The sequence below is a fragment of the Thalia democratica genome, chromosome 8 (genome assembly GCF_965202585.1).
Source record: "Thalia democratica chromosome 8, ktThaDemo2.hap1.1, whole genome shotgun sequence".
Taxonomy (NCBI): domain Eukaryota; kingdom Metazoa; phylum Chordata; class Thaliacea; order Salpida; family Salpidae; genus Thalia; species Thalia democratica.
In genome coordinates this window covers 9,137,986-9,282,164 of record NC_139172.1, presented here as the reverse complement: position 1 = coordinate 9,282,164, position 144,179 = coordinate 9,137,986, and the positions used below count along the sequence as shown (strand labels likewise).

At 25.8% G+C, this 144,179-nt stretch overlaps 8 protein-coding genes, 4 non-coding genes and 1 pseudogene across 16 annotated transcripts; 7 read left to right on the top strand and 6 right to left on the bottom strand.

Annotated features, from left to right (window-relative positions):
- Positions 1-294: 294 nt before the first annotated feature.
- Positions 295-6,058, bottom strand: LOC145842882 (tolloid-like protein 1). Its single transcript, XM_082950358.1, has 9 exons — positions 6,001-6,058; positions 4,026-4,070; positions 3,578-3,765; positions 3,248-3,416; positions 2,887-3,000; positions 1,915-2,099; positions 1,663-1,801; positions 801-976; positions 295-495 (listed from the first exon to the last, which is right to left on the bottom strand). The coding sequence occupies exons 1-9, from the start codon at positions 6,056-6,058 to the stop codon at positions 295-297; spliced, it is 1,275 nt and encodes a 424-aa protein (XP_082806484.1).
- A 23,057-nt stretch (positions 6,059-29,115) lies between these two features.
- On the bottom strand, positions 29,116-40,388 carry LOC145841961 (uncharacterized). Of its 5 annotated transcripts, none has more exons than XM_082949274.1 (22): positions 40,186-40,388; positions 38,911-39,159; positions 38,087-38,173; positions 37,885-37,934; positions 37,669-37,748; positions 36,540-36,638; positions 36,276-36,358; positions 36,057-36,158; positions 35,845-35,872; positions 35,150-35,291; positions 34,768-34,859; positions 34,633-34,686; positions 34,481-34,549; positions 33,835-34,260; positions 33,441-33,632; positions 33,167-33,353; positions 31,482-31,565; positions 31,200-31,306; positions 30,781-30,881; positions 30,426-30,631; positions 30,069-30,273; positions 29,116-29,941 (listed from the first exon to the last, which is right to left on the bottom strand). In XM_082949274.1, exons 1-22 carry the CDS (start codon positions 40,318-40,320, stop codon positions 29,735-29,737), a joined length of 2,985 nt encoding a protein of 994 aa, XP_082805400.1. In that variant the 5' UTR covers positions 40,321-40,388; the 3' UTR covers positions 29,116-29,734. The 5 variants fall into 5 exon arrangements, with proteins under 5 accessions (XP_082805400.1, XP_082805403.1, XP_082805402.1 ...); XM_082949277.1 differs by having other exon boundaries at positions 33,835-34,257; XM_082949276.1 differs by having other exon boundaries at positions 34,768-34,856.
- Positions 40,389-54,670: 14,282 nt separating this feature from the next.
- Positions 54,671-59,291, top strand: LOC145842273 (kinesin light chain 1-like). The gene is made up of 4 exons (XM_082949695.1): positions 54,671-54,878; positions 55,205-55,451; positions 56,134-56,298; positions 57,205-59,291. The coding sequence occupies exons 1-4, from the start codon at positions 54,700-54,702 to the stop codon at positions 58,534-58,536; spliced, it is 1,923 nt and encodes a 640-aa protein (XP_082805821.1). The 5' UTR covers positions 54,671-54,699; the 3' UTR covers positions 58,537-59,291.
- A 4,871-nt stretch (positions 59,292-64,162) lies between these two features.
- Positions 64,163-75,323, top strand: LOC145842550 (ceramide-1-phosphate transfer protein-like). The gene is made up of 7 exons (XM_082950008.1): positions 64,163-64,263; positions 64,460-64,491; positions 70,360-70,514; positions 71,056-71,230; positions 72,613-72,767; positions 72,954-73,130; positions 74,518-75,323. Exons 1-7 carry the CDS (start codon positions 64,188-64,190, stop codon positions 74,543-74,545), a joined length of 798 nt encoding a protein of 265 aa, XP_082806134.1. The 5' UTR covers positions 64,163-64,187; the 3' UTR covers positions 74,546-75,323.
- A 243-nt stretch (positions 75,324-75,566) lies between these two features.
- On the bottom strand, positions 75,567-82,811 carry LOC145842880 (creatine kinase S-type, mitochondrial-like). The gene is made up of 8 exons (XM_082950356.1): positions 82,584-82,811; positions 80,441-80,579; positions 79,798-80,034; positions 78,899-79,110; positions 78,608-78,679; positions 78,214-78,365; positions 77,559-77,722; positions 75,567-75,595 (listed from the first exon to the last, which is right to left on the bottom strand). Exons 1-8 carry the CDS (start codon positions 82,809-82,811, stop codon positions 75,567-75,569), a joined length of 1,233 nt encoding a protein of 410 aa, XP_082806482.1.
- A 7,415-nt stretch (positions 82,812-90,226) lies between these two features.
- On the bottom strand, positions 90,227-102,069 carry LOC145842499 (uncharacterized). Its single transcript, XM_082949953.1, has 11 exons — positions 101,940-102,069; positions 97,981-98,061; positions 97,218-97,356; positions 95,572-95,706; positions 95,315-95,507; positions 94,907-95,094; positions 94,754-94,818; positions 91,444-91,573; positions 91,072-91,209; positions 90,714-90,841; positions 90,227-90,599 (listed from the first exon to the last, which is right to left on the bottom strand). The coding sequence occupies exons 1-11, from the start codon at positions 102,035-102,037 to the stop codon at positions 90,494-90,496; spliced, it is 1,401 nt and encodes a 466-aa protein (XP_082806079.1). The 5' UTR covers positions 102,038-102,069; the 3' UTR covers positions 90,227-90,493.
- Positions 102,070-102,798: 729 nt separating this feature from the next.
- Positions 102,799-104,140, bottom strand: LOC145842398 (acyl-coenzyme A thioesterase 13-like). The gene has a single exon (XM_082949829.1). It carries the CDS (start codon positions 104,121-104,123, stop codon positions 103,701-103,703), a length of 423 nt encoding a protein of 140 aa, XP_082805955.1. The 5' UTR covers positions 104,124-104,140; the 3' UTR covers positions 102,799-103,700.
- Positions 104,141-104,528: 388 nt separating this feature from the next.
- LOC145842636 (acyl-coenzyme A thioesterase 13 pseudogene) lies at positions 104,529-105,378 on the bottom strand (annotated as a pseudogene).
- A 3,154-nt stretch (positions 105,379-108,532) lies between these two features.
- On the top strand, positions 108,533-108,696 carry LOC145843460 (U1 spliceosomal RNA). The gene has a single exon (XR_014370246.1). It is a non-coding gene; the product is annotated as a U1 spliceosomal RNA (small nuclear RNA).
- A 442-nt stretch (positions 108,697-109,138) lies between these two features.
- LOC145843471 (U1 spliceosomal RNA) lies at positions 109,139-109,302 on the top strand. The gene has a single exon (XR_014370256.1). It is a non-coding gene; the product is annotated as a U1 spliceosomal RNA (small nuclear RNA).
- Positions 109,303-121,246: 11,944 nt separating this feature from the next.
- On the top strand, positions 121,247-121,410 carry LOC145843458 (U1 spliceosomal RNA). The gene has a single exon (XR_014370244.1). It is a non-coding gene; the product is annotated as a U1 spliceosomal RNA (small nuclear RNA).
- Positions 121,411-121,850: 440 nt separating this feature from the next.
- LOC145843456 (U1 spliceosomal RNA) lies at positions 121,851-122,014 on the top strand. Its single transcript, XR_014370242.1, has one exon. It is a non-coding gene; the product is annotated as a U1 spliceosomal RNA (small nuclear RNA).
- A 12,252-nt stretch (positions 122,015-134,266) lies between these two features.
- LOC145842879 (sodium-dependent glucose transporter 1C-like) lies at positions 134,267-137,029 on the top strand. The gene is made up of 6 exons (XM_082950355.1): positions 134,267-134,396; positions 134,690-134,797; positions 135,034-135,425; positions 135,582-135,702; positions 136,117-136,250; positions 136,913-137,029. Exons 1-6 carry the CDS (start codon positions 134,267-134,269, stop codon positions 137,027-137,029), a joined length of 1,002 nt encoding a protein of 333 aa, XP_082806481.1.
- Positions 137,030-144,179: the final 7,150 nt, after the last annotated feature.

Genomic DNA, 144,179 nt, shown 5'->3' with positions numbered 1-144,179 from the left:
TTAAGATAAATTATCTATAAATGTTATAACTCACATACAGTAATTTTAAAGCATTCCACAATAGCTTTGAAAGTTATTTTAAAACATTTTAAATAAAGCTTTTTAAGAATTCTAATTTTATAAGGCATTTAATTTGTACTAAGAATTTTAATTAAATCTCAGCTTAGAAACATTTCTAAAAATTAAAAGACAAACATTTTTACAAACAATAAACCGACTCAGGAAAATTTCTTGTCTGTAACAACTTATTTGACTTATAATTCCTTGAATATACTTGAAATTAATCTAAGTTTTCTAATAACTTTTCAGTAAACCTTTAGTAGATTTTATAGAAGCATAAAAGCCCTTCTTGTTGTTGCTGCTATCTGAATAAAACTTTATACCCAGAACTCCTTTAGGAACTTTTATTTGAATAATTTCAGGATGGTTTGCATCACCTATTTCTCCTGACTTCGAACTGATTTGAAACACTTTTCCGTTGTAAAAGTATTCAAGCTAATTATTAAATGTTTTAATAGTAATATTTAAATAAGATCAGTTTAAAAAGATTGTAAGCTTGTTTTTGTAAAGTGTAAGAAATAATCATACATAGCTAACAACTACTAGATTTTTAGTTTTGCTTACAATAAAAAATGTAATAAAATGACGATTTTTAAATAATAGTAAAATCTCTTGCAAATTTAATTGTACAAAAAATGTTGTAAAACATAATGTTGTAAATAGTAAAACATGTTGACACCATATAAAACTGCTAAACGTAAGGCAGTAGTAAAGTATTCAAAAAAGTTAAATCAACTTACCGAAACAATGTCGCAACATGCTTCAGTTTCGCCAATCATAGAAATTTCAAGGATAGAAGCTTGACTGATTGTGAAATTCCAATGACATTCTAAGTTGATATCGTACTCAATTGGCCACCCAGTGGTTGAAATATTTGTCAATTTTTCACTCAGAACTTTATTGTAACCACAAGCGTCTTTTAAAATATTTGATTACATAGTTATTTTTTTTTTGTATCAATATGTTCAAACTGACTTTAATTTATAGTTTATAAAAATATTTCTTTTAATCTACCTTAGAAAATTTCTTATAAAAGTATAATTGTAACATATTATCAATTTAACTTACATTTGTTTTCCAGTTTGCTAGGAGCTTTTGGAATTTCTGTATATAACGGTAGTATTATTACAGACTGTTACAGTATAATCATTTTATTTTATTTTCTATAAAAAAATTAGGTATAAAAAAAGCTAATACAAGCTATAGCTAGGTAAAAAAGTTTATTATTAAAAAAAAGTATTTTTAAAAATTTTGAAAAGTATTCTTACCAACTGTATTTGTATTTAATACATCAAGTTTATTTGTCAACCTTTTTGAAGAATTTGATAAATCTGAAATTATACACTAAGTCTATAAACATAGAAAAAATCGTAAAACTAACTTTTTTTAAATTAGTTAATAAATATTCAAAATTTCAACTAACAAACTATTCATACTTTTTTAATAATTTTAAGCTACGAAATTTCTGTTTTAAAAAAATAAAAGTTTATACGTTACTTATGTTTTTTGAATTGTATTAGAAACTATATAGTATCGTTTTATAAACAACTAATTTATAAGAGTTGTAAAAACCGTCAGTTTTTTGGTATCCAATTAAAAAACCAGCTCCATTTTCTGACTCATCGCTTGTAAATTCGATCATCACCTGTTTCGTGCTTGAAACTATTAGCACCTCATCAGTAACAGAACCTGAAACTACTTTTAACAGGAACTTGTTACCTCGATCATCGATTTCATAAAACTGTAGTTGAAATTGGCATTAATAGAATTGAATTAGTTTTCAAAAAATTGCTCTTCGTTTTTATTGGATTCTTAAATTTTTTTTATACGCTTATTTATAGAATTTAAAATAACCGAAAGAAAATCGCAGCACGCTTCCGATTCGCCACTTTTCACAGTAATCTTCGCTTTACTATCTGAAATCAATGCCCAAGAACAATTCTGGTTGTTTTTGTAGTTTAGTAGGGGATAACCAGGAGTTGAAAATATTTTTTCTTTATTTTCAGCGGTCAGACGGGCATGGCAGTTGATAGAAAGACCTGTGCATGCAAACGAACAAAATAAGTTTTATAAACTTTAATGGTTTTAAAACAAAATAGAAGATACAAATATTGATTGTTACTGAAGTATGGTAAATTGAAGGTTTAAACTAAGCTACGGTTTTATTTTTATTTCATATGCAAATTTTAAAACTTAAAGTTTTAATTTTTTATTGAAGCCAGAAAAATCACAAAATTTGGGGATTTTTTATTTCTGAAGTTCTAATTTGATACTTTATATTTTAGATTTAATATATATTCATTTTGTTCTAAAGAAATTCCAGTATAGTTAATTAGAATATAGAATATAAGTATAGGTTATAACAAATCAAATTCTTATTTATTATTTTTAATTTTATAATTTTTACAAAGATTAAAGTCAAAAAAACGTATAAATTAATTGTTTGCTTGTCTTTTAAATCGGTGTTGTTTTTCAAAATTTCAATATCTTTTAGTAACATTTTTTTACAGAAAAAAAAATAAGTTTAGAAGCTGCATTTGAATAGATTTGTTTATTTCAAAATTTGTAGACGTCTTAATTTAATATATATACATATATATATATATATATATATATATATATATATTAATGTATAAATGTATAGTATATAAAAAGAGTTTAAAATCATAGAATAAATAATATATATAAACTACTAAGTTATTGAATTTTACGGTCTGTAAGTTTCAAAACGATTTTAAACAACGTAAAGCTTTAAATATATGAAATTGTTTTTAGTATTATACACTGTTTTCTACACTTTTAACCAGTACAACGTACAAAACAAACTCATACCATTAGTACTTGATACAACACTAGTTTTGTTTTCATTTAGTTGAGATGAATAATCCAAATTTGTTCCAGACCCAGAATCGTAATGGTAGTCATCATCATCAGAAATTACTGAAAGTTTTACTACTTGAGAGCTATATGCTTCTAATTTTAAACAAAGACTTGATAGTTCGCATACTTAGTATTAAAAAACAACCAAGTCTGTTTGAATAATATTATAGTTAACTATCAAAAATTAAGAGAGAAATAAAGTAAATTTCTTTAAAATGTTAATTTAGTAATAGTGATACCGTAGTTACTAAAAACAAAAAACGGTCATTAAGCTCACAAAAGTTAGAAGCTCAAAATATAAATTTACCGTTAAGAACAATATAAAATTTTCCTGTGAACCCTCTATCGGTTGTTGAACCGTCCGAAGTGAATAAAACGGTCATTTCGTTTTGCTTAGAAACAAAAGTTTCTTTTTCGAGCAGCTCTCCATAAACACTCCCATCCTCTAAACCCCCAACATTTGTAGAATAGTAAACCTACAAGTTAAAAAAATGCTTAAACTTGTTTTTCTTTTGTAAAAGAATAAATATAAGTCTATAATAAAATAATAAATCAACTCTAATATAAGTAACTTGAAAGACCTTTGAAAATATAATAAAGAACAGTTTAAGTAATTATTTATATAACAATTAATAACTTCAACATAATCACAACAAGATTCACTGCCCCCTTCCAAAACTTCAAATACGATCTTGTATTCCTCAGGTGCAATTAATGTGACTTGACAATGAGTGTTGTTAAGGTAGCCACCATTTCTGTAAAAAGGGGTTTCCCAATAAACCCATTTGCTTGATTCGTTAAATTCAATGATAGAGTCGCAAGTTGCTGTAAGTTTAGAGAAAATTTAATGAAAAATAAGTTTCTTTAAATCCAAAAGCAGTAAAGAAAGTAAGTTATTTAGTTAGAAATAATTTAAACATGCAAAAGGTTATTTTTCATGACGGTTTTATATATCACTTATAAGTCAAACTTACGTTTTTCAAGTTTTTTATATGTATGTTTTATATATAATAAATTCAAGACAATAAGTATTTTTAATCTAAATCAACTTTAGAAATCTCATATAATTCAACAACACTGCTAACCATTAAGTGCATGTAAATAATTTTCCAATTTTTCTTCTTTGTAACCTGTATAAATTTATTTTTGTTTAGTTGACGTTTTATAAAAACATATATTAATTCTAATTAATTAAACTATCTAAAAAAAGTAAAAAACTAAACATGCTTAACTATAATAAATGAAAGTTAAAATTTATTGACTTACTCGGACTTGTGTTATTCGTTGCGTTTGACCCAAGTGAAACATTGATACAATAAAAAAGGAAAAGTAAAAGGTATAACTTTGTTGATAAAAACATACTTTTAATAAATATCAGTTTCAACTACTTATTTTGTTAATGTATCTAATCGTTAATACTAGGCTTATATACTAAAACACTTTAAATAGATTAGATAATCGATCCAAGTTATCGTTATCACGTACATTTTGAAAAACTTGTTGATTGACGAGATTATTTACTGCACAAATCGGAAGTATTACCACAATCAGTTTACATCCGCAACTTGCTCAAAATATAAAACTTTTTGTACATTTCCACTATAATTCATACTTTTATAACTTTTTATTTAAAAAATTAACCTATAGCAACAGCCAATCTAAAACCTATGCATTAACGCTTAATACTAAAGGAATAAGTTGTGGTAAGATCATTAAAAAAATCGTTTTATTAAATTTTTACAAAGAGATTTAATTTTATTGAACTGTCTTTTAATCATCGGCTAAGATATATTTTAAAAAGTGGTTTTAAGTACGAGTTCTATTTAAGTTTTCCAAAAAGTTTGTAATATCAAAAATAAAGTTACTAAACAATTATTAAACCATACAAACTTTTTAAACTAAATATCTATCAGCTATTTCTTTTTATAAAATTTAAGTGAAATCTAACATTTTTTATACTAAAAGCTGCACATTCCAAGTAGTTGTTTAAAATAAAACTTCATTAAGTAATTTACGCGTTTTTGCAACAAACTATGCTTCGAACATTTTAACTTTAAAATCTTTAAAGCCTAAAAGGTTGTTGCACTTGAAAGTTTATTGCATGGTTTTACTGATTTTGTAAGGTGAAATTTCAAGTACAGTTAATTATAACCGTTACAATTTCAACAAACTCAAACAATGGGAATCTTTCAAAAGTTCTTTTTAAGTTTGTAAATGATAACTATCCTTAACTTTAGGTATTGTAAAAATTATTTTCAAAATAACTTATTGAGTAATTTTCTTAGTCAGATACTTTTCAGATATCTAAACTTTGTTTAGATATCTGTTACAAAAGATCACAACAGCGGTTTCTCGCGATTAAGCCTGCCTGATGAGTCCTAAAAAGGACGAAACCAGTCGTAGGTTGTCTCGGATGCTGTTGTTGTTGGTCGTGCAGTGAAGTTCATTGTTTATTACATAAAAGTAGTAATTTGATTCGAATTTCTCATCTTGTAACTTTTTTTATGTTTGTGATCATGTATGCACATTGCACAGTATATAAAGTTACAGTGTTACTTTTAAAACTTTTACACAAATAAGAGTATGATAAAGACAATCATTAAGAAATTAATGAATGAAAACAAGGTACTTAATAACACAAAGTTTACTCACAATCAAGGTATACTAACATTTTTATTTTATTTTACTTAAAAAAAAAACGTTTTCAAAAAGTATGAGTAAAACAATTCAACTGTCCTTCATAAGTTTAAACTACAAGCATTAAAACTTAAATAACTTTACTTAGACCACGGTTTCCCAAACTTTTTTTTAAATGCTCCCCTTTAAAGAAATTAAAAAAGCTATGGCTCCCTTCAACAAGATTACTCAAAAAACTACCATTAAAAGCACCTAAGACTTTTTTTTTCTCTTCATCAACAACTCCAGAATATCTAGTGTAAGTTTCAAAGCTACCATTAAAAACACCTAAGACCTTTTTTAATTTGCCCTTCATCAACAACTTTAGAATATCTGGAGTAATTTTCATATTATGACCTCATGGCTCCCCTGTGGCTCCAAAACTGCACATGGCCCCCGCTTTGGCCCCTTTGCTGCTCATGGCCCGCTGAGTATCTTTCATGGCCACTTGGCCCACTTTGGGAAACCCTGACTTAGACCAAGACTTTTGAACTTATGTTGGTATAAACTTATGAATTTAGTGTATTGTACATGTATAATTTCTTATAAGAAAAAACATAATTACAAATATAATGTAATGATGTAAAAGATGTATAACAAATTGAACAATACCTCCAAGGTTTTTATGCTACTTTTAATTTTTAAGATATTAATAGTTCTGAAAATTTTTATCATAAATTTTTCACTTTTGTTTCCAATTCTTTATAGTATAGTGCTTATACACTTATCCGGAATTCAGTTATCCGAACTTCACTTATCTGGACGCTCACTTGTCCGGAAAGTTTTGGTCAGACGAAAATTCAAAAAAATTTCAATAGTAAACACAAAAGTTCATTCAAAAAGTTTCGCAACTTTTAAAATTCCATGAGATTTCTGCTGAAAAATGTGGAAAAACTATAAAACAAACATCTATTATTTCTAATTTTAGTAAAACTTCTAATAAAAACTAGTTTGTTAGGAGTGATATGTTTCCGTTAAATTGACTTTAAATAAGTCAAAGTTTCCCGTTTTCTTTCTTTCTGTTTTTTTTTTTAATTCAAAAAAAAAAGTTTTTTATTTCATTTAAAGAAATATGTTTATATTATGTTTTTGTTTTTAAAGATAAATTTAATTTATATTTTCTCTTAAACTAAGATTTATATTTATGTTAAATTGTTAGTTAGGGCAGGTGGAATTACAAATGATAAATTTGACTTGCTTGACCCATAAAAAATGCATATAGTTGCAGAGGGTTAGTAAGTCTGATGTTTTTCTACCATAGAAAAAATAAAATTAATTTACTTTAAGTTTAGCTTTTATTATTTATCATTTTACTATATATTTCTCAGAATTACTATGTATTTGTTTTAACCATAACACTTTTATTATGCATTGCATTATATGCAGCAGTTATGTTATTATATGAAAAACAATGATTTTTTGTAGTTATCCGGATTTTTAATTATCCGGATATGTTTACAGAAAAATCTTGCCCAACGTATCCGGATAGGTGAATAAGAACTGTACTAATTTTTTAAGCATAAAATAAAAAGTTATATGTTTAACTTTGAATCTGTCTTCTGAAATTGTAAATCTTCTAATTTTAAAATTGACAAGGTACGATAAATATATTTCATCAATTTTCGTCAGGAAAAGTACAATTGAAGCAATAAACTTAGATAAAACACAAAATACAAAGTCATATTTAACAAGATTGATAGAGTCCCAATTAACAAGGTTAAACAAAGCTAAACTTTATGGACCAGAAAAACGTCCAATATTATTGAATGTACTACATGTCGGTTCTGAGTCAAAACTAATTGAGAAAAAGATAGTTGACATGAAAAACAGAACCTACTTTCTGTAAATCCTAGAATTCTTTTTACGTCTAAATTAATCCTCCAACGATCTGGAAAAGGCCCAGTGTTAGCAGAAGAAAAAAGTCTTGTAGTCTAGAAGTTTAAATGCTACTGTGAAAGTAGTTACATTGGACAAACTTCCCGTCACCTAAAAACAAGAATAAAAGAGCATGTTCCGAAATATATTATCTCGCATATCAGTGACAAAAATGATAAAAAGAGTAGCAGTTAAAAACGAGATGAAAAACTCAGCAATTGCTGAAAATTTATTAAACAATACTTGCTGTGGAAACAGTTTTGATTTTTCAAAATTTAGTATTATGAGACAATGTTCAAATACTTTGGAGATAATAAGAATAGAAGCCATTTTATATATTTAAATAAACCTAATTTATGCAAAAAGAAGGAATTTGATTAAACTTTAGCCTTATTTAGATAAAAGCCATTTTGAATAATTTTCAATTTTACTTCTGTTGATTACACTTGAATTTAGTTAATTGATTAACTAAAATATTTATATATATATTGTTTGTGTTTTATCTTAGTTTATTGTTTCAATTGTACTTTCCCTGACGAAAATTGATGAAATATATTGTAAAAGAAAGAATTTGAGTCATTTTATTTATTCAGTAAAATTAAAAACAAATCTGATGTTTAAGTTGTTACGATAAATATGTTAAACTGGGCTAGCAACATTTTTAGTCGGCAGGCAAAGTTTATCACTAAAGATCTCCTACGGGCCGGATCTTTAAAAAAGGGTCTTAGTGGGATTTATATTTTTTAACATTACACTAAAAAAAAGTAAAAAGTGAAATTGCAAAGAAATAATCATGTAACAAAAACTACTGAGTATTTAAAATAAAATTCTTAGGACATCTCAATTTTTTTTCACTAGATGTTTTCAGGCTAAAAAACGATACAGAGCAGACTGTTAGTCGTACGTTGCCCATTTCTATGCTAAACACTTATAAGCTACTTCTTGTGTTTGAAATAAAATTTTATCTATAAGCAATACATTTTTTTTTTGAAGCTTTTAAAATAAAACCTCATTTGTAATTTAAAACGAGGTTACTTGAAAAGTCCCTGGTTTTAATTTTGTAAAAATGTTAATTTCTTTTCACTTCTTTAGTGCTACCAAGGAAACTAATTTGATAGCTAATTATTTAACAATAATGTAAGACTGCTTATCACATACGTGTACAGTAGACTACCGCTTAAGTACGCACTTATTTTGGTACGCATCACGCCTTAAGTACGCACTTATCAAGAAAGGTAGAATGGCCAACCTGCTGAGTTAGCCTAAGACTTTCACAAATTTTAAATTAGGGTGAGTAATCCTGAGTAGTCTAAGTGGCCAATTGTGACAGTCCTGTTGCTAAATGTTAATAAACTAAATACTTATGTAGTGGTTACAGTAAAGTGAAAAGAATAATGATATTTGAGCTGTAATGCTATTAAATTAATAAATCTAGATGACAAAGCTAAAAAACCTACAAATACAACATAGTTAAGTCATAACTTAATTTAAATGTACAAACATTGATGTTTTCAAAATGTTTGGTAAACACAATGTAGTTTGGTACTTTACTTCTAACAAAACAAAATATGGCTTAATATTCTTTTTTATACCATTGACTGACATTGACTTTCTATATTAATAGTATGTATTAATTATGTAGAAACTTTTTATAGACAAATTAATGGTTTTCAAATCTAATAAAAAGTTTTGCAGATTAGAATTATGTATTAAATTTTATTTAAAATAAAAAGACTTGTTTATTTGGCTTAATTATTTGGTGGCTAGTTTTAAGAAAGAAAACAAACAACTAAAGTTTATATTATACTTTGTCTTTAAAAAGTACGCACTACCCGTGCTAAGTACGCACTTTTTGGTCGGGTTCAATTTGCGTACTTAAGCGGTAGTGTACTGTACTAATAAAACTTTAAAGTAGTTTTAAACTAGGTCATATGTTAAATATTCGTTCAACTTTGCTATTTTAAAGCTAGATATAACTTTTATTTTGCCTTAAAACAAAAAAAAATCACTTTATTTTTTCTATTTTTACGGTTAGGGCTTAAAGTGATACTAGTTTGTTTTCAATGCGATGTTTACAACTTGAGGTTAGCACAATTATACTTTGTTTGATTTATATACTATTGTGCTTGTATAAAACTGCAAAGCTGAATATACTTACACTTAATTACTATAAAACTAAAGCAGTTTGTATTAATAGTATTTCTGACTACTTACTAATTTTTTTCTAATTGTAATAAATTTTATTAAGAATAACTGTAACTAAATATTTAAAACAATAAGTGTTTATGTTTTCACCATACAAATCGGAATAAATTTCAAAAGTTTCTAATGACCCTGGTTGTTTACTTATATATTCTTTAAAATTAACTCCGTACTTGGAGCTTTGAATTTGAAAATTTTCAATCAATTATCAAGTATGTAAGTAAAATTTAAGGTAGAATAAGTTTTTTACAATAACTAAACTAGTTGTAAAGACAAATTAAGTTTTAAGAAATGAAAGTTTTGTATTGGTCCAAAAAATGTTCCTTACTTAACAGTTTTGTTTTTATTAGGAAAATTTTAAATGGTTTAATAGCTGTTTAAGAATAATAAGTTAAATCTAAAACAACTTGACAATACACTTTATTGTAGTGATGATCTGATATTCTTGATAACTAAACTAGTTTTTGAAATTTTTTAAATTATTTGAGTTTAACATATTTTTAGAATAAATACTCGATAAAGTTTGGTCAAAAGAAATATGAATTGTATACGATAATTTGTTCAAGTGCTTAATCTCTTTTTAATTTTTTTAAAACTACAAGTTTCCTCTGTGGAAAAACAAAGATCAATTTAATATGAAATTAATTAAATTAGTTAAAATTTATTAAAATAAACAAAGAAATAAAGTTGTTAATTAAAAGCTGAGATTTTTACCTCAACTTAACGAATTAAACCCATCCGAATTTTAAATTTTATCAGTTTTAACTCAAGTCGTTTGCTTTGAAGGCAAACAAAGTTACATTGAATTCAAATAAATCAACCTAGTAAAATATTTGTTATCCTCGCTTTTAATGTTGGTACAATTTTTTAACTTATTTGCAAAGATTTTGCATACTTGTTCTATTTTTAAAATTATTACAACCAACATTAGTTTACTTTTTCTGTTTTTTAAAATCTTCAATTTTAATGAATTTTTTAATTCAAGCTTTCTTGTTTTTTATAAGTTTTGACTAAATTAGTGATGTACCGGACCCACAATTTCGGGTCCGGCCGGACCCGGAACCGAACTTTTTTTTCAAATTATAATCCGGCCGGAACCGGATCCGGACTTTTTTTTCAAATTAGAATCCGGCCGGAACCGGATCCGGACTTTTTTTTCAAATTAGAGTCCGGCCGGAACCGGATCCGGACTTTTTTTTCAAATTAGAATCCGGCCGGATCCGGATATCAGACAAAAATGGCAATATCCGGCCGGACCCGGATAGTGAGTCCGGTACATCACTAGAATAAACTAGCCTGAGTCAGAATGAGGTTTTTAAAAATTGAATAAAAAAGAACTTTAATTTAATAATAAGTAGAACAGCTAGCCACAAGGTTTACAAATTTAGGTGTTATTTACAATTAAAAATCTGAAATCAAGTTCTTTAACAAAATACACTAGAAAATTACAAAATATTGAAAACTGGATCAGCTCAAACTCATTTTAAATCTAAAAGAAAACTAGCCTGAGTTTTTATAAAAAACTAAACTAGCCTGAGGCAGTCCAAGATTTTCTAAAATTCCCAAAAATTTTCAAACTAGCAGGGTTGCCACTGTTTAAGTCAATAAAACTAGCTAGAGTGAGTATAAACAAGCCTGAGTCAGAATGAGGTTTTTAAAAACTGAAAAAATTACTTTAATCTAATAATCAGTAGAACAGCTTGCACAGGTTGACAATTTGGTAGTAAAGTTGTGGACTGATTGTGGTACACTTAACTTATTAGTACTACCCATCATAATTAAATCCTACTTTATTTAATTAATATCTAAAAAATACTAAAATCTAACAGAGACTACTTTCTATAATCAGACACGACAGTTTTGAGTGATGAATCTTTTATATAAAACACAACATATTACGTTGGTAACACTTTAAAAACTGGAAGCTATTTAAATCTATATCAAAAGACTTAAAACAAAAAACTAGAAATTAAATAAAACTTTTAGTAAACAAGAAACAGTAAAATTTTTAATAAACTATTAAACTACAAACTTGGCTTAAATATTTGAACAATTAAACACCTGTTAAAATATTCACTTTGAAAACAAAATACTACCTACAATAAGCATTCACAAAAACGTTCAAGATATTTTGTTGCTTCAAGCTACACACCAAACTAACTAACTGCTTACATATAAACTGCCTGTCATGTTCTGATGTTTTGTTGCAGCAGTACTTAGTTTGAAACATTTCGTCATATGATTCTCATTGGCTCGTACATTCAACCGTATTAACTCTAAATAATCTCTGAGCTCAACTTTAAACAATAAATAATGCAAGTATTCATTCCAAAATTTTAAATTTTACAATATATGTAAAGAGTTGCATTTCATGAAATGTCTATTTCATAGTTTAAATGTAAAAAAATGTAAGTTAGTCACGTGTACAAAATGAGCCAATCACGGTAGGCGTTTAATTTTAACTGACGATAATGACTCTTATTAATTTACACAGGGTTTATTTATGAAAAAATACTTTTCAGTATGCTCGTTTTAACTAACTAGATCCGGGTCCGGCCGGATCTAAGTTAAGATCCGGCCGGACCCGGATCCGGACTATTTTTTCAAAATAGAATCCGGCCGGAACCGGATCCGGACTTTTTTTTCAAATTAGAATCCGGCCGGATCTGGATATCAGACAAAAATGGCAATATCCGGCCGGACCCGGACCCGGATAGTGAGTCCGGTACATCACTAGACTAAATATACCTTAGTAAGCTCTTACACTATTGTTTTCAAATCATTTTACGAGTAAAAACTTTTTTTCAACTGTTACCAGTCAAATAATAAATACAGTTTTTTTAAAGTTATTGTTAAATGTTATTAACCTATAAAGTTTTTTTTTTATCATTAAATTAAACTATACAATTAATATTTAGATCTATTACCTTCTCTTAATTCCATATAGCTAAAATTAGCAATAAACTTTACAAGTTTTGAATACAATTTTTAAGTTTTGAATGGTTTGTTTAGTTCAACAATCGGGTTGAAGTTTGACAGGGATGATTTTTCGCCACTTTTTTTCCTGTAAGTAGGCTTAGCTTCCTCTCTGGAGTCAACTACTACAAATTCGTCGGAGTAACCTGCGTCTGTTTAAAAACATTTTTTATTTTATATAACAAATTAAATATTTTACTTTTAGAGATTTAAAATCTTTTTTGATGAGCTTAATTGATTAAAAGAAAACAGGATAAGACTTAACTAACTAAAATAATGCTATTTGGTTTTAAGATTTGACAAATTAAATTTAAGTATAATACCAAGTTGTACAAGTTACAAACATACAAGTAAGCTCTTACACTATTGTTTTAAATTAATTTTTTTTTTTTTTTCCAACTGTTATCAGTCAAACAATAAATATAGTTTTAGGCTGATAATAAAGTGAAAAGTTTTTTATCATTAAATTAAAATATACAATTACTATTTAGATCTACTACCTTCTTCAAATTCCATATAGTTAAACTTAGCAATAAACTTTACAAGTTTTGAATACAATTTTTAAGTTTTGAATGATTTTTTAGTTCAACAATTATAACATTACACTAATTTAAGGAGTTTATATATGTTCAAGTTTCTAGAAATAGTTCAAAACCTAAAAACAAAATGAAAAAATATATATACATTAAGAAATTGTACTTTCTTTTTATAACTTAAGTATAATTGTTATATATAAAACTCAAAGGTGTTTGCTATTTAAAACAATCGTTTTTACGATTATATAGCAGTTCATTATCTTATCAATAAAAAAAATTAATAATAAAATAAATTTAAGTTAGTAATACTCTCTCAACTAAACAACAATTATTCTTATTAAACTATCGCTAAAACTTACTCAATCAAATACAATAGTTTATATTATTTGTTTTAACAAACTTATTTCAGTATTGATTTTGTTATTTAAAATAGATAAATGAAAATAACAATCTTTAGTAAAAGGACAAAATGATTGCACTTGTTTTACATGTTCAAAAATATTTACAGGAATTCTCGTTCATCAAGTTATATCAAATACTAAATAATGAATATTTGAACAAAATAAATCTGCTTTTATGTACAAATGTAATTTACAAAATACTCAAAATATAAAGTACTCAAATCATTAAACACTGACACACGTTTCTCTGTGATAAATGAATTACACAGTTCCATTTAGTTTTTGTAGTGTGAAACGAATTCCCTAACAGTCGATATCGCTTTCTTAGGGGAGGTTTTGGTTATCAAGGGCAATATTAAGTGAGCAAAAAACTAGGTGGGTACTAAACTAGTAAAGTGCGTAACTAGTTAGCAGGTTACTGCATTATATAATATTATTTGCTATTTGCATCTACACCAGGGTTTCAAAAATTTTTATCCATAAGGCCCCCTTTGACAGATATAAAAGCTATGGGCCCACTCCAACAAAATTTCTCAAAGAACTTCTCTTAAACACACCTAAGACCTTTTTTTTTGCTTTTTACCTCTTTACTCTAGAATATCTAGTGTAAGTTTCAAATTATGGCCTCATGGCTTTACCTTTTACAGCTTATGGCTCCCTAAACTTCTGAAATTTCCAATTATACAGGGTTGCCAAATTTTTTTGAGAAATTTATTCCAGGTTTTTAAAAGTACACGTTTTTAGGTCTATTTTTAGTTAAAAGCTAAGTTTAAAAACTGTGTTAAGTAGTGTGAGAACGTTAAAAAGATACTGTAAAGCTACTTTAAATGTGTTATTTAATAAAAAAAATGTTGATGATTACAAATAAAAATCTATCTGTATGGTACATATTTAGTGTCAAATTAAAATTTTACTACTTAAGATGTAAAAATTGTTTAAAGTTCCAGGTTTTTAGTGATTTTTCTTCAAAATTTTACAAATTCCAGGTTATTTTACCCTAAATTGTCAATTTCCAGGTTTTTTGGCAACCCTGCATTATATCTAGAATAAGTTCAAAATATCCTTTAATACACCAAAGATTTTTTTTTATGCCAACACCATCAACTCCAGAGTATCTAGTGTAAGTTTCAAACTATGGCCCCCTTTACTACTCATGCCCCCCCCCCCTTTGCTGCTTATGGCCCCCTAATTAATTTTCTGTAACGCCCGCCAAGGGTGCCAAATGGCTCACTTTGGGAAACCCTTATATACACCAAAAAAAAAAAACTCCATTCAACTGTGTTATTAGCTTATCACAGAGAAACGTAGGTCAGACATCATAAATTTAGTACTCTGTAAATCGTTTTATTGTACTTATTTTCATTAGTTATTAAAATTACTTTTTTTTTTAGGTAAACAGAATTTTTTGAAATCCGTGAATGTTTTTTAATGAATAAGTATTATTAAACTATTAATCTTTATTTAGAAACTTTACAACTTTTTGGAGACAAAAACTTAAAATAAAAGCTTCAATAAACTATATGGCAATCTTAAGTAATTTTTTCAAACAAAATAAATTTGTCAGGACAGTTTTTACGATTAGTTTAGAAGTAATTTTCATATAAAATAAATTATAATATTTAAAGATTAACTGTGATATTTATTTAAATCCGAACCTTTTTAAGTTCAAATATACCCTTTAATAAACCCAAGACTTTTTTGCCAACACCATTAACTTTTTAGGCTTACTTATCGATTGTTGATGCTATTTTTGTCCTTTTCACACGCAATGTATACACTATTCAGCAAGTTCGGTTTAATTTCAATAAATACATAATATTTTTATTTTAATGTTCATTCAAAACTCACTTCAAACAGATTAGTTATACTAAAACTCCAGCATAAAAGTTTTATTTTTATTCTTCGCGATTCCGCTTGCAAATATACAAAAAATATATATTTCGAAAAGTCTAATGTATATATTGTATAGATTTGAGGGTTGAAAGAGCATGTACTTTACGTGCTTTCTTATTAACTAGACAAATCGACCTACTATATGCATTAATGAATTTCATAAAAAAATTTACGAACATTAAAATAACAAAACAAAAACGCCGTTAGGCTCTAAAACTCAAAAGTATAATTCACACCTAAAAATCTTTAAAATAAAACAACAAACAACAAAGCAAGAAAAGTTTTATAAAAAAAAATTAAAGAGGCAAAAGATATAAATAAAATATGCGCGTTCGGCTACAAAACTCTCTCTCACGTCATATGAAATCAGGTGCATGGTCCATGTAAAAGAAAACGAAATAAAAAACAGGTGAACAAGTTTTCGCTTTTCTTTTGTGCTCCTTACGGTATATATATTATATGAGGCGCGCGTATTTTGAACAGAACGCGCATTGAGGAATGTCTGGATTTAAACTTCATTTTGAGCGAGACCATCTCTCCACGACATCTTTTTTCACATTAAATTTCAAGGGAGCTTTGACTCTCTTTTTGGCCGCTCGCAGGCTCCTCGAGTGGTGAGCCTTTCGCTTCTTACCGCTTTTTGGGCCCGCTGAAGACTGGCGGTTGCTTCCGTTGAGCGGCGCCCTTTCTGCTTCCACCCTGCGACTTTCAGCGACGATTTTCATGGCGAAATCGCGCAACTGCACGGTTGACTGCATTTTGGCTAAGGCCGCGCCGAGCTGTTCCATTGAAACACGACTCTTTGTGGAGTTTATCTGAAAAACAACAGTTATAGTTAAAAATTATAAATTAATTCATTACTTCAAACAATTAAAAGTAAACATAACATTAAAAAAAAAAATTTTAACTCAAATCATTAGATTTAAACTATTTTTACTTACCTGCACAGATTCATGAACTTTTTGAAAGTTGGTTCTCATCTTCAACCTGTTTTTTTCTTGGACCGTCAACTTGTCCATATCAACCTCTGGTCGATGGTTGTTCAGGCAGGTGAACTTCACGGAAGGCACGGTGTGAATTGCCGTGGCAACAGCTCCCGGAACCACAAACGGTCTGTTGGCGACGAAGCCAAACTTGTGACTGATGCTAAAAAATAAGAAAGGTAAACTAAACGTCTAACTAACTAAATACATAGGATAAAAGTTTTATAAAAATCAAGTGTTTGAACACTGACAACGACAGATTAAAACAAACAAGTACTAGTTCTATTTGAATAATAAAAATCATATCGGCCAACCTGTTAGCGGATACAGACAATGGAATTTCATCCAATTCTCTCAGGTCAACTTTGTCAGACAAACCAAGCTTCGACAAGTGACAATCCGAGACCAAAACTTCCCAAGGGTCCATTTTAGCGTCGTGATTCATGACCTGGTCGCTAAATTTCACCAGTTCCTTGCTGATCATTTGAAGTTCTCCCTGCTGACTACTTTCATCAGTTATCTGTGTCGTTATTTAATGCATTATTTATTTAATTCTTTTTAAGGAATACAAAAATTTCTTTTTAATAAAATTTACGAAGAAGTCAAGAAAAATTATATGTAATTTTTCATTAACAAAAGTTTACCATAGAGTTGAGATGTATAGCAAAAGTCCCAAATTTCCGAATAAAATCTTTAAAACTGCCTTTATCATATTCCTTGTCAGTGAGTGAAGGTTTCTTTGCCGCTGTTAAAATGTCATTACTTTTGACTAATTTTAATTAGTTACATACTTCTTTAATTACTACGAGCATATCTCAAACTACTTTTAAGTTAGTATAAATTAAAACAAGCATTTCATAAGTACATAAAACCTAATTATTTACTGTTTTAATATTTATAATCACTTTTAAGTGAACTAAATATAATCATACACACAGCGTTTTAACATAAGTAGTTTAAATTTGTATACTTGTATAAAAGTAATAACTTAAACTAATCAAACTATTAACTTATATAGAAACTTAAATATAACATTAACAAAAAAAATAGAAAACAACAAACGTTTAATTTTAACTTCGGAGTGTTTATTGAAGTGGTTGTTGATGTGCTGATCTATTTTATGACCGTTCAAAATGTCAGGTCTTCTTTTTGGTCGGTGATACACATAGCTGCAGAAAACGTATTTGTTAGTAAAATGGTTTTTATATCTGGTTGTAAAACTTTGTTTTTATTACCATAAAAATAATTTTTTGTAGTTTTTTAAAGCTTTACTAAAACCGTGAAAAAAAAAATTATTTTAAACAAAGCAAATATACAGACGTGTCGTCCCAACATTGCGGCGGTCTCACAGCTCCTTCTATATTAGAATATCGGTGATTACTGCCAACCGTTGGTCTTTGAAACAAAGCAAAAAATCAACAGATCACAATTTTAATTAGTACCAAAAAGCAACCAATTTTCTATTACTTTTGTTTTACAGTACTTATGATGATTAACCAACAGCTTATTTTAAAATACAAGTAACACTTGTATAACAGTTGAAAACTTGTTTAGTTGTTGGAAGACATTTCTAACATAAATTTGAAAATAAAAATTGTAAAAAAAATGTTAAAAAACTTAAAAGATATTTAATAAACGGACATACAAGCTCATCAACTAGGTAATTCATATAGATAAAAAGCTACAGTTAACTATGAAACAATTATATACATGTACTTTTTAATAATTGCTCCTTAATGTATGTTTAACTTTATAAGTAAAAAAACAACTAGTTTTCTTACTTTATATTTTGAAAATTTTATTATTTTAACATTGTAATAGTAACATCTAGCTCAATTATTTGTTTATTTTTTTTAATAACCTTTTAAATGAGTTGATATAAACATTTTTTTGTTGTAACTAACTTAAAATCTATAATTTTCTTCAATAGATTCTTATCATAAAAAAGATATCGTAGGAAGCATTTTATAACAGACATTTCATTAATAATGAACGTAAAAAAAAGTTCAAACTTAGCGCCTCATTTGGAAAACCTGATAACAAAGAAAAAGTTACCTAATAGGGGCTTCACCGCTTGTATTTTTGCTCGGTGCGGGCCTCATTTCTTGTTGAAGCGGCTGAACAGCGGCAGCTTGTTTCTGGTTGGTTATCAGCTTCATTTGCATAACGAACGAATTTATTTTGTTGGAATTCTGCATTTGTTGCTGCTGTTTCACAACCGAGGACTTTTCGTTTTTTAAATCTATAATTTAATTGGAAGACTTTAATTTATATTTTTTAAGCATATATGTTAATATAAATAATTTTATAACACAAAATGACAACTGACCACTTTTAGGCTGGATGTTTCTATAGGTGTGTTGTTGATTTGGCTTGATGGATATTGAAATTGCACCTACTTGACCTTGAGCGATCGGGTTGAAGTTTGACAGGGATGATTTTTCGCCACTTTTTTTCCTGTAAGTAGGCTTAGCTTCCTCTCTGGAGTCAACTACTACAAATTCGTCGGAGTAACCTGCGTCTGTTTAAAAACATTTTTTATTTTATATAACAAACTAAATATTTTACTTTTAGAGATTTAAAATCTTTTTTGATGAGCTTAATTGATTAAAAGAAAACAGGATAAGACTTAACTAACTAAAATAATGCTATTTGGTTTTAAGATTTGACAAATTAAATTTAAGTATAATACCAAGTTGTACAAGTTACAAACATACAAGTAAGCTCTTACACTATTGTTTTAAATTAATTTTTTTTTTTTTTTCCAACTGTTATCAGTCAAACAATAAATATAGTTTTAGGCTGATAATAAAGTGAAAAGTTTTTTATCATTAAATTAAAATATACAATTACTATTTAGATCTACTACCTTCTTCAAATTCCATATAGTTAAACTTAGCAATAAACTTTACAAGTTTTGAATACAATTTTTAAGTTTTGAATGATTTTTTAGTTCAACAATTATAACATTACACTAATTTAAGGAGTTTATATATGTTCAAGCTTCTGGAAATAGTTCAAAACCTTAAAACAAAATAGAATAAAATATGTATAAAGAAATATTGTTATAACTTAAGTATATTTGTTATATATAAAACTCAAATATGTTTGCTATTTAAAACAATCGTTTTTACGATTATATAGCAATTCATTATCTTATCAATAAAAAAATTAATAATAAAATAAATTTAAGTTAGTAATACTCTCTCAACTAAACAACTATTTTTCTTATTAAACTATCGCTAAAACTTACTCATTCAAGTGCGATAATTTATATCATTTGTTTTAACAAACTTATCTCAGTATTGATTTCGTTATTTGAAATAACAATTTTTAGTAAAAGGACAAAATGATTGCATTTGTTTTACATGCTTTAAAATACTTACAGGAATTCTCGTTCATCGAGTTATATCAAATACTAAATAATGGATATTTGAACAAAATAAGTTTGCTTTTATATACAAATGTAGTTTACAAAATACTCAAAATACAAAGTACTCAAATCATTAAACACTGACACACGTTTCTCTGTGATAAATGAATTACACAGTTCCATTTAGTTTTTGTAGTGTGAAAGGACTTCCCTAACAGTCGATATCGCCTGCTTAGGGGAGGTTTTGATTATCCTTGGCAATATTTAGTGAGTAAAAAACTAGGTGGGTACTAAACTAGTAAAGTGCGTAACTAGTTAGCAGGTTACTGCATTATATATTTGTTTTTACTATTTTATCTACACCAGGGTTTTCAAAACTTTTATTTATAAGGCCCCTTTAACAGATATAAAAGCTATGGGCCCCCAAGTTCTATTTCTCAAAAAAATTTCCCTTAAATACACCTAAGACCTTTTGTTTGCTCTTTACCTCTTTACTCTAGAACAGGGGTCGACTAACTGCGGCCCAAGAGGGGAAATCTGCAGCCCGCGAGCACGTTTTTTCTTTCAATGGAATGCGCCCTGCGAAAGAAAGTTTTGCAGCTCGCGAGCATGTAAATGTGGCCCGCTGAGCAAAAATATATTTGAGTTTAAATTTCTTCGGTAACTTGGTTGAATTTGATTAATTTTATTTCAAGTCCTTGTATAACATTTTAAAACAACAAAAACACTTTATTACTTTATCTTTAAAGTGTGAAAAAGACAGAGTAGCATTCCATCAGGTTTTTTTTCTCAGTTTCATAATAATTTTCTTCTTACAATAGCAAGTTATTATCTGAAAAAACAGTGTAAAGAGTTCTTGGATTTAGTAAGTTAGTTGTACAATACCTATTTAGTAAACAGCTAAATGCAAATGTTCTCCATTTCGTACAAAAGTAATGCACAGTAATTAACTAAAATGTTATTTCTTTAGAGTTTAGGTACTTTTTTACATGTTTTTTTATACCTAAGTTTGTTTTATGGTTGTTTTATTACTAAATATTATATTCGAGTGTGCACTAAAACATTTAAAATCAAATAATAAGAAGAAATAAGGTTTATTTTGGTTTTGACACATTTTGATATTTCAAAAGTTTCCTATGCACACCAATGTACAAAGATGCTCATATTTTAGACCACTTTTTATTTAATACTTAAGCATGATTACAGTTTAGTTTATGTATAATTTTTCAACATTATTGTTTCTACATGTAATATCTAAAAGTGTACAGACACATTTAAAACAATATATATGACATAAATAAAAATATTTTTTGTTAGGTATACACTTTCATTTTTCAAATAATGATTTTTGGCAAATTAAGTTAATTTTTATGGGTTGCATACCAGGGGCGTCGCGTGGGGTGGCACACTGGAGCTGCAATCCCACCTATTCAAAAAAAAAAAGAAGAAAAAAGAAAATTTCCCTTTATTCAGTTTTCCTGCTTTTTTTCATTGAACTTAACGATAAATTTGTTAGTTTTTCAAATTTTACATTCAGTTTTCAAATATTCGTTAAATAGCTGGCGCTGCAAGCTAAAACTGTGTGTGCTGCATTTTAAACATGTACAAATTTCCTATACAAAAAGTTGTTGAAAAGATTATTTTTAGAGCTGCACTCAATGCAGCGCTGTGTGAATATAAAGAATATAGTGAATATGAATACACTGATAACTAGTTTTTGAACATTATACATTTTGGAAACAACTACTAGATCTAAACAACTTGAATACAGTGAAAGTAAAGTTAAGTTTTTGAGGTGAAAGTTGCAAGAACAAAACCCAGTGGTCAACACATATATACAAAAAAAAACTATAATAAGCCAAAAGTTCTAACAAGTTAATAAAGGACATTACAAAAAAAATTCAAAACTCAATAAATTTATGTGTGTTTTATTGATAATCCTTTAAAAAATGGTCATTAACTGTTTTTTTTCATATATCATGATTTTTTATTCCACATTACCTTCAAGTGAAAGAAAAAAAAAAGGCTACCTATCTTATTTACATAAAATAATTGAATTTCTTTTAAATATAAATAATTTTGATTTTTGATAACTTTTAGTATTAAAATAAGCAATATGTAGCTAACAAGTTACATGCAAGTTTTAAATGAGAGCATATAATATTTAAATTAATAAATATTTATAATACTGTTGATAATAAAATTTGCATAAAAAATAAATTTTTTCAAGTTAGATCTACAACCTAAAGTTTTCTCAACTTAATGTAAAAATATTTAGAACAAGAATATGATGAAAGATATAAAAAAATATTTTAAACTAAAAATATTAAAAAATCTTAATTATTTTGCTAAAAAACTTGGTTAACAATTGCTTAAAATAAAGGAAAAGATAAGATATAGTGAAACAGTTTTTTTTTCTGTAAAATTCCTCACATAAAGAACCTGTTGTTGCCTTAGTTTTATTTTAAGCATTTATTTGATTTTGATCAAAAAAAAATTAAAAAAAACTCTGAAACCACTCCATGATTTCTGTATGGTTTGACATGAAATTTAAATTAATGTTAAAGCATTTATAAAATAAGTTTATACAGCTTGAGCTTATTTTGTAGACTTTTAAGAAAACTATAGATTGTTTTGAATTGCTCTTTAAATTGAATTTTGACAAACAGCTAATTTAAGTTGGAGAGCACTAAAATTTTATAATAAGAGGGAAGTATCACTTAACAAAATCAAACTATTTTTTTATCTCAAATTTTTATTTTTAGGCAAATACATTAAAGTTTTTAGATAAACTTACTTACACAACAAAAGACAATTCTTATAAATAAACTTACATCAACCTGTATTAAAACTTTCAAGTTTTATCTATTTATTTTAAATGAAAAAGTTATTTAAGGTATAAAGTATATAGAAAGTTTGTTATGGACATAGGGGGTCTATCATTTTTTTATAACAAAAATTAGCATTCGAAATTATATGAAAGCGTTACTTTTATATTACAAGATACTTTTCACATTGAAAAAAAAAATTAGCTGTGAAATATCAGTACTGTGTAAAAATTTTCACAAATAGTTCAAAATAATTAATTTTTTAGGTTGTTTTTAAAAATAACAAAATGCAAACTACAAATTATAGTGAATAGACTGTGGATTAGCTTAAACGCCTAGATATAAATGCTTTTTCTGAAGTTGAAAAGCTCAAGTTAAAAAACAGTAGATCAACACCAGATATTTCAAATACCCAAGAGTGTACATCAAGAGGTTTGAAGTTTATTATATGACTAAGCTGAAAGTTTGAACTATATGAAAAAAGTTAATTATATTTAAATATGTGTTTGTTACTTTGAAAAGAAATTATATCATGAGGTAAAAGGTATTATGTTTAGAAAGGTTATTGCAGTTTTATTAAAATATTAGCTTTTTTAACTTATTCTTCAGAGCTAAGGTATTTTTGAAACATTGTTTCATCCTATAATATTTTTTAGCTGAGATTTTAGCAAAGGAGAAATTTTTTGAGCTTTTTTATATATTTACTTTTCAGGTATTTATAGTTTTATCAACATCAGTTTTTGTAACAACTATAGCACTCAAATAATGAGAATGAAGAGTTTTTTTATTAATAGAGTGTGTAAATTTATTTTTTTCTAAAAAAAGATAGAGTTTTGTTTTGTGTTTTTTATTAATATTTGTTGTTGTTAAGTATTAAAGTTTTTATGTTACTTTAAAACTTTTAATTTTTATAGTTTGCAAATAGTAAACAACTAAAAATATTTTAATTTATTTTTCATTCTCTGTATGCTACTTTTGAATAAACTTTCTATTTTATTTTTTTCAGATACATTATATGTTTTTAGTTAGTATTTCATTAATTAGATGCTAATGTAAATAGATTATTTTACAAATTTTAGTTTTGTTAGCCAACAAATTAAAAACTATCACATAGATTTTGCTTTATTTGTTCATTTTGTATATTTAAACTAATTCTGTATTAACTTCAATTATGTTTTTATTAAAAGTTATTTGTTTTATATAAATATTTTTTGATAGTAGATATAAATGTTTAGAGGTTATTTTACAACTTGTAGTTATTTAGTTTGCAAACAAAGACCTTTTAAAAAAAATTTGCTTTATTTGTTTATTATCTATATTGAATGCTCATTCTGACTAAATTTTGCTTTTTACTTATTTATAAGTGATTTTAAATTATATATGTTTTAAAACGTAAGTAGAATTTTATTTAATATTTTTAGTGTGTAAAACTAATTTAAAAATGAATTCAATTTTTTTTTCTGCTGTAAAATTTATAATTTTTTTAAGACCTTTGCATTGTAAAAGTTTTTAAAGGAAGTTCCTTCTAGTGTGAATTTTTTTCAATTATAATGTTATTTTTTTCTAGTGATAAATAAGTAAGTAGCTCAAAATAAACAAAGTTACTGTTTAAAGCAATTTTATTTTAGTTGCTTTAAGAGTTTCTTTACTTTTTGAGTTAACTTTATAATCTACAAAAAAGTTATTAATGATATTTTTTGATCCTTAACTTTATTTTGCTCAACATATTTTCTTTTTTTTGTTTGTAAAACCATTCATGCTCAAATAGTTAAATACGTAGTATTTAAATCTTTTTAAAAGTTGTATTGTAAGAAGTTATTTTAAAATAAAAAATAATTATTTTGTTAATCTTCGAAAAAAAACTTATTTTGCACTTATATATTAGTTATGACAATACATACAAACATTTTATCAATGTATGATATATTGTAAATTAATGTACTGCATTATGATAAATATTTTTAGCAACATAGTAATCTATTTCCTTCATAAAATACTTTAAAACAAACTTCTCGTATGTTTGAAAATAAGTATAAAATATATTTTTAAAGTATGTTTTTTTTTTATACAAAACAAGAAGCATTTAAGCTAATATCTTAAACACTTTTAGCTTAAAAATTTCCCTTGAGTTTTATTTTAATGTTTCAAATTGGGGGATTTTTTTAAGTTGACAACTCAATCTGCAGCACCCCCTAACAAAAATACCACGCGACGCCACTGTTGCATACTATTATACACAGTTGCTGCTTTTCGGAACTACCTATATAGTACAAACTAGATTTAGGGATGGTTAATTCACTAAGTTTGTACATTGTTAATCAAAGTAGTTCAATTTCAAACAAATAAACAACTAAACATTACCACACACTCAGACTATGACTACTTGAAGACTTCAAATCTGAAGCCAATTTAGTCATTTGGTTTGAATTGATTTTTGTATACTAAAATGTCAGGCTAGTTTTTAGTTACTCAGGCTGGCTTTTTTGCTTTAAAGAGTAGCAAATTAAACTTATGATGTATGTTTTGTTTTCAATTACAGTATTGGTTTAAGTTATAAGATATGTTAAACATCAAGTCTTGCAGCTGATAAAATTTTAAATTATATTTATATTAGTTGTAGACATATAAGTGTGAACAACCAGTATTGCCAAAAAACTTGAATCCCGGAAAAGCTTAAAATTTGACAATTTGTGCTTAAAAAATCTGGAAAAACCTTGAATTTGAGAATTTTTGAAAAAACCTGGAATTTTAAGCTATTTTTAGATGTAAAGTAATGAAATTTCAATTTGACACAAAAAACCTACCATATATATTTTTTTTTTTAATTAAAAATCACATTTAAAGTTGCTTAAAAGGTTTTTTCAGTATTTCTATACTATTTAAGATAAATTTTTTACCTTGAATTAATTTTATACAAAAAACAGAAGCAAAATATTGTACTTTCAAAAACTTTATATTGGTGCATTGCACCTTTGCTTTTAAAATGTATTTTACCTAGTGTTGTACTTTGCATTTGAACTAAATCTGTAAATTCTTCTAAAATGATAAAGTTAGTAAAACACCTCTAACTAAAATTCTTAGATGAGTAGTATTTGTTGTATCAGTACCCTCATCTTAACGGATTGATTAAAATCCTAATATAATTTATGCGGCTTTATAATCTTCAGACATTTCCTAAACACGACATTTTGTTGTCATTGAAGAAATAAATAAAAATCTTTAACTACCGCCATCAAAAATTCTTTAAAAAAGTTTTTTATTTTAAATCAGTATCTTCTTTTAAGTAATTAAATTACTTTTCCTACTTTATAACTTGCCTTGACAAATTTTCCTGATCAGTTACTGAAGACTATAATGTGCTTTGTTGAAAACGACTTAAGTGATTTTTTTTTCGATTCTCGCAGTAACTCCTTACTGACATAAGTTTTAATTCTTATTGCTCGTCTTATATTTCACATGTACACATTCTTATATTTTAAATACAATATTTTTATAGCAGATAAAAAACTGCTATAATGCACATAAAAATTATTTTTTTCTTCTTCATTAGTGGCTTAATAAATTTTAATACTTTTGTTAAAATATTTAAGAAACCTAATTTCCATTCAAAAAGACTTATAATAATTTTGTTTTTGTTTACTTAATTTAGTGGTAATAAACTTCGTTCTTTCTTTATTTTGTGAACTATATTTAAAACAGGGATGCCAAACAAACAGGCTAGTTTAGAATTAAATAAACACAGACTAGGTTAACCTGTTTAAGACATTTTTTTAAACTCAGGTGTGTTTTAAACTTTTATTTCAAACACTTTGAATAAATCTTCGAGTCCTCAGCTTAGTTTTTATGACTGTGTTGTAGTTTACTAATTGTAATTTTTTTTCTTGTCTACTTACATATTGTTTACTCTTAAAATGATGATATTTTATTTAGGTATTTAAGCTTGGTTAACAGCAAGTTTTTAGCTTTTTCAGCTTTTAATAAACTTAGGCTGGTTTGATTGACTCAAAAAATTCTTCTTTTTAAGTGTTTATCATGTAAAAGACTGATTAATTAGTAATAAGGTATTTTATTTAAGTATTCAAGCATTAATTATGATAGGAAATTTGTTTTAGATTTTTACAATAAATATAGGTATTAATTTTTTAAAGGTTGCAAACTTTTTAAACGTAAAAACTATTTTCAAAAGCAAATATTTCTAAAAATATAATAAAGTGGTTCTTAATATAAAATACGCATAACAGTGACCCATAAATGTTGTTCAAGCTCAGTTTTTATAGAGAGTTAGGTTGTAAGTAAAACTTTTAAATACAACGTTTAAGTTATTAAGTTCAGTAACCTCTCGCATCTTTTCGCACTCGTTTAGTTACGCATTTTGGAATTCTATAAAATTTAAAAAAAAAATTATTACTGCACAAATTAGGTTTATTGCATACTTTTAATTCATAATATGTTTTTAAATGCTAACTCACATCTCTATATCTTTAGACTTTGTTAACTTATGTTCCCTGACTAATCGATAAACGGTTAGTTATGCCTCAGTATATCAGAAATTTTGTTAACAATAAGAGATTAAATTAAAATTCTTAAAGAAATATTACTGTGTTAAATAATGAAATTGTAATGAAGTATAGAGAGTTTAAAACACAAATAAATAGCGCAGCACTTCTGCCGTATATATGAATTAATATCTAAAAAAGAAATCAAATGAAACTTCCTAGCAAAAAGTAGCAGTGATACTTAATATACACTTCACAAAATTCTCAATTGTTTTTTTTAGTACACATATCATAAATTTTTCTAGAAGTATTATTATTTTATGTAAATTTAAATCTTTTTTTTCATTATATAAACAGTTTTGTATTTTGTTTACATATTTATAAATGAATTAAACAAATTGTTAAAAGTAAGAAAGTTCCCAGTCTGCTTTTAACTAGAAGCAATATCAAAAAACAGCCATTATAGTAAATATATTTGGTACCTCTCGTATCTTTACGATCTCTCGTATCTTTACGCATTTTTTTCTGTAGACACAATGTGCGTAAATAAGCGATAGGTTACTGTATTTAGGAAAATAAAAAGTTTATTAAAACATAGTATATTAGTCAATGTAAGTTTTATTCCAATAAGTATTTAAATAGGCCTTCTATATGTATCTAAAAGTCATTAAAAATATTAAATTGAATAAAAGTAAAACTTTTTCTAGTGTGACTAAAACTAAAAGATTATTCAAATGTCATTAAAACTAGAACTGCAGCCCGTGAAGATTTTGTAATCTCGAAATTTGACCCGCGAGCACCAGCTGCCTGCCGACCTCTGCTCTAGAATATCTAGTTAAGTTTCAAACTATGGCCTCATGGCTTTCCCTTTTACAGCTTATGGCTCCCTAGACTTTTGAAATTTCCCATTATAAATTAATTTTTTTGAGAAATTTCTTCAAGGTTTTCAAAAATACACGTTTTTATATCTATTTTTAGTTAAAAGTTAAGTTTAAAAACTGTGTTAGTATGAGAACGTTGAAAAGATACTGTAAAGCTACTTTAAATGTGTTTTTAAAATAAGGTTTTGATGATTACAAATAAAATTTATCTATAAAGTTATATGGTAGAGTTTTTGTGTCAAATTAAAATTTTACTACTAAAGATGTAAAAATTGTTTAAAATAATTGGTTTTTAGTGATCTTTCTTCAAAATTTCTCAAATTCCAGGTTATTTTACCTTAAATTGTCAATTTTCAGGTATTTTGGCAACCCTGCATTATATCTAGCATAAGTTCAAAACATCCTTTAATACACCAAAGATTTTTTTATGCCAACACCATCAACTCCAGAGTATCTAGTGTAAGTTTCAAACACTGGCCCCCTTTACTACTCATGCCCCCACCCTTTGCTGCTTATGGACCCCTAATTAATTTTCTATAATAATCGCCAAGGGTGCCATATGGCTCACTTTGAGAAACCCTTATCTACACAAAGAAACTCCATTGAACTGTGTTATTAGCTTATCACAGAGAAACGTTGGTGAGTCATAAGTTTAGTACTCTGTAAATTGTTTTTTAATAGTCTAATAAATTGCTTCTAATTTTCAGATAACCAGAATTTTTTGAAATTAGACTTTTGAAATCCGTCTATGTACTTAATTGAAAGAAGTATTATTAAACAATGAAGCTTTCATTTTAGAAAATTTACAACTTTATTGGAGCCAAATACTTAAAAGTAAAAGCCTAAAAAAATTATTTTTTGCCAACACCATTAACTTTTAATTTTTTAGGCTTACTTATCGAATGTTGATTCTAATTATTGTCCTTTACACACGCAATGTATACACTATTTAGCAAATTCGGTTTAATTTCATCAAATACATAATATTTTTATTTTAATGTTCTATCAAAACTTACTTAACACAGATTAGTTATACTAAAACTTCAGCATTATTTGTTTTATTTTTATTCTTCGCGATTCCGCTTGCAAATATACAAAAAATATATATTTCGAAAAGTCTTATGTATATATTGTATAGATTTGAGGGTTGAAAGAGCATGTACTTTACGTGCTTTCTTATTAACTAGACAAATCGACCTACTATATGCATTATTAATGAATTTCATAAAAAAATTTACGAACATTAAAATAACAAAACAAAAACGCCGTTAGGCTCTAAAACTCAAAAGTATAATTCACACCTAAAAATCTTCAAATAAAACAACAAACAACAAAAGCAAGAAAAGTTTAATAAATAAAAAGTAAAAGAGGCAAAAGATATAAATAAAATATGCGCGTTCGGCTACAAAACTCTCTCTCACGTCATATGAAATCAGGTGCATGGTCCATGTAAAAGAAAACGAAATAAAAAACAGGTGAACAAGTTTTCGCTTTTCTTTTGTGCTCCTTACGGTATATATATTATATGAGGCGCGCGTATTTTGAACAGAACGCGCATTGAGGAATGTTTGGATTTAAACTTCATTTTGAGCAAAACCATCTCTCCACGACATCTTTTTTCTCATTTAATTTCAAGGGAGCTTTGACTCCCTTTTGGGCCACTCGCAGGCTCCTCTAGTGGTGAGCCTTTCGCTTCTTGCCACTTTTCGTGCCCGCTGAAGACTGGCGGTTGCTTCCGTTGAGCGGCGCCCTTTCTGCTTCCACCCTGCGACCTTCTGCGACAATTTTCATGGCGAAATCGCGCAACTGCACGGTTGACTGCATTTTGGCAAAGGCCGCGCCGAGCTGTTCCATTGAAACACGACTCTTTGTTGAGTTTATCTGAAAAACAACAATTATAGTTAGATGTTATAAACTTATTCATTACTTCAAACAATTAAATGTAAACGTAACACTTAAAAAAAAACTTTTTAACTCATATCACTAGATTTAAACTATTTTTACTTACCTGCACAGATTCATGAACTTTTTGAAAGTTGGTTCTCATCTTCAACCTGTTTTTTTCTTGGACCGTCAACTTGTCCATATCAACCTCTGGTCGATGGTTGTTCAGGCAGGTGAACTTCACGGAAGGCACGGTGTGAATTGCCGTGGCAACAGCTCCCGGAACCACAAACGGTTTCTTGGCGACGAAGCCAAACTTGTGACTTATGCTAAAAAATAAGAAAGGTAAACTAAACGTCTAACTAATTAAATACAGAGGATAAAATTTTTATAAAAAAACAAGTGTTTGAACACTGACAACGACAGATTAAAACAAATAAGTACTAGTTCTATTTGAATAATAAAAATCATATCGGCCAACCTGTTAGCGGATACAGACAATGGAATTTCATCCAATTCTCTCAGGTCAACTTTGTCAGACAAACCAATCTTCGACAAGTGACAATCCGAGACCAAAACTTCCCAAGGGTCCATTTTAGCGTCGTGATTCATGACCTGGTCGCTAAACTTCACCAGTTCCTTGCTGATCATTTGAAGTTCTCCCTGCTGACTTCTTTCATCAGTTATCTGTGTTGTTATTTGTTGTATTATCGATTTAATTTTTTTTTAAGAATAAAAAATTGCTTATTAATAATATTCAAGAAGAAGTCAAGAAAACAAAGATTGAACTTTTCGCTTGAAAAATTATATGTAATTTTGCATTAACAAAAGTTTACCATGGAGTTGAGATGTATAGCAAAAGTTCCAATTTTGCGGATAAAATCTTTGAAACTGCCTTTATCATATTCCTTGTCAGTCAGTGAAGGTTTCTTTGCCGCTGTTAAAATGTCATTACTTTTGACTAATTTTAATTAGTTTCATACTTCTTACATTACTACAAGTATATCTCAAACTACTTTTAAATTAGTATAAATTAAAACAAACATTTCATAACTACATAAAACCTAATTATTTAAGTGCTTTTAATATTTATAATCACTTTCAAGTGAACTAAATATAATCATACACACAGCGTTTTAACATAAGTAGTTTAAATTTGTATACTTGTATAAAAGTAATAACTTAAACTAATCAAATTATTTACTTGTAGAATAGAAACTTAAATATAACATTAACAACAACAAAAACAACAAACGTTTAATTTTAACTTCGGAGTGTTTATTGAAATGGTTGTTGATGTGCTGATCTATTTTATGACCGTTCAAAATGTCAGGTCTTCTTTTTGGTCGGTGGTACACATAGCTGCAGAAAACGTATTTGTTAGTAAAATGGTTTTTATATCTGCTTGTAGAACTTTGTTTTTATTACCATAAAAATATTTTTTTTTAGTTTTTTAAAGCTTTGAAAAAAAACTTTTGGCGCATTACTAAATCGTGAAAAAAATGTTAATTATTTTAAACAAAGCAAATATACAGACGTGTCGTCCCAACATTGCGGCGGTCTCACAGCTCCTTCTATATTAGAATAGCGGTGATTACTGCCAACCGTTGGTCTTTGTGATCTGTTGATTTTTTGCTTTGTTTCAATTTTAATTAGTACCAAAAAGCAACCAACTTTCTATCACTTTTGTTTTACAGTACTTATGATAGACAACCAACAGATTACTTTAAAATACAAGTAACATTTGTATAATAATTGGTAACTTGTTTAGTTGTTTGACGATATTTCTAACATAAATTTGAGTATAAAAATTGTAAAAAAAATTTAAAAATCTATAAGATATTTTAAAAACCGACATACAAACTCATCAAGTAGGTAATTCATAGAGAGAAAAAACTACATTTAACTATAAAACAACGATATACAAGTACTTTTTAATAATTGCTCTTTAATGAATGTTTAACTTTATAAGTAATTAAACAACTAGTTTTCTTCGTTTATATTTTAAATATTATTTATTATATTATATTATACTTATTACTTATTTATTATATATAAAATTATAATATTATACATATAATATTTATTATATTATTTATATATTTATTTTTTTACTTATATCTAAAATAATAGTATTAATACCTAACATTGTTCTATGCAGTTTAAGGGCATAGGGGGGGGGGGTAAACACCCTTTTTTGGTTTCTATCTTATTTTATATAGTTTTTACTAAGCTATAAGATGCTTTTTACATATTTAAAAAAAACAAAATAATTTTTGAGATATAGCCGGTCAAAGTCGGAGCCAACAATAGGTTCCTTATGGGAGGCGCAAACTAAAACGGCAAAAATAGACTATTTTACTAAAAATCTATCTTCTCCTACGTTTTTTGAGATAACTACCTCAAACTTTCAGGAAATGTTCCTTAATATATTTAGAAAATTCTATCGGAAGGATTTTTGAAAAAAATTAAAAATAAAAATTTTATATAAAAAATAAACAAAAAAAAAACAGTTATTTTTGTTTTGATGTTATAAAATTTTTATTTACAATTTTTTTAAATTCTGTTCCGACAGAATTTTTTAAATACTGCAAGGAACATTTCCTGAAAGTTTGAGGTGGTTATCTCAAAAAACGTAGGAGGAGATAGATTTTTAGTGATTTCTAGTTATTTGCCGTTTTAGTTTGCGCCTCCCATAAGGATCCTATTGTTGCCTCCGACTTTGACCGGCTATATCTCAAAAAGTATTTTGAATTTTTAAAATCTGTAAAAAGCATCTCGTAGCTTAGTAAAAACTGTATAAAATAAGATCAAAAACCAAAAAAGGTGTTTACCCCCCCCCCCCCCTATGCCCTTAATATTTAATTTTTTGCTAGAAAAGGTCGCAATCTCTTGCCACCGAAACCGGTCCAAATAAAATATAAAATTTGCACAAATCTACTTACTTTATATTTAAAAAATTTTAATTATTAAATTTTAATTATCTTAATAGTAACAATTTACTAAATTATATATTTATCTATTTTTATAACCTTTTTTATGAGTTGATATAAACACTTTTTTGTTGTAACGAATTTAAAATCTATAACTTTCTTTAACAAAATCTTATCATAAAAAGATATCGTAGGAAGCATTTTATAACAGACATTTCATTACTTATAAACGTAAAAAAAAATCAAACTTTGTGCATCATTTAGAACTAGATAACAAAGAAAAAGTTACCTAATAGGGGCTTCACTGCTTGTATTTTTGCTCGGTGCGGGCTTCGTTTCTTGTTGAAGCGGCTGAACAGCGGCAGCTTGTTTCTGGTTGGTTATCAGCTTCATTTGCATGTCGAACGAATCCATTTTGTTGGAATTCTGCATTTGTTGCTGCTGTTTCACAACCGAGGACTTTTCGTTTTTCAAATCTATAATTTAATTGGTAGACTTAAATTTATATTTTTTGAACATATATTTTAATATAAATAATTCTATTTTACAAAATGACAACTGACCACTTTTAGGCTGGATGTTTCTATAGGTCTGTTGTTGGTTCGGCTTGTTGGATATGGAAATTGCACCTACTTGAGCTTGAGCGATCGGGTTGAAGTTTGACAGGGATGATTTTTCGCCACTTTTTTTCCTGTAAGTAGGCTTAGCTTCCTCTCTGGAGTCAACTACTACAAATTCGTCGGAGTAACCTGCGTCTGTTTAAAAAAAAAATTATTTTATATGACAAATTAAATAATTTACTACTATAGATCTAAAATCTTTTTTGATGAGCTTGATTGACTAAAAGAAATCAGGATAAGGCTTAATTAATTAAAATAATGCTTTTTGGTTTTGAGATTTGATAAATTAAATTTTTGTATAATACTAAGTTTTACAAGTTATTATATCGAAACATACCAAGAGCCACTGTGTGTTTTTGCTTCCTTGGTTTTTTTCTAGGCGACCTTTGCACTTTTTCAATCACCTTACTGCTCGGAATGCACCTGGAAATTATAGCTGATGATGCTTGAGCGTCTCCTTGCATTGTCTGAAAGTCCCTTTTGACACCCGAAGTTGCCACTACGGTGCCCGTTCCGACAGGTCTCTGCCCCGGCTGTGACACTACCACGTGGTTGAATGTTCCAGGCGCGTTTCCGGTGTACATTTTTGATGACGGCTGCTTGTTTTGCAGAGAGCCCCGTTGTTGAACTGAAATTCCATGTAAGTTTGTGACCCTGGTATTGTTGTTCGGTTTGTTTTTCATGTGAGGGGAGTTACCTCCTTGTGTGTATAAGTTGTAACCGTTGTTGTACTGATTGCCGTTGTGAAGACTGGCCGAAGCTGCTAAAATTTTATTGTTTGTTATTTGAGTTATATTTGTGTAACTTCAATTAATTTTACCACTAACTTACAAAACTAAGTTCTTTAAGTACTGTACATAAATCAGTAAATTATATTTTTTTTAATATTTAAATAAATAGTTGCTTTATTAAAACAATATCATTATATAAATATATTTTAAAACTTTAGATTTTATTTAGGAATTCAAACAGCTTGAATTTACCTGAACCAATTCTAAGAATGTTGTTATTTATCTTATTTTGCTGATCATTTTTTGTTGAAAATGGACTTTCTGTATAAATAAAATAGTTGTTGAAAAACTGTCAATCAAACATCTAACTAACATACATATAAAAAATATTTTCTTATACTTACGTGTTAATGGGTAATTGTGAGTATGCATCATTCCTCCATTAGATATTTTTGCACCTACCAAAAAATTGTGTTTTAAATAAAATCTATAACAAAAAAAAAACTAAATGTTAAAGATAAATTTAATTATATATTTACCTGTAGCTTGGATAATTTGGGGTCGGGACATTTCTTTGCGGGGCCCAAAAGGTTTGTTGGTGGCGGACGTGTCATTGTTTGAAACATGTCTGCTATATTAAATAAAAATTGAACATTAGAGTAATTAAAACTATTATTAACTTTTAAACTATATTTTTCATATCAATTTAAAAAACTACTTAAGTTTTAACTTAAATTTCTATTCACGATCTAATGTACTAGTAAACAGTTGATTATTTTAACGTTTATACTTATATATTCTTAAAATTATTAATGTGCAAAAACCTTAAAAAATACAATAAATAAATCAAGCATCAATATATTATTAAAATCTTGTAAAAAATACCTAGATCTTAAATATAACTAAATAAAAATTAGCTACCTTGTCTGTTGCCTGCGCAGAATGTTTGGAACGTTCGTTTTTGGTGACTGCTGAGTGTTGGTCGCCTGAGGCAGCAAAGGATTCTGAATTATTCTCAATTCAGCTTGTCCACTTCTGCCAGTTGATGGCGCTGTAGGGCAAGCTGAAAAAAACGAGAGATTTAAAATAAGCTATACGAGAGAAGGTGACGTTTGCGCTTCAGCCGCCTAAATTTTTGAAAACGCACAGAAGACTATTTAGTTTATTAGTAGTTTTTATTGTTATGCAAACTTATTTGTTCACTGAAATGTTTTTTGAGACAGACCTTTGCCAATGGACGCAAAACTCACTGTTTGTACTTTTATAAAAGTAAAAACAAGATTTGCATCCGTCGGCACAGAGTTAATTTCAACAATTTCGTTTTAGCTTTTATAAATTTATGTAAAATACAAGAGGCTGTGCTGCTTTGTTTTTATGCTGGTTAAGAGAGAGAGAGTGAGTTAGGGCAGAAACAAGTTTGTTGTTGGGAGCGCGCTTTTTCTCTCTTAGTTTGCAAGCAAAATTTGAAACTGCCAACCGCGTTTACTAGGCACCTTTTTAATTTGTTTCTTTAACTTATACTTGTAATTCTGTAAAAAAAAGTTACTAAAAACAAGTTCGGCGACCGAATATTTAACTAATGATATATACTAATATTAATAAATAATGCTACTAACCTTGTTGGTAATTTGATTGTGGCAACGCCTGCAAAATATTAAATTTTATTTGGTAAATTATTTTAAATGTTGTAAAACTCACATGTAATTTTTAAATAAATAAAAATAAAATACTTCTGAAATAAATAGCTTTACTAAGCATAGTATTTGTCGAAGTGTAATAAATAAATAAATAAATAAATAATAAAAAATTATTTTACTTTAATACGTACCTTGTTGTTCATGTTGTCAGTTTTAAGATTGACAACAGTTTGGGGTTTTACTATCTGGCTTGGCTTGCCAGGCATCAAAACTTTATATTGAGCTAAGTGAAGCTGTAAAAAATCATACGGTTTTGAACTATCTAATACATACTTAGAAATTACTGTTAATAAAAAGTACGAACACTACTTAACTACATTTATAAAAAAAAACACGAAACAATTACTAACGTTTTTCATCATTTGAGTCGTTGGATTATTTGATGGTTTTCGGCTCCCAAATGCAACTGGGTTAGTTTGATTTACAGCTCGAGCTAACAACAAAAAACTAGGAATTAATTTGAAATTCTCTAAAAGCTTAAATACAACATGCAAATTTAATATCATGTACTTTATTAACTCTTCTGTAATTTATACTATTTTAATTCTGTGTGACTGTATAACACCACAAAACAATAATAAAACAAATATTAATCAAAATAAAAGCTCCAAAACCTGATGGGGAAGCAATGTTTGTAGAACTTTTATTTGATGAAATATTGTAGTTGTTGACTACTGCCTGGACGACTGGGTTTGGATTGGCAAAATTTTTTCCTAAAAAATAAGAAATTTATAACAGATGGTAGAATGATTATTTAAGACTATTGTAGACGTATAAAACCTTTCAATTTCATGTGAAAACAATAAATTCTTAAGTTTGAATATTTGTTATTATACAACAACTTACAACATTTTTTTAGTACTTTTATAGTTTTATTTATAAAAACTTTTTCTTAATTTTCTTTTTTTGATATGATGGTATCATTCATTTTTTAAGTTTATATAAAGTATCTTAATTTTTGTAGATTCATTCAACGTGGTCATTCTTTTATCACTTGGGTTTTTAAATATTAACTCATATTACTATACAGCTTGTATTGTAAACTCTTAAAGAATTTGATAAGTAAAAACTTTACTATAAGATTGTGAAAAATTAACAGTATTTAAGTTTAAATTGTTATAAAAATGTTTGTCGTTTTAATTACTTCTAGCTCTCAACAATAATTTAGAAACTATACCTCCTAATTTACTCAAGTTTATAACACAGTTCAAAATAAAGTGCTACCAGTAAAAGTTTAATTCAATAGGAGATGTTACCTTACATTTTATTTCTTATTCTTATTTCTTACTTTTTTTTGTAATAGATTTTTTTTTATGTAGAAAAAATTATACATTAAATTACTTTTAAAGTTATAAAACAAATATAACTACTTTAAATTAAATATTATTAGTACTTTAAGTCTAAATTTAAGTCACTAACTAAAGAATATTAATCAAAAGTAAGGAGACTGTACATTATGCTTATTAACTCATATCATTCACACTACCTAATATTGATAAATTAAAATTATAATAAAAATTGACGCAGTAAAAATAAACCTCTATTATATTATTATAATAAATATAAGTGAAGTCTTTAAATTACATATAAGCAAAAATGTAAATATTTAATCTTCCTAGTTTATAAGCTTTACTTTTTACCTTTAACTTTATACTAATAGGGGCTGGTCAACTATTTTTATATAATTTTGCACTTTTAAACAGATCTTGTACCTTAAACATTTATATTGCAACATAAACATACCTGAAAAATTTTGATCAATGTTTAACGGGTTGGCTATGACTGTTTTTGTTGTTTTTTCCTGATGAGTCACGTTAGGAAACCTGTTTTTTTTAACATCAGTTAAAAAAATATATAATAACTATTGATTTTATTTTTTACTATAAAATTCAAGTTTGTTTAAGCTCAAAAAATATTTGCAAACATAAGTTGTCAAAGAAATATTAAATTAAAACAAACTTTTTCATATCAGGCACCACTGCAGTGTTTTGTATATTGCTTTGCTGAATCTAAAATAAATAAAATAAATTACTTCAAGTATGCTGTTAAATATTGTATCTTGTATTTTTGTAATTAGCACTTCCATAATGTAACAAACTTGTTATCTTTTACAAATGCATATCAATACAAATATAACATTTTTAGTTTAAAAATTACTAACAGTTTTTGTAGGATTATTAGTACGGGACACAATTGAAACAAGGGAACTTTTACTGGCACTCTGGATTTTTGCAGTAACTTGTTGAGCCTGCAATGTTTACTTTAATTAATGCTTAAAAACATATTATTTATCAAATAAATATTATGCAGCTAATACAAATTACAAAAATTTAATACTTATAAAAAACTGATGTGTTTACTAAACACAACATAAATATTAAAATACCTTATGCAGTGAGACTATTGCTAAATTTTACTATATATATAAATTTTGATTTAAAAACAGAAATCTATAATCTTACAATATATTGAGTTAGTACATACTAATTTATTAACAGAACCACTAATTCAAATCAAAAACTTGTTGTTATTTGTTGATATTATTTTTAAAAGAACAATTTAATAGCAACAAAAGGTTAATAACAAACAGTTATGACTATAATGACATATTCAAATGATTTGTTAATCTAAAAACAAACAAGACAACCACATACTTTTATACAGAAAGAAAATATAACAACAAGCACCTAACCCCAAAAACAAAAAAGACTTAAGTGTAATACGATTCAAACTGGAATTAAATCCACCAAAGACCTTTTTTAAACTTTTATTAATAGTTTTGAACATAAAATCCAGTTAAAATTTATAAAAAATTAAGTCCATAAGAAAGTTAAAATTACTACAAACAGGAAATCAAAATTTAAACATGACAGTTAAGCTGCATTGCCTACATATCTAAACTAAAGATTAAAACAACAAAACCATGCCATGCATTTTCTATACAGCTATTGAACTAGGTGTACACATTCAAACTAATGTACATACTCTGACTTTTCCAGCAGTTGATAAGAAAATTGTTTGAGTGTTTCCACCCTGACTTTTTGATACAATTTCGATAGTGTTGGCTGTATTAAGCCGGGCGAACCCAGTTCTTGAAATATTTTTAGCAGGACTGTTTTTGACATTAGGGTATAGATTTGTTGCTGTAAGAAAACCAACATTTTGAGAGCTTGGAACCCCAGTTAATATAGGAACGCTCTTGGAATTGAGCGGAATTTTGATTGTGGGTGAATCCTTTAAATAATAGTAAAGTTTCTAACTCAAATTCAATCCTAATATTACGAAATGTTCATTGTAAGCATTTTGGCTTGACAACATAGTAAAAATAATTTAGTTTATCAACAAAAACTTCTAAATTTTTTTTTATATAGTTGGAATATATGTTCATTATATAATAATGATGTTATTATATAAATGTTTAAATATTTTTAGTATTTACTATAAATTAAATACCAAACATCTCTGTTATAGGGAAACTATAATTTGAACTGATAAGTTACTATTACATTAGTATACTAGAGTTCGAAAGAGAGCAATATTTTATTTTTGTAATTTTTCATCTTAGTTTTGAATTTACTTTTTTTGCACATAACTTAATTAATCTGATACATAAAGACTGAACACAATATATAATTTAAAAAAGTGTCAAAACATTATTTAAATAAATTATTAAAGAAATATAACTTTTATTTATTATTATGTGGCAGATAGTGTAAAGTTTATGCTCTGTGATTTAAAATATATGTTTACTAAAGTTGATAATGTAGAAAATGGTGTTATTATATATCATATTAACTTTCAATAACCTTAAACAATACCAAAAAACACTTTTTATCAGTAAAAAAAGACAACAATTAAAAATTACTAAAGAAGTAACTATGTGTAAATTATAACTGCTACTCCCAATACATTTTTTTATACATAATAACTCATGTAAAAAAAACCTTAACTACACTTAACTACTCTTAAATACATAACTATACATTTGTTTAAAAATAGGTTGCTTGACTGTTTAAAAAAACTTATATATAAAAACATATTTAGATAGATTTTTTTTTTGTTCAAAATTCTAATTAAAGTTTTCTGACATAATGGCATTCAATTGTTTTAAATTTTTGATTTATTAAAATTATACATATCTAAGTATCTAATGTGATACAACACTAACTATATTATAATTATATCCTGATGCATAAAAATACTTGTTTTATATAAAAAATCTAGGTTTGCAAACAGCTTGTAAATAAAACCTTAACTTACTTTAATAGTGGATGGTGATGCAACTGGGTTAAATGGTCTGTGCAAAGTCTTCTTTATTGAGTTAGATACTTTTGCAGGTGGTCCAGCAGTGTTTGGGGGCAACTGGGTATGTATTGGGGTGTTGTTCACGGACATTTCAGTCAACAATTTAAGGCTTTTTCAGTTATTAAATTATGTTGACGCTACTTTAAGACTAAACAATTTCAATGCCTGAAATAAAATAATTTAAGTCACTGTTTGTTCTTAAAAATAAATATAACTAATTATTTATTTCTTACTCACTATTACAGTAAATGATAAATTAAAAACAAATTTATACATAAATTTAAATATGTCAAGTATTTACTTTGCTTGACATATAATAAGTATAGCAGCTCACATAAAATTACTTATAAAATAAAGAGCTTACAAAATAATTACAAAAATATTAGAAGTTGCTGGAAACATGGGTTGGTATTAATAATTATTTATACTTCAACAATGTTAACAGCAAGACTTCTAATAAAAAAATAGCATATCAAAGTATTTAAATTAATATGCAAAAAACTGATAAATTAAATAAATAACTTTTACTTCTTAATAACTAAAGTTTACTCAAGTTGTTTTAAAAAAAAACAACACTATACTAGCTATGTACTTTTATAACATCTTAAATTATTTTTTGTTAACAAAAAACTTGTAGAATTAATAAAAACTCAAAATAAAACAAATTATGCTGCTGATTTTTAATTTTATTACACTATTTTCTTAAATTTTCTATTAGATGTTATTTTTATAAATATCTGATTTTCATACATGTATAAATACTTTGTATTTTATACAACTAAGACTGAAATATTGAGAGATATTTAGAATTTTTTTGATTTTTTCTTAATTAAGTTTGGAAAATCTATAAACAACTTTTTAGTCTTCTTTATAACATTTTATTGTTTACAATCAAATAATTGTTAAATGACATCATAAATAAAAAGCTTTAAACTTATGGTCAATGTAAAATTTAAGTTTAAATTATCAAAATATACTTATAAACTTTATTTTTTTGGAAAATATTTTTATCTATATATAGCTGCAACTTGTTGTAGTAACAATATCAAGGCTATTTTGGATATTTTTCTACTTAGTTTCAAATTAAAGAATTAAAAGCTAGACAATAAACTGATATAACATTTTTCTTACTTAGACAAAAACTACCTGATTACAAAATTTTAGGAGTATTGAAAATAATATTCAAAAAATAATTTTTTGATTAAGGTAAATTTATATCAATAATGTTTACAAACAAGTCTAACTAACTAAAAATAGGATTAAAAGTTTAATTATCATAAATTTTTTGTGTGCAGATTTTGATTAATCTTATCCTTTTAGCAGGAAGTTTTTGGCTTCATTTACAACATACTGGTATTAGCAGGGTCATAAAACCAATAATGTAATACAAAGTATGATTATTTATTTAATTATGGAAAAAAAATTAATGACATCTTAGTTCATTATTAAAATCACAGTCTAACCACAAAAAATTTCTAGCTGTTCAAATCTTAGTTTTTGACCAAAAATATAAAACAACAGTATTTATCAAATAAAAAACTTTATAAACTATAAAATGACATATCATTGTAAGTTGAAGAAACACCTTGTTTAATTTCCAAAAATATATTAAAAATTTAAATACTAATAAATGCTAATATGTTCAAAATAAAGCTGGAAACTTTCTGTAAAAATAATAATTTTGAACAAAAAGTGCACACAAAAGTTAGGCTAACTATTTTTTGATAATCAAAAAATTTTTTTTAAACAAGTAAAAATACACTAAATCTGATATAGCATCCAAACATAGACAACTGTAAAAAAACTATGAAACTGTTCAATTTCTGTTCTATATCCACAGAAGTTAAAATTTCAGAAAGCTAACTTGTTGCATAACCTTTACTTCAAAAGTTGTTATAATTAATAACTAGACTTCTAACAAATTTAACTTGTTATACAACTACTAACAACTAAACTTTTTTTTCAAATAATGTTATGTTTTACAAAATTCTTATACCAAACTTATAATTCAAGTTTATCACACTGAGTTACACTGTTTACAAACATTAATCTTAAAAATAAATTTATATTCAAGTAGGGAACCAATTCAATTTTAAACAATAGTTTCTTTTATGGATGGAAACAGAAAGTTATCTTTCAGTTTTAACAGTTTAAAGATATACTGTTTTAACTGCCTCTTTAACATTTCTATTTACACTTACAAGTCAAACTTTACTAAAGAAATTCGAATTATTTATTTATTTGAACAACATTTTACTTAACCATTTTAAACAGTCTATCAAGAAGTATTACGAATAATAACTTAGCAAATCTTTTTTTTTTATAGCTTGAAAAACAAAATAAAACCTATTATTAATGGCCTTAGATTTACCAAATCATAGATGTATTTAGATAATTCTAGATTATATAAAATAGTTAAAACACATAACAATAAATATTTTAAATTGTGTGTAAAATATGGAAAACTTAATTTTATTTAGTAAAATTAAGCTTTATAACTATCTTTAAGGTTTAAACATAGATTCAAACATATAAAAAATTATAGAACATAGAAAAATAAACATTAATAATAGTTTAATCTTATACCACCATAAACAAATAATCAAATTAGACACCAAGCAAAAACAATTGGTAATAACCAAAACTATCATAGAGTATTTGTGATTGGAAAGAACTTCAGGAAGTATTTTTTTTTAATTTTAAAGGTTTTTTACTAAGATTAGATAAAAAGTTGTGCCTTTAAATGTGGATGAAAAAAGTAAACTTGTTTATGTACATTCCAGTTTATTTATTTTTTTTTTCTGTCTATATATTTTTATATTTTAGTAAAAATTAAAAGCAACAATTTTTGATTATATTAGTTGTCTTAAATAATTAAAAATAAAAACTTATTTAAAATATTCCATTGTATAAATAAATATTTAAAAAGTGGTTTAAAATTTAAATAGTAAGTGTTAGAATATTTATTGCAATATATTATCAATTTACCTTTTGTAAGGATTTATGCCATGTATTTTACTTATAACTAACTTATTTGACACAGGAATAATTTGAATAAGTTTCTTTTTTAAATGGTAAAACTAGATATTATCTAAGAAATAGGACAACATATTTTTATTTAGAAATATATTAGAAGTAAAATCCTCTATGATTAAGAAAAATTTTAATTATAGTTATAAAAAACTGTATTAAAACTCAATTTCTGATTTATTTAGGGGAGTGTCACCTTATGTAAAATTTTTATTAAAGACACAATTTTTAGACAATTTAACTAACTTTAAATAACTAAAATACTTAACTAATAGTAATATACAAAATAATCATAATAAAATCATGAGTGAAAAAAATAAATAAAATATACAAAATAAATATACAACTTTGTTATATTATATATTAGAAAGATAAGTTGTATTTAATAAATCTCTATAAATATATTACATTTAAAACAACTTACATATTTTAGATATAGTAACCTTGTTCTTTTATTACAAATTTAAAATGTAAAAAACTTTTTCATTAAAATTTAGTTCAAATATTGTGTGTTTTATTGAAAAGAATCATTGAAACTTTGAGTTAAAATCAATGAATTATAACAAAAAAATGTAAAACACAGTATACATATTTCATAACATTGTAATCTATACATTTTGAACAAGGTTACTATATCTAAAAAACACTATAAGTAATTTATTTACAAATGATTTCATAAAGAAACTAATAAGTCAAGTTAAAATTTGCATTATAATTTAATCTATAGGCTGTCCAACATAAAAATAACATTTTAAAAACAATATTATTTAAAAAAATACAATTTTTACCTCACAGCTACCAATGCGCCATAACAAAATTATAAAGGCAGCAGTGGTAAGAAAATTGTATATGGTGAATTTCAGAAAAATGGATGTAAATGAAATACAAGCTTCTCATTGGTTGTGAACTGCTCATGCGTAACTGGAGTGTTTCTTTTTTATCTTTCTGTTCACTCTTCATACATATCAGCAGTACTTTGCTACACAAATTTTCTTCTCTTTCAACTGTCTAGCTTGCAGTAGAAAACATAAAAGTAAAATTAAGCTTGACTGATATTTTAGTGTTTTTTTTCATTAGTATAACTTAATTAAGTTTGAAAAATGTATGTTTTTTTTTGGTAACTATTTATTTGTAGTTTTTTCAACCAATTAACAAAAGTCAAATACTTACAGCTAAAGCTTTAGTAAATTCGTTATGCTTGATTTAACAAATAAAACTTTTCATTATATTAGTTCTGTGATAACATCTTTAACTTTATATTTTTAAGTTAGTTTGTAATAAAAAAACTATTAAAAATTTAATATATGTAATAAACTTTTTTGATTATACTTAAGTTATTCAAATACCCAAATTTTGACTATTTAATTTATTAAATTGATTTTTTAATTTTTTTTATTTTGCTTTTTTTTTAATTTTTTTTACATAGTGCTAAAACTTAATATTTTGTTACTAGCCTTATTTGTTTTTACAGAATTTTATTTTTATTAAAAAATATATTTTACTGCACAAGCTTTAAATTTTTCGAAAGTGAGCGCAGCTTAAGCCTCTAAAGTTTAGAATTTAGTGTTAAATAAACAGTGGAATAAAAATGTATTTATTTTTCTTAAAACCTAAGGCTTAGGTAGTAAAGTAGGAAATAAACATTATTTGATTGAGATTTCATTTTATTAATTTAAGTTTAATTTGTTGCTTTAATGTTATAAATTTTCATTACCTTCTTATCATGTTTAATTCAATCTCAAATTTGTTTTTATATTTCAAGTAAACAAAGTAAATCTTTATCTCTAGTTCGCACATTTAACTCTATTTTTAAAGTTTGTTGTGAGTATATTATTTTATAACTTTTTTATACTAATAAAATGTCTATACTAAAAAATGAGGCTCTTAAGTTTTTTAATGAGATGCATTTCTTGAAAACTATTCTTTATTACATTAATATTTACTTAAAGTTAAAATTTTTATTACAAAAAAAACTATCGAAAAACAACAATTTTAAATTAAAATAAATGGTAAATCATTATTTCTTAAGTTTGCATTTTCCGTTTAGTTAGCACTTTTTACCCAAAAAACTTTGTGTTAAAAAAGCAAACATTTTTTTTAATTTTAAGAAAGAAGAATTAAAGTACTTACTAAACATTAAAGATTTTTAATTTTTAATGAAATTAAACGGAAAACAAAAGGAAATATTTTAAATACTTATAAAAATGTATAAAAATAAAAGGGAAACAAAGAACAGTTAACATCTAAATTCTCTTGACAAAGTATATACTTAAAAATTTAAAAGCCCTTCATAAAACCTACACATAAAAAAAACGAACAGTGAAGTTTACTTTAGCATAATTTAAAATAATAATAAAAAAAGAAGGCAATAACCTTATTGAACTTTAAGAAACTGAAATTACCCTTTTAAAAGACTCAAATTGATCACGATTTCTTTAGTTCAAACTTCCCGTTGATATCGTACTTTTTAATTTTGTTAAAAGTACAACCTTTATTAAAAGCTTACCGTAAATCAAATTAATAATAAATTTATATATGCATTAAAAGATACGTACCTGTAAACGATTTTGTTGCAAAGGAAGAAGTTTTATACTGTTTTTCACCACATAAAAAAAGTGTTTGACTTTAACTTATTTTTAATAAACAAGTTGTCTACTTTTCTAACCAGCTTATTAAACGTAAAACATTAAAACAACGACTATTTTTAAAAGTAATACTCTGTGTGTGTCTAAATAATTTATCTTTTTAACACAACTAACTTATGAATTTTACTTTTCAATATTACGAAGTTCTTATAGATTTAAATACATTAAATATAATAAATATAGTAAATAAAATGTGTTTCTAGTTTAACTCAGCTTGTGGTTAGTAATAAGTTGCTTACTCTGTTTTTATTGAAACGAAAAAAAAATAATTATCAACAATTAGTTTAAATTCAAGATATGTTCGCTTTTAAAACGTAATTTGTTTTATATGTTATCAATATGCTTTGAAAATAAAACAATCTAACGTCAACTTATATTATATAACAACAAAGATAATAAGGGTAAAAAATATCTATTAAGAAACTACATGTTGATTGTATAAGATTTAAAGTAAAGTAAGTTTAAAAAAACTACAATTGATAAAACCACAAATATGATGTTTTAGTTAGGTAGATAAAAATGGAAAATCACTTTAAAAAAAGCTTAAGTTTTAAACAAGCATGAATTATAAATTTTATACTATATTAGAAATAAAACTTTGTGCATAAAGTGATATAAGAATAATACTCTACTCTCGTAGTTTTTAGATTTTACTAGGGTTTTTATTACATTTATATTTAAAATAAAAATTTACAATTAAGTATAAAAATTAATAAAATTAAAGATTTATTCTTAGCTAATTATTTGTAAAGTATGGAATGGATGTTATGTAAAGACTTTAAATCATTATGTAAAATAAGTTTAAAAAAACTACAATTGATAAAACCACAAATATGATGTTTTAGTTAGGTAGATAAAAATGGAAAATCACTTTAAAAAAAGCTTAAGTTTTAAACAAGCATGAATTATAAATTTTATACTATATTAGAAGTAAAACTTTGTGCATAAAGTGATATAAGAATAATACTCTACTCTCGTAGTTTTTAGATTTTACTAGGATTTTTATTACATTTATATTTAAAATAAAAATTTACAATTAAGTATAAAAATTAATAAAATTAAAGATTTATTCTTAGCTAATTATTTGTAAAGTATGGAATGGATGTTATGTAAAGACTTTAAATCATTATCTAAGTTGCTGAAGCTATAAATTTTCGCAAGGCTTAAGATTAAAGACTAAATTTAACTGTACAAAAAAATATGGTCAAATTGAAAAAATAAACAAGTTCTTGTGACTTATAAAAAGCAAATAATAATTTCTGATCTAGTTTAAAATGTTATATAGTGATTTTATAGATTGTTATTAAAAAAAGGTCTTAGTGCTATAACGGTTTACCATACAGTCTAGACTCTAGAGTCTTGACAAGTATGTCTGTTTCATTTTGTATTATAACTAAAATTAATTCCATTTTTATTATCTACATATTTCTATAGATAAATGACTTTCAAAGCTACTTTTTTAAATTTATTTTTAAAGCTCACAAATTTAAATAGGGTTAAAATAGAATCCTTTTACACCAAATGCCGAACTAGTAAGTCTTAAAAACTTAAGTTTAACCTAGTTTTTATAAAATTAGCTTTAACAAGTTAAAACTAACAAATTGAATCTGTACAGTATTATTAGATATTTGAAATAGTTCAAATTTATTTACTAAAAACTTAATTTTCAATCTTTTAATATAGTTTTATTTTAAAGTAAATACATTATAATACATAGCTGTTAATGTGTTGGGGAAAATAAACTACTAAACTTATGTTATGTTTTAACTTAGTTAAGAGGGTTGCAGTTCAGGATATTTAGGATAAGTCAGAATAGTTTGAAGTTTTTCTACAAACTAATGCTAAATAAAAAATGTAATTATGGTTTTGAAATTAATTTTATGTATTTGATCAATAAAAGTTCTAATATTAAATTTTAGGTTACTCAAAGGCGTTGTTTCAGATATCCACTACTTTTTTTGAATAGGTAGAAAATAATGCAAGTTATTATCTTAAAAGTAGCAAATCATATTTGCTGAGTCAGTAAAAAAGCTTTTTTGTTTAATTATTTTAATATATTTTAAAACCATTATTTTCTGGGAAAAAATATAATTACATCATGTAACTTAACTATACAAGTATGTTAAATATAAAAATTATAAAAAAAATATTTTATTTTTGCAACAAATGCTATCAGCCTAAAAATCAAAAATCTTGCAAAATTGAAATTTTTCTGAAAAATTGAATTAGGCTTATGGTATGAAAAAAAAAATTGAAAACAAAAATAATTACAATTTTTAACTTAATTTAATAAGTATGTTAAAAAAAAAAAAAAAAAACTTTGGAGAAAAGGTTATAAAAGTAAAAAATCAGAAATAAACCCAAAAATTTCTAAGGGGCCTTACTGCAAAAGTCAAACCCCAATTTGATGGAAATTATTGTGAAAAGCAAAGCAAAAAAACGTTTTTAAGAATAAAAAAAATTCCAAGTTAGCATTAAAGAAATTGAAAATAATTGGTTTTAAAGTTTGGTTTATAAAAAAAAACCAAAAAAAGCCATTCAAGCCAAGTTCACGCTCGTATTTTTAATTTTAATCTTAAATTTCATTTTTTTTAATGTTTGGATAAGGTGGGTTAGGAATAATGGTATAAAAAAAACTTTATTTTTTTTTGATGACTCGGCAAATATGCAAATGATTTGCATGATTTTCAAGCTACTCGAAAACAGTAGTTGAAATCTGAAGCTACCCATTCAAAGAGGTCAGGCACATTAAGATTCGTGAATTTTTATCAAAACTCTATTTAAAGTATTTTCTACTACCCCGTTTATATATTTTATGATTCTGTGAACTCAGCAGGGTTACCAAAAAACCTGGGTTCTGGAAAAACTTTGAATGACAATTTAGGCAAAAAAATCTTAAAATCCTGGAATTTTAAACCTTTTTACATTTTAAGTAACAAAACTTCAATTAGATACAAATAATATGTCATAAAGATAAAAAAATGATGTATCATTTATTTATTTTTATTAAAAAACACATTTAAAGTAGCTTTACAGTATATTTTCAATGTTGTTATATTATTAAGTTTGAATTAAGTTTGATTTTAAACTAAAAATGGACCAAAAAACTTGTTTTTAAAAAACCTGAAAAAAATTCAGAAAGCTTTGAAAAAATTTACAAAGTTCTTTGCAACCTTGAATCAGACAGAATTCCAAATCACTTCTTATGGATTTTATATACTTAGTGGAATTTTTTTGTAATAAAAGTACTGAAAATTAATATATTATTAAATGTGACCTGATGGTTTAGGGGTCCTAATTGGAAACTCTCTGAGTTGAAAGTTGCAAAATCAAAACCCAGTGGTGGATACTAATAGAGAAAAAAAAATTTACAGAAAAAATATATATTAATAGCTTTTTGAGACTTATGTTTTTACCATTAAAAAAATCAAAAAATCAAAGGTTTTTTTATAGTAAAAGGTTAGAATAAATACGGACTATTATTTTTGATACCCTAAAAATTGTTTTAAATTTTTACTAAACTAACACTTTTTAATTAAATCAATTTTGTAAGAAAAACCTCTACTTAATTTTTATACTTATTTAAAATAAAATTCAAAATTAGTTTTTTTATTGACTTTTAAAAAATTTTTATGTTCAATTCAAATTAATAGGAACTTGTGTAACTCATTCACTTGACCTTCAGAAAATGTTTATTGTTGCAGAGGGGAGAGTGAGTGTTTTTTCTAAAAAAAAAGGAATATTTCCTATAATGTTTTTATAAGTACTATTTAAATAAAAATGTCACTAGTAACTGTTCTGGACAAGATAAGTTAAAAGTAGTTCATGTTAAAAGATATCCAAGTGGTGTACAACTCAATAAGAAGTTTTTTTGTACACTAGGTCCTAAGACCAATTATTTTGAGCTTTTTTTGTGTTGCTCAATAAACAATTTTGAATATTAAAGTATTTAAATGACTAAAAAAGTTTTATTATTTTAAATAATACGGTAAGAATATTATAATTTTAAGTATCTCAAATCTTCCCATGGTTGTGTGTTGTTCTTTGTGATTTTTTTGTCTTTATCAAAATTGTTTTAAACAAAAAGTCTTTTTATTTTACAAAAAAATCTACAAAGTTCTAAGTACTTGTTACATTGCCATTAAGTACTTCCAAAAAATTTTGTCTTCAGTAGGCAATTATATTAGAACTCTATTATATTAGAACTAATTTTTGATAAAAAATGTAATGAATTAAACAAAAAAAAGTTTTTACTACACTGATTTTTTTTGGATAAATGAAATTTTATAATTTTCTTTAAAAAAAAATTAAAAAAAAAAACAATTCTGAGTTTTACTTATATTTGCTTAAGGCTGAACCAATTTTTGATTGTTTATAAAAAAGTGTACAACATGATTTATCTTTTGTGTATAAAATTACATTAACTTTTAATAATAATAACTAACGGTTATGAATTTTTAAGCAAAATGATGAATATTTCTTAATTACTAGTAAACTTTAGAAGACAGTGATCTTTTTAGAATTTGATTTAATACCAAGTTTCTTTAAAAGGACTCATCAGTTATAAAATTGATATTCAAATAGAGCTTTAAATAGAACATTATAAATTTTAAAAGACTACAACATTTTAATAGCTCCTTATATATATTTTTAAGTTTAATAACCTTTTAAAGAGTTTATAGCAGGGTTTTTTTAAAGTGAGCAATATTAAATTACATTTAGGAACTATTTTTTGGGTAAAAAATGAGGTAAGAAAGTGCTAATAAAAATATATGATTTTTACCACAGGGTTGCCACACACTCAGATAAGTTTGAAACTTTTGAAAACAGGGTTGCTACTTTTTATGCAAAACAGCCAGCTTGAGTTACATGAAGCTAGCCTGAGCTTATGAGAAAGTAAAAAAAGATTCAAGTATTAAAGACAGCTATACTAAAGCTGAAATGTTTAAGAATACCAAAAAATAACAAAAAAACTCAAAATATAAGGGTTGTCAGACACTCAGAATAACTAAATATATTTTGAATAAATAAAAAAACTCAGGCTGACCTAAGATTGTTTGCTTTTTCTTAAAAACTCTGGGTAGTTAGATTTTTTTAAATTTTCATGACAGCTTTAGTTGATTGTATTTCAATATTTTGTTATTTTATAAAATCAGTTCTCTTCAAGAACTTGACTTTAAAATTCTTATTTAAGCACTTTTTTGTCATGCAGCTAGCTCTTTACTACTCTAAGAAAGAACATTGTATTTGCACCAGAGACAAAAAAAAAAACTAAGAATAGTTTAAGATCACTCAGAACAGTTTTTGGTCACACAAGATAATTCAATTTTTCCGACAATTTTCAATTAAGTCACTTATGCATATTGTGCTTAAAAAGGATGATCATGTACAGGATAAACAACAATAAATTAATAACTAACACAGTAATGCACTAAAATAATAAATCAAATTAAAAAAAAAACTTTCATTTTGATGTTGACTTAAAATTTTTTAAATGTTGTTTTTCTCTCTCTTTCAGTTTCCTGAATATAAAAGATCACCATTTGTTGCAGTCTTTAGCAAGCTCATCCTTGCTGATATCCTAGCTCTTCATGTCAAACTTTAAGACCATGATTGTGTTTGCCAGTAACCAACTGTTTATACGACAGAGGCTTTTAGATTTGCTTTTTGCCATGCTTAGAACGTGATTAATTTTGAACTAAATGAGGGTAAAGTACATAGTGGGGATACCATCTTGAATTTTCCTTGTTTTTTATATACTACAGAGGCATTGTAGATAAAAAGTGTTAACGTTATTCTTCTGCATGCTAGACAGTGTCCACATTTTTCCACCATATCCTTGGTGCAAATGTTTAACTTTTGGTTTTTGCAAACTCTTGTAGTAAGACAAGCAATCATGCTTGATATCTTGCCAGTTTTTCTATTGATTTCTGAGTCCTTTTTACTGATTTTTAATAAACAAACTATTTTTTGAGATATAGCTGGTTAGAGTTGTAAAGTACAACTAGTTTCTTATGATGGGAAGAGAAAACTAGAACAGCAAAAAATAACAATTTATTAAAAATCTATCACCTGCTACATTTTTTGAGATAATCACTTCAAAATTTTAAGAAATTTTCTCTGGATTAAAATATTAAAAAAAAAAATTTTAGAATATTGATAAGTCTCTCTTAATTAATTTTAAAAAATTCAAAAATAAAAGAATTAAAAAAAAAAATATCTACTCTTTTTGTTTATTTTTAAGATAAAAAATGAGTCTAAATTATTATAAATATTGTAAAGAAACATTTCCTAAAAACTTGAGGTGTTTACTAGATTTTATAATTCATAATATAGGAGGTGAAAGATTTTAGTGAAACTGTCTTTTTTGAATTTTTAGTTTGTGTCTCCCATAAGGAAGCTATTGTACGCTCCAACTTCGACTGGCTATGTCTCAAATATAGTTTTAATATTAAAAATAATTAAAAATCAGTTTTTAGCTTGGTCTCAAGACTCTACAAAATCAAAATGTAAAATAGTGATTTTTCCCCTGTGGCTTTAACTGCACAACCATCAAGGTCACTCAGGACAGCTTTTGGTCACTTGCATAGATGGGTTGCTACACACTCAGATGACTCAGGTTATTTTTTTAAACTCAGGCTAACTCAGCAAAGTTTTTTTTTCTAAATTAGGATAATTAGAAAAAAATCTTAAGATAGTTTTTGAATGATATTTAGTTGTTTTATTTGCAATGCTATTAATAGCATTATTATATAGCCAATTTTGTTGATGAACTTGATTCTTATTAATTTTTGAAAAAAAAAAAAAAAAAAAGAGTTTCAAAAAACTCTGGATGAATCAAGGCTGTTTTTTTGACTTATTTGTTTTTCAAGCTAGAGACCTAAAATGTTCAGGAAACATGTTTTAAAAAGTTAGGTAAGTATATAGTTTTGGAGCTTTTAAAGATATTAAAAAGTTAAAATTTAAGCAGGGTTGCAATACACTCAAAGCTACTCAAGATAAGTCAGGCTTTTTTTTTTGTAAAATTCAAGTTAGCTTAGACATTTTTACAAATTCTTAGCCTATTTTTTATTTTTTTTTATAAAACTTGTATTTTAATAAAGTTCTTTTGCTATTATTTAAATATTTTAAAATATTTAAGCTTGCTTAACAGTATGTTTTAGTTTTTGGCTCATGATAATTACTCTTTTCTATTTGCTCAAAAACTCACCTAGCTAAAGTAACTCAGGCCACTAATTCTCAGGCTAATTTTAAATTTAAAAAAAGGTTTTATTTTAATATTTTTTTCCAAAATTTGAAAAAAATAGTTAAATTGTTTAAATGTAAGTAATTATATTGACTTACTGTAAAAATTTGACAATCTTTGAAAATCAAAAAGTATATTTTTAGCTTAAAAGTTTTCATAATATTCCATACATTGAACTCACAGACTTAAATTCCTGATATCTCGAAAGTTAATTTGAGTTTTGTTAAAAGTGTCTGATATTTATGAAATAACTTACAAAATAAGATCAACCTTTAAAAACTAGGTTGACCTCTCTTAAATATTGTTAAATTTATTGTTTTTAAATAGCTCATTGTAAAGTTTACTTTATTGTTATTTATTTTTATAGTTTTAGTTTTGAGTAGTAAACATTTTTTTTAATATTAACTATTATTAGTACTTAGTTTTTCATTGTAATTTGCAAATCATTAAGTTGTTTATTTTATTTTTATCTAATGAATTGTTTTTTAAGTGAAACGTCCTAATTTGAACAAAGTTAAAATTAAATTTACTGTATTGAATGCTTGTGTTAGCACTGATAAATTTCATAACCATCTGCTTTTAATCTAATTAACTTATTGTTTTTTTAAGTTATTTGTTTGTGTAAAGAACTTAGAGGTCACAACCTCATTGTGTGTATATATATATATACAATCATATTTTTATAAACAAACAATTTTAGTTTAATATATAAAGATTATCGTTTAGCGTTCTTTGAAAAATGTCTCATTTTAATAAAGAATCATAAATCAGTTTTCTAAAACTCTTAATATTTTTATTAAGATTTATCTATCTAAAGTTTTTGTTTCTTTTTTATTTTTGTAATCAATGTTAAAGATAATTGTATGGCGTTTAAAAATGTGTACAAAACAGTATATATACTATATGTGTCATTTATTACATGTGCTGCATTGTAAATTTATATGTATACAAATATCGTCAAAGTGAAAAAGAAGCTAAAGAAGTTGATTGTAAATATATTTCAAAAAGTGTAATTGTTAATGATAGTTTGATGAATTTTAGTGTTATTTATAAAATTTGAAGCTTTATGACTGAAATTTTATTCAGAGTATTTTTCGTTAGTCACGTTTGAATTTTCTCATAAATGAGAGACAATGAATAATTGATATTGTGCAGTAAAAGCTGCCCAAGTAGATTATAAATGCAAACACTTTACTTTTTCTCTCAAGAGTTTTGTAAGTTTTAGTAGTTATTGTTTGCTACCAATTGTTTTGTTAGATGGTATTATAAAAATCTAGATATGTATTTTTAAAGCAGTGAAAATATTAGTTGTTTGTTTATATTTAAATAAGTAGCAACAATTTTTGATTAGTGTTAGTATATGATATAAGTTTAATTTACAGAAATAAATTTTAAGCAACTAAACTGTTTTAATAAGAGTTTTTTGACTTGATAATTATTAGCTTAAAACTGAAATACTAAATACACTTTGAAAAAAAACAACAACAGTTCTTTATATCAACTTTTCATTTACAGTTTTTAAATATAAATAAAAAGCTGAAAGTAGTAATGACGAACGACAAAGGTGACACTGCAGTGCTCCAAATGCCAGATATTGCTGGCAGTGAAAGCGTGCAGCAGAACAGCTTGGTGGCAAACACCAGAGCGGTTATGCAGGGCTTGGATCAGCTGAAAAATGAACACAACTCAATACTCCACAGCTTGCTCGCAACTCTCAATGCCATCAGGTTTTCAAAACTATTATTTTTTAAAGGAAATAGAGCAAGTTTCTATAGACTATGCAAATTATTATAATATAGCAGTAAAGTAACAAATGTTAAATAAAAAAACTGTAAAATTTGAATAATAGTTTGTTAAAATAAAAAAGACATTAGAAGTTTTAGTTCTCTAAAAAAGTTGTGAAGAGTAAAAAAAAACCTTGATGTGTTTATTATTTTCCAACAATAAAAAACTTAATCTAGGTACTTGCAGATATAAAAAGATTAGTTTTACTTGGGAGTTTACAACGATACTACTTATAATTGAATTTTAATGCATCAATATAATTGAACAGGAGAGAGAAGGATGAAGACGTGAACTTGGTAGAGGAGAAGTCGAACATAATCAAGAAGTCATTGGAAATGATTGAGTTGGGGTTGGGGGAGGCGGACGTCATGCTCACACTGAGCTCCCACCTGAACACGTTGGAATCGGAGAAGCAGCGGTCGAAAACACTTATTAAGAGGTTGTGTCAGGAAAACACGTGGCTGAGAGACGAACTTGCCAACACTCAGAGCAAGTTGCAGTTGAGTGAACAGAAAGTTGGTTGATTTTTTTTTCTAATATGTATTTGATAAGTATATACTTGCTTGATATTTTCAGATGTTGTTTAATTTATAATTAAATTAAGAAGGAAGTACATTATTGATAAAATTTTATTAAGTTTCAAATATCACTACTTAAAATCACTATATTCATGGTTGTCAAAAACCTGGAATTTGGAAAAAATGGAATTCAACAATTTAGGCAAAAAAATCAGGGAAAACCTGGAATTTCAAACAAATATCATTAAAAAAACTTGAAAAACCTGAAGTTTTAGACTATTTTTACATGTAAAGTAATGAAATTTCAATAAGATGCGTAAAGTCTATAATAAAGATATTTTTTTTATTAATTTTTTTTTTCAAGATAGACATTAAAGTAGATTTATAATATCTTTTCTATGTTGTTCTACTATTTAAGACAGTTTAAAATCTTAAATTTAATTTTATACATAATATAGACCAAAACAACTCATTTTTTTTTAAAGTTAAATGAAATGTTAAACTTTTTAAAAGGATGTTAAAATTTAACTTGATATTGCTATAACTATATACGGTTTTATTAAGTATTAAAATTACCTTAAATTTATTGTAAATCAGTCTATAAACATTGAAATATGATAATAGTTATGTAAATAAAAGAATAATTAATACAAATTAGGTAAAGCCCTTTAAATTGTAGGTAGTTCAATTGGAAGAGGAGAAAAACCAACTGGAATTTTTCAATTCTATCAAAAAGTACGATGATGTGTTGCAAGGTGATTCGGGTAAGGAAGGGAAGGAAGCCGGAGGTAAAAAAGGAAACATTGATGCCGATTTGTTCGGAAGTGGAGCTGCTCCCGAACAAGTAATTAAAATTTTATGTTTTATAATTCATTTTACTATAAATTACTCATTTACTCTACATTTTGTTTTGACCGAAGCTTTTTGATATAACCTTTTATTTTCTTTTCAAGTGATAAAAATGATTAAAAAGTTACGATTAGTTTTAAAATAATATTTTCTACTTTATAGTTTATATTTATAAAAACAATTTACTTAAGTTCTTTTTATTTTAGACGAATCTTTTCGACATAACCCTATGTCTTTTTAATAAATACAAAATTACATGCTAGATTAATTTATTAAGAGTTTACAAAATGTGTTTAAAACACATCGTATTAAACTAAAGTTAAATAAAAATGCAAAATTTAGTGTGGTTAATGTAAAATTAATTAAGTAAGAATATGCTTACTTGTAAATATTTAATAGTACTTGCTCTCAATATGATGCACTTTTAGTGTTTAATTTAGATTTTGTTTTTCGATTAGTATCGATTCCAGGCTGTGAAGTTCACTTTGTGGCTTCTAAGTACGCTACTAACTGTTTACTAAAAAGCATACTCTTACTTAACTTTTGTTTACTTTAACCGCGCTGAAAAATTGATTTTTATTTAAAGTTTAATTTTATACGCCATATCTTTAACACATTTTATAAACTCTTAATTTAGTTGGTAAATTTATATAAATTTTTATCATTTGAAAGGATATAAAAGGTTATTTCTAAAAGCTTCTTCTTATATACAAAGAAAATGAGTAATTTATTTTTATTAATATTAAATAGCAAATGGTATTTAAAAATAGTAAATTTTTTATATGATAGGTGATATTGTTTGAGTTATACATTATTTTTAAAATTGTAAATTAATTTTTGTTTATTAATTAAAAAAATAAAAACTTAATTTATTAGTTTAAATACATTTTGTTTGTTACAGACGACCAACGAGCCTTCCAGCCTGCAATCTCCGTCCATGACCACGATCAGCAACTCGGCGGCTGCCAGCGGCGGGTACGAGATCCCGGCCCGCCTGAGGACCCTGCACAACCTCGTCATACAGTACGCGAGCCAGGGACGCTACGAGGTGGCCGTGCCCCTTTGCAAGCAAGCGTTGGAGGACCTCGAGAAGAACTCGGGTCACGACCACCCGGACGTGGCGACGATGCTGAACATACTGGCGCTGGTGTACCGCGACCAGAACAAGTTCAAAGAGGCGAGCAACCTGCTCAACGACGCCCTCACCATCAGGGAGAAGACGCTGGGTCCGGATCACCCCGCCGTGGCGGCCACCCTCAACAACCTCGCCGTTTTGTACGGGAAGAGGGGAAAGTACAAGGAGGCCGAGCCCCTTTGCAAGCGGGCTCTCGAGATCAGGGAGAAGGTTCTGGGCAAGGACCACCCCGACGTTGCCAAGCAACTGAACAACCTGGCGCTGCTGTGCCAGAACCAGAGCAAGTACGAGGAAGTGGAGAAGTACTACCAGCGCGCGCTGCAAATCTACGAGAACAACCTGGGGCCGGAAGACAACAACGTTTCCAAGACGAAGAACAACCTGGCCACGGCCTACATGAAGCAGGGCAAGTTCAAGCAGGCCGAGACGCTGTACAAGCAGGTGCTGACGCAGGCGCACGAGAAGGACTTCGGCAGCATCACCGACAAGAACAAGCCGATCTGGATGCACGCCGAGGAGAGGGAGGCGCACTCGCAGTTCCACTCGCAGAAGGACTCGGCGCCGTACGGCGAGTACGGGGGCTGGTACAAAGCGGCCAAGGTGGACAGCCCGACCGTCACCTCCACCCTGAAGAACCTCGGCGCTCTGTACAGGCGACAGGGCAAGTTCGAAGCGGCGCAGACGCTGGAGCAGTGCGCCAGCAGGTGCGGAGGGGGTCAGGTGAAGCTGGACAAGGTGAAGGACGCGCCACAGTACAACAAGAACCAGCAGGGGGAGGAGAGGGTCGAGTGGAGAAGCGACGGGAGCGGGAGCTTGCGGAGGAGCGGGTCGTTCAACAGGCTGAGGGCGAGCTTGAGGAGGAGCAGCCAGAGGTTAGTCAGCAAGTTCACAGGGCAACCGGAGGAGGAGCACCAGATGCCACAGGGGCAGCCGGGACTTTCGGGCTCCATGCTGAACATCAGTCAGCAGCAGCAGAGCGCTATGAAGAGGGCCACTTCGTTGGGAGTCCTTAACTCCAGGTACGAGCAGCAACCGCCGCAGATGAGGGGAGGTTACATGAACAAAAACAATTCCAACAAAAACGCAGAAGCGCCTTGATTGTGGTGCTTTGAAATTATTTGCTATTTATTTGAAGTTTATTTAATTTAATTTTTACAAAAACTTGAACAGTAATAATTTTTTCATCAATAATGCTAATCTACAAGAAAAGCATATGAACTTATTTATAACAAAAATATATATTAGGTGTTGGTTAATATTTTATAACTTTAATAACAGCAGCATATTTAATTTATTTTTACTTGAACAAACTGAAGTTATTCTAAAGATTTTGTTATAAAAACTACTGATGAAGCTATTAAAATAATCAAAGATATAAGTATATATATATAACATTTACCAGTCGAAATTTATAAGTTTTATTAGATTTGTATAGATTTTTTTAAATTTATAATAATTTTTAAAAGAAACGATAAATTTAATATAAATAAATAGTGATTTGGAACTTTATATTTTAAATTATATAAAAAGTTGTAAAATTTATAAAGGTTATATTTAATTTTAACATGAGAGCTTTATTCCATTATGTAATATCATCGTTTTAAGTGTTTCTTTTGCATGCGTTGAATATTTGTGGTCACATCAGAACATATATAAAGATTAATTTAACAGTTTAATTTAACTTATTACTAATTACTTAAACTTAATTTTCTGTCGTAATGATACTTAATAAATATTAAAATGTGCAATTTTGTTCTAATGCGTAAAACAAAAAGATTTTTTCATTTCCTTGTTTTTTGTTTTTTTAAAACAAACATTTGTCGCTGTTTTTTTTCATGTAATAAATTTCGTTAGAAAAATTAAATAAAACTATAGTAATTTCATAACTTAAAATTTAGCTATTAAGCAATAAATTTGTTTTTTCAAGTATGCTCAATCTTTTTAAGAAATTATTGAGAATATTTTAGTCTTTAACAAAACAGTTTACCTTGTCTATTCCTTTTAATTTTTATACCTTAAGCTTATTTATGACATACTTTTTAAACATATTTTTAGGCTAATTAAATTTGTAATGTTTCTAGCAGGTCAAATTTATAAAAAAAAAAAGATGTAAAGTTTTAAGTATTTTTGTGTAAGTTAATACTCAGCATAATATAATGCCATTATAGACAAAAATATTAAATAACTAAATAAATTAAAAATAATGCAAACCGGAGAACAATTCAATACAGGTCATAACAAGTTTTTTACATGTGAAAAATATATTTTTTCAATAATTGTTGAAAAAAGCCACTGTGTAAACATCGATACATCAAAACACTGCAACAACAAGCGTGTTGATTGTGAAGTGGAAATCGTTTGTGACGTAACACAAGCTACTACACGCTCTTTGCCGCCTCTTGCGTCCAGTTATTTCGTGCACACGGCTCCGCTTTGAAAGTAATTATTAATAAAGCGCTGCATCATTTTATTATGTCACTTATCGGAGCGCTTTACGACTTTAAATGCCCGAGGTGGTGTTTTTTACGACTGTCCATATCTGAGTATTAAAGGTGTATTGGAATAATTTGATGCACAAGAAATTTAAATTATGCTAAAAAACTTGTTTTATTGCATATAGTTATTAAATTATAAAAACAATTTTGTGAACGACATATTATGAAACCATTTTATATTGTATATTGATCACCGAAAAAAAGTTATCAGGAACTTTGGTCTAAGTACCTTGTGTACTAAATTTAAAATATTTTTTTTACAATTAAGAACACTCAAGTTTATATTGTAATCAGTTTTAATAAATCCTAAACTTTAAAAAAAGTTTTAGTAATGACAGAATGAATTATTTTGTATAGAAGCTTAAATAGTATTTAAATAAATAGAAATATATTTAATTCTCAGTCAAATAAAATGTAACTATAATTAAGTTGATCTTAATTATGTTTAAAAAACAAACTATAATTAGTGTTAATGAAATAAAAAATAATTAGTAAAATAGTGCAGTATTTTGTTTTTTTAATCTTCAAAGATTTACAAGCTAATTACTTTTAATAAGCAGTACAGATATCGATTTAAAGAACTAAGTCAGTTTAATTTTATAATGTTTAAACTACAAACATATATAGCCAGTAATTTACTTACACATTGCAAGAGAAAAATAAAATTTTGTTATACAATCATTAATGTTGTAATTATTATACTAATCAATCATTAACATTTAAAAGTTTTTATAATCTACCATTCAGAAGATTTTTAAAAACAGTTTTACTTAATATTTTTTTAGAAATTAAAATCACAAATTAAAATAAAAAGTTCTAAGTTTTGTTTAACTTTAGAAGATGAATTACTCGCTTTTTTGTAAGTTTAGTAAGGTGTTTAAAAAAACTTCTATAAGAAATACTTTTTTTTATTATGTTGCTATTTGTAATTACATATCTAAGTATTAACTTTCTATCTTAATGTTAGTATTAAATTTTTGAAATGATAATAACTTTGTTGGAAAAAGTGAAAATGCTCAAAAACAATTTTGGTATAAGGACCTAGGTGTACGAAAAGATATCTCGAAAAATTAATTAAAAATTATAATCAGCTAAAAAAAAAAGATCAATTTTTGAAATCCAAATAAAGGAAAACTCCAGTAATGATTTGTACTAAAAAATAACACAAGAAACTAAATGAGACATATAATTTGTTAATAGATTTACATAGCAAAACTGTATCAACCATAATCTATTTAAAAAACGATTCTAAGTCATGTTAAATATTAATAATTTATAAACAAAAAACAGCTAAAATATACATTGCAACAGTTAAAAACTATATTTTCATAGAAAACTATTAATAAAAAATACATAAATGAAAGTTGAAAATATTTCTTATTTAAACTGTAAATTTTTCAACTGTAAATTAATTCTAATAAACTATACATATTTAATTTTGTTTTTTTAAACCACACTGATGCATTAAGAAACTTTTTTAAAGTAAAAAAATTTAAAGTTAAATGAACTGAAGCATATTTTATTGTACTTACTAAACACAACTTATCTCTAAAAATTTTGAATGGTGTTTCTATCTGCAAAAAATAAGAAAAGTCTATGAAGGTTTTCATAAGGATTAAGAGTTTGCTGATGTTAATTAGAAATTGGTGAAAACTTATTTTCTCTAGTTTTGTAATTTATATAGTTTTTAGATGATTTAAAAGTATTTAATTTTTAGAGATAAAAACAAATTATTTTTACAGCTGTTTTAAAACTGTAGAAAATACAATAAAATTTTAATAGTAACATAAAAGAGGCAATAAAATCTAATTAGTTACTTAGTTATTTAAGTTGTTAATTCAGTGTTATAAGGTAGAATTTTCAGATTTTCTTAAACTTAGAATTTAAGTTTACATTTTTAATACTGATAGCCATACTGATTTATTATTTTTGGAAACTGGTAGCTTATTTTTGTTTTAAAGCTTAAAGTTTAAGTTGCTTTTTTAAACTTAGATAATACTTATTTAAACTAATTATTAGTATACATAGAATTTAATATTCAAAAACTTTTTAATAACAATACATAAACCAGTTGTTTAAAAATGTTTAAATTAACAAGGTGTTAGTTATTAAGTGTTTTTGTTTGGGCTATACCATAAATTTTTATTACTTTTTGATATAATATATTTGAAAACTTAATTATAAAGCCCCAGAAGAGTACACCCAAGAAGAAAATTGAAAAATAAGCAATCAATTTAGTTTTATTTTACAAACGTTTTATTAAACCACAGAACAGACAGTTTAATAAAAAGCTAACAGATTTTATGTTTTTAACTTTATGAGTGTAATAAATAAGATTTTTTAATTTTAACATTTATCTACTTTTGGTACTAATATACATATATATATATTTGTTTGTTTTTAATATAAAAAGTTACGTAAGTGGATGTCTAGTTATTTCAGTGCTTTTTGTAAGCTATTTAATAGTTAGTTGTTTATATTTGTTTTTATTATTATTTTAACGATTTTATTAAAACACATTATACACATTTGTACTTAAAGGCTTTTATTTTGTAAAATTGCTTGCAATAAAAGTTAATCTAAGTTATATTAAAAAAGTAATACTTGTTTGCTTAATAAAGAAGCTTTTAAAAGTATCTTCGGAAACCTAAGATATAACTTTTTTGTTTTTAAGTAAATTTAGAAGTAAACTTAATTCAATCTGTATAAAACAGCTTTTATTTAATTTTATGCTCCAATAATCCAATAGAAATTAAGCATAAAATATTTTTTTAAAGCGGTATTTTTAAAACTTATAAAATTGTAAATTTTATTACTAATTCTAAAAGTGGATACAATTACGTACACAACAATTGCAGTAAATGTTTTTACTGTGCACAGAACTTTAGTTTGTCAGGAAAAACTTTTGAAAAAAGCATGTCACATAAGTGTATCACGGTATGATTTAGTCAAAAAAAAAGCTTATCATTTACAAATAAAATCAATTAATAAATTATTGCTATAGTTTATTGGTTTATTTAAAATGTATTACGGAAGACAAAAAAACCCTCAATAATATTTGGTCCCAGAACCTGAAAACACCTTTCGGTTATCGAGTCGCACGCCACTCGGATACCTTTTAACGTCTTGACCAGGACAGTTTAAAGTCTTTTTCAGGACATTAAACAGTTTTCTACTTTAAGTGCTCCAAATTGATTAGTTTGCACAGCACTTAATAATTGTCAGAACCACTGCCATTTGAATTTGACATTGATAAAATTAAAAGCCACTTCTTATAAACTTTAAAAATGTTTATCAGTAAAACTACGCTGAAGGTTATAAAGAGATGTAGTATACAGTTTAAACATACATAAATAGTATACATTTTTTATATATTACTCATAAATTTTTCGTGTACACTATACGAAAGTATTCTGTTGCTAGCTGAAATAAAAACTATAGGTGTATTTTTTTTTAAATACTTATATTTATATAAACCGATCGTGTTTATAAGGTATGTAGTATAAACTTATAAACGTTTTGTTAAAAATATTACTTGTAAGCTTGTTTTTTTTTTTTTGTTTTTTGTTAAATAAAAATATAAAAATTAACAAAGCTTCTTGTTAATGCTTATCTAAAGTTATTGAACTTTAATTAAAACTTTATGCACTTGAAATGTAAATCAGATAATTTACGATATTAAAAAAAAGTTTCAACAGATTAATTTTGATGTAAATATTGTTTTTTTAGTTGTATTGTTTAATCAAATCAAGAGTAATTAATTTTTTGTGAATAACAAAGTCACTATTAATAATCTTTCGAAAGCTACTATAATTTTGTGAATAAAAAAGTCATTTTCAATGATTTTTCGAGAGCTACTATAAAAATATAAATAAATATTTTCAAAATTATTCTGAATAAACTTCTTTTTTTACAAAAATAAAAAGAAATCGGCCATGATTTATTGTTATGTAGCATCAAGTTCTTTCATTGTAAAAAAAATCATATAAAATTACTACCACAATCAAAATTAATCAAACAAATCACGTGTAGCATGTGTGCAGCAATTGAGAAGTATGCAAAAGCGATAACAAAGAAATAAAAGAAAGAGTTTTTTTTCATCTACAAGCAATAAACAATTAACATTGAGTTTTTGCAAATCAGTAATAGTACAGAAGTTTAGTTTGTTTAAAACATATATAAAAAACAATTAGATTTGATCAATTTTAATTAAAACTTTCTACAATCCAGTGCTAAAACTTTGCTAAACTTAAAATGAAAAGAAATACAGCCTTTTTAATAATCGGATTATTAGCAGTCGTTGTAGTGTATCATGCTATAAAATGCAAAAGTAAGTTTTTTTTTTTACTTTGCGTTATCACAAAAATAACTACTTTATCTCATACAGAACAAAAAATTAAAACAATTTTCTAGCTATGTTTGAAAAAGCAAACAAATATTTGTTTATTAAAGAGTACTTTTAACAAGTTTATAAGTTAATGTTTGACTAGATAAAAAACCAAAATCGTTTGTTGTTTTTTCTTCAGATACTCCTGAAAACGGGTTCAGAAAATTTGAGGTTTGTTATTTCAGTTATATACTTTAAATTAATAAAGTATTGATAGCTTATCGAAACAGTTATATTAGTACATATTCAATTAATGTTATTCAGAGATACTTTCAAAAAAATATAGTTTTTTAAATAGTATTTTTTTGTTAGCTTTTTAGCACAAGTATGTAATAATCAGATATTTTATTGTTTGTTCATTTGATATGTTTGTAAAAGATTTCTCTTTGGAATTTTTATGTTACAGCTATAAAAGATAAAAAAATAGATAAACATTTCCACAATAAAAAAAAACATTTTGAATTAATTTACATTATAGCTTAGTATGAAAAAAAAATCTAAAACAACAAAATAATTTTCATAGATTAAAAACTACTAGTGCTTTAATTTAATCATTTATATTTCAAATTTTATGCTAAAATATTCAGTTATACTTTACTGAAGCCTAATGTTTAAAAGTCTAAAAATATTTGTCAATAGTTCTGAAATTTACATTAAATAATTTTTCTTTTTTAGAAAAAACTACGTTTTAAATTGCTAAAAATTAATTTAAGGAAATATCTTATAATATTTTAAACAAACTTTTTGAGAAAAATTAAAACAATGAACTAAATAAAATTTCAAGTAATGCAATTAAAACCATAAAATTGATAAAAAATCAAAAACATAACCAGTTATGATAAACTTAGAAATGAGTAAAGAGAACTTGGTTTTTCAAACACTTAATTTCATATACTAATTTTTAATCACATTTATTTAAATAATACTTATCGATATTTTAAAGCTTTATCAGTAAACCAAACTAAAATTCAAAGTTTGAAACAATTTAATATTTGAGGTAAAATGTCACTTTTGAACTTTAAAAATTACAATGAATATCATAATCTACTTTCCATAAAAGTGGCTAATTTAAATAGTAAACCAAATAAACTAAATTTCATTTAAAACTTTTATACTTACTTATGTTTAAAAATTTTATCCTCAAAAATAGTTATTTCAAACAAGTATATATACAAAAAAAATCAAATATTTTAAGAAATTTAATGTTTTGTATAATGTTTTAATAGTGAATAAAATAGTAAATTTAATATAGGTAATATAAACTTAGTAAAAATGTTTACATTTTAAGAAAATACATTAAATTTGTTTTTTTATTGTATGAACAAATAATATTTTTAGACAAATTTTTGTATAAAAAAAAATCTTAATAGCATAAATAGTAACAACATTATAACACTCAAGTCTCTTATATCGTTTAGTTTTTAGTATATCAACCGATCTTTGAGACTTTTTATCTTTATCAAGTATTAAAAATTAACAAAGTTATACTTCAAAAAACTCGACAAAGATTTTTTTTAAACTCTTATTTTTAACAGAAATTATAATATAAGCTTTGTTCAATTTTTTGAAATAAATATTTTTTATATCTAAAATAGCTTAAACAAAAGCAAAGAAACCCAAAAAGCATTAACTAAAGTTATTAATCGTTAAATATAAATTAATAACTTAAATGTGTACAAAAAATTAAAGGAAATTTAAGTTTTTAACCTGAACTGAATTAAATTTGCAAAACTTGTAGCGTTAAAAAAATATTTTTGCAAAGTTTATGTAATTTTTGTATGTTGTAAAGTATTATGATTTAAACTTACTTAAACGTACTATTTATTTTTACATACTAAAACTATATACTGAAAAAAAGCTTCATAACAAACACTATTTTGTATGAAAATATAAATTATTAGATAAAACTGTTTAAAAATCTAGTTATTCGAGGTTATGTTTTAAAATATTAAAAGAAATACCTATTAAGTATTTTATTTAATGGTTCTAGCTACACTTTTCTATGATAAGTTAGTAAATTATTCTTACGAATCTGAAAGTATAAGTGTTTTAAGCTGAACAAATTTTACAAATTAATTGTATATAAGTGTGCTTTTATAAAATTAAATAGAACTAATGTTACTTTGATATAAGCAGTAGTCTTTAAACTTTTCAAAAAATGTGCAAACGAATTTCCGGAAAATAAATTGTGTGAGCACTGAATTATTCAAAATATACATTGTAATCAAAAAACACTACTTTTTTTTATGTTTAAAGTATCTTAGTATACAAATAATGTATTAAAAACCGATATTTTTTGTATGTAAAAAATAGCTTTATACAATAGAAAAATACAAAATAAACGTATTAAAAGTATAAGTACACAGATTTCTGTACACAGATTTCTGTACACCGTGAATACTTCTTTTATTAGTGTAATAATGTTCTTCATATTGTTTTTTTTTGTACATTTTTATAACGAAAAAAGTGTTATTTGTTTTTTTGCTATTCATTACTGTTTTGGTAAAGTAAGTTCTAATCGTTTATTAGAAAACCCTAAGAAACTTTAATAATTCAAGTAAACTTAATTAAACCGTTACGGTACGTAAAAAAACTATTAGACTACAATTTTTGTTAACATGTAAAATCTTTAAAGGGCTAAAGGTTTTTTAACTTAAAAAGCTTGCAAAATTAAAAAATTACTGTTTTATTTAATTAAAATCTTTAAGAGTAACTTTAATTAGCATAGAAAAATTATTATTAACAGAAATATACTTATTAAACGGTTATTAATTTTTATAATATATAAAAAAAAAACTTAAGTCTAGTTTTTATATAAATACATAATATTTCTTTACCACAGATGTTCTTGTGCTAAAACTTTATTTCAACTAACGGCGTTTCACTGCTCTCAAATAAATTTAAGAACAGATCTACGGAGTCTATAAAATATTAACACACATTAGAAAAAAAGCAGAAAAAGCATGTAAAATTATGTATAGTGTTTATGTAGGTAGTAACTATAAATGAACTTTATGGTTTAAAAACAAAGTTTGGGATTTATTTATAGTTACTACCTAAATAAACACTATACATAATTTTACATGCTTTTTCTGCTTTTTTTCTAATGTGTGTTAATATTTTATAGACTCCGTAGATCTGTTCTTAAATTTATTTGAGAGCAGTGAAACGCCGTTAGTTGAAATAAAGTTTTAGCACAAGAACATCTGTGGTATACATTCCGATAAGCTTAGCTTATCAGGATCTCCTGGATTTAACGCCTTTTAACGTTACATCTTATAATATTTCTTTATTTATTTTAAGAATAAGTTATAGCTATTGATTTTTTTTATACAATGATTTACAGTTTATAAATAGAAAATTTTATCTAAAAGTTTTATGTAAACTACAAATTAAATGTTTTATCATTTTATTTTATATATGATCCACAACAGTAGTACAAAAAGTAGTTTTCTTAGTTCATAGAAAAACTTTAAAGGCTGTCCTTATTTTTTTGTTTAGTATTTTAATTTTAATATCATTGAATAAAAAAATTGAAATAACTCAGTTTTAAAGTTAAGATGTAAAAAATTTCATGAAAGTTTAATACAAATGTTAAACTAACCTTTAAGTAAAGTATTAGGATTAAATTTATTGTTATTTAAAAAAAAGTATATGTTGTGAATAAAATTAGTTTTGTAAATCAGCTTATTACAACCAGATTAACTTATAGAAAAATGCTTGAGTAAAAAATTTAGTATTTTTTTTTTTTTTACTTAGTTTATATTTATACCTTTTATTTTAATAAGCAAACAAATAGTAAGGATATAAACATTATGTTTGAAAAACATAAGTTTTTTCCGATTTTTATTAAAAAAGAAAATATTTAGTTCTACACATAATAAAAATATTGATCGTCAGTGACTATTTTTAAACTTTATAACTTGACTTTTTTTTATAAATGTATTTATTAACTCCATTCTTATCCTAAATAATCTTAAACCGAAAAACGAAATAATTTCATAACGTAAGATATTAGTTTATTATTATTATAACATAAGATGATTGCTTAGTTTAAAAACATTTTTTTTAATGTAAAAATACAAAACCAAGTCTTTATTAATACGTTTTTTTTTACAATACTTATAATCTAATGAAGTATAACGGTGGCGTCGGGAAAAGATGGTTAAATTTAAGTTAAAAAACTAAACGTTTGTTAATATTTATTTATTTTCGCAGTCGTAGCATCCTAGCAAAGGAGGCGTATAATAGTTTTAGCGTTAAAATTGAAAGTTGTAACATCTGAAAACTTATAACCTTTTAAGTCGACTCACTCATGTACAAAAAACACATACTGATGCTATTTTAATTAAAACACTCATACACTTTATCATTTATTACCCATCGTAGGGGAAATTTCATTCTAAAGCAGCTGATTCAACCAAAACCTACTTCTTGGTCTTAAGCATTTTTGAAATTGTGTTAAATTATGCTGCAATGTGTCTCATGCTAAAGCAAAGTTCACTGTTTGTTTTTAAGAAATCACAAGATAAAAAAGTTTAAAATGAATTTATTAGATAAGTTGTAAACAATGCTTTGACACAATAGCAAATTTAATTAAGCTGGTACCAATGATTTTTCTCAGAGTAAAATTGAAAACAGTTAAGTTTATATAAAGTACAGTTTTGCTGAAAATCTTAAAACTTTTATCAGATTATTTTTCAGTAGTAACTGTCCTGAGAAATTTTTTTTATATATAAGTAAGTGTTCCTAACTGGGTTAGATCTTGCAGTTTTACTCTTGTCTGTTTTATTTAAGTTTTCAATGTAGTTTTTCTTAAATTGGTTGTGAAGCAAAAAAAAAAGCTTCAAACTTATAAAAATCAGCACTGTTTGACACTAACATGATTATCTAGTTGTATTAAGAACTTTTGAATAACATATTAATAATTTTTAAAGTCACTAAAAACATAATTTATTTTTGTTTGTTCTATAAGCACAGTAAGTGTAACTATTATTGTATTGTGAGATATGAACTAATTCTTTCTCTTTACTAAATAAAAAAATAATGTGCTGTTTTGTCAGTAATTATTTTTTATAAAGTTAAATATCAGTAACAAATTTGTTTAAAATAATCTTTTTATGCAAAAATTAACATTGGCTTTTATACAAAAGCTTCAAGTAAAAACTACAAGTCAGATTTTAAAGAAAACAAAAATAATTTTTGAAGTTTGGAATTTATTGTCCATAGGTTTGAATTAACAATACAAACCTATGGACAATAAATTTTTTATTGTTAATTTTTTCAGAAGTTACAAAGTTCACTAAAAATTTATCTGCTTCATTTTTTGTGCTAGAGACCTTAAATTTTCAGAAAACATATCTTTTATAATTTAAAAACTTTGAATAAATTCATTTTAAAAATTTAAAACAATAAAAATTTAATGAAAAAGTAGAAAGTTTTTGTAGAGTTTTGTTATACAAAATTAATAAAGTTCAACAATTAAGATTTAAATATTAGTAATGGACTCTTAAGCAATACTTTCAAAACTTTACTAACTCTTTCATAATGAAGTAAAATATCAACAAACTAAATAAGGAAAACTTTTAAAGCAGTTCTAAATCTACTTATAAAAGTTATAAAATAAAAAAGAAAAGTTATTCTCAAGAAAATGGTTATTATTCATAGGTGATTGTTAAACAAGCTAGTTTATCAGTTTAAAAAACAGGTATAAATGCTAATAAATAGTAAGTATAACATTAGAATAAACAGAACAACAGTCACAAAGACCTAAAATACATTATTAAGAACTCAGCAAGTTTTCATTTAGGCTCCTTTCTGAGGAGTTCAGCCCGTATTATTTATTTTTGTAATTCTTTATCAATTGGAATCACATTTAGGTTTAATCAGTCTTCTTGTTTAGTATGTCTTATTATGCTTGTTCAAAAAGCTTCTCACAAACTTTTAATTAAACCTTACTTGTTTTACTGTTTTATTAGCAAATGATACTTATCTTCTTAACCAACTTTTAATACATGTAATGACATAACTCTTCTACAGAAAAGTTTTAAAACCACAGAAATGACTAACTCCGAGATGTCTGACAGTTTTACACTTAAAAGAATGGCAAGTTTGTTTAAATCGTGTGTTGAAGTAGACGATCCTGAAAAAGTTGATTTGGATTGTTATATTACTGCTTGGGTTGAACTAATCAAGTAAGTTTTTTATTTATTGTTAACCAATAAATAAATAGAGTTACTTTATGTTAATTATAAAAAAGTATTTGTAATTACATTTTTTTAGAATCCTAGTTGATCTCTTTGAATATTACCAACAAAAAGAAAGCTCTATTGAATTATTTTATCAAAATGATTAGAAAGTTTTCTAAAACAATTTAACAACCTAAAATGCATAAATATCAAAATCAAATAGTTTTTTATAACTTAATTAAATTTGAATTGGCTCATATAACTTAAAGTAAGTTTTTGATTTAAAAAAGTTAATTTATGTTTTTGATTTAAGGTTTTACATCTTTATTTATGTGTCAAAAATGTATTATTATAATTAATTAAATCCAAGTATTTAGTAACATACAAACAAGGTTTATTTCAATAAAAGAATAATTTTTATTAGTTATAGTAATATGTTTACAAAAAAAAATCTACTAAGTTATTTTTATTTTAAACAACTTATATCAAAATTTGTAGGATCAAACATCTGTTAACAATACTTAGTTTTAATTAAAATATGTTTTAGGTTCCTTAAAACTTTAGGCACGGCAATGGGTTTTGTTGCATCAGACGTTGAAGGCAAAATGAAGCACATGAGAATGCTGAAAGATGCAGAACCTGCTGGTTACAAAAATGTCGCCTCAATGATCACTCATGAAAAAAATAACGACCTAATACAGTATAAAGGAGACAAAGCTAAGGTTAACAAATAAATTCAGTTTATCATTTGTAGCATAATTTTTTATTTGATTTATTTAATGTATATATTAACATGTGTTGTTTACTTGTTGGAAGGTTCTAAATAAAGACTAAAAGTAATGTTCATTATATTTAAAGGTAACAAATACTTTTGTATACTGATTTTTTTAATACTAATGAATTTGTCACTCAATTTAAATTTTAAGATGTCAGAATTTATATTTTTTTGTATGAAATATTTTCAAAATAACTTGAAGTTTGTTTGGAAACTTATGTACACCTTCTAATGTAATTATCTATGTGGTCAAGCTCTCAAGCTTGTCAGAGTTTTCTTACAAACTGTTTGCTTAATCTTCTAACATTTATCTAAGGTATTTTATACTAAAGTTTTGAATAAAAAAATTGCTGAACACTGTTAAATTTATTTATCTATTACAAAATAGAAACTGTTTTAAATGTAGTATAGAATATACGTTAACAAAAAAAATACTTATAGTAAATACAATTTGTAAAATTAGAATTTTTAAACAAATTTCTCTGCGAAAATTCTCAATAGATATGAGATGAAATTTTAGATGTAAAATAAGTTGTTTTTTTCTAACTTATTTTTCTTTGAAACTTAAACTTTTTTATTTGTAGTTCTAAAATTTAGAAGCTAAAAGTTTTACAATTAAAATCAAATTTAGCAGAATTTTAAGACAAAAACAAAAACTTAGCTATAACTTCTTTTTTTCAACAAGCCTGGTGTTTAGTTTAAAATAAAAATGTTTTTTACAAAAAAAGTAAGTTCTAAGGAAAAATTAATTATAATTTTTAAATTAAATTAAGTTAAAAGTCCTCAAATATTTTTTTTTAACGTTTAAGAAGTAAATAAGTAGAGGTCATCATAGAAAATAAGCAAATAAAAATAAAAAAAATGGTTGGGAACCATTGAAAAAAACAAAAAGTCTTTTCAAAGTGTTTTGTAAATAAATAAGACAATGATTTATTTATGGTTCTTAACAATTTTTTATTTTTATTTAGTCAAATTTCCAAAAACTGTCCAGTTTTTAAAATCAAAAGAGGCAGATTACCTTCAATCCAACATTTTAATAAGAAAATAATCATTTAAAGTTTTATTCTGCAATAAATTAGTCTACTAAACCAGCTAGTACTAAAGCTCAAAAAGAATATATTGTGAAAAAATATGTTTGGAAATTGGTAATAAGGTTTTAACTTGTATTTAGTTTTTTGAAACTATTCTGTTCATGTTTATCTTTGTTTATAACTTTACATAATAACTTTTGACAAAAATATTTTTATCTTAAACTTAAGTTTAAACTAATTTAAAACAAAGAATTCAAAAATTATTTCTATTTATTTGTTGCATCAACAATTTCAATAGCCAGTGCTGAGTGGAAGTAGAACTATTCAGAGATTGCATCGTGCCCTCATATTCCTACAGATATTTTTCAAAAAAGTTGGGGAGAATCCCGACGATGAAAGTGCAAAAGTGTCCACCATGTGCCATGACGCTTACAAAGAGTCACCCATGTCAAAGTTGGTATTTTAAATAATTGCAAAGGATTTAAAATATTTATATAATAAAAAGAGTTTATATTTTTAATGAACGTTTCAGATTTATCTCGTGTGTTTATTTTTAATATTTACTTGGAGCTTTAGATTTAAATATACAGCACGATGCTAAAATTACAGTAATAATGTAACCTTTAAAAAATAATTTAGGTACCATAGTTGGATGATAAGAAAGTCTGTGGGAATAGCTGTTATGGTGCTGCCAAGTAAAAAACAGTTTATATTGCAACTAGGTGGCGGTATGGAAAACGATGAACTGTATTCTACACTTGATGAAAGTGTTAAAAACATGAATATTTTAATCAACTACACTGAAACGCTCTTTAAGTAAGTTTTGTTCTTTATGTCAGTGAATATTTAAAAAGTCAATTATTTTTTTAATTTGTCAACCCTATGGTTAAAATTACTGAAGTTAGATTCTCCTAGTCAGTTTAGCGACAATAGTACAACGTTTGTACTTAAGAGATAAAGAAAATTGTAAAAATAGCAAGCAATTCAAAATTTCTTCACATGTATAAGAAGTTATATGGCCAAAAATTTAGAATATATTTTTTATTTAAAATATTAGATGTTCAACTTTTTTCAACTATTAAATGTTCAAAGCATGTACTTATCACGAACTTTAAGTCCTTTAATACTTTTTTCTTCTAGTGTTTATACCTATAAATAATGTTTAAGTATTTTTGTTTATAAAAAACAGATTAATATTTTCTCAAACCTGTAGTGAAAAAAACCATGCTAATCAAAATATTTTAAATATGTATTGCTCCAAAAAAATATTTTTAATTAAACTTATTCGTTAGAGTTTATGTAAAAACATTTTAAGAAAATATACAAACATAGTGTACTATATATTAACTTCATTAATCATTATTTAATTTGTTTATATAATTTTTGAGTTTTTATAAAGTTTTACAACGTTTTAAATGTGTTTATTTTTCAAATCACATTTTGTCATCTTAGAAATAATTACTACAAAAACGATAAAGTTGTTAAGAGAAAAAAGAATTGCAGAAAAAAAAACTACTTTTAGCAAAAAGTATTAAATGCTAAAACTAAATTATATATAACTAAAATTACTCTACAATATTCATAGTTTTTAGCAATGTTATTCCGAAGAGAGCTAAACGAAATTAATCAATAAACTTTTTTTCGAAAATGAGTCAGTTATGTTTAAAATATTTAATTAAAACCAGTACCAAAACCAAACTATTTAAAACTAAATTATAAGGTTACTTAACAATGAGCTTAAAATTTATTTCATTTAAGTTGTTGTAAAAACAAATACTTGTCATTTAGCTTAAAAAACTATCTACTTCTTTAAAATGTTTGTTCGTGTTTTGTACTATATTTCTATGTTCAACTAGTTTGCTGAAGAAGAATCTAAAAGTACTTTTAACAGTATAACGAGTATAAAATAAAAACTTTGTCGATTTTTTGAACTGTGTTTTTAATTGAATAACTAGTTTTTTTTTAATATAGTATTTAGACAAAAACAAAAAAAATTCAAAGAATGATAGACATATCTAAGGACGATTTGATAATTTTAACTGTCATAATTATTATTTTTCTAAATCATAAACATGTTTTTTAGTTTGTTAACTTAATTATTAAATACCTATCATTTAAACTTAATAAGTTTATTAAAACTGTGTAACTTGCAAACATTTTCTGAACAAGTGTTAAAAATTTACAAACATTTTATTAATAACAGGAAGAACGATATAATGGAGCTACCTTGAACTATTACAAGTCGATTTCATGGTTACAACTAATCATACATATGTTTTTACTCGTTAAATTACTTCTATTTTATGAGATTATCAAGTTTTCACTCCTAGATTGCTATTTATTTTAGTGCTTCTAATTCGTTATATTAAATACCAAATTTTCTTTATCCAATGAAAGATACATTTTTAATTGACCAATCTTTTTTTATGTTAGTGTGTGGGTTTATGGTAATTTATGCATATTTTATATGATTCATTGCCAAATACGGTATTTATATTTGCTGTGTAATTCTAAATTAATACTTTTTCATGATTCTAAAATTCTTTAAAATACATACAAAGTTAATTCTGCTTATACAATGAATTTGCCAGTTAAAGTTTTAATAAAGTTAAGTTTTGTATAATGAATACTGACATTATAATAGTGTGTTACCTTTATATTTTTAGTTCATATAGATCAAGTTTTGTAACACTTTTTTAAAATTTCCTTTAGTTTTTATAAACTGTTTAAAACTTGTGCTTTTAAGTGATCAAAAAGTACTGTTCAGTAAAAAAAGTAATGAAATAAATATATCTTGCCTACTAGAAAAACAGTTTTCAATTTTGAATATTTAGTATTTATGATTAACTATAAACCGTAAAAAGTGTACATTTTAAGTGTAAACGGAAACTAATAAAACCTTAACTTTTTTGACTAAGCTAATATACAGTTAAGAGAAAAAACCTAATAAACGAAAAACTAAAATTAAATAGTTTGTTACATGGATTAACAAAAGTGTTGTAATATATTATTCATACAAAACAGCTGATTTATCTTATCTTAAAAATTGTATTGACTCGTTTTAAATAAACAATTTTTGTTTGAATATATTGAAGCTAAAAATCCTAAAATTATTAGTTTTTTACTGTTTAAAAAGTCAACTAAAGTTCTGATAAATATCTAAATAAAAAGTAATTTTTCTAACAAACTTATTTTAGATATATCTAAAAAATACAACTAGAATTTTCATCATATTTTGATAAATAATGATTATTATTTTTTAATTAAGTTCTGTATGTTTTTGACTTAAAATATTAAAATGAATTTTATTAGTTTGTGTAGCAGTTTTTTGATTAAAAAATTTAATTTCCATAGGTAATTTATAAGGTGTGTAGGAAATAGAAAAGTAGGAAGTTTCGATTGTTTCTTAGTTACGAAATCATAAGTTTATTTTCAAATTCTTATATAAAAAGATTAGTACTTTATGCCTAATTAAAAAATTAGAGTTGTAAAATATCTTTAATACAGAGTTGCCAAAATACCTAGAATTCGGTAATTAAAAAAAAAACAAGAAAAACCTGTAATTTCAAACAAAAATCAATAAAAAAACGGAAACACTTATAATTTTAAAGAACTCTTATATGTTAAGTAATGAAGTTTTGATTAGATACAAAAAATCTATCATAAATAAATTGCAATTATTTTTTTAGTTTAAGTAGCTCTAGAGTATTTTAAATGTTGCTCAACTTGAGGCAGGTTTTACCTTAAACTTAATTTTATACTAAAAATGAGCCAAAAGTTTTTTCGATGAAAAACCTGGAATAATTTTAAAAATCTTTGACAACCATGTTACTATTTAAAAAAATTGAACTAGCTAATTTGCTTAAAATAGGTGCATATACTTTTTATATGTTTATTTTGAAAACGTAGACTAGTATACGACAGAAACATGCTAGTATAGTTAATTCAAGTTTTGTAAAATCGCCATTTATTTGCAATATTAATCTTAGCTTTAAATTTGTTAGCAAAAATTATATGCATATATTGTTTATAGTTGACCTAATACACACAAGTTTAAGCTTGTTTTATTTTAAAGTCTTTTATACAGTCCAAATACCATTTCAAGCAAAAAAATAACTAAAAATATTACTTGTTTTAAACTCTTAAAATAGCTTTGTGAAACCTTATTCAAAATGTGTTTCGCTTTTTGACTTAAAAAAAAAGTTTTTAAAATTAATTGTTTGTAAGAAGAATAAATTTAGAGTTCTTGTACCTACTAACTTGCTTGGAAATTATAAATTTTAAGTGAACTATTTAAACAAGATGATTGACTATGTTTAGTTGTAAATTTTTTTTTTCTTTTTCTATTAGCTGTTTAATTCTAATTTTCAAAAGCAACTAAAAAACATTTTATATTAAAATAAATAATTTAATCAAAAGTGTTTGTGGATAGTTTCATTTGGAGAGATAAAAAGTAGTTAATAAACTAAGTGTAGTTTTCATAACTTCCATTTACTGAATATTGTTTTAAAGCGTTTAAATATTGAAAATAGATTTTAGAAAAATTTGAAAAAAAGTAAGGCATATTATTAAAAAAATTTTATCGTAAACTAAGGCTTGTTTCCAAAACTTAAATTGTATTACAATTCCTATCTTAAAAAAAATAAGGCCTTCTTGGTTAAACTTTTATTTTAATACTACTGTTTAACTATGCTAGCTGTTTAACTATACTTTTATAAGCAATATTCAAATAAAAATTAAATGTCAAATAAAAAATAAGTTTTTCCATTGTAAAAATTAGACAATTAAGTTATATAATTTAGAATAAATTTATAGACCATACTTATTATGTCCATAATGCTAGAAACACTGTTAACACGTTCAACTTATAACCTAAATGTAAGGAAATTTTACAATATTTTGATAACTATAAAGTTAAAAGTCGCCGTAGCTGTACGAAGCAGAGTAGTTAAAAAAATTAACTGTTTTTTTGCTTTTACTTAATAAGCTCTGTTAGTGTTTGAAAGATATCAGTAGGTTTCAAGTTTTAAATTTTGCTTAGAGCAAAAAATAGTTAAATGCAGTTGTAAACTTGTACAATATTTAAAAATAAACTCTTATTTGGATAAAAAAATCTATGAAGCTTATACTACGTTTATTATAAGTACAAAAAGCGTCTAGTCTCAATTTATTTTACAGCTTATTTAACAGAATTATCTTTTCATGTAATGACTATAAGTATTGTGATTTGTTAATTTTTTCTAGCTTTGTTTTCTAGATCTTTTTCTAGCTGGATGAGCAAGTTGACGCCATCAATGACCTCTTGAACAAGTTTTGATTCACATTTACCGAGTCTGTCCAAGTTTGAGATGTCAAAAATACCGCCTTCAGCTGCGGTGTCGACTCCTCCGGTACCTCTTTTTTGCAACCTAAAACGGAGTTTGATGTTTTTGATTGGACTAATATAAAATTTTCAAAATAGTAGCTACGGAAATAAAACGACTAAACTAAAAAGTGTATTATTTTGAGCGTAAAATATTTTTTATAGGCTATAATTAAATTAAAATTTCAATTTTCTGCAAATTACTTGAATTCAAAATAAGTATAATAACAGTTTGAAAACTATTAAACGAACACAGCAAACATTATTAACATTTGAAACACTTTATATAAATTTTAATATTTTACATAAAGTTTTTTTGACTATGATTTGTAGTACTATTAAATATTTTTTATAATATAGTTATAGGGAAATTTTAAAATTACTTACTAAAAGATTAAAATTTATTCTAAAATATGTTTTAATTGAATAGAAAATTTTCACAAAACACAAAAGTTTGTCAATATAAATTAAAGAGCTCAAAAAAAAAATTCTGTATATAGTACATAAAAAAAACTAATACAGTAAAAATTTAAGAACCTTAGGCCTTTAAGGACTTCATCAAAATTTTTCTGTTTGCTCAAATGGGGAAGTTTTACATGGACTCCACAACGGAGACCATTACCACAATTTGAAGGACAAGTCAGAATGTAACCCAAATTCTTACTTTTCTGGAATTCCCACCCTTTTTCCTATATATTTTATTTTTTAAAACTTGATAAACTTGGAAAAGTCACTAAAACTTATAAAAAAAACTACAATCTTATTTTATTTTTTACAACAATTTAAACATTTTACCGAAACTTAGTTTGCTAATTAAAGTCTTGAAAGAATAAACTATATTACTTCTCCTCTAAAAGTTGAGGTCTTTGTATTTGTTTTCAAAAAATCAAAACATATAATAATTTAAACACTTCATATAAGTTCAACTCACATTAAATATTTTTTCCATAGCGACAGTCCCTTTGCAGAATCTTTCAAAAACGGCTTTCATGTCTCCACCTTTCTACAAATCAATTATCTAATTCAAACAAAAGTTTTGCTTACATTCCAAAGTTTATAAATAAACAAAAAATGATAAAACTGTGAGTAACAATTTATTACCGCTTGTTTTAAAAGTTTAGCTCCTTTGATATTTAGGGTTTGAAATGTGCTTGCAAACGGCAATATTTTCAATATAATTTAGAAAAAACGTTTTTTTTTAAGCAAAAACATGCCAACGAACTTCCATGGATACGATACGAATGTGATCTTCTTCATTGACCCAGCAAAGAAAGTTCTTTTTGGAGTTGAGAAAGATACCCCTGGCATCTGGCCAGTCCCTGGCCATTCCAGCGGAGGTGAGAAGTGGCGAAACTGGTTTGTCAAACATGAGGTGCTCATCAATAAGTTGGTTTTGAGTTTCCTCTGACATTGTCATGAGGGAAGCATACTTTCCTGTATGGTAAATATATAAAATATTGTATATTTAAATCATAAAAACTACTGACGAGAGTTTGAAATAACTGATTGAAATAGCTTGTCTCATAGATTAAAACATTGCATGAGTACACATACGAAACATTCGATTAGTTTCTTAAAAAGAAAATTACAACAATATTGTAAGTAAATGATGCTAGTATACTAATGCTTTTCTTAACTAAGCATACATAAATTAAACATAACAAAAAATAAAACAAAACATTAACTAGTTATTTCGCTTATTTCAACAGTTTACATTAAAACAGTTTTTTAGAAACTTGATTTAACCACTTGAATTTAAGCTTAAATTTACAGCGAAACATCGTCAAACAGTAAAGTGTTTGCGTACAAGAACAATTGTTTTAATTTTTTATTCGGTTCTGCTTGTTTGTGCCTCTAGTTTATAACGCCTTTATTACCTTTTATCGTATAGTTTTAAATGAAGTTGTACATTTGTACTAATTATAGTTTGTGTAATCGCTTATTTATTGAAAATATTAGTTTTATGTTGTAACAACAATTTAATACTAACATAATTAGAAGGCTAAAAACTAGCGTGTTGTAAATTAAAAAGCAGATATACATTATACATAATTCAATTAATTTTTTAAAAGTTAATTATGTGTCAAATAATTTTACAATTCGATCGTGACAAAAGGATACCTTTCAGTTCGCATGGAAGATGTGCAAATGCCTCTTTACATAATTTCTCAACTTCTCTTCGTTCCGCTCTACTGCACACGGGAGGATGGGGAAGTCCCCTAATAGCTCTACCAGTTCGCACTCTTACAGAAAGCACGTACTTTTCGTCCAACTTGCCATCGGTAATACCGCTAGCGTCCAAGTTGATTGGATGGGTTTGACGGTAAGGATCGTAATTGTTGTGACGTGCTTTAATAACTGAAATCGTACAAAAGCTGTAAGTGATAAACAAAAGTACAATACAAATAAGAAGCAAATTACAATTTTCTAACTAAAAAAAATAAATTTTTAAAATGAAATAATTTATGTTTAGTTATAATCACTTGTAGTTATAGATTATTTGAATTTAAAAACAAACTAATTAAAAAACTACAGCAGTCTCCTTTGTAAGAAAAAAACATAAAATTTTTTATTATAATGCAATTAACGAAACAATGTGTATGTTTTTCTTAATTATTTTAGTATAGAGGTTAACAATTTAAACTAAATGTTTTCACTTAGTGTGTATAACTTGCAATTTATCTAATGAAAGATGTTGTTTAAAAACAGCTACTGATAAAATTTATAAAAGTCACTAGTTATTGAAAATACTATAATTTTAGACCTGGATAAAATAAGTCTTTAAAAGTGTCATAACTCTCTTCATCACAAGCAACCATACCCACAATTTTGATAAAAGGATGTCCTGGATTATCAACTCCAGTTTGAATACACTGATCCAAGGTAAAACCATTTGGAGTGGCCTGAAAAATTAAAAAAGTGTCAATTGTACTAAGGCTTGTTTTAGTAATAACCATATGAAAAGATAAACATGTAATTATTTTACAAAACATAAAAACTAAAGAATATTTTACAGCCATAGAATGATCTACCATATACTTAAAAGTTTATAAAACTGACTTTTATTTGAAAAATTTAACTATAATTTACTTTTTATAGACCATAAAACATTTAAATAAAACTTTGAGATATAGCTAGTTTTGTAAAAGGTCTCCGATACAATTTTATTGAGAAAAAATTGTCGATTTGCTCGGTTTTTTGAATACTTAAGAAAAATTTTCTCCTCCAAAATTCAAAAAACAAATAAAACGTTCAAGAAATGACCTTTGCGATATTAAAAATAATTTTGAAACAGATGTTTTTAACAAGGAAAAAGATACCAAAGAAAGTAAAAAGTACTACCTTTTTTTTGCTTCCTATAAAACAGTGTTGTTTACAAAAAATAAAATCATCAAATGAAGTACTCTGTTATTCTACTAAAATTAAATACAACTAAATGTTCAAAATTTTTAAGTTAATTGTTTGATAATAGAGATCATAGCGAAGCAAGTTCACTGGAATATACAAAAACAGACTTTTACATTACTCTTTCTTTATTAAACTAACATATATTTCTGTGTGTTTACTTATTTATAAACAGAAACATATGTTAGTTTAATAAAAAAAGAGAACTGTGAAAATTTGTTATTAATTAAAATTATAATTTAATAATTAGATTAAAAATTTTTGAAAATTATTGCTTAAAAACTGTATGAGGAGAATATCATAAACAAAATTGTTTTTTTCGCCTTTTAAAATAAACGTATTGACACTCCAACTTTGATCGGTTGTATTTCAAAATTACTTTAAATTTTCTAAAGCGACAAAAAACAACTAGTACCTTAGCTATAATTAGACATTAGCAGTTAATATTATTTAAAAGTCTAAAAAGATTTGTAAATTTTTATTTGAACTTTGTTTATCATAGCAAAACTTAGCCATATGTATTTTATTTATTCACAGAAAAGTAAACCAGAATCTAAAAATAAAAGTAGAAACGAAAAGCTTCAAGTATTTTTCAAATTCCTATATGTATTTTTTTACCTTTTATATAAACAATTATTTTAAGTTTTTCTAGAATTTTTGAACTGACTTATTTTTAATTTAAAGTCTTTAATTTTTTTACCATAGTTTGTCAAATTCTTGTAATACATTTTTTCATTATGTAAGTATGTAAACTACTTATAAAATTTACTTAAATTGTCTCTAAAATGTTAAATATTGTTTACAATCAATAGTGATAAATTGAATGAGAGTGTTGTGAAAATTTTTGTCTTTGAAAATGTTGAAAATAAAAATAGACCACAAAAGTAATACAAAAGAAATATTTTACAAAGATTAAGCTTTAACATAGATTCTATACAAATTTATTATTTTAACATTTGCAATGATGCACTTTTATGGTTTAGATAGCGTTCGTAAAATCAAAAGTACTCTATTTAATATGAAGTAATAATTTATAGAATATCAAGTATTCTATGAATTTTAAGGTGTTTGAAATATATGTTTGTTATTACACTTGAAAATTTTTTAATTAGAGTTGTTGAATAACTTAAGATAAACTAACTTAAGCTGTTAAGTTATAAGTTGTTGAAAACTGAATAAGTAAACACTTTTTGTATTTAAAAGGCTTGGTTTAATAGGCTTTTAATTTTTATGTACGTAAGCTTAGAAAATTAAACTGTATTGTAATCTTATTTGAAAAATTTAAACTGAAATTGTGTTGCCATAATATTTTTACACGTAAGAGTTTTTACACTAGAGCACAAACTATTTACAGAAGGTTTGTTTTTGTCTACAAAAAAAGTTATAGGAAACCCAAAGAAGCATATCAACTTTAAAATTAACTTGTTTTGTTAAATAGTAAGGCTTAATACTTAACTTTTAAAAGTTGTATATTTAGTAGATCAATTATCAAACAAACTTACAACATCTCGATATTTGTTGTAGATATTTGGAGTAAGGTGCTCTTTCATTATATTGTTATGTTTTCTTAAATCAGGATAATCAGCCGAAGGAGGATAGTTTAATGGTCTTGTAGGTGGTAGTCTAGCGTGAGCAATAAAATCATTATTTCTTTTAAGGTCTGAGATAAAAGCAGCAGTAGTTGAAACTGCAGCACCAGTGAAGGCGAGAGTTTTCATAAAGCTGGACATATTAACTTGTGTTTCACCTTTGGCTGTTACGTTATCCTTTTAAAAGTGATTTTTCACTTTGTATATTAAATGAAGTAAGTAGTTAAGTATGCAGAGTAAATTAGTCAAAAGCATTGTTATGACGTAACTATAACAAATAGTTTTTTGCTTGAAATAATCAAGTTATGCTATAATATGCATACATTAAAGTAAAAGTTTATCTTAGTGAATCGACTATTAAATATTGAATTATATTATATTTTGCCTTACTTTTTTCGAATGTTTTTTAGCAGGTCGTATAAACTACACCGAACTTCGTCATTTTGATGTTTAAAAAAAGTATTATTACAAAAATCATTTAAAGTTTGCTTAATATTTTATTTTTAGACTAAGTCCTTTTTTAAATTAATAGTTACTTTGTATTTAGTGCAAATACATAAAGTATTGGAAGTTATGAATACTTAAATAGCATTTAAGAGTTTTTTTTTTCTTTTATTTAACACTCCCAGCTATTATCAAACTGTGCTTTTCTAACTCGTTCACTACAAAAATTGATAATAAATGTAAAAAACTAAAAAAATTGTAGTAAATAATTTGTTATGTATAGACAATAATTGATAAAACAAATTACTAAATAAGTATGTAGACATTTATAAAGTTTAGTAATAAGTTACGCTTAATAATAAATTACATTTAGTAGTATGTAAGTTTAGCACATACATAGCTCCGCTTGAATTTGTTTGAAAAATTTAGCTTACATAAGTTTAGATGAAAAACAATATTAAGTGGATTTAAACCTAATGTAAAATGCGTAACTTACATTTGGTAATACAAATAAACTTAATTTTACGACGAACATTTTTTTAAATTGTTTTAGATTTATCCTATGCTTGTAAATTATTAGTCTTCAGCATTTTTATAACAAAATCAATAACGCTATTAAATTTAGAGTTCTATAACTTTAGTGTTCTTCATTTCCTTGTCCATAGCTTTTCATTTTTGTTTATTTGTTCAAAACTAAGGTTTCAAAAAGATCTCATTTTTCGAAAAAAATTTCTTGATGTGTGGCTCTAAAGTTAACGAACGTATAGTACATATTATTATTATTATACATAAAAAGTGCCAAAAATTCTTAAACCGTACAAGTTGTAACACTATAAGTATATGATACTTAGATTTTGAAATAAAAGTTTTAAAAATACAGTATGTTAATTAGATCAAAACTATTTATTATTTACATAAATGATATAGCTTCAGAAGTTGATGTCAGCAGCAACATTAACCTCTTTGCAGATGACACAAAAACTTTTAGCCAATAAAACACAACTTTACAGAGTTCCTTAGATACAATTTACAATTGGCTAAAAGAAAGAAAATTAAACTTAAACCCAGTAAATGTCAAGTTCTAAATATTAAAAAAAAAACACTACTATCTCTACTTTTGTCTTTAAAATAAACAATACAAGTTTATCTTCAACTAAAGTGTTTAAAGATCTAAGAATTTTTAATTGTTTCTGAAAATCTAAAATGGAACCACTATTTTAATCACCTTTACCTAACTGCATCAACTACATCTTTTCAATTTTTAAAGAGCTTTAAATCTACAAATATAAACATCCTTAAAATGTTGTTTCTCACATATATTCGTCCTAAGTTGGAATATAACACACCAATCTGGTCTCCATATTTAAAAAAAGATATTAATCATATAGAATCTGTTCAATGAAAATATACCAGATTAATCTTCAACCGCTGCAATATCTCTTATACGTCTTACCTTGATAGATTAACAAAACTTATAATAAAATCTTTAGAATATAGGAGACTTGAATTTGACCTCATTACTTTTTTAAACTAGTTAACGGTGAAACTACAATTTTTATACAACCAACTTTTGAATAAAACTAATTACTTACTGAGAGGAAATAGCAAAAAATTTACATGCAGACATCATTTCAATAATGAGGTTTGGCAAAATTAGTTTTTTTATCGGTCAGTTCAAATGTGGAATAAACTTCCAAATGAATTAATTTCTTGCAAAAAATTTAAAGAATTTCGATCAAAGTTAAAAAAGTTTGATTTAAATAAAATGTTTGTTAGTAAAATTAATAGTTATTTTTTTTATTAACTGTTGATTTAATTTTGAGATTTAACTTAATCGGTAACTCGATTTTTAAAGCAGCGCCCTTCTTCTACTAATCATTAATGATGAGTATTTTTTCAATATGTTAAATGATTATTTATCTGGCCACTCTATTTTGATGTGCTGGAGGCTTTAAGTTTTTATTATTTTGTTAGTCAATAAATTTAGATTTTTCACGATTGATCGTTTTACATTAAAGCGTTAATAAGTATAAGTTTGCGGTTAAAAAACTTGCTTTTTATGTTAGTATATAAATTTATATATCTACTTTATTGAAATATGTTTTCACTATTGTTTTAAACAATGAAATTTTTGTATAATTTTTATTTTTGATTTGTTTCGTTATGTCTCTTTCTGTTTAAGTGGCCTGAGTTTTGATGCCTAGGTCCATCATATGGACAATAAACTTGCAATAATTGTAATAAGATTGCAAAAAGTACGACATGGATAAATCAAGCAAGCTTTGAAGGTCTAAAAGTTTTATAGTTTATCTTACTTGAATACAAACGAAGTTAAAGTAACAAATTAATTTTAGTAGATTAAAAATAATCCATTATGCTTTTAATAGATAGCTAATATCTTTATAAAATGTACTGTTTAGTTTGCATTGAATACTAAATATTCTTCTACAGTTTTCAATTATTAAAAAATTTCCAAATAACTTTGTACATATAATTAAATTCATTTAGATTTTTTTTTAAAATCATTGTCTTGTTTACGAATAAAGTTTTATCGGTTGTATTTTGTAGAAATATTATAAAGGTTAACGAAATTTTAGTTTTTTGAACTTTTAATAAATGAAAAGCAAGAGTCACATAGTAAAACTTTATTTTTACTTAAAATAATAATAACTAGTTTTATTTAAAGTACAATAAGCAAAGTACAAAATAAATTCGTGCAGTTAAGTTTGAAACAGCTACCTTATGTGACTTAAAATTTTTACAAATATATATGTATATATATATTTATTTATTTAATTATATAAAAACTACAATTCATACAGCTGTTTCACACATTGAAATGTAAAATTTCATGTGATCTTCAGTGAGTTGTAGTTTATTATAATAGTGAACAGAAATTTCGATTTTAGAATTTTTTATAGTAATTATGACGTAGTAATGGTACAGTTTATTGTACGATTAGTTGAATTTGAAATACGCTGTAAATATTATTCTATGCTTTTTAGGAAAGTTTAAAAAGATTATTTTGGAAAAATGTTTTAAGCTATTAGAAAAATTTTTTAAGCTGTTGGGAAAAATGTTATAAAATGCTATAAAATACTCGTGTTTGCCGCTTCGATTTTATTTTGTTTTAATATTTAGTTGGTTTTAATTTTGTTAAAAAAGTATTTTTGATAATGGATGCATATGTTTTGTCTTTCGCTTTTCTTGTTTAGTGTTACGTTCTTATCTGATTTTTCGATTTCTATTTTTTCTAAGTTACAAAGTTTGCAGCCGAATTTAGTATTGAATTTTAATTTTGTCCTGTTTAATATTTCCCATTTAATTTTGTAGTCTGTATTGTTATCTTTTAAGTTCCATATGTAATTCGCTAGTTCTCTCATATATATATATATATATAGATTTGTAAAATACATATATATATATATAATATAATTATATATATATATTTGACATTAGATACTTCAAAAACAATTAAGAGTTTGCTAAATGTAAATTTTATTTTATATTATTTAAAATATTCAAAAACATATATAAATCTATTCAATTTCATAAACTTTTGATAAGCATTTGTTAGAGTGGAATTATCCTGAATACATACGTAGTTCAAGCTTTGATAATGTTCATCAGCCACGTTGAGCTTTTATGTTGGTGTTCCATCTTGGATTTTCGAGACAATGATGATAGAAGAGAGAACTTTCTGTTGATTTTATTTCAGCTTAACCTAAATATTTTACAAATTAGTATACATTAACGTTATTTTAGTTAGTTTGTTTTTATTTTGATCTACTTCTTAAACATACAGGTATTGTATAGGGTAAGTAAACGTTTGAAATTAGAAGTTAATATTTAAAATTTTTATTAACATTATTTTTTACCTTGTTTTATTTTTGTATTTATTTTATTAATAAGATATAACTTTAATACTTAGTATACCTAATAATTGTATATAATAAGACTTTTAAAATATCGAAACATATTGTTTTCATTTTAAGTCTAAAGTGTACGAAGTATATAAAGTATGATGAAAGCTAAAGTTTATGTTGTACTCTAGTTTTGTTATTTAATATAGTTCTTTACTTTTTTAAGATTCTTTTTTGTATACAATTTTGGTGCTAATTATTTGATATCCTAAAATTTTAGCCAGCTTACTTTTCTAATGGGTTCTGATACTTGTGTATTTAAAGTTACTTCTTTTAAATAAACTGATACTCAGAAGATCGAAATTTTACAAATTAAAGTTAAATCTATACTTATATGCTTCTTAAATCTTTACAAGTCATATATTTAATCCTAATCCAAAAACAAGGTCGAAACTACAATCATTGTTGAAAGTAGTTTAGCCTAAACCTTCGGCTGTGCACACTAGTAGGTATAATAACTATTCTACTGTGTTCAGAAAACTTTGTATGGTATTAAAAAAAAAAACTTTTATATTTATTATATTGACAATTATTTTGTCTTGTTCAAATTATAAAAAGCTAATTATAACTTAAATTAACAGCTCTTAACACGTTATTTGTATACTTAGAAACTTAAAACGTAAAGTTGATAGTGTTTTTTTAACAATAACTTATATTTTTATAATCTGGTGTGCACATACTATATTTTCATTAATTTAGTGTTCACAACCTTTGAAAAGGTTGAAGACCTTTAAGGCTTAGACAACCTTATTATGTTGTGCAAAGCAATCATGCAAAAACGTTTCAGGTGCAGGAAAACTTTTTGTAGTTTTGTCTGTTTCCAAAATGTTGCTGGATTGTCTTTCATAAGATTTTCTAATCAAATTGAACTGTAATCTTTAGAAAACTTTCTACATTGTTATTATCATAACTTTTTTAATATATTATAACAATTTAGTAATTTTACATTAATTTAAGAAAGTAGTCACAAATCTAAAAAGTATAAGTAAATATTTTAAAATGATACTCAATTTTTTTTTCTGAGCCGCGTGTAAATAACTATAGTTTTGTACTTGGTATTAACAATATGTTTAAATATAATTATAAAGTTTAAATTTATTAAGAGACACTGTCATAATTTCTAACTAATTAATAACTAGTTTTTTTCAATCCAATTTAATAAAAACAAAATTAGGCTACCTAAACTTTTCTAATATTATTAGATCTTTAGACAGTATAAAGTCAGAGTTTTATTTCAAAAATGTGTCGTTTGAAGTTCTAAAAATTTAACATACAGTAAATTACAAACTATTTTTAGTTTTACAATTAAAATAAAAGTAATTTAAAAATTATGTGAGCTAGCATAAAATCAAAAAGCAGCAATTGTTTCTCTTTTTTCAAAAAATCTTACTTTTTTCATACTTCTTTGCACCGGATGCACCGCCTTTTATGAGAAATACAATTCTCTCAAGTCAAAAAAAATCAAAAACAAAATTCTCGGTTTGTACATATTATGGTCACCGAAATTTTCAAAGTAGCTTGAAAGTAAGTTGTGCGACGTATAACGGTAGATAAGGTCAAAAAATATTTATTTTGTTTCAAATTTTCTAGGGAACAACGTACCACTAGTTTTAAAACTATAATATTTTTCATCTAAAACATATAAGTAGTTGACATCCTTTGAAGCTCTTCATAAACAATTCAGTACTTATAAGGGAATTCTTAAATAAAAATATTTTTGCTTTCTAAATGTATTTAGAATAGTTTTATTTTCTCAATTCCAACAAAAATCATATTTTCTAAAATCTTTAAATACTTTTAAGATATAATTAAGTGTTTTAAAAAGCCTTAAAAACGGTATACTAAAGTTTCATTGTGTTTTAGACAGTTTTCAAATGCCTCATATAAATTCAAGCATGTCTAAATTTTTTGTTTAACAAAGTCTAAAACTGAACCAAAGATATTGCAAATACTTATAGACATTGTTTTTTTTGAAAAATATATGTCTCAACAAAAATGAGTCTTTTTTCAATTTAATTTTTAAATAACTTAAAAAACACAGTAACAAATTTTGATACTTTCTTAGTTTTTCTGTAGTTTATCCTAGCTACCAAAAAAAATTCGAAGCAGAAAACGAAAATGATAACCATTTATTAGGGTAGTGTCAATTTGCTTTATTAGATAAAAATAACCAGTTAAATGCAAAAAAAGTTTTACTTTGAAACTTATATCAAATTTAAATTTTAAAAAACTGCAATCCTCTTTTGTGCACAACCCTTTTAAATTAAGCAATAAACAAATTACTTTTACTTAAATTGATTGATTAATAAACTTATTTTATCTTTTAATATATATACTGATATAAGTTTTACTATTTACCAAAAACTTTTAACTAGTTAAAAGTTTGTTTAATAAAGTATATGTTAACAGTATAATATTTAGTTAAATAAATATATTTCTTTTCTTAAAACATTTCATTGTATTTTTTAATTTACAAAGTGTTAATACAAATATTTTGGGCTCCTTTTGGCAGCTATGATATTGATCATAAATCATGACTGTTATTTTTATAAAATGCTTTGTAGTACTAATGTACAAGACTGAAAAGCAGTTTTTATTTAAGTATTTGTTTTCAAAATTTAACTATTGTTAATTTGTATATAAACTAATTTGTCCTAAATAATTTTTTTGATAAAAGGTTGAAGTTCGTTTGTTTTATTTGAATTAGATTTCACTAAAAATTTTTATAATTACAAACTATGATTTTATCAATATGTCATATGTTCATAGCTTGCTATTTAACGAATTTCTAAACAGCAAATAAATCTCTTATAGTGGCTCACTCATTTGACCTGCAAAACCATAAACTTAATTATTTAAATTAATTTTAAACAAACTTGAAAAATTTACTCGCCGTGAATTTCTAACATGTTCCATTGTAATTATTCTATAATACTCTTACCTAACTAGAAGTTTATTTTTATCTTTAGTTGTTTATTTTCTAATGGTGTCACGAAAAACGAGAAAAATAAATTTGACTTATCTAAAGCACTGTTAAAAGTAAATTTGTCAAGATAAAAAAAAAAGTCTAAAAATTTAAGTACATTACATCTAAAAACTGTCGACAAAAATATTTGTAGTTCAAAAAATGGCTAACAGAGAACAAAAAAAGAAAAAAATGAAATGTGAATGAAAATATAATTGTTGTAAAAATGATTTGCTTAAAATATAAGAGCACTCTTAATTGGTATTATTGCACAATGAACGTAATGATTATATAAACTAGTAAAGTATTTTTTAATGGAATGAACAAAAAATATTATGAAAAGAAGAAAATAAAAAACATACTCTATGCGACAAATTTATAAATAGTGAGCGTATAGAAGCTATAAGCATAACAAAATAATCAATAAAAATAATTTGCATAAAAAATTAAGTACACATTGACATGAAATTTTTTTTTATGAAAAATGAATGTCACATGTTAGTGGGAGGGGCGAGTTTTTCAATTGATACTATTGCGTCATCAACCAATGACGTAATTTCGCTGAATCTTCGAACAAACTTTGAAACGTGAGGTCCGCTATTTTAAAACAAATATTTTAGAAACGATCAAAGAAAAAAACTAAGACATTTTTTTTGGAAATAAATTCTAAAGCTTAAAACAAACGGTTACTATTTAACAAATACAAAATACCTGCAAATGCAGTCGATGGCATCTTTTTTGCTGGCTTTCATCAAGTTCAACATGAACCGGACTGTGTGAAGCTGAATGGATTTGTTTTCATCGTTCAAAAGTGGAGCTACCTTGTCTATGTTGCTCAACTGTTACAAAATAAACACATAGTTAAACTATTTCTAAAAATGACAAGTAAATGTTTTGGCTTTGTACTTTTATAACAAGTTAGTAAATCGTACCAATAAATAAATTTAAACTGTTTTTTTTTCGACTTTCAAATGCAAACAATAAATCTTTGTCAATTTTACTTTTAGAATGATTTTTCTTCTATAGCTAAACTCTAGCACGGTTCCATCTTATTTCAAACAAAACATACGAGGACAGACGAGTTGGAGGAGTAAGCTGAGAAGTTGGCGAGGCACCTGATCAGCTGCACAAGCACGTACTCAGGAAGCGCATCAGATTTCATGGTCAGTCGGGATAACACGGCTACGAGCCCCGGTTGAAGCAACAGCTGAAATAGTTTTGTTTAAATAAAATAGACTTGTTATGAGTAGTAAAATATAAATTTATGTCTTACGAGATATGCTAATGCTGTTACGTATTGAGCTGTACTAATGCATAATAGTATGGTCATTTCAAATAAAAAATGCAAACGAACATTTTGCTAATACCAACAGCAGTAACTTGCAGATTGATCAAATGATAACAAAACGTTGAAATACTTTATCGAAATAAGACAACAAACTTGGTCTCGTTGACAAGTGGACAAATTGGCCACGATTCCTGCTGCGTAGCAAATAATCATCAAATTGCGAGGTTTTGATTGGATAATTTTCGCAACAACCCCCCCACTAGACGCGTCTTCAGATGCGATGCTGTTTTTTTCTTTTTGTTTATTTATTTTTAGTTATCATTAAAACTTTTTGTTGCTATAAGACAGAAGTAAGTGGAATAAGGTTATTATTTTTTTCATCATTGCTTAAGATTGAAAGTTGAAATTTAAAAGGGGTAGTAAGATTGCATTAATACATTAATTGATTAAAGGTAAAAAAATATACGTCTATTATTTTTTCAACGTTAATTTAACTTTAACTAGCATTGCTGAAGTATTTTTACATACAACTTAGTTTGTAAACATTAGTAACATGTTAGTCATAGTGACTCAAAATTTAGTTATAAAAAATTTAGTCAATAGCCATTAACTCTTATTACAATATTTAGTCTTAAAGTTATTCTATTTTATCTACTAAAAATGGTTATATTAAAAAAAATAGCTTCGTAATTGCAAATATTTATAAACTACTTTATAAAACTTGTACCAATAAAACTTAAAAAATAATTAAAAACACTATCAAGAAAAATTATATGTTATTATTAAACTTATACTATTCATAATATTGAAAAAGACGTTAAATAGATGTTTTAATAAAAAAAAATAGCAAACTTATCTTAAAATATAAACATTTAAGTAATAGTATCTTAAATAATAGTTAAGCATGTTCAAGTTAAGCCAGGTTTTCAATAAATGTTAAGCATAAATTATTAAGTTAAGCACGTTTAGTGAAAAAATTTCCATATTTTTTAATTTTTTAAATAAAAATTTTACTAAAATTTTTAATGTGGTAACTTGATAACACAATTTTACGAAATCAAAAAAATTAATAAGTAAATGACCTTAAAAATTTTTGTAAAAAAAATATTATATAAATATAATTAAGTATAAACTTCTGTAGAATTAAATTGTATTAAAAATAGTTAAAAACATAACTGTATTAAAAAAAATTATATAAAAACAAAAAAAAAAGCATTTGCAATTTACAAAAATATATAATAATTTTTCAAGTATAAATAAATTGTTTCTTTTAAACAAACGATACAAAAAATATATCAAATCTTAATATTATTTGTTGCCTAAAATTATACCAAGTCATCTTTTTTTAATAAAAAAAAAAGAAAATTTAGAACAACTTTGTTAAGATTTAAAGCTTTCGAAGATGTTTTGTTTTGCTTTACGCGTTTTTCTATCAAAAACTATGGTTATTTTCAATATAAACTTATATTTTAACTAAGTTTGTGTTGTATCTACTTATAGATAAAATAAAAACTAAATTGTCAAAAAAACTTAGTAAAAAAAGTTTGAAATATAATTTCTAAACTGTGAAAATGAAATAAAATATTTATATACAGAGATAATTTTTAAAAGATTTTTAAATATTAATGCTGGGTTGCAACTGGTTTTTGAGAAATTTTTTCAAGGCTTTCAAAAGTACAAGTTTTTGGGTCTATTTATAGTTCTAAGTTAAGTTTAGGGTTAAAAACTGTGTTAAGTTTTATAATAACATAAAGATACTGTAAAACTAATTTTATTCTTTATTTAAAAAATTTTTGATGATGAAGAAAATATTTTATCTATGTGATAGTATCTATGTGATATTTATTTTTTGTTTTGTTTTTAGTGTTAAATTAAAATTTTACTACTTAACATGTAACAATTGTTTAAAATTACAGGATTTTCGAGGTCTTTTTTCAAAGTTTCTCTAACTCTAGGTTTTTTTAGCCTAAACTGTCAAATTCCAGGTTTTTTCCAGAATTCAAGGTTTTGTGGCAACCCTGTTAATATATAAAACATGTATCAAAATGACTAATGCCTACTAGAATAACTTCAGCTTTAAAGTTGTATACATATATAAATTATTTTAAACTTTATTTTTTTAGAATCTTGATTTTCTAATACCAACTTAAAATGAAATCAAAAAATGTTTATTTCTCCTTTTTCCAACTGTATGCTGACAGGGTGCATATGGTGCCCTTCCAAAGCAAAAACTTTAGTAGAGCTTTCAGAGTAGTTTCAGCTTAGCAATTTATTTAGAAAACAACACAAAAAATACCTTACTAACTGTTGGCAAACTTTAGCTAATGGTATTTAAAATATCGTTTTATCGGTGTTTTTTAATGGTTATCAAGTTTAACATTTTATTTTTCACTTTAATGTTTTCTTTGTTAACAATTTTGTGCCTAAAATAGCTTTTAGATCTTAGAATTTTGTCCCTTAAAAAAAATACATGGACCACAAATATTCGTTGGGGGTTGTTATAAAAACTGAAAAACAAATCTGTTAATCATGATTGATTTCTTAAAAAATTAATATAATAACAAAAGAACTTAATATCTAGAAAAAAACAATAATAATAAAAAAAATCATAAAAACTAGCCTGAGAAAAAGGAAAAATGTCCAAACTATCCTGAGTTAGCCTTGATTTAAAAAAATTCCAACTAGCCTGAGTGTGTGGCAACCCTGTAATAACTATGTCAATGTATAAATTATAAATAAACAAATAACAATTCAACCCATACAATTATGAAACTTTAAGTTAAAACAAAAACGAATAATAAAAAATATACTAGTTTGAATACTTGTATTATACGACCTTTAACAAAAACTAAAAATTGTAGACAAGTCTTTTAACTTACACTTACTTTAAACAAGTTTTTAATGATACTCTTACTATTGAAAATTAAAATTTATAAAAAAAACATTACTTCTGGCAAAAACACCTCCTACACTGCAATGCTTTACTCATTTCAGTTTAATATAAAATATTCTTAAATTCTTGTCTCGCAGAGAAAAAAAGCTTGTAACATAATTTTTACAATTAGAATTTATATACTTTTTTCATTTGCCTAAATTAAAATTAACTTCTCAATCTATCACATTAAAACAAAAGGGTTGATCATGCCAAATTGATCATCAGACCACAAGTTTCGGTAGACTGAGACCGGTTTCGTCCTTATTAGGACTCATCACAACCGAAAAACTTGCAGTCGTCAATCTACAAACGGTTTATAATGCTTTCTAAAGTCTCAGTCTACCGAAACTTGTGGTCTGATGATCGAATTGGTATGATCAACCCTTTTGTTTAAACTTGAGCTTGTCTCACGGCAAACGAAAGTCCAGGCTTCTGCTCTGCTGACTTTTACCGATGTTTTCATTAAAATTTACAAACTATTCACCATACATAGTAGCAATTTTAAGTTTTAACTTCCATTTTACAAACCTGTGTTTGATGTCGTCGTTTCCCGTGGACAAGGTCAGCAAAGTTTTCAAAACGTGTTCGGCTACCTGCAAAATTCAACATCATTATTTATTTAACCCTCATCCTTTCACGTACTCGCAACTTTCAACGGAGAATATAACGAAAACAAGAAACCTGCTCATCGTCGGAGGTGGCGACCTGCTTGAGCATGAAGGACAATATGCCCGGGTGGCTGACGATGGCTTGGTGGTTGCGCGGCGATTCCGATATTATGCAGATTATCGAAGTTGCCACCAGCGACACGCTAGCGTCCCTGCTCGATGCAAGCGACGCCAGTGAGGGAAGAAGATTTATTTTGATGGCTGTGGAAATTTAATGATTTGTAAGATCTGTGTAATGAGGTAATATTCTTCTGTTTAACTTTTAATAAAGAAGTACATTAGATATTCGTGTTTATTGAAAACTAATTTATTTGACTAACTTCCATGCATGTTTTACTGAAATGTTTAGTTATATAAAACTTTAACATTTTGTAAAACTAAGTTTGCTAGTTATGAAACACAAAATACAAAAAAAAATCACCGTTAACTTTAAACTGATGGCTTCGTTTTACGAATATTCGAAGCGTGTTGAGCGCGTCGCACAAAGAAACTGTCCTGATTTTTTCCCGTTCCCTCATCATTGAGCCAATCGAATTCAAGCAGCCGATTGAAACGAGCCAATCAACGAGCGACTCGTGAAGCGCTAATGCGTGTATTCCGTCTGCTATGTGCTCCTGGAAATAAAAATATACAATACACCGGTTCAAATACAAAGTTAACTAAAAAAAAGGAACAAACTAGAGTTTTGACTGATTTCTCGTTGTTTTTAGTCGACAGGTAAACGAGGGTTTGGGCTCCACCTAGTTCAACCACCAAGGCGGGATTTTGGTGGCACAATTCACTTATACCCAACGCTGACGCCACATGAAACTCCTGATAAACAAACAAAATTGTATGAGACAAACTAACAATGCCTGGAAAACTTGCTGGTAGTTTACTTATTTGTTTTAATTTGTTAAGTTTAGTTTTTGTAATAACTCAAAATTTCACACTGTTTTTTTATGGTTTAATAAAAAATACAAACTAAGTATAAAAGTATTTAAAGTCAGTTACTAAGTTATAAAAAATGTTTCAAGAATTCTCTAACTTAAAACTTATATCTAAAAAAAAGTTAAGTGTGTTAAAATCCAAATCGGTATTTTCTAGTTAATTTGTTCCTACAAATACCATTAACTTTATGTTTCATAGTTTTAAAAACAGTAATCTACCGGAACCAGTTAACAGTAAGTTTCTATCTAAACGTGAACTTTATAACTTATGAGACTTTTTAATGAAGCTTAGTTTTATACTAAACTCTTATTAATCTTAAAAAACTTTTACACCATTTACTTAAATTTTGTATAAGTTTAATGCTCTAATTGTTTTGCTAATAAACGCATAATATTTAACACTAAAATAAGCGTTCGTGCGCAAAATTTTATAACTTTAAACTGACATGCCACAACTTAAACTAACAATTTTCTAACCATTGTTGGTCCGCATACAACTAGGCTTATAACCAAGTAAAACAATTTAGTTTGGTTGTATTGGCGTAGCCTATTAATAATATGACACTTTAGTATGTGCAAAATCACTTCAATTTCAAACTATTTTATTAGATATTGTCTCAGAAAATATCATAAGAAGTTTAGTTGTATCAGCTTGAATTGGGATGTAATCACTACACACATACTTCATTTTCTACTTTTTAAAGTGCTAGCTAACTTTTTAGAAAGAAGTTTACACTTACTTAATAACCGTAGCAAAGTAAAGCAAAATGGTTATTTAAATTAAATTAAATTATTTTTAAATTTTAGAAATTTTTTGAATTTTTACAGATAAATTCTGACATTTTTTTAATATTGCCTTAATTTAGTAAAAGTAAAGCTACAAAGCAATTTTTTATTAAGAGAAAAATTTACAATTTAGTAATCTTTAAAAAAAAAATTCTTATAATTAGAAAAATTAGAAGCATTTGAACTAACAAAAACTTACATTTTGTCAATAAAAAAAAATGAATTACCCTGACACATACGAAGTCTGTAATTTATTTTCTTACAAAATGAATATAGTTTAAAGCAATTGTATATGTAATAAGTTTGTCCAACACTAGGCAAAAAATGTAAACTCAAGGAATTATCTTAAAATTTTTATCTATCTTTTAATAAAATTAAGTGCTATTTTATAAATTTTCAAAAATAAATGGGAAATCAAGGGAAGTAGGAATCCTGTTAGAAGAAGAATTTAATAAATATTTATTGGCAAAAAACATTTCAATTATTTTAACAATTACGTTTAATAGTATTTCACTTAAGTCTATATTAAACCAAAGTAATATGCAAAATTTCACTAATAATTCAGTTTTCTAAAAATACATTAGTTTAAATTTTGTTTAGGCAACAAACAGGGTTGTGGGAATGAGACATGGTGACGCAGGAGACTATCGGCAGGCACCTGTCGCAAACTCTTTCCGTGTCCAAACTGAACTGTGGCAACGGTACTTTCTCCAGGCAACATTTGTTACAAAATATTCCTCCGCACGACCTATCACAAACACGTATTAGCGAATGCAGTTTAGTTTAAACTTGATATTTTTATTTAGTTGACTTCATTTTGTTAGTCTTTCGAAAACAACGTACAAGACCAATTCTTTAAAAAGTGCTATAAACTTAAACTAAATGATTACAGTTGTGTATCGAAGAATTCCAAATCAAAAAAAAAATTATTCTTAACATTAAGTTAAAACGTTAATTTTGTTATAAGATATGTTACACCTTAATTATACTTACTAAATAACAAATTAAATATTTTAAATCTAATTTTAATTAGTTTAACTTAATTTTAGTAATAAGTAACTTATGTCTAATGTTTTTTAACTTTTACTTGTTCCTAATCTTAAAATTTAAGTTAATACTTTGTAATTAATACAAACTAATACTACAACCAAAAATAAACTCTCAATAGTTTATTTTCGTTTTTAAGATTTAAACACAAGAATGTCAAATATGTCTATTCAACACCATTAAAAAAAACATATTTTGAAATTTCAATAGTCCTTCTCACTTAACATACATATTCGCACTTTCGACCAACTTTAGGTTCAACGTGCAAAGTTGAACCTTGTATGTCAAACAAGTGTCAAACTACCTTATAAAAAAGTGTTCAAACCTGCAATGATGTTTTCTTCTAAGCTGATTGAATTTGTTGCGGCACAATTTACAAAACTTGACCATTTCATCAGACTGCCATCTATTAAATATAAAAATTAGATACACAAAAAGAAATACATTAAATTACATAAAAAATATCTAATATTCTAACTTGCGATAAATTTTGTTTCATTATAAAGTAAATTATTTATTATAAATTTAAGCCTACATATAGGTTCTTAATACTACTTATACGATTATATTGATTCCGAAACTTAACTAAAGTTTAAACTTTACCATAAATTCAACCTTAAGGTTAAAATTTAATTAGTTTTGTTTTTAAGTAAAAAATGGTTTTTATTTAATTGTTTAAACACTATTTTCCATCACTGCTACATATCTTTTTAGATTTTTTACTTAAGCACTGACGAGGTCTTTGACCGAAACTTAGTTTGCACAATAAAGTTTTGAAAGATTAAATATATTATTTCTCCTCTAGTAGTTGAGATATCTTTATTTGTTTTCTAAAAATCAAAACATATAATAAGTAATTTATTTAACGTAATCACCATGATAGTTTTAACTTTTAAATGCAATAATAACTGACTCGTTATTTGTACAACAATCTTTTTTAAAAGTTTTTATTTGTTTGACTAACTTTATTTCTATAGAAATCCATGACTATTGCGATTTTTAATACTTATTTTATCTAAAGATTTTTAACGTTTAAAATACTTAATTTTGCATGAAAAAACTTTTAAAACATTGATTTATACAATATTAAGCATATAGAAGAAAACTATAAAAATAAAAACTGCTTATAACAGGTAAAATATAATTTGCAAGTGGTATATAAAGCTCGTCAATTTTAATTATAAGTTGTAATTTATTGCACTTTGTGATCATGTTTTTTTTAATATATTTCTTACAGTCCTATCTATTTTTTACAGCTTAATCTTAAATAAGTATTTTCAATACAGTACTAGAAACTGTTTTACATTTCGATCGTTACGAAAAACTATTACTTGTTAAAAAATGTTAATGAGTTTTAAAAATTTTAATACCATACTTATCTATTTAAAATGTTTGTTTTAGTAAAAAAAATCTAATTAGTTTTTAGACATTTATTACGCTTCAAATAAAGTTTTATAGCTTTTCATCAAAAACTTTTTTCAAAATTTATGTTATTTTTATAAAGGTATAGTAATATAACAAGTTTCACGTTTTTAAATATATCTAATGAAAGTTTCCAAATAAATAACACCAAATTAATTTAATCCATACTTTTGTAAATTTTTTTCAAATATTTATACTCCATACAACGTATAAAGTAAGAATTTTTAATAATTTTATAAAAACATTACAAATATTTCTAAAACTTTAGTATAATAACTAAAAATATAGTTTTGAAGTATGTACACTCAATTTAATTATCGGACAAGATTATTTATAAAGAATTACCCATAAATTAATACTTTTAATTTTTATTCATAAACAATCAACAATTTGTAAACAACAAAATAACAAATTTCAGTACAAAATACACTACATAACCTATAGAAACTTATAAGTTAAAAATTTGATAACAGTTAGAGTTTTTAAATGTATTATAATGAAAAAGTTTGTTAAACTTCAAATTAATAAATACATTTTGATTTAATAAAATTTCAAAACAATGTAATCGTAATTAAATACTTAAAATTTTAAAGTTTAAACACCAGTAAAACTTAGTGTGAGTAATTTAATAAGTAGCAAACCTGTTTGTATAATTTTTTTTATAAAAAATGCAACCTTTAAAATTTTTATAACAGATATCAAAACAATTTAGCTTGAGGACTTTTACTTACACCCATTCATAACCCTTTAAAAAATTGTAAACAATTTTTGTAGTTTTTAAAAACTGTCCTAGGTTTAAAATGCATTGCACAAAACTTTAAAAAGAATACTATGTATAAAATTTTATACAACTTTTAGCAAATAAGATATTTATTTCAAACAAATTATGTGAACTAAAAGATAAAAAGCTGATAAATCATTTAAATAAATTTTAGAAATTGTCTTGGGTATTTTAACTACTTCTTTTAAAATTAACAAAACGCAGTTAACTAAAAGTTATAAACAAATTAGTTAAGATATGGGCCTATTTTGCAGCAGGAAGTAAATATGCACAATGTTGCTATTATGTTTTATACTTAGCATATGACTACCTTGTTGTTTTAAATTTTAACTTTCATATATAACCTAATTTACTTATTAAATATTTAAAATATCTGTATGGGATATTTAAATTAATCAGCCGACTCCTACTTTACAAATTAATTATTTTATTAATTATAAAATACAATATATATTTAATTTAGGTCATTATGATTTTATGTATGTCGCTGTAAATTAATTATCGGTCAGTACATTGTAAGCCCAATAACAATTTTGTTTTTTTTTGTGTTTTGTTTTTTCTTAAAATTTAGTTTTTTCATTTTTGATTTTTACATTTGAACTAAATTTGCTTCCTAATTCTATATAGCTTTGATTCAATCATTAAAAACATTCAATATTTAATATACATGTTACATCGAGTTTCTGTTACTTTTATTGCCTTCATCGTCGTTAAGTTTTATTAAATTTTATTGATTCACTAACTAATGGTTAATTTTTTATTTTTGTTAAAAATAGATTACATAAAGACTAAATTAATGTTCTTTGCAATAGAAATTAAATAGTTTAAATAGCCTCATTTACATTGTGACGTAATTGTTGGTTGTGATGAGTGTATTTTACATTAGTTAACAACAATAAAATTTGAATCAGTTATCTTTCCCATTAACGTGAGTTGTTTGTTTATATTATGATTTGTTGTTTTTGTTGTGTAATTTAGCTTACTTTACTTATTTTAGACTTAATAATCACAAATACTATATAGTTTTATAACAGTCGGATTTAATATAAAGTATTTTACCTATTAATAACTATTATCTGTAGAAAATATCTTATTTTAATGAAAACATGTATACACCTACTTTATTCTATGCTTCTATTCTCTCATTAGAGTAATTATTTTTTTACAGAACCCAGTTGAAGTGTGTTGATTCGTTAACACACAGAAACATATGTTGGTAGAATAAAGGAAGATTACTGTATAATTTGTTTTTATTGTTTTATAAAACATTATTTTTTCACAAAACTTAAATTAGCCGCATAATAAAATCAGTATTTTAATTTCTACATATCTGTAATAAAATATTTTGTATACAATAACAAAAAATATTAAATGTGCAAATATAAATATAAAATTTATATAATCATAATGTTTTTATATGACAGTAAATTATTTAACTCATTTGAATTTAACATGGTCTAAAAATTACTTAGTTATACACTTTTTTAGTTTGAACGAAAATGTTTATATGTTTTTATGACATTTTGTACCTTATTATCAATTTGTCATTATTTGTAGATATTATCTAACTGAAAGTTTTTTATAAAATTAAACAAAAATTAAAGTGGATCAATAAATTTCTTAAGAAATATGAAGAAAAAACATTAACTTTATTTTTCTACTTCATCCTCAACTTTTAAGAAGGTTATAATTTCATTTTAGTTTATATTAAACCATTTTATAAACTATTTATGCGAAGACGTTCCTAGGAACTTTTCAAGAAATTGTAGTTGAAAACTTTTAGTCTATAGTTTTTGATATAGATTTTCAATAAAAAAACTTAAACAAAAATTGTAATTAAAATACCAGCATGTTTTAGAACAGTATTTTGTAACAACATTTTTAACTATTTTGTGCTGACAAACACATTTAATTGTAATTTCACATTCAAAAAATTTCTTTAACCATACAATATAAACAATAATACTGATTCACTTATAAAACTTTTAGAATAAATTCGAATTACAATTTACTCTACAAAAAATACTTCTAGAAGTAAACAATAGTTAAAAACATTCACCAAAACTAAATTCAAAACTAACATGGGTTTTTTAAAGGTAAAAGTTGACCCTTGGAAGGCATCTTGAGACGCAGATTCAATAGTGGCAGGTTGAACTTCAAAAGAATCTACTTTCAACATCTCCAACTCAAATTTTAAACAAACTTAAAAATACTGAATATTTTAGGTGTTAAGTGAATAAATGAAACAAAAACTTTTGTCTACAGTTATTGTGTAGACTAAAACTATTAAATAAAAAATATTTTGCTTAATTTATATTATGTGTATGTTTACTAAATTGAATCAAAAATTAATTTAATACTTCACTGATTTTTATTGCACAGATATAAAATCTAAAGGTAGTTAAATTTAAATTTATGTTTTTGCTTAATTTTAAGTATACTTTGTTTTTTTAATTTTAGCAATCATACTTTTTGAGATTTGCATAGTTATTTTAAATCAGGAGGTGTATGGTTGACACAATAAGCTGAAATAGTATAATATTTTTTTATAAGAAAACAATCAGCAACAATTTTACAAATGAATGTTAAAAAATTTTATTTTTAAGTAATAATACTAGTCAATAGTTATCACCATAGCTGCCAGAAAGAACCGTTTACAATTTTTTCTTTCATTTTTTCGTAGCTTAAAATTGAATAAAAAGTAAATTTTAAGACTTTTATTGAAAAAAACACTCTTAATTGAACAACTCAAACAGTATAATTTATTTGTGGCTAGTCATTGCACTATTTTAAACTTAAAAGCAAAAAAAAGTTTTGCTAGGAACAAACTTGGGCTGAATGAAAAAAAAGTACGTACAAATCAAAATATATAAATGATCTATAAACAAGTTAGTATATTTTCTTGTTAAAAAAAGTGGCATGTTATTTGTATAAGAAAAAAAAAAAAAATTTAATTGAAGGTAAAACAAAAAGTTAAAAACTGTTTTAATTTTTAATAACTTAACACCTTTTTAAAGTCATAAAGATAAATTGTTCAAAATACTTAAAAAAAATAATATCAATTGTGTAGTAAAAAATTCTGAAGAAAAACTTTGAGATGTGAATAAGAAATGGCTTAAACAATGTATTTTATACTTTAGGATATAAATTTGAGAACTTAACTGTACTGATATTTTATAAATTTTGAAAGATTTTTTATTCAGACAACTTTAGTATGTTTTAATAATTAACCATTAAAATTCGTTAAAAACCAATTCTACTTTTACTTGATAAATTACAATATTTTACTACATTTTTGTGTAAAATAAAAAGACTAGCCTTAATATTTATGTGTTAATTTTTATTGTTTTTGAAGTTGAAAACAGTGTTATAGTTTTTTGTATTAACACCACCAGTACATAGCTTTATTCTAAACTAAGGAACAGCAAACATTTCAGTAGTTGAACAATTAATTGTCAACATTAGCATAAAATTAAGTATATTTAACTTAGATTAAAATCTTTTACTAGTATGAGCTAATGTATATTACTAGTATTCATTTTATCTGAGTTTTTAAATATTTTAAGCTAAACAGAATTAGTATTTACAGTTTTAACATTTGGCAACCCTGTTACTAAACTTGTTTTTAATATAAATGAGTAAAAAAAATGTTGGTGATAACATTTGAAAAAAATAAGTTTTGTTTAACTTATGTATGTTGGTCCTCAGTACACTCTCTGGTAAAATAAGAAAAGTTTGTCATTTTGAAGAGTAATTTATATTAATAAAAAAAATTATACTTAAAATATGTAATTTAAATATAGCATTTTAAAATCATGGATTGTTTAAAACAGTAAAAAATGTTATTTCATACACTTTGTGTGTTTACCACTTGCAACCATTTGACCATTTTCATTTATTATTTGAATATCTGCAAATCTAATAGTTCCTTTATCTTTCAAGACATTTGATTCGATGGTCAATTTTTCACCTGGCTTAGCACCTTTCATGTAAGTAATGCTCATATCCACAGAAACACCAGAATTGAAGTCATCCATTGTGAGAAAACAAAAAGAGGAAACTGCATCGACTATTGTAGCAGTGCAGCCTCCATGTAAACTACCTTGTATATTGAGTAGATCCTCAGTCACTTTCAACTCACACTTCAGTTTTCCATATGATGCTTCAACCACTTTCATCCTATTGACAAGACTTGAGTCGTAATAGTTGGTGGCTCTAAATGCAGCCCATACTTTATTTTCCATTAGTTTTATGTATTTTGACATAGTAGTTTTAATGAATGTTAGCTATAAAATTAAAAGTTTGTTTTAAGAGTTTATATTAGTAAATCAATTTTTAAGAATTATATAAGATTTAGTTAAAAGCTTAAACTCACAAGTACTATGCAAAAGCCCACTAATTAGATTTATATCTGAACATTAGATCTCAAAAATTATCAAGATATAGGAGTTACTAACACAAAAACTAATTTAACACTGTGAATTGAAAAGGAGAATCTTTGTTTTCAAATTTTTAAAGTCTTTACATTTTTTTTAAGTATTAAACAGAACTATTAACCAAATTAATTTAACCTTTGAAAAGTAAAAAAAAGTAAACTATCTTAAATTGATAAATTAACCAAAAATAATATGAAAAAATACTATTTGTTAGTGAAAACTTGAGTTGTTAAAATAAATTATTGTCTTTAAAAATATTTAGGAGACACAAATTTTTAAGGTTTTTTTTAGTTGACTTTGACAAAAAACTTTATTTGCCTAGGTTATTTTAGTATAAAGTTTTAGCTTTGAAAGAACTTGTAGTTTAAAACTTAATAAAAATATTTTTTTAATCTTCTTTAAACTTTTTCTATAAAATGTTAAGTTATCTTATGTGGGTGCCCATATATATTACTTTGTTGATTAACCCTGTATATAAAAAAAAACTTGAGGTAAATTAAACAATTCAGAACCACTAATTAACTTGAGTTCTTGAAAACTAAGTTCAAATACATTAAGTATAAAAAATTAAAACAAAAAGCACTTTAATAACTTAAATTATATAATTAATTTGAATTTTATCTATTGTTTAAAATAATAAATACATACAATAGTTCTACTATTTCATAAACTTTGAATGTTTGCCACTTGCAACCATCTGACCATCTTCATTTTTTATATAAACATCTGCAAATCTAATTATTCCACTTCCTTTCAAAACATTTGACTCAATTGTCAATTTTTCACCTGACTTAGCACCTTTCATGTAAGAAATGCTCATATCCAAAGAAACACCAGCTTTGAAGTCATCCATTGTGAGAAAACAAAAAGAGGAAACTGCATCCACTATTGTAGCAGTGCAGCCTCCATGTAAACTACCATTTATGTTCAGGAAATCATCAGTCACTTTCATTTCACACTTCAGCTTTCCATGTGATACTTCAAGCACTTTCATCTGTTTCACTATATTTGTGTCAAAGTTTCCCAGAGTTTTGTAGGCACTAAAAACCTTTTCCATTTGTTTATAATATTTTGACATTGTGTTTGTATCTAAAATATACAATCCTTAAAAACACTAATAACAATATAAAACTATTTACTAATAATCTTTAAGGATGACAAGATTTCATCAACTTACAAAATAAAATTGTAATTACAAAAACAAGTTGAAGTTTGTAGCAAAAAATGCATAAAATCAACAGCATAAAACAATTCTTATTTTTTGTTTTCTAAAGTTGTTCATATAATACAAATAAAGTGTTATCTTGCTGTTAGGGTTGATCACAGTTGCTTAACTCCAGTTAGTATAAAAGACACAACACTAGGCATTTAAGAAATAATAATTTTGTAATTGAAACACTTAAGGCAAGATCTAAACTCTTTCAAGTAAGGGCCCTAATTTGTGCTCTAGTTTTCAAAAAATCTTAAAAACTTTAAAAATACAGTATTTATTTACAGTAAAAAAAATCTTGTTGAGCTGATATACAAGTAAATTGAAACTGTGATTTGTATTGTATGAGGATTGAGCTTTATTTTGTTTTGATAGTATTTAGTAGCGTATTTTCTTAGTATATATTCTGTACAACACTTTTTTTTCAACTGTTAATATTTTGTACTATTTAGCCTTATTCTAGAATTCCTAATTGCGGAATAAGGTCAAATAGTACAAAATATGAGTTTTGTTATCGATTTTTACTTAGCTTGAATTTAAAAAAAAATTAATTAAATCAATTTTTTTTTATATGTTAATTATGTTATACAATTTTTTTTTCAATTGTTAATTTTTTTTTTTATTTGGCCTTATTTCGGAATTAGGAAATCTAGAACATGGCTAAATAGTACAAAATATTAACAGTTGGAAAAAAAAAGTGTTGTTTAGAATCTATTTACTAATAAATATGAATATTTAAAAAAAAAAAATATGTATTTTTTTTTTCTTTTTAATTCGAGCTAAGTATAAATTTATAAAAAAAACTAATTTTTTCTAAGGGCCCCCACGCTAAAAGTTAAGCTCTATTCCAATGGATTTTTTTTAATTAAAGACAAAAGACCATTATCTTAAATAAAAATAAAATTTTCTATTTAGCTATTAAGATAAGGAAAATAATTAGATCTAAAGTTTGGACATTTTTTTAAATTCTTGAGAAACATTACCAAGCTAACTTCACGCTTGTAAAAATATGAATTATAAATCAAGTTTAATATTTTTAAAAGAATAATCTACCTTACTTGTTACCTTAAACTGCTTGCTTAGTTCTTGAATAAAAATAGACATTTTTTTGTAGTAAAACATTGATTATAGTTAACTGTAAGTCATTTAATATTTTAAACTTTATTAAGGCATAACATAAAACAAACCAAACTTAAGAATAAAAGCTAGCCTGAACTTTCAAAAAAAATGAAACTGGTCTGAGTCTAACTTAGTGGCCTACGTCAGCCTGATTATGTGGTAGTTCTGGTTATAAACTTGAACAAGTTTGAGTTTTTGACTGAGAGGTAAAAATTTTACTTAACTTCTAGATTTTACAAAGTTTTGTTAATGTCAAATAATAGTAAATTAAGTTGGGGAAATTACCAAATACAAAAGCAAACGAGAACTAGAACAATATTACAATCTAACCGCATAAAAAATCCCCTTTTCTCATGTTGTCCAACTTTAGCCATACGTAAACTTCAACTTTCCAGTTTTTAGTAAATTATAAATTTAGAGTTTAAAAAACACTTTAAAAAAAAATTAAAATTTATGTGTTAAATTTTTTACATAATATAAACAATGTACTTCACCGCACGATCAACAACATCAGCATCCGAGACAATCCTACGACCGGTTTCGTCCTTATTAGGACTCATCAGGCAGGAATAGTCGCGAGAAACCATTTTTTTTATGTAAAAAAAATATATTTATAGGATTAAAACTGATTAAGAACGAATAAAACAATTAACTTTTTAGAGAGGAGGAGGACCTCCATCCAACATCAATAATTTCCTACACATTTTGACTTTACTTTATTTCGAAGAACAACTAACGTTTCTTAATAAAAATTAGAAAAATATTGCTGTAGCTATAACAATGATAATAGAAGAAGAACAAACAACGACTGAAGTAGAGCGATACGAAATAAAAAAAGGAAAAGCACATTTTCTCTGTTAAAATCATGTAATTTTTCTTTGAGTACTAACCTCAACAGCTAAAAACTAAACTGTTCAGCAACTATTGTTAGTTGTTAGATTAGTTGTATGGCCATGGTTGTTAGAACAAAATATATTCTATTCGTTATAGTATTAACAAAAACAGACGCTCAAAACATTTGGTGCACAAAAAACCTTTCGATTATCAAGTCGCACAACACGGATACCTTTTAAAGTCTTGTCCAGGACATCGTTATATTACTTTTTACTAACTCTTATTTGAAGTAAAGTTTTGTATAAATAGACTAATTTTAGTTCTAGATGTTATAAAGCTTTTTATTCTACGTTTCTGGACTAGACGCTTGACGGTATAAATTTAAATAAAGCATTTACAACCACTAGACTTATGTCATACTTAAAATATGTCAACTTTAGTCTCGATTTCTATAAAAAATCATCTTGATAAATGTTATTAGAGTTGACATGCATATATTAATAAACCTAAAACAAATGTATGCTACAAATTTTTATAACAAAAATAGGAACCAAACTGCTAAATAGTTATAGTTTATTTTACAATAAAAAAAGACGCTCAAAATATTTGGTCTTAAGACCTGGTGCAAGAAGAACCTTAAAGCTATATATACAAGTCAAACACAGAAAATAATGTGATCAAATAAACTTAAACACTTTCCACAGAGCCCACTTGAAGAAATTTTATTTAACTTTAAAAGAATAGTAGGTTTAAAAAAATCAGAACAACTTTTTATAGAAAATAAAAATGTTTTTAATCTTAATCTAGTACGGTTTAATATAAATAGGACTTTCCTAAACAATAAATTAAAACTTAAAAAAAAATACTATGACGTTAATATTAAATATTGTACAGTAAAAATATTCAGTACAAAAATTGATTTTCATACAAAGTACAAAAAGTGACATACATATTCCAATTTATTTTTTATTTTCTAGGTCACTGAGATTCTCTTATATTATGACGTCACAAAACTAAAGAAGTAAACTATAGTTAAGAACAAATAATATTGATAAAAATTGACAGTTTAATAAGTAAACTTACTTGGCAATGGCTCAACTGTGATCAGGCAGACAGTTAGTCCAGAGCGAGGCTTCACCATTGCACATTGGTAAAGCTGAAATCTGCGATTGTTCAAAATTGAGCAATTCGGTCGTACAATTTCTGACAGTGGGTTGGCTGCGTTCGCGCGCCTCCCGCATTTATACACATTGAAGCTTAAACTTTATTTGCAGATTACTTATACTATATTGCTATAACATAAATAATATAATAGCATTTCTAATATCATAGATAATAAAGAAATGCTAGTTTTGTTAATAACACTACATAAGTTTCAAGTTGTTTTTAGTAAAACTTTATTTTTGTAAAACTATTAAGCTGCTAGAACGGTTCGTCAAAAAAAAATAAGCTTTTTAAAGTTTGAATGTCTATAAAAAAATGTGGAAAAATATTTAAATGGTTGTAAAAGTTTCATTTTATAAAATAACATAATAAGTTAAATCGATTAAATGCAATAAACAGTTTTTTATTATAATCTCTCATTTCAACTACTTTTTTCTCCTATTATGACGTCACAATAAAAACCACAAATTAGCGTTTTTTGCTTTATGGCTGGTTAGAGGTTGATTTCTGGAAAGTTAAACTTACCTGACGGGAGTCTTAACAGCGATCAGGCAGGCTGTTGACTCAGGGAGAGGTTTTATCATTGCACATCGGTAAGACTGACCTCTGCGATTGTTCCAAATGTGAACAACTCGGCCGTACAATTTCTCACACGGGGAACATGCGTTCGCGCAGTCCCCTTTCAATTTTCTACAATTGCTACAACTAAAACGATAAAAACTTGCTATAAACCTTGTTTTTATAAAGGTAATTACTTTACATTTTTACAAAAACTACAAGTATGTATTCAAAGTTTTAATCAAATAGTTTGTTGATACAGATCCTAGAAAAACAAGTTCGCTGGAATACATTATAAGATATGGATGTTAGTATACTTAATTTGTTGGAAATACTTAGTAATTAAAAACTATCTTTAAACACTATAGCTACGTTAATCGACTTTATATAAGTTAGACAGTACAAATCGGGTAATGAATTTGTTCTAAAAGCTGACCGCATTAAAATTACATAAGCACTATATTTCAAAAATAGAATTTACTTTCAAGATTCACTTAGAAAAAGTGCAAACTAAATGTTAAAGCAAATTTTAGTGCAGTAAACTACAGAATACTTAAAGAGTCATTAAACATTTAAACCTAGCTCAAAATATTCAAAACAAAAAAATGTAATATAAATAGTACCTTTACTTAAACAGTATTAGAAAATAAACATACAAGTAACACAGTTCTGTTACAACACTACAAGTAGGAATCTTAACACAGCATAAACTAATGATAAACTGAGTTTAAAAGGAGTTTAATTATGCTTGACTGCACTTCCTTATATGGATATCTTAATAGTTATTTCTATATATAGTTATTTTGTTATCTGACTCTACATATTCAAATTAATGAAAATGCAAATAAATGCAGCAACTGTTTATAACGTAATACCAAACTAGAAAAGGAATGAATCATCCTTTACAACGCAAACAGTAACATCGATGGAGCGAGTAAGATCTGCCAAAAATGCAACCTCGAATGTATGGCAATAGCAGCCGAAGATATTAATAAATACCAAACAAAAAACATGATATTTCAAACAACTGTGTCAACAACCGACGGTTCTTCTTCAAATAATGTTTTTGCGCTTTTTCACCATTAACTTTCCGTTTTCATATGTACACATACTTTAGATATATTAATGTAATTCTCTGAACATCCTAAGTTAATACATAATTTAATCAATATATTTATTTTTTACACATTATATCTTTCATTCTGATGTATTTTATACCACTACGTTATTTTTTCATATTTTTTATGTGTTTACTTCCAAATATAATTAAAAGACTAAACTAAAACCACAGATAATGTTTTTTACTTTCTACGCATAAAAGATCAGCAAGAATTTTTTACAGCAGGTTTATACTTAGCACATGTTTACCTTGTCATTTTACATTAATATTTGTCATAAATTCTAATGGATAATTCTGCATTCGAAAAAATTCTAAAAGCTCTATTGAATAATAAACTTCCGACAGGTATTTTAAACAGAAATTGCATTACCTCACTTATAATTTATTCTTTTTCAAACACATTATTCTAAAGTAAATATCATTCTAAATTTTTAGTAGTTAACAACAACTTTAGTTTTATCAAGTTTATTTTGGATGTTAACGTGCGTATTTTGTGATTTATTTTGTCGTTTTTTTTACTTTTATTTAAATTTGGATTTAATCATTACTAAAATAAAAAAGTTTTGTATCACTCCTAACTTATATACCTTTAAAGGTCTTAAACTGCAGTCAAATAATAGTTGTATAACATTTCATGAAACTTTAATTTAAATTTGTTTATTTATGTTTAATTTTTTTAATAAACCTTTAAAATTTATTAGTTTATGCTTTCTCATTTACATTTATTCACAACTTATTTCGCCGGATTGTATAACATATGTTGTATCTACTATTAATTTTAAAACTAAAAAAGTTATGGCTCATCTACAGTTAATAAAAGTATTCACTTACTTAATCTTTTACAACAATTTATAACAAATATATACATTTTTGCAATACTTATTTTGTAAAAGAACTCCGTGGAACTTTATTAATTTGTTTTGCACAGAAAAAAAAAATTTTAAACTATAATAATAAAACTACTATAGTTTATTTTAAAAATATTAAAATTTTTATAAAACTATTTTAATACAGTAAATTAAAACAGATTTTTAGATTTAAAACAAAAACTTAATTTTTTTATCAGCTCTAGTTACATTGTTAAAACTAGTGATTGATAATAAGCTTTTTTTATTTAATTTTTTCACAGTTCCCAAAAATTACTTTTAAAAAACCTATAATTTTTACTTTTAATTATCAAGCTTTTCTACTTAGTTGTAAACATTGATTTTATTGTTAAAATTAAGTTAAAGTTTATAAATTCTAGAGCTGCTGTATTTACATGCAATTAAAAATTTTGAAAAATCTTAATTAAAGTTTTGTATAGACATCTTTCATTACACAATTTAAAACATTTTATTACTTTAAAAGTTTTCGTAATAAATCCTTAATGCAAAAAAATTAACGCTGTTTATTTAACTACTAGTTTAACTTTTGTAGCTTACACAAAAGAAATCCTGAACGATAACTTATTGATCAATGTTTTAAACAAAATAATTTTAAGTACCACTTAGTAACACTTAACTTAAAAAATAAGTTTTTACAACTTTTGTTTATCACTGAACGTTTATTTCAGCCTAAGTACATTGATAGTAAATGTATAAAAAACTAGAACATTTTCAGCAAAAACCAAAAATAGTAAAATAAAATATTTGTATTTAATTTATGGTTTATAGCAGTGGATTTTATGGTCGGCACAAACTGTTTTTTTGGGTGCAAGAAATATTAGTGTAATGTATATTAATTAGTACTAAGTATGTTTTTTATATTCATTTTTATTTAAAATCTACAATCTAACCGCATAAAAAAATCCCTTTTTCACATGTTATCCAACTTTAGCAACATATAAGCTTCAATTTTCCAGTTTTCAATCAATCTTAAAAACATAGATAAAAAAAACTTTACTTCAATATAAAGTTGTATCTTTTAAAATTACTTGTGTTGCCCAACTTCAGCAATACATAAACTCCAATTTTCGAGCTTTAATATAATCTTAGAAACAAAATTAAAAAAAAAACACTTTACTTTAATAAAAAGTTGTATGTGTTAAAATTTCTTGCGTAAAAAAATTATATAGGAAATATAACTGATTGAGAACAAATAAAACAACTAGTTTTTCAGAGAAGACCTCCAACATCAATAATTTCCTACAGATTTTGACTTTTTTTATATTCGAAAGAATAAGTAATGTGTGTTAATAAAAAGTAACAAATTATTGCTGTAGTTATAACAATGATGATAGAAGAAGAAAAACACAACTGCTGAAGTTGAGCAAAATGGAAAAAAAAGGAAAAGCATATTTTCTCTGTGTTCTGACTAAACTCAATAGCTAAAAACTAAACTGTTCGGCATATTTAACTCAAAGAATACTCTGCTACCTTGGTCATAGTTGTTAGAACAGAATATATTCTATTCGTTATAGTATTGACTAAAACAGACGCTCAAAACATTTGGTGCACAAAAAACCTTTCGATTATCAAGTCGCACAACACGGATACCTTTTAAAGTCTTGTCCAGGACATCGTTATTTACTTTTTACTAACTCTTATTTGAAGTAAAGTTTTGTATAAATAGACTAGTTTTAGTTCTAGATGTTATAAATTTTTTTATTCTACGTTTCTTGACTAGATGCTTGACGAAATAAACTTTTTTAAATAAAGCATTTACAACCACTAGACTATGTCATACTTAAAATATGTCAACTATAGTCTGTGTTTCTATAAAAAATCATCTTGATAAATGTTATTAGAGTTGACATACATATATTAATAAACCTAAAACAAATGTATGCTACAAATTTTTATAACAAAAATAGGAACCATACTGCTGAATAGCTATAGTTTATTTTACAATAAAAAAAGACGCTCAAAATATTTGGTCCTAGGACCAGGTGCACGAGGAACTTTACGATTATTTGTACACATATATATATAATATAGAAAATAATGTGATAAAATAAACTTCCAAAGAGCTTTTAAAAGGCTATTTTAAAAATAACCAGAACACACGTTTTATAAAAACAATAAAATTGCTCTTAATTAAATAAATATTGTTCTTGGTTAAGTTTATTCATAACTAATTAGAAAAATTATAAAGTCTGTTAAACAAAACATAGTTAAATCAAGGTAAATACATCTCCCTCAGATTTTATCGACAAAGGAGATAAAACGATACATTTAAATTGTAGTAAATAAAATTGTTTTAAATCAACTTGTAACAGCTTAAACACAGTTTTTAAGTCTCAAAATCAACGACATTAAACTTAAAAAGACAAAAACATTGAAAAGTTACAATCAACTTAGTTTATATTTAATAAAAAAATTCAACCAAACTACAGTTTAAACAAACAAACTGTAACAAACAATTTGAGACTTCATTTTTACTTTTCTTCACTCAACTACTGAATACGAGCATTCAAAAACTTAATTGTATCACAGATTTTGAATTTTTAGCTTTCAAGAACGAAACCACACGCCATTCATCTTCCACCTTTAAACTTCCCACAATTCGCTGATAATTATCTCTATCATATTTTCAACTTAAAACAAAGTAGAAGGTGCATTACTGATAGCAGTAAACACTGAGGAAAAAATTTATACACAGATTTTCCAAATACTCGATACTAACAAATAGTTCGACTTTTTGAAAGTCAATCTCTGCGTCCTCATCCGAGATCAATATGAACTGACGGCTGTTCGACAAGTCTGCTGCAAAGTAAACTACAAACTTTATGACGTCACCATTGGACAAAATTTATCAATTAGACCATTAAACATTGCTTTACAGTGATCCTTCCAACTTGACAATAAATGAATATCAATAACATCAGTGTCACGAAGCTTATGAAAAGCATCATAAAGTCTTACACGGAAACACTGGAAATAATCCGATAACTTCACACACTCATCCTGGACTCATTGTTGTTCGCAAGAAAATTTTGGTGATCTGTTTGCTTTTCTGTAGAAAATATAAGTCAAGAAAATATAGATCAAAGCAAGTCTGAGCCATTCCAGTTCAACATCAATTTAAAAGAAAGCCATTAGTACAGGGGGAAATTACAAAATGCTTATTCGAATAGAATTTTCCTTCTAGAAACACAGAATATCAAAACTTTTCTTTAATTTTTTTTTAACCTTACCAAAACATCTACAGTGGTATGTTTGCTATTCTCAGATAAGGGATACTGCTTAGAGATTTGCAAACAGAGGGGTTAAATTTTCTTAGGAACTTGCGATTTTGAATAGTTAAGCGACTTGATCCATCAACCTTGACAACATATTGATGGTAGTCTTTTAGTTCTATTACGAGTCCACTTTTCCCCCAGTTGTTAGGAAAGTTACCTGTTTAGTTTTGTATCACGACATGATCACCGCAATTCAGTGGTGGCAACAATTTTGTGTGCTCACTTAAATTTTCGAGAAACTTAACATACATAACGAATACTTAGAGATTCTTCCTTTTCACTCCATACGTCACGCCACATTTTTGAGATCTGCGGGTTATTGTAAGTCATAACACTCTTTCTGACGTAGGTAATGACTTCTTTAAGTTTCGTCCCAAAAGGATCTGTGCAGTGGATAGTTTTCATAACAGATCAGGCGTATTTCTCTCCTTAAGTAAAGCTTGTACCATTCTATTGTTATTTAGTTAACTATTTAGACCGACGTTTTCCATTAACAATCGCTTATTGGCCTTTACTGCTAGTTCTGCTTTACCGTTTGACATAAGATGATGTGCAGATGACATACGATGATGTATACCCCATTGTTTTAGAAAATCCTTATTAATTTTTGCTGAAAACTCTGGAACACTATCTGAAGATATCTTAACTGAAACACCAAAAGTAACAAAAATACGACGCAAAGCTTCAGATAGTCCTTTTGAACCAAACTCATTTGTACCTAATTTTATTCTTTGTTGTTCTTACCTAATTTTATTCTTTGTTGTTCTGTCCAACCTGTAAGTCTGTCAGCGGCTACAAAATAATACCACCCTCGGAAAATAAATAATCACATATAATTAATTCAAAGGGAACTTTTTGGAATCAATGGTTCATTTGGAGGTAGGCGAGGATTACTTTGAAATTTGTGCGGTTTTCTTCGCCATCCAGTGTGTAGAAGAACGTTTTTCTGTTCCTGTACCTCCTTTTTTTTCTTCGCGTTTTTTTGCTCGAACATATTTTTCTTACAACCTCGGCTTTAAAAGTTATAAAAATTTTGTGTATACAATCCACCAACCAGAAGTGCATTTGACTCATCAGCATATTTGTTGTGACTTTGATAAACTTTTTTACGGGACTTTATCCAGCATTGTTTGCAGGCAGAACACTCAATATACCTCATATTTTTACTGTTCCAAACAATTTTATCAGTTAATTTATTACTTATGCTACAAGTTATTTTACCACTTTGTCTTTGTGTTGTTTCATTTAAGGATTTGTATGAGAGAACTGAGTCCTTAACAGCGGGTTTTGTTATTGCATCACGTGCCATCTCTTTTGCTTCAATAAAACCGATTGTCTCATTGACATTTTTCTCATCTAAACTTTCGTATCCTAACACCTCTTTCCGGATATCTTCATCTGTCACCAAAGCATTTTTTAAGATTATGTTTGTGAAGTCTATCACTTGATTGTAGCCATCTTTTGGGCAAGTCCAGGTGTAAGAGCATGTACTGGATTTTCTTTTTAAACGGGCAGCAAATGATCTTGTGTTTCCAGTCAAATCCTTTCTTGTAATAAGAAAGTCTGACAGTCGGACAACAACTGAAACAAGAATGACTGCTAGCTGCTTGATCATGCCTAAAAGCTCTTGCTCACTTAAATTTACTATGTATGTATGTCCCTTTAAAACAGCATCGCCTAAATCTTCCTCACAGCACTGGTACAGTTGGCGACGTTTTTCTGCCTCTGTCATCTCTGTGCTGTCTTTAAACATAATCCATTTTTGCAAAAATATGTTCCAAACTTCTTCATTGCAGTCTCTCCCTATTCGAAGACGGTTCATCTTTGGAGGCTTTGGCTTTGAAGAATTTGCATTAATGCGAAAATTGGTGTGAATGATAACCGAAGAAGCAGCTAAAGAAGCATTGACATCTCGTGTTTCATATATGCAACTCTCAAGAGGGCATTTAATTACAGGCATTATAGATGTTATAGATGTTACATGTATCATCTAACCCGCGATCATTTCTAACCCAATCACTTCTAACCCGATCACTTCTAACTCGATTACTTCTAACCCGATCACTTCTAACCCGATCACTTCTAACTTGATTATTTCAAACAAGATCATTTCTAACCCGATTACTTCTAACCCGATTCAACCCAATCATTTCTAACCCGATCATTTCTAACCCGATCACTTCTAACCCGATCACTTCTAACTTGATCATTTCTAACCCATTCTACTTGTTTATTTTATTTCTTAATTAAATATATGTTGTTTCAAAAACTAACTAGTCTTATAAAGTTATTTAAGTATTTTTTTATTTTTTTTGAAACATTGTAATTTTAATGTGTTACGTAAAAAAACATTGTTAGTATGAACTTTAACTTTAGTATTAACTAAACATAAGTTTTATTTACTTTTATCACCTTATTTTGCAATATTTCATTATACACATAATTTAAATTTTTTTACATTATTTCATATTTTTTTGTTCTTTAAATCTACTTTAATAGCCGTTTTTCGTTAATAACATACAATTCACTAAATCGTTTACTTTACAATATTTTGAACTATTCTTTGTAGGATTTTAAAGTAAGCACTTATAACTATATTTAAGTTGGATCTTATAATAATTCACGTGACTATGATAATTTTAACATAAGTAAATTTTTAAAAGTAAACCTTGACAATTGTAGTATTCAGATACAAATAACCTTTATATTACGGTCCAAAAACTACAATGTAAGTCTGTTGTAAATGTTGTATTATTGCTCACTAATGTACTAGCGATTTACAGTAGGTTATTTTTAAGTCTCATTTTAATAACTTTTACAAATTGTTATGCAACTTACATATGCCTATTAAGATAATCGAATTTAAACAAACACTAGTAGAAATTAAATACTTTTGTTATATTAAGTGTAGAAGCCTGAATTTTAGGTATAACCTAGATATTAAAAGAGTTATGTCGTATAACAAACTGCAAAAGTATATTACGTCGATTGAGCGTCTTGATTTCACATCATTAATAAATTCCTACTTAGTCCTAAAGCAAAAAACGTCAATAACAATTAAACAGACATGTTTATTTGTATAACAAGTCCGAGGTTAATCAAATCTCGCCCAGGTAATCTTCTTTAAAACCTTCACTTAAATCTATATAACATACGAAATGTTTTAATTACGACTTAAGTTAGTACTTTAGTAGACAAAAGTTCTTTAAATTTTACTTCATTATGTACAGTTGAAATAACGTAAGTGTAAACGATCTAAGTACTGAAAAACATTTTGAAATAGAGTAACAAATTAAATATTGTTAAATTAAGTATAACTAGAAGCAAAAGTTTATAAAAACTACATCAAGTTTTTTGTTTCCTTTAATCAACTATTTTTTCATACGATTATTACACGCAACATATTTACTCTTTATTCATTACAGTAAAGCCAGCTTAAAATCTATTGACTTTATTCACGGTGTTTTTTTTGCACCTCTAAATTTCTAAAAACGATTTTTGCACCTCTAATTTTCTATAAACCTATATTAGAGTTTCACAACACAAACAAATTTTATTATTTTATTATAAGTTTTAGAAATATATAAATTAATCAAGTAGCTTATACTCATATTTCATATTTAATTTTCGCTGAATAATTATAAGTTCTTGTGTTTTTGGAAACCTGTAATACAATAACTTTTAAAAGATATCAAGAAATTTTTTAAAGAAGTTTCTACTATTAATCGTGAGAAGCTGTTTTTGCAATTTAAATTTTGAAAACTTTTAAACTTTCATGTTAAATGTAAATTTGTTTTTCTTTATATACATTATATTTTGAAAGAAAATAAAAAGCAAAATAATAAGTTTTCGACACTTAACTTTTATAGTTAAGTTTATTATGTAATATATCTTAATAAATCTTTAAATATAAACTACCATTTGCTAAATGAAAGAAAATTAAATTTAAGTTGTAGTAAATGACAGGTTCTAAATTTTGAAAAACGTCTACCTCTACTTTTGACTATTTAAACAGTATACACTTTCGTTTTAAGAACTTAGAATTTAATTAGAATAATTTAAATGAAACCACCATACTAATTACGATTACTAAATTTTATTAAGTGTATTATTTCGAGTTTCATATATACTGATATTAATACTCTTAAAAAGTTGTATTTTATATAAATTCACCTTAAATTTGAATGCAACTTGCCAATCTGGTCTCCATAATTAAAAAAATGTATATTAACCATATAAAATCTCTTCAAAGAAAAAGTACGGAGTAGTCTTTAATGGCTGCAAAACTCATTATATTTCTTACGTTGACGACTATCAAAACTTATTACTTAATGTTTAAAAGACAGAAAACTTAGAATTTTCGTAATGCTATTTAAAACTAATTAACTACAGTTAATAATTAATCCATTTCAACTTTATTTAAATAATTAATTAACACGAAAATAAACCATTGATTTATAAACCTAACGAAAATAAACCATTATAAACCATTGATTTAATATGTAGAACTTGGGTAACTCTATAGTTTAATTTTGTTAGCAGCGCCTTTCCTCTGTAAATAATGCAATGGTTTTCAATATTTTCGATAGACATTTATTTAGCCTGTGTTCCTAATGTGCTTTGGACTTTAAATTTAGTGGTCAGTCAATGCACTTAACTTTTTTATTTTTTTTACAATTGTCTGTACCTTAATTCCAATAATATTTATTTTATTTGTATCGATTATGCTTTAGCAAAGCGACAAAAATAATTGATAAGAAAACAATGAAATACAAAATGTTTGCACAAATATACAGAACCTAACTCTAAAACTCAGGATGTGTATATCCGTTTGATTTTTGAACAAAAATAAATTTACTCATGAACTTATGTAGTTTGTTTGAATTCTGACATTCTAGTATGTTCTAAAAGAATTTTATAAAAGTAACCATTAACCTTATTTTAATGAAAAAGTGCGTAATTCAGACTGTTTTGCTGATTGCTGCACTAAAATTATTGAACTCGATATGTCTAAATCGTCTCAATATGTGTTGCTGAATTTTTAAGTGAAGGTTTTTTGTTGGAAAGAAAGTGGAGGTTAATTCTAAATTGAAAGATTGTGCAGCTATTTTTGGTTTTATTGGAACTCACTGATCGATGAAAGAATTGATGTTAAATTTGCTTATTCAGAAGTTAAAACCAAATTTGTTAAAAACCTTCTTCTTCAAATCATAAATAAGTCAATTAGTATTATACAAAAGTGTTAAATTCTTTTGCTGTTAATCTTTAGATAATAGATAAAACTATAGGTTTTGATTTAAAGGTATGTAAATTTGCGTCTATTTGTTACGTGGCATTCAGTTTAACTGGCCCAGATTCTGATGCCTGTGTCTAGTGTAGGATAACAAACCTCCAATGGCAAAGAATATCAAAATTCAATTTTAACAAAGCTAACTAAACATTTAGTTTTATTTTAAACAAAACTAACTAAATTTCATAAAAAAAACAACTTTGTTGAGATTAATTTGTTTCTAAAACAAATCCTTATTTTAAAACAATAATAAACAAATATATTAATATAGATCGGGTTAATAATTGTCGGGTTAGATCGGGTTAGAAAAGATCGGGTTAGATATGATCAGGTTAGAAATGATCAGATTAGATTTGATCGGGTTAGAAATGATCGGGTTAGAAATGATTGGGTTAAATCGGGTTAGAAGTGATCGGGTTAGAAATGATCTTGTTAGAAATGAACGGGTTAGAAGTGATCGGGTTAAAAATGATCGGGTTAGAAATGATCAGGTTAGAAATGATCGGGTTAGAAGTGGTCGGGTTAGAAATGATCAGGTTAGAAATGATCGGGTTAGAAGTGGTCGGGTTAGAAGTGATCGGGTTAGAAATGATCAGGTTAGAAATGATCGGGTTAGAAATGATCGGGTTAGAAGTGATCGGTTAGAAATGATCGGGTTAGAAATGATCGGGTTAGAAGTGATCGGGTTAGAAGTGATCGGGTTAGAAGTGATCGAGTTAGAAGTGATCGGGTTAGAAATGATCGAGTTAGAAATGATCGGGTTAGAAGTGATCGGGTTAGAAGTGATCGGGTTAGAAATGATAGCGAGTTAGAAATGATAGTAAACCGTCCACAAGACGATATGAATTCAAACCTCTTATTTAAGCAACCCTCTTTTTTCAATACATATACAATGACGTTTTTTTTTTGGCACAGCCTACAAACGAGATTACTACCATCTGCTATTGGCTGATGAACATTTATATGTTTGTAGAATTTTTTTATAAGTTTAGACACTGGACCAGGAATCGGCAAACTGTGGCTTGTGAAGGTTGTATTTGCGGACTGCAAATACGTTTTTAGTTTAGTTGGGTAAAAGCCCACGAACATTTAAATCAGTGGTATTTAATGTGTGCAACCCAAGCTTACTAGGTGCACAAATGTTATATGCAGGAAATTTTTAGTGTGCACAAAACTCTTTTAGGGGTGCACAAAGTTCATTTTGAAGCTAAATAGGTATTTAGGAGTTTATGATAAAGAGCAAAAAAAAAGATAAAAGGTCTTCGGCTTGTTTTTGGGGAGTTGTGAGTTTGGGGTGCACATATTTTTAAATTCTATTTTAGTGTGCACTGATTTCACTTATCAAGAAGACTATTGGTTAGTGGACAACATATTCTAATTTATTTTTTATTTTCTGCGTCACTCAGGTTCTCTTGTATTGTGACGTCACAAAACTAAATAAGTAAATGATAGTAAACAACAAACAAAATTTATAAAAATTGATATATTTTCGAGTAAACTTACTTGGCGATGGCTCAACTGTGATCAGGCAGACAGTTAGTCCAGAGCGAGGCTTCACCATTGCACACTGGTAAAGCTGAATTCTGCGATTGTTCAAAATTGAGCAATTCGGTCGTACAATTTCTGACAGTGGGTTGGCTGCGTTCGCGCGCCTCCCGCATATATAAATATGAAGCTTAAACTTTATTTGCAGATTACTTATACTATATTGCTAAAACATAAATAATATAATAGCATTTCTAATATCATAGATAATAAAGAAATACTAGTTTTGTTAATAACTCTAAATAAGTTTCAAGTTATTTTTTAGTAAAACTTTATTTTTGTAAAACTATTAAGCTGCTAGAACGGTTCGTCAAAAAAATTAAGCTTTTTAAAGTTTGAATGTCTATAAAAAAATGTGGAAAAATATTTAAATGGTTGTACAGTTTCATTTTATAAAATAATATAATAAGTTAAATCGATTGAACGCAATAAACAGTTTTTTATTATAATCTCTCATTTCAACTACTTTTTTCTCGTATTATGACGTCACAATAAAAACCACAAATTAGCGTTTTTTGCTTTATGGTTGGATAGAGGCTGATTTCCAAAAAGTTAAACTTACCTGACGGAAGTCTTAACAGCGATCAGGCAGGCTGTTGACTCAGGGCGAGGTTTTATCATTGCACTTCGGTAAAACTGACCTCTGCGATTGTTCCAAATGTGAACAACTCGGCCGTACAATTTCTCACACGGGGAACATGCGTTCGCGCAGTCCCCTTTCAATATTCTACAATTGCTCCAACTTTGAAAACTTATTATAACGTTGTATTTATAAAAGTAAAATTTACTTTATTATAATATAAAAACTACAATTATGTATTCAAAGTTTTGATCAAATAGTTTGTTGATTCAGATCCTAGAAAAACAAGTTCGCTTGAATACATTATAAGATATGGATGTTAGTATACTTAATTTGTGGGAACTACTAGGTATAATTAAAAACTACCTTTAAACACTATAGCTACGTTAATCGACTTTATATAAGTTAGACAGTACAAATTGGGTAATGAATCTGTTCTAAAAACTAACCACAGTAAAATTATATAAGCCATACATCTTAAAAATAAAATTTACTTTTAAGATTCACTTGGAAAAAGTGCAAACTTAATGATAAAGCAGGTTTTAGTGCAGTATACTATGAAACACTTAAAGAGCTATTAAGCATTTAAATCTAACTCAAATTATCTAAAACAGTAAAATGCAATCTAAATAGTACCTTTTTACTTAAGCAATATTAGAAAATAAACATACAAATAACCACAGTTCTGTTACAACACTACCAGGTAAAACAACACAGCATAATCTAATAATAAACTGAGTTTAAAAGGAGTCTTGTTATTCTTGACTGCACTTCCATTTATGGATATCTTAATAATTATTTCTATATATAGTTATTTTGTTGTCTGACTCTACATATTCAAACAAACAAAAGTGCAAGTAAATGCAGCAATTGTTTTTAACGTAATACCAAACTAAAATGAAATGAAGCATCCTTTACAACGCTTACAGTAACATCGATGGAGCGAGTAAGATCTGCCAAACATGCATCCTCAATGTATGGCAATAGCAGCCGAAGATAGTAAATAAATACCAAACAAAAAACATGATATTTTAAAAAACTGCGCCAACAACCGACGGTTCTTCTTCAAATAATGTTTTGTCGCTTTTTCACCATTCACTTTTTGTTTTCGCATGTACACATACTTTAGATATATTAATACAATTCTCTGAATACCCTGAGTTTGTATATTATTTTTCTATATATTTAGTTATTACACACATTATCTTTCATTCTAATGTCTGTTTAACTGTCTTTTATACCGCTACATTATTTTTTCATATTTTTTATGTGTTTGCTTCCAACTATAATTGGAAGAGTGAATTAAAATCACAGATAAAAAATCAGCGAGAAGTTCTTTACTGCAGGGTATACTTAGCACATATCTATCTTGTCACTTTGCATTTATATTTATCATAAATTCTAATGGGTAATTCTGCATTAGAAAAAATTATAAAAGCCCTATTTAATTGTAAATTTCTGACAGATATTTTAAACAGAAATTGCATTACCTTCCTATAATTCATTTTATTTAAACACATTATTCAGGAGTAATTATCATTCTAAATTTTTAGTAATTAATAACAACTCTAGTTTTATAATCAAGTTACTTTTGATCTAAGCGTGAGTATTCTGTTAAACGTTAAAAGTTTGAAATTAGTATTAAACACATTGTTCCATTCAGAAGCCGATAATTTCTAACCCGCTATCATTTTTAACCTGATAATTTCTAACCCGATCATTTCTGACCCGATCACTTCTAACCCGATCATTTCTAACCCGATCACTTCTAACCCGATTTTTTCTTATCAGATCATATCTAACCTGATCATATCTAGCCCGATCATTTTTACCCCGATTATTTCTAATCCGATAACTTCCAACTTGATTTAACTTGATCATTTTTAACCCGATCAAATCTAACCCGATTATTTCTAACCCGATCGTTTGTAATCCAATTAGTAAAAGTTTATTTAGTTAGTTTTTAATTTTTGTTAATATAATGAAGTATTTCTGTTTTTTTCTTTTAAAACACAGTGATTTTATTGTGTTACGTAATTTAAGCATTAGTTAGTGTTAACTTAACATAACTTTAATTATTTTTTATTACTTTTTTTTTTAATCTACTTTAATAGAAACTTTTCTTTAATTATGTACAATTTACTAAATCTTTCGACAATTTTGAACTGTTCTTTGTAGCATTGTTAATGTAAGCAGTTAAAACTATATTTAAATTGGATTTTCTTGTTACTTACGTAGCTAGAATAATTCTAACAAAATTATGTTTTAAAAAGTAAATCTTTACAAATGTAATAATAAGATACAAAAATCTTTATAATACGGTCTATAAACTATATTGTAAGTCTGGCGTAAATATTGTGTTATTGTTGACTAGTCTTTTACAGTTTAATAGTCGGTTAGTTTTCATTTACATCTTAAAAACTTATACAAGTTGTTCTACAACTTTCATAGGCCTGTTAAGATAATGGAATTTAAACAAACATTAGGATAAACTATATAGCTCTGTTATATAAAGTGGAAAAGCATTATTTTAAGATATAACCTAGCTAGTAAAACAATTGTGTCATGTAACAAACTGCAAAAGTACGTTACGACGATTGACCGTCTTTATTTTGATTAATAATTGATAAATTCCTGCTAAGACCTAGAGCTAAAAAAGTCACTAAAACTTAAACAGACTTGTTTATTTGTATAATAATTCTGAGGGTAATTAAATCAGTTTAGTTAACCTTCTTTAAAACTTTTACTTACGTTTATATAATATCCGAAATGTTTTAATTACGACTTAAATTAGTACTTTGCTGACAAGTAATTTCTTAATCCACTTTAGTAAAAAGAATCGAAATAATGTAAGTAAAAACAAAATAAGAACAACTTTTTTTTTTGTAATAACAGCTAAATTAAGTATAATTAGGAGCAGAAGCTCATAAAAACTCAATCGAAGTTCTTCATTTCCTTCAATCAACTATTTTTTCAGACGGTTATTCAATGTAATGTGTTTACTTTTTATTTATTACAGTAAAATCAGCTTTAAATCTATTGACTTTATTCTTGGTTTTTTTTTTCACCTCTAAATTTCGATAAATGGTATAAGTTTTTTTCTTAATTAGAAATTTTAACCTATATAATAGGTTTTACAAAACAAACAAATTTAAGTATTTTATTAGTAGTTTTTAGTAATATAAATTAATCTAATAAACTATAATTTTTAAATTATCTATAAAATTACTATAAATTTTCTACTATTAATTGTGGAAAATTGTTTTCGCAATCTTAAATTTTAAAAAATTTAAAATTTTTATTAAAATTAAACTTTATTTTATTCTTTATATATAATATTTAAAAAAAAATTAAATAAAGCAAAGTAACAAATTTTTAAGTTATAATTTTTAAAGTCAAGTTTTTTATATAATGTTTTTTTTTTTTGTACCTTTTTTAAAGTCGAGCAATAAACCTTACAACAAAGCTAAAACATTAAGTTAAGAATTTTAAAAACTAGATAGCAATTAGTAATGATTAACTTAATTATAAAATAAGTTTTCTTAAAATCAACCAGATTTTTTTGCAAAGTATATTTAATAATTCTTTAATATTTAAATAAAACTTAGAGAAAAAAATTAAACTTTTTACATTTTTAGTAAAAGGTTATAAAACCTAAAAGTTCTTAATTAACATAAATTGATTAGTAATTAACATAAACTGGTATGTTTTGATTTTTTGAAAAATATAAAAAGATCTCAACTTCTATTGGAGAAATTATATTTATTGAATTTTTTCAATATATGTTAAAGCAGACTCAGTTTCGGTAAAAGACCTCTTCAGTGCTCATTTTAAAAAATCTTATTCAAATAGAACTATTATTATTCTGTTTGAATATATTTTTTTTTAAATAAGCACTGAATAGGTCTTTGACCGAAACTGAGTCGGCTTTAAAATATCTTGAAAGAATTTAATAATTAAATTGATTAATAAATATAAACTGTAAAATTAAGCAACTAAGCTTTTGGACTATATATTTTGTAAATTATTGCCCAATAAAAAAAATAGAATTGTTATACATCACAAAAAATGAAATTAAAATATCATTTTTTAAATGATATGATAATAAATAAAAATGATTTAATAGCAAAGTAAATCTCTTTGCAGACAACACAAAAATTTTAGCCATTCTAATTCATTTTAAAATCTTTAGATATAATTTACCATTATACTAATTTATTGTTTAACTTTTATTGCGTTACGCCGTTTCCCTTCAGACAGTTCATCAGACGCAAAAAAAGCTTATTAAAATAAAAGTTACCATTGACTAAAAAAAAAAGTAAGTCGTAGTAAATGACAGGTTCTAAATATTCAATACGTCTACCCTACTTTTGACTATGTATTTAACAGTATAAGCTTTTGTTTTAGGATCTTATAATTGTAGTGATGAAAATTTTAAATGAAACCGCAATATTAACTACGTTTACCAGATTTTATCAACTATGTTATTTTAAGTAAAATATTTACTGATTATAACATTCTTAAAAAGTTGTATTTCATATACATTCGTCAAAGTTTAAACACAACAAGTCAATCTGGTCTTCCTACTTAGAAAAATATATTGACCGTCTAGAACAGGGGTCGGCAAACTGCGGCCCGCGGGCCAAATGCGGCCCGCAAAGGGTAAATCTGCGGCCCGCAAGCACGTTATTTTTTTAAATGGAATGCGGCCCGCGAAAGAAAATTTTGCGGCCCGCTGAGCAAAAATATATTTTTAGTGAAATTTGTTTGATAAATTTAGTTTTAAATTCCTGTATACATTTAAAACAATTAAAAGACTTTAATGATTTAGCTTAAAAATGTGAAAAAAACAGGTTAGCATTCTACCAAGTTTTTTTTCTTAACTTCATAATAAATTTATTTTTACAACAGCAAATTATTTTCTGAAAAAGCAATGTAAAAAGTGCTTTGAATTAGTAAGATAGTTATATAATACCTATTCGGTATAAACTACATTCAAATGTTTTTCGTTTTGTACAAAAGTAATGCATAGTAATTAATTAAAATGTCATTACTTTACAGTTTAGTTATTTTACACGTTCTTTATACCTAAGGTCTTATTACAGATGTTTTATTTCTAAATGTTATATTCTAGTTCATTGAAAAAAAATTTAAATAACATAATAATAATAATAATATTAAAAAAATAATTATAATAATAATCATAATAATAGTAATAATAATTATTATAATAATAATAAAAATAACAATAATGATAAGAATAACAATAATAATCATAATAGTAATATTAATAAAAAAAATTATAGTTATAATAACAATAAAAATAATAATCATAATAATAATAATTATAAGAATAATTATAAAAATAATAAGAACAATAACAATAATAATAATAATAACAACAATAACAAAACAATAATAATAATAACAATAATAATAATAACAAGAAGAAGAAGAATAAATAAAATTAATTTGTTTTGGTTTTGTTACCTTTGAATTTTTAGAAGTTTTCTTTGCATTTTCAATTAATTCCTATGCACACCAATGAACAAAGATGCTCATGTTTTAAACCACTTTTTATTTAATACTTAACGAGATAAAATTTAGTTTATTCATGATTTTCTAACACTATTGTTTCTACATGTAATATCTAAGTGTGAACAGACACATTTAAAACAACATATATGACATAATCTAAAAAGGTTTTTGTTAGGTATACTTTTTATTTTTCAAATCATGTTTTTTGGTAAAGTAAGTTAATTTTTATGCGTTGCATACTAATATAAACAGTTGCTGTTTTTTTGGAACTACCTATTTAATACAAACTAGATTGAGAAATGGTAATTTATTAAGTTTGTAAATTTTTAATCAAAATAGTTCAAATTCGATCAAATAAACAAATAAAATTCCAACGCACTCAGACTATGACTATTTTAAGACTTGAAATATCAGGCCAATTTAGTCATTTTTCAGTTTTTGGCTTGAATTGTTTTTTGTATTTTAAAATACCAGGCTAGTTTTGGTCATTCGGATTGACTTTTTTGCTTTAAAGGGTGATAAACTAAATTCATAATGTATGTTTTGTTTATAAAAAGTGTTTGTTTGAATTAAAATATATTTTAAATTTTAAGTCTTTCAACTGATATAATTTAAATTATTATTTATATTAATTGTATATATATTAGTGTGAACAATTAGTGTTGACAAAAAATCACGGAAAAGCTTGGAATTTGACAATTTATAATTAAAAAATCTGAAAAAGCCATGAATTTGAGAATTATCGAAAAAACCTGGAATTCTAAACGATTTTTACATTTAAAGTAATGAAATTTCGATTTTACACAAAAAATCCACCATATAAATATTTTTTATTAAAAAACAAATTTAAAGTATTGTACTTGTATATTTTAAATTATACTATTTAAGACAGTTTTTTTTACCTTTAGCTTAATTATATACTAAAAATGGAAGTAAAAAGCTGTACTTTAAAAACTTGGTATTGGTGCATTATACCTTTGTTTTTAAAATGTCTTTACCTATTGTTGTGCTTTGTATTGGAACTAAACCTAGAAATTCTTCTAAAATCTCAAAATTAGTAATATCACCAGTAATAAAAATTCTAAAATGAGCAAAATCTGTTGTATCAGTATTCTCATCTTAACAGATTGATTTAATTCCTAATTTGGTTTAGTCGGCTTTATAATCTTCAGACATTTCCTAAACACGACTTCTTGATAATATTCAAGAAATAAGCAGAAATATTTTACTAACGCAAAAAAAAATTATTTAAATAAGTTTTCAACTCTGAACGGTATCTTTTTTTAGTATTTTTTTGCTACTTTATAACTTGCCTACAGTTTTTTCTGATCAGTCTGTAGTTACTGTAAATAATTATGTGCATTGTTGAAACTGACTTAAGCGATTTGTTTTGTTTTTTTTTTCGTTTCTCGCAATAACTCCAAACTAACTTATTATAGTTCTTATAGCTCGTCTTATAATTCACATTTGCTCTTTTTAATTTCAATATTTTTATTGCTAATAAAAAAAAGGTTTTTCTAATTCATTAATGGCTTTCAATTGTCCAGCCAAGCTGGATTAAAAAATTTTTTATTTATATAACTAATTCACTGTTAATAAACTTCGGTATTTCTTTATTTTGTGAAGTTTATTTTAAACAGGGTTGCCAAAAATCAGGCTAATTTAAAAAAACTTTAACATTCAGATTAGGTTGAAGCTGTTTTATGAAATTTTTATAAAATTCAGGTGTACCGGAAACTTTTATTTCAAACACTTTGAATGAATCTTCGAATTCTCAGAATAGTTTTTATGATTGTAGTGTAGTTTAGTAATTGTATTTTTTTGTCTATTTACTTATTGTGCTTTGTTATAATAATGATATTTTAGCTATGTATCTAAGCTTGATTGACAGAAAGTTTTTAGCTATTTCAAGTTTTAGTAAACTTTTAATATAATTCATAAATTTTTGCTTTTAAATTGGCAACTGCTTAAAAGACTAACTAATTACTATGAGGTATTTTATTAAAATATTCCAGAATTAAGTAAACTAAAAAAATTGATTTAGCTTATCTACAGTATAAAAAGGTATTAATTTTAATTAATTTAGTAATTACTGAATTTTCTAAAAAGCTCAAATTATTTAAGACGCAAAAACTATTTTATAAAGTTAACATATTTTGATACGAAAAGGTGGTTCGTAATGAAAAAAATATAGAAAAGTAACCCATAAATGTTTTTCAAGCTCGGTTTTTATAGAGAGTTAGGTTGCAAGTAAAATAATAAAAGTATTTTATGAAGTTTAACTTATTAAGTACTTAAGAAAGTACATATTTTATTAAGACTTAGTATACTAAACAATGTAAATTCTATTACAATAGATATTTATGTATAAAAAGGCATTCTATGTGTAGCTAAAGGTTATTTAAAGTAATTAAGTGAATAAAAGTAAAACTATCTCTGGTGTGACCAAAACAAAAGCCCAAATATTATTCAAATACCACTAAAACTAAAACTGTGGCCCGCGAAGATTTTCAAAACTTTAAATTTGGCCCGCGAGCACCAACTGCCTGCCGACCCCTGGTCTAGAACAGCGGTTCTTAAACTTTTTTTCATTTTTACCCTATTTTAGAAGATTATTACCAAATTTACCCCCAACTTCCAAAATAATTTTTATTTTGAGGAAAAAAACTAGATTTTTTGAACTTTAAGCTTAACAAATATAAAAAACCATAAAATTAAAGAGTTTATTTAACTTTAAAAAAATTACAGTCAAACACTAACTAATAAACCACAAATACAATTAATAAATATTAATTTAGAAACATATAGTAAACAAACTTACCCCCTAAAAGAATGGAATTTATCTCCAGTTTAAGAATCGCTGGTCTAGAACTTTGTCAAAAAAAAAAAACAGAATAGTCTCCAACTGCTGCAATATTGCTTGCATTTCTTATATTGAAGACTAACAAAACTTAAAGTTTGTTCTTTGAATACAAAAGACTTAGATTTTTCTTAATGCTTTTTAAAACTAATTATCTACCGTTAATTTATTATCCACTTTTCAATCTTATCGAATTAATTAGTTACTATGAAACGAAAACAATAATGCATGCATTCATATTTACAATGATGTTTTGCAAATAATTTTTTTTATTGTTCAGTTTAAATGTAGAGTTAATTTCCAAAAAAAAATAAAATTGCGAAAAATTTGAACAACTCTGACTCAAGTTAAATTGATTTGTAACAAATTCACATTTTGTTATTTAATAGTATATTAATTTAAGGCCATTTTCGTTATGTGTTGGCGGTTAATGTTTTTATTGATTAGAAAGTTGTTGATGTAAGTTGTTGTTGTTGATGTAATTTGAGCTAATTTTGTACATATTCTTATAAATTGCTCACTCATTGCTGTTATTCATTTTAAAAAAATAAATTAAACTATTTGTCACTTGTATTTAATTGTATAAAAATTAACTAAGCTTTTTTATATAAAGGTAATCGCTATACAGGCCATAGGATTACAGATTAAAATTCAACTTGCATTAGTAGAAATTATCAGTAATTTAACCAGATTATTACTTATAAACCATTGATTTAATATTTAGGATTTTGTTCATTCTTTAGTTAGCAGCAACTTTTCTGTAAATGATAAACCATTTTCAATGTTTTCGATAGATTTTTATTTGACATGTATTGTTAATGTGCTTTAGACTTTAGGTTTTAAACTTTGTGGTTAGTCAATGCATTTAAATTTTTGGCGTTTTTTACATTTGGCTGTACTTTAATTATGATAATGTTTATTTTGATTATATCGATTATGCTTTGGCAAAGCAATAAAGACAAGTCAAAAAATGAAAAAATAAAATACCAAACGATTGCACAAATGTGTAGAGACTAACTGTAAAAGTAAGGATGTGTATATCGGGTTGATGTTTGAACACGAAGTAAACTCATTAAAGGAATTTTGTTTTTGATTGTAATTTTCTTATTCTGGTATGTTCTAAACAAATTTAATAAAGAAAATTTAAACTTAAAACAATTTAAAATAAACAAACATATATACAGTACAGATCGAGTTAAAAATGGTCGAGTTAGAAATGATCGGGTTAGAAATGATCGGGTTAAAAGTGATCGGGTTAGAAATGATCGGGTTAGAAATGATAGTAAATCGTTCCATTTGTTAATTTATTATGAAGTAATGCTTAAAAGAAAACAAGGGAGTAAACAATTTTTTTTGAAACAGTGTGTTGTTAGCACACATATATTATGATATAGAATAAAAAAACTTTTTATTAAAAGTGTTTGTCAAGAAAAAATAGAATGAGGGTTAGATTTAGAATATTAGTTTTAATTTTTAAAAATCTATACAGATAAAAATATTTAGTTAAGAAATTACCATAGAGAATACAATCTACTCTTAATCTAACTTAATGAAAAAAAATAATAATTTAAAAATTTTAATAATTTAAAACTGAAAATGGGTATGTTATAATGCATGCACAAACTGTTTAATATTTTAATAAGATATGATCTACTAATAATGGTTATTAACCATATATATCTAACGTTAAACCGTAAGTACTAGTAAACGTTACAAACAAAATCAAACGCTTTAAATATTAATTGGAAATTAAAAGAAAACATTCTTTTTGAAAAATTTACAGCATACTAGGCTACGTCTTTACAGCACGTTATTAATCTTAAGATTTATGTGCGACGTTACTTGAGTTATAAAAAATTGGAGTAGTCTTTCATTAAACAAATTTATTTATTTAAGGTAAGTGCGCTGTTTAAGTAAAAAAATAAGATATTATTATTAATAAAAACATTTATTTAGATTTTTTTGGTATAAGCTTTGAAGACAGTAGTTAAACATACACTAGTTCTAGTATAAACTATACAAAACAGGTAAAAACTATTATACAGAAATTTAAAAGGTAACAAATCATCCCTCCTACTGAAGTTTTTTTAGTTACAACTTTTTAGTTAACATAAAGTTTTAGTGAATAATCTTTGTAGTTAGTAAGTATTTTCAAAAATGACTCAACAAAATTTCTTTTTTGTTTGCTCGATTTTTTTTATTTGTTTATTGACAGTTGCAAGCAAAAACATAGACAAATTTTCAATCTTGTAAATCAATAAATTAATAGTTTAAAAGAATGCAAAATTCAACATTTTTTTGGAAGTATTCTTTTTTTACTACTATTTGTTTAATTAGAGCTTCTATTGTTAGTTTCTTTATTTCAAGATTAAAAAGTATATTTTGATAAACTTTTTTTTTTTTTTATTATTGCAAGTACAACTTTAGCTTATTAAACGTGTAAATAAATTTTTGAATTTTTCTGTTATAAGCTTATATTAATTTCTTAAAGTTGCAAGCGTTAAAGTTTTTCAAACGAGTTTTAAAAGTAATGTATTTTAATCTACAATGTATCAAGACCTATCAGATATAGTAGGAGTTATAAGATAGATACTGAAACTTATAACTTAACTTAAACAGATTAATTAAAAAATTGTTTCTACTAATCATTAGAATACGTAAAGTTTTTAAAAGTATTAATTTAACAAAACCAAAAAAGTTAGACGATTAGTTTAACACATAAAATGATTTTATCACTTAAAACAAAGTGGACTTTTTTTTTCTTTTTTTTTATACCAAATCAGATAGATTGAGACCGTTTTAGTTTTTATTTTATTCGATCTTTAGTTTACTTACAAACAAAAATATTTCGGTCAAATATATAAATAAAAACAAAAGTTAAGAATATGAGTGTGTTTACTATAGCACCTTTTCACCTTAATTAAAATCTCTGTTTTCAGAAGAAAAAAAAACTATACCAATAAGTTATCTTTTATCATTCTACTAATTATCATTGTAATACATTTCACACTTAGAACAAAACGAACTTTAAACTAAAGACCTATAGATTGTGTTTCTAAAATCCAAAAAATATTCAAATTAAAAAAAGAAATGCATATGTAGTATTAATTTCACATATAAGATTAGTAATTTTTGAAAGTTTATGACACTGCCTTCTCTAATTGCATAAAATTAATTTAGGTACCAAAAATATTAGTATCAACTTTATTGTAAACCTAAATTTGCTATTATTTCAAAAAATATTAAAGGCACAAATTAAACACCTTACAAACTGATCATTATTGTTTATTGAAAAAAAAAATAAGCGCTCAAATATTTGGTCCTAGGACCTGGTGTATGAAAAAACCTTTCGGTTATCGAGTCATACTCCAGGATACAGTTTAAAGTCATGTCCAGGACAAATTATTATGTCCAGGACATGATAACTTTGGTTTTCATCTAGCGGCATACTATAATAACAAAATCCTTAATTGAGTAATATTTTTAAGGGTATTTACCAGTCGCTTTTCGGACCAACCTTGCTGTTTCTGGCTGAAAACACAAACTCGTCAATATCATCAGTTTCGTTTCTCCACACTGGCAGAGCTGCTGGCCTTCTGATTGGATCGGTCACCGGAAGCATTTTGTGGAAGAAATTAGATAATTTCAGACCTGTACTTTCAATCGGTTAACTTTTAAAATCATGAAAATAAATGCCTTTAACCTATTTAAAGTAATATTCTATAAACTTTAAATAATTTGTTGAGATATGGCCTCTTGCAAATACTGAAATGTAATAATTTCAGTTGTCATTTATAAAGTATTTCAAAAGTTTAAATTTCAAATATCAATTTATCAATGTCTTCTTTTTTTTGAAACCTACTAATATTACTTTTTCATCTAAATATTTAAATGAAAAATAAGTTTTTAATTCAAATAAATCAAAATTATAGATAATAAAATACGTTTTTGTTATAAACTATTCTGAAGGCTAACAATAATGAAAAGGGAATATGTATTTTATAGGTGTTTTGATGGTAATTTCAGGCGGTCTTGCAATTTCTATTCCTTATTTGAAGAATCTCGCATTACTTATTTCTGCTTCAACGTTAGCCGGCTTTAGTTTCGGTTATCTTGATTCTGGTTTGTTGTGCTTTATAAGTTTTTTTTTTCTTTGCTTTTTTAAATTGAAATTATATATTTTTACTGTTAAGTATTTTATAAATAAAATGTGCTTATAAAGATTATCAAAATAACTACTATTTTGTTTAAAACTTTGTTTAAAAAAGTTCAAGTTTTTATTTATGGTAACCTTTACTTATATTTAAAATATTTTAATAAAGTTTTTACGTCAATGGTAGTTTTAAAACTTATTTTATCCTAGCTTTGTTGTAAACCTGCTTCGGAAAAATTAAATTAAAACTTTATTGTAAAAGGTTCGGTTTCCTTATTTTTCAAAGCTTGGGGTCCAAGGGGTTCAAGACCAATCATTCAAGGATACCATTTCGCAGTTAGTTTCGGATCTGTGCTTGCTCCTGCAATTGGTTTGTTTTTATTCATAATTTAATTTAGCAGTTTTCCTTGAAAACCTTAAAGTTTTAGCTCAATTTTTTTTCTTTACAACAGTTTTATTGTTTAATGTGAGCATAATTAATGAACCACTTGTTTAGAATTAGAGTAAAATTATTAAAAACATAATATTTTTTTGTTGTTTTGAGTTAAAATATAAATAGTTTTTGTCTACAAACAAAAAGACTTATTATGATGTTATTGTAAACAGCCGCTCCTTTTATTGAAAAAGCACAAACGGATACTAATGAAGCTGAAAGTTGTCCCGGGTCTGAATCAAATAAAAGTCTTTACAGCGCAGTAGCGAGCACAAGTGAAAATGATGTCGATCCAATTGTGTGGCCATATGTAATAGCTGGAAGTAGCATGATTGTTTTTAGTGTTGCATTGTTAGTATTTGCTTCGCTCAATATCGATAAAAAAATGATTTCTTCTACTATTAGTGGTGTTAAAAATGCAGGTGAATATAAAGAAGAACAATTTAAAGATGTTTTTTGGATACTATTAGCTGTAGCTGTATTCTACATTTCATTTACAAGTCAGCAAAGAGTTTTTGACGGATACATTTATTCAATGGCCCTTTGTTCATCTCTATCTTTCACTGTAAGTTTTGATAAAAATATATAGTTAGAATTTCAATTAGAAAATTAATTTGTAAATTAAAAATATTTACTCAGAATTTTTTAGTTTTTTATTTAAATAATTATACAATTTCAAAATCAATATTCAGAATCTAAGGTATAAGTAAAATAAAAACAGGTAGCAAAGTCAGCAAGACTAAACTCCTTGTATTGGCTTGGAATGCTTATAGGTAGAGGCCTTGGAATTTTGTATGCAGAAAAATTTCAACCAAAAACGATGATCTTGTATGGACTCTTCGGTAACATCATTTCTATGGTTTAACTATAAAACTCCTTAATATTTTTATAAATAATTTAAAAATACCTTGTGAAAGTACCCTTTTTTATGAATTATGTAAAAAAATAGTTTTTAAAGTATAAGTCTTAAATTAAGCTGGTGTACTTATAACAAAAACCTATTTGTAGGTAGTTTTTGTTGTGTTTGGTGAACTAATTCCTTCGATAGTTTGGATTTCAACATTCTTTTTTGCACTTTGCATTTCTACTACTTACTCGAGTGGTTCGTAATTTTTTTATTATACAGAAAAAAGATGACTTTAATATTTAAACACTATTAGTAACTTCATTATGAGCTTGTTTAAAGTTTTACAACTTTAAATATCAAAAAAGTTCAACTACTTGCAATTCAAATAATGAAGTAAAGTACACAACAGGAATATCTTGGACTTCACAAGTGATGAACGTTTCATCGAGTTACTTGTTTATATTTTCACTGGGAAATGGAATAGGCAGTATGGTGATTCCGCCAATTGCTGGCCTCATATTTGAAAATGAACCTTTTGCCCTCGTAAGTTACTTTACGGCAATTTTATTTTTATTTTTGAAGATTAAAGAAATAGTAAATTTTGTTTGGCAGAGTTGTTTGTTTTGTTTTCTGAATACGTAAAACCCAACTGGCATAATAGTTTTTTTATTTTTTTAGTTGATATTAAAGTTGATTAAGCTTTAATTTTTTTAAACAATGTATTTGCAACTAAACCGAATTTTCATTTAATAAAAGAATTGTGTAATTACTTTCACAAAAAATATTTTACACTAAAAATAAAATTCATGAGTTTCTATTTGTTGTTTTTTAAATTGAAAAATTATTAAGTTTAAACGTTTAATAGAATTTAACATTAAGAAAAGCTTAATAAAGCTTAAAATTTAAAAGTGTTCAAAACCAAATACTTTATTATTATTCTTTTATCATTAAATCATTTTAACAACAGTTTAAAATTATTTTGTATTTCCTGGCAATGAATAACTTTATCTACCACTAGAAACGTTTAAATTAATTTAAATAAGTTTTAACAAAACAAAAATGCTGTTTTAAACAAATAGTAAGCCATAATAAAATATTATTAATGTTTGTTATATTTTACTTTAGAGACAATAGTTTTATAGTACTTTAATGTTTGTTCAAAATTGTTTATTTAGTATAAAAAAAAAAAATTCAAAAATTCTCAGTCTTACCTGTTGGTTGGATTTAGTGGATTGAATGTAATATCATTCTCAGTTTTGAATCTAATTGGTAGAAATCACGATGCTCCAAAACAAAGTAGTGATTGGAGGACTAAGCTTTGAATTTATTTTTTGTACCAATTTTACGTTATATAGATTAATTTTTAAGCTTACAAAAACTTAGTTTAGATTTTTAAGACATAACGATGAATTTTAAACAAGGTTTTTACATTACTGTTTGCATTATATTTAAACTAGAGAATAACTTTTTTAAACCTACATCAGTTAACAAAATAGAACATAAATATAAATTTTAAAAATACAACAAATAGTTTGATATGTAAGTTATAGTAATTTAAAATGCACTAAATGTAACATTTATTTAGACCTTCAAATAATTCCTGTAAAAATTTTCAATAATTTACAGCAAAAATTAATAATTTACAACTAAACATGGTTTAAAATTTTCAAATAAGCAAACTAAGTATTATAATTTCATGTAAATATTTTAAAACAAATACTCAACCCATTTAAATGTAAAACAAGGCAGTTTTATGAATTAAATTACTAATTTTGATGTTTTTTATGGTGCTACCTGTTTTTTTCTTTTTTGTTCTTTTGATTGATTAAAAAAATTAAAATGTCTAATCTTATGAATTTATTAGTGTTGACTATAAAAACTGCTTAATTTCCAGAGTAAAGAGCTTGTTCTAATAAAAACAAAAGTGCGTATTAGCTATTCTATTTATTACCAGGTTTCGACGAAAAAAAAATCTAACTTTGTCAAATATTAAAAAAATACAAAACTTAAAATAGTAAAAGTAGTAATATTGTAGTTTATTTAACGACAAAAAATGACGCAAAAGTATTTTTTCTTACGACCTGGTGTACGAAAAAAACGTTTTGGTTATCTAGTCGCATACCATAAACACCTTTTAATGTCTTGTTCAGGACAATAATTTTTTTAGATTTCAGAAAGTTTTGACAACGACAATTTTACACATTTTATTTTAGTTGATTAATTACTCAATCAATTAACATTCAATGTAAAAAATTCTATAATTGTTACTTAATAGAATTTTGATCTCTCTAAAGTCGTTTAAAAAAATTTATAGCTTTACAACAATGAACGTTAAAATATTAACTGAAATAGAAGTAAAAACACGATTAAAACGATTCAATTTATTGAATACAAATATGGCATAAAAATATCAGTCTGTTTAAGCTCTAAAAAGTGTTTTTGAAATAAAGAAAAGCTTTTATGCATGTTTGAAAAAATAAATCTGTTTACAATATATTATTTGAGAAGCAAGTTTTTTCGCGTTTTAAAATAAACTTTATTTGCTTAAAGAAGTGTTGCTGCTTCGATTATTATTTATTAGCTACTTTAACTTTAAATTTATTTATTTTTTTATTTAAGTTTCAATTTCAAATTTTTAAAACGTAATCCCAAAAAAAGTATGGTAAACGTTTTGAATATAAAACAGAACAAAAAAATTGGTTTAATTAAACGTAAGATTAAAGGTAGCTACTGCAAAACATAATTTTGTAAGTTAAAAATGAGTTCTTTTGTGTTGTTAAAAAACTTTTTAATTTTTGAAATATTACAACTAACCACGCTAAAAAAAGCTCTGGCAAAAATTCTATTTACACTTACACCTTTCTAAAAACTGACTATTATCATTAACCCATCGCTTTTAGTTTTAATATTTTGTTTATTTAAAAATACAAAATAATTTATTTTAAGTAATATAGTACAGTTTATTGAATGAAAAAACGCTCAAAATATTTGGCCCTAGGACGTGGTGCACAAAGAACCTTTCGGTTATCTAGCTGTACACCACTTGGATACCTTTTAAAGTCTTGTCCAGGACTAATAACAGTTTAATAATTCAGTTTTTTTCAATTTAATTGTAGGTGCAAAACTAATTGTTAAGTAAAGAATATAATAATTTACTTTTTTTTCTTTTAAAAAAAAAGGCCTTTTATAAAACCCCCTAGTTTTAATTTCAAGGTAAGTTTAAAAGTTTGAAAAATAATATTTTTAATAAAAAGTATGAGTAAGTTCAAAATTGTCCTCACGAAAAAATCCTGTGCAAAATATTTTTTTTGAACAAAATTTTTTTTTTTTTATTTCTTACGTTAGGGAAAGTTTGCTATTACTACAAGAAAAAACAAAAAGGTAAAACAAAATTTATATTTATAATGAAAATAATTTGAAAATTTAAGTTTTGTTGTATAACTGTAAACGGAATCTCAGTAACTTGCGGTGTAGTTGTAGTCAACAGTTTAGCTTAACTTAAGACTATTTAGTGTTAAATGATAAAACTATTTATTTAGATTGTTTAGATATGTTTTGTTTATTGAACGACAAAAAACGCTAAAAAAATTTGGTCCAAACCTTTCGGTTATCGATTCATACATCATAACAGTTTTGGGTCATGTCAAAGATAAAATTAAATAAAACCAAGTGTTATATCTTAACCCCTTTTCAAGCAAATAAATACATCATTGATAAAATTAATTAACCTTAGAATTAGTCTTGTTACTTGTTTTGTCTTTTTTGTGTTTAGTTATGTTATTATAAAAAAAAAGCGTGTTTTAAAAAATACTTCATACATAATATATATATTGAGCTTCGAACTGATTTAAAGAATTCGATTCTGCTCGAGTTGCTTCTTCTCGAGTTGCTTCTTCTCGAGTTGCCTATTCTCGAGTTGCCTCTTCTCGAGTTGCCTCTGCTTGAGATGCTTTTACTCGAGTTGCTTCTGCTCCAGTTGCTTCTTCTCGAGTTGCCTCTGCTTGAAATGCTTTTGCTCGAGTTTCCTCTGCTTGAATCGCCTGTGCTTTGTTTTCATTTTTTGTTTACAATAACTTGTGAATGATGCTTAAACCTCTACTGTTTCAGGGAATTTTCAACTTAGCTTACTTACCGCAAGATATTGATTTTGCGGTAATTCTTGAAGAAATTTTGCTGTTTTGAGTTCATTTGCGGCAGTCAGCTAAGAGTTTGCGGCAGTGAAGTGAGCAAAATGTTCGTTTTCTAAATTGGAGTTTAATAAGAGATTTTTTTTTTTAAATAACGAAAACGTTATAGATACTTAACTTTTTCTTACACAATTTTATGGTGGTGCAATTGCGGCAGTGCAACACCCCACGCGACGCCCCTGGTATAAACTATACAAAATACGTAAAAACTAGTGAAATACCGGATTCTAACATTCTAAATTTAAAATAAGATTCGGATTCGGATCCGTCCGGATCCTTATTTCAAAATAAGATTCGGATCCGGTAAATCACTTCAAGCTTTTTGAATTATACTTAATTCTGTGTATAAAGTTAAAAGAAATATAAAATTGTTTGGAAAAATATTAAAACTAAAGTTGAAAAGGATGTAAAACTTACAAGGTTATAAAAAAGCAAGCGGTTTAAAGTTTGAAAAAGATGTAAGTTAATATAATGTCAATAAAATTACCTCTCCATTTGCGGCTACTTGTGTGTCTTACTTCGATTTTTCTTTTTTGATTAACATTGACTTTAAATTATAAAACTCATTTCGAAAAAACATCTAGAAATTTCATACTACTCTCAATGTTTTAGTTTTAAAACAGTATACATTCATGCAAGCGATCAAAAATGGCACTAAAAATCAGTAGCTCTTCGAAACATTTGTTCCAATGTCGTTCCTATGTAGGAGATGATCTGGTCTAAAGAGTAGGTATACTTGTTTATGACACTTGAGTCTAACATTTCTTAATATTATTATTCGAACACTTTTTTAATAGTGTTGCTGGTAATAGTTTTAGTTATTTTTTCAAAAACGTTACAAAAACGATTTTTTTAATTCGTTACAAAAACCTTATCAAATAATTTTCTAAGTAGATATAGATACGAACATTGTTGGATTTCAGAGTTCTCACCAGTATTTGTTTTTGTTATTGTTTGAAAGTTAAATCATCGATTTTATGGTTTTCAAGAAAATTCTTTAAATCAGTTCGTATATTAGTTTATTTTAACTACTTATGATTTATTATACCTAATTTACTTTTTATTAGCTTATAAAGCTCTAGTGTGTAAAATTCTTTACAGCTCTTTGGCGTCTTACTAGTTAAAAAAATCTTTTTACTTGTTGCATCTTACATTTTAATGTTATAAAAGTTTGTAATAATGTCTTTAATATAATAGTGCATATACGATATGAACACAAACTTTCAGCTTCATATATCAAAAATGGAGTTTGTAGTACACCTTTAGCCCTGAAAAAAAAAATGAAGCTTTCAAGCAAACTAGCCTTGATGATTATAAGTCTATCAAACCCTTTACATTAACGATTCAAAAGCAATTAAAGTTCATCAAAAATACATGAATATGTTTGCTTTAGTCAGTCAGCTTTTTTCAAATTTACACGGTCAAGGGCTCATAGAGCTCTTAGCTGAATTAGAGCCGAGGTACGTAATTCCTATCACTAAATACTATGCTTACACAGGTTTATGCTAGTCTGAAGCTGAAAATATCGAATGAACTGTTACATGCTTCATCTTTGTCATTCGCAAGTAGTATGTGGAAAAATTCCAGGACAAATGTATCATATATTTATTTAACAGCAAATTTGCTGAATGAAAGTTTTGAGTTCAAAAATCAGGTTTTGCATTGCTTGGAAGTAGAGAGTGATCACACTGGCCAAAACAACTGTAATTACATTCAGGATATGCTTAGTAATTCGAAAATTACCTTAAATCGTGTTCACTTTTTCTTTTGCGAGACAATGCACGCAAAATTAAGCTGGTAATATCATTGTTAAAATCCTCGTCAGTACCCTGTATTATCCATACGCTTCAGTTAGTCATTAAAGTTTCATTGTTTGTCGACGATCGTATAAATTTGCTATTAGCAAAAGTACGAAAATTAGTTTGCCACTTTTAAAGCAAATAAGTTTTTCACTTAAAGTGCAAAATAAAAACAGATAGATTTTGACTCCGCACTAACAAATGAAAAAGCTTTGCTAAGTTCTTTTGTATGTAGCTTGATTTTTTTGTTCTATTTATCCAGACGTTCGTTTTTTTCTGTTCGCTTATAAAACAAACTATTTTTACAATAAAAACTAATTTATTTTTTAACACGTTGAACATATTTTTTTAACTTTTATTGTTAAAAAGTAACAATATAGTACATTATTTGATTTTTTGTAAAACTTTATTATATTTACATTACAAGCAATTTAAATCTTTAGAATTCCAATTATTAAAGTATTCGGATCCGGCCGCATCCAAATATCAAAATGAGAATTTCATCCGGATCCAGCCGTAACCTAATTTTAAAACTAGCTTTGGAGCCGGAACCGGCCGGATCCTAATTTCAAAATAAGATTTGAATTTGAATCATGTCAGGTCAAAAATTTTTGGATTCTGTAGATCACTAGTAAAAACTATTATACAGAAGTTTTAAAAACAACATATCATACCTTGTATTTAAGTTTTATGTAAGTAATTAAAAGTTACAATTTTTTTAGTTAATGCAAACTTTAAGTAAATAGTCTTTGCGATTAGTTAGTATTTTGCAAAAATTTCTTAAACATAAAAAAATATATCTAACTACTAATACGTGATTTTTATTGTTTGCTTTTTTTTAACCACAAATTTTTAAACAAATATACTTTGCAACTATTTAATTACTTGTATAACTTTTTAATTTGTTTATTATCAGTTGAATGCAAAAACATAATCAAGTTTTTCAATCTTGAAAGTAAATAAGACTAATAGTTTAAAAAGAATGCAAAATTCAACATTTTTTTGGAAGTATTCTTTTTTCGCTACTATTTGTTTAATTAGAGCTTCTATTGTTAGTTTCTTCATTTCAAGATTAAAAACCATATGTTGACAAACTATTTTTTTATATTTATACAAGTAAAACTTCAACTTGTGAAAAATTTGAAAGTTATTTTAGTTTTTCTATTAAGAAGCTCATACAAATATCTTAAAATTGCATATTAAGTTATAGAATTATTGTACTTTTATAAATATTATAAGAATATTTATCGTATATAGCACGAAATGTTAAATAGATAATGATATTCGTATTTAACTTAACTAGATTATTTGTTAAAAAAGTTTCTGCTGATCAATAAAACACTTATAGTTAATTTAAAAAACTGAATCAAAACATAAAAAACAGTTAAATAATTAGTTTTACACACATTTTTTTAACCAAACCAAACAAAGTGGGCAAAGCATTTCCATGTTTTCCACTGTTTTTATATCAAACCAAATTGAGATCATTTTACTTTAAATTTCAATCAAGTCTTTAGTTGTTTCATTTAAAAACTATTTTGATTAAAAAAATGAGTAAAAGTGAGTAAAAAATGTGTTACAAAAATGATTATACTTAATATGGGAACTGGTCAAAATTGCAAGAAGATACTTTTGCACGAAGACATAAATGCACGAGGGGACTAAATTGTACGAAGACAGTTTTGTACCAAGGGTCAATTTTGCACGAGTCACAAATTTGCACGGAGGGTCATTTTTGCATGAAAGTAAAAAAAAACAGGAAAAAAAAACTTAAATATAAATTAATAAAAAATAATAATAATAATAAATACTGACCGAAGGTAAGGGTTAGGGCTTTAGGGGTAACAATGATAGTAAAATTAAGTTAAAAATAACTAATAAAAACTTATATAAAAAAATGAATGAATAAACTAAAACAAATTAATTAAAAAAAAAGCACCGAGTGTTAGGAGTAGCAGTGATAGTAAAAAAAATAAAAATAAAAAAATAAAAAATAAGTTACCGACCGAGAGTAAGGGTTAAGAGTAACAGTGATAGTGAAAAAAAAAATAAAGTAAACTGGAAAAAAAATTTAAATTAGTAAAAAATTTGAAAGAAAAATAAAATTCAACCCGTGCAAAAATGTCCCCGTGCAAAATTGTCTGCTCGTTCAAAAGTAACCCTTCGTGCAATTTTGTCCTTTCGTGCAATATTGTACGCTCGTGCAAATTTGACAGCTACTTACTTAATGTACCACCTTTTTACCTTAACTAAAGTGTCTGTTTCCAGAAAATAAAACAAGGTTATCAAAAAGTTATTTTGTTTATATTGTATCATTCTACTAATTATCATAATAATACATTTTTACACTTAATAATTAAAGTATTTCAAACTAAAAACCTATAGATCAAAGTTTTAAAAATAAATCCCCAAGTTTTAAGAAATATATTGATGAAAAATTAATTTCTCACATAAAATGAGTGGTTTTCCAAAGTTGGTGATACCGC

What these genes read in the sequence shown, in the direction of transcription:
- LOC145842879 (XM_082950355.1), top strand. Translation starts at nt 134,267, where the DNA reads ATGTATTTTATAGGTGTTTTGATGGTAATTTCAGGCGGTCTTGCAATT. An exon ending in GATCTTGTATGGACTCTTCG is followed by an intron (nt 135,703 to 136,116) that starts GTAACATCATTT and finishes AGTACACAACAG; the next exon opens with GAATATCTTGGACTTCACAA. An exon ending in AAAATGAACCTTTTGCCCTC is followed by an intron (nt 136,251 to 136,912) that starts GTAAGTTACTTT and finishes AAAAATTCTCAG; the next exon opens with TCTTACCTGTTGGTTGGATT.
- LOC145842499 (XM_082949953.1), bottom strand. Translation starts at nt 102,037, where the DNA reads ATGTTGAAAGTAGATTCTTTTGAAGTTCAACCTGCCACTATTGAATCT. An exon ending in AGAAGAAAACATCATTGCAG is followed by an intron (nt 97,357 to 97,980) that starts GTTTGAACACTT and finishes TGTTTGTGATAG; the next exon opens with GTCGTGCGGAGGAATATTTT. An exon ending in CCTCCAACTCGTCTGTCCTC is followed by an intron (nt 90,842 to 91,071) that starts GTATGTTTTGTT and finishes ATTTTGTAACAG; the next exon opens with TTGAGCAACATAGACAAGGT.
- LOC145841961 (XM_082949274.1), bottom strand. Translation starts at nt 40,320, where the DNA reads ATGTCCGTGAACAACACCCCAATACATACCCAGTTGCCCCCAAACACT. An exon ending in CATTGATCAAAATTTTTCAG is followed by an intron (nt 36,639 to 37,668) that starts GTATGTTTATGT and finishes CTTATTTTTTAG; the next exon opens with GAAAAAATTTTGCCAATCCA. An exon ending in CATTCTTAGAATTGGTTCAG is followed by an intron (nt 34,261 to 34,480) that starts GTAAATTCAAGC and finishes ATAAAATTTTAG; the next exon opens with CAGCTTCGGCCAGTCTTCAC.
- LOC145842882 (XM_082950358.1), bottom strand. Translation starts at nt 6,058, where the DNA reads ATGAAAGATACTCAGCGGGCCATGAGCAGCAAAGGGGCCAAAGCGGGG. An exon ending in CGTGCTGCGATTTTCTTTCG is followed by an intron (nt 1,802 to 1,914) that starts GTTATTTTAAAT and finishes TTTCAACTACAG; the next exon opens with TTTTATGAAATCGATGATCG. An exon ending in TGAGTCAGAAAATGGAGCTG is followed by an intron (nt 977 to 1,662) that starts GTTTTTTAATTG and finishes ATATTTTAAAAG; the next exon opens with ACGCTTGTGGTTACAATAAA.
- LOC145842398 (XM_082949829.1), bottom strand. Translation starts at nt 104,123, where the DNA reads ATGTCAAAATACATAAAACTAATGGAAAATAAAGTATGGGCTGCATTT.
- LOC145842880 (XM_082950356.1), bottom strand. Translation starts at nt 82,811, where the DNA reads ATGTCCAGCTTTATGAAAACTCTCGCCTTCACTGGTGCTGCAGTTTCA. An exon ending in TCTTCCATGCGAACTGAAAG is followed by an intron (nt 79,111 to 79,797) that starts GTATCCTTTTGT and finishes TTTACCATACAG; the next exon opens with GAAAGTATGCTTCCCTCATG. An exon ending in GAAGTCCTTAAAGGCCTAAG is followed by an intron (nt 77,723 to 78,213) that starts GTTCTTAAATTT and finishes ACTCCGTTTTAG; the next exon opens with GTTGCAAAAAAGAGGTACCG.
- LOC145842273 (XM_082949695.1), top strand. Translation starts at nt 54,700, where the DNA reads ATGACGAACGACAAAGGTGACACTGCAGTGCTCCAAATGCCAGATATT. An exon ending in GCAACTCTCAATGCCATCAG is followed by an intron (nt 54,879 to 55,204) that starts GTTTTCAAAACT and finishes ATAATTGAACAG; the next exon opens with GAGAGAGAAGGATGAAGACG. An exon ending in GTGGAGCTGCTCCCGAACAA is followed by an intron (nt 56,299 to 57,204) that starts GTAATTAAAATT and finishes TGTTTGTTACAG; the next exon opens with ACGACCAACGAGCCTTCCAG.
- LOC145842550 (XM_082950008.1), top strand. Translation starts at nt 64,188, where the DNA reads ATGAAAAGAAATACAGCCTTTTTAATAATCGGATTATTAGCAGTCGTT. An exon ending in TCATGCTATAAAATGCAAAA is followed by an intron (nt 64,264 to 64,459) that starts GTAAGTTTTTTT and finishes TTTTTTCTTCAG; the next exon opens with ATACTCCTGAAAACGGGTTC. An exon ending in ACGGGTTCAGAAAATTTGAG is followed by an intron (nt 64,492 to 70,359) that starts GTTTGTTATTTC and finishes ACTCTTCTACAG; the next exon opens with AAAAGTTTTAAAACCACAGA.